The sequence below is a fragment of the Musa acuminata genome, chromosome BXJ2-8 (assembly GCF_036884655.1).
Source record: "Musa acuminata AAA Group cultivar baxijiao chromosome BXJ2-8, Cavendish_Baxijiao_AAA, whole genome shotgun sequence".
Taxonomy (NCBI): domain Eukaryota; kingdom Viridiplantae; phylum Streptophyta; class Magnoliopsida; order Zingiberales; family Musaceae; genus Musa; species Musa acuminata.
This window is the reverse complement of record NC_088345.1, coordinates 49154554-49292203: the sequence shown is the minus strand read 5'-3', so window position 1 is coordinate 49292203 and position 137650 is coordinate 49154554. Positions and strand designations below refer to the sequence as shown.

At 41.1% G+C, this 137650-nt stretch overlaps 17 protein-coding genes and 2 long non-coding RNA genes across 48 annotated transcripts in view; 12 read left to right on the top strand and 7 right to left on the bottom strand.

Annotated features, from left to right (window-relative positions):
• Window positions 1-433, top strand: part of LOC103996161 (EPIDERMAL PATTERNING FACTOR-like protein 4) — a 971-nt gene extending 538 nt beyond the window's left edge. Inside the window, exon 2 of the mRNA XM_009417015.3 lies at window positions 1-433. This exon is cut by the window's left edge and continues 20 nt beyond it. Coding sequence (XP_009415290.1) covers window positions 1-222 — 222 coding nt within the window. The 3' untranslated portion in view covers window positions 223-433.
• A 1125-nt stretch (window positions 434-1558) lies between these two features.
• On the bottom strand, window positions 1559-6042 carry LOC135619949 (uncharacterized). Of its 8 annotated transcripts, XR_010489569.1 has the most exons (11): window positions 5907-6042; window positions 4929-5604; window positions 4763-4801; window positions 4268-4694; window positions 3567-4048; window positions 2489-2545; window positions 2329-2384; window positions 2179-2234; window positions 2038-2092; window positions 1907-1973; window positions 1559-1780 (listed from the first exon to the last, which is right to left on the bottom strand). It is a non-coding gene; the product is annotated as an uncharacterized LOC135619949 (long non-coding RNA). The 8 variants fall into 8 exon arrangements; XR_010489565.1 differs by having other exon boundaries at window positions 4763-5604; XR_010489567.1 differs by having other exon boundaries at window positions 4268-4801.
• Window positions 4337-6349, top strand: LOC135619948 (protein IQ-DOMAIN 19-like). Its single transcript, XM_065122472.1, has 3 exons — window positions 4337-4765; window positions 5353-5586; window positions 5720-6349. Exons 1-3 carry the CDS (start codon window positions 4337-4339, stop codon window positions 6347-6349), a joined length of 1293 nt encoding a protein of 430 aa, XP_064978544.1.
• Window positions 6350-9977: 3628 nt separating this feature from the next.
• Window positions 9978-18225, top strand: LOC135620432 (type I inositol polyphosphate 5-phosphatase 4-like). The gene is made up of 11 exons (XM_065123357.1): window positions 9978-10061; window positions 15119-15203; window positions 15480-15548; window positions 15721-15808; window positions 15891-15995; window positions 16099-16596; window positions 16769-16904; window positions 17151-17344; window positions 17434-17542; window positions 17698-17846; window positions 17949-18225. Exons 1-11 carry the CDS (start codon window positions 9978-9980, stop codon window positions 18169-18171), a joined length of 1740 nt encoding a protein of 579 aa, XP_064979429.1. The 3' UTR covers window positions 18172-18225.
• An 8747-nt stretch (window positions 18226-26972) lies between these two features.
• On the bottom strand, window positions 26973-29521 carry LOC103996165 (uncharacterized). Of its 2 annotated transcripts, XR_010489562.1 has the most exons (4): window positions 29242-29521; window positions 29005-29158; window positions 27324-28894; window positions 26973-27243 (listed from the first exon to the last, which is right to left on the bottom strand). XR_010489562.1 is itself a non-coding variant. In XM_065122471.1 (2 exons), exon 2 carries the CDS (start codon window positions 28831-28833, stop codon window positions 28243-28245), a length of 591 nt encoding a protein of 196 aa, XP_064978543.1. In that variant the 5' UTR covers window positions 28834-28894; window positions 29005-29143; the 3' UTR covers window positions 28146-28242. The 2 variants fall into 2 exon arrangements, 1 of the variants encoding a protein (XP_064978543.1); XM_065122471.1 differs by lacking the exons at window positions 26973-27243; window positions 29242-29521 and having other exon boundaries at window positions 28146-28894; window positions 29005-29143.
• A 3839-nt stretch (window positions 29522-33360) lies between these two features.
• On the bottom strand, window positions 33361-35992 carry LOC103996492 (pentatricopeptide repeat-containing protein At4g14820-like). Its single transcript, XM_065122470.1, has 2 exons — window positions 35389-35992; window positions 33361-35144 (listed from the first exon to the last, which is right to left on the bottom strand). The coding sequence occupies exons 1-2, from the start codon at window positions 35964-35966 to the stop codon at window positions 33551-33553; spliced, it is 2172 nt and encodes a 723-aa protein (XP_064978542.1). The 5' UTR covers window positions 35967-35992; the 3' UTR covers window positions 33361-33550.
• Window positions 35993-36446: 454 nt separating this feature from the next.
• On the top strand, window positions 36447-48398 carry LOC135619947 (uncharacterized). The gene is made up of 10 exons (XM_065122469.1): window positions 36447-36669; window positions 38162-38221; window positions 38309-38348; window positions 39134-39312; window positions 39832-39870; window positions 40943-41029; window positions 41152-41212; window positions 41780-41904; window positions 47838-47929; window positions 48013-48398. The coding sequence occupies exons 1-10, from the start codon at window positions 36622-36624 to the stop codon at window positions 48125-48127; spliced, it is 846 nt and encodes a 281-aa protein (XP_064978541.1). The 5' UTR covers window positions 36447-36621; the 3' UTR covers window positions 48128-48398.
• Window positions 48399-48583: 185 nt separating this feature from the next.
• On the bottom strand, window positions 48584-61936 carry LOC103996167 (probable serine/threonine-protein kinase PBL16). 2 transcript variants are annotated; one of them, XM_065122467.1, is made up of 10 exons: window positions 61650-61936; window positions 54988-55144; window positions 54686-54909; window positions 54533-54593; window positions 52379-53874; window positions 51355-51665; window positions 51113-51248; window positions 50493-50629; window positions 49441-49564; window positions 48584-49322 (listed from the first exon to the last, which is right to left on the bottom strand). In XM_065122467.1, exons 5-10 carry the CDS (start codon window positions 52440-52442, stop codon window positions 48982-48984), a joined length of 1113 nt encoding a protein of 370 aa, XP_064978539.1. In that variant the 5' UTR covers window positions 52443-53874; window positions 54533-54593; window positions 54686-54909; window positions 54988-55144; window positions 61650-61936; the 3' UTR covers window positions 48584-48981. The 2 variants fall into 2 exon arrangements, with proteins under 2 accessions (XP_064978539.1, XP_064978538.1); XM_065122466.1 differs by lacking the exon at window positions 61650-61936 and adding an exon at window positions 60586-60684.
• Window positions 61937-65371: 3435 nt separating this feature from the next.
• Window positions 65372-69860, top strand: LOC135619946 (uncharacterized). The gene is made up of 4 exons (XM_065122465.1): window positions 65372-65702; window positions 66019-66930; window positions 69015-69062; window positions 69149-69860. The coding sequence occupies exons 1-4, from the start codon at window positions 65508-65510 to the stop codon at window positions 69587-69589; spliced, it is 1596 nt and encodes a 531-aa protein (XP_064978537.1). The 5' UTR covers window positions 65372-65507; the 3' UTR covers window positions 69590-69860.
• A 908-nt stretch (window positions 69861-70768) lies between these two features.
• On the top strand, window positions 70769-73238 carry LOC135619945 (beta-glucuronosyltransferase GlcAT14B-like). Of its 2 annotated transcripts, none has more exons than XM_065122464.1 (5): window positions 70769-71082; window positions 71199-71708; window positions 71789-71864; window positions 71954-72069; window positions 72561-73238. In XM_065122464.1, the coding sequence occupies exons 2-5, from the start codon at window positions 71210-71212 to the stop codon at window positions 73073-73075; spliced, it is 1206 nt and encodes a 401-aa protein (XP_064978536.1). In that variant the 5' UTR covers window positions 70769-71082; window positions 71199-71209; the 3' UTR covers window positions 73076-73238. The 2 variants fall into 2 exon arrangements, with proteins under 2 accessions (XP_064978536.1, XP_064978535.1); XM_065122463.1 differs by having other exon boundaries at window positions 70772-71082; window positions 71210-71708.
• A 1765-nt stretch (window positions 73239-75003) lies between these two features.
• LOC103996170 (myosin-binding protein 7) lies at window positions 75004-78647 on the top strand. Its single transcript, XM_009417027.3, has 3 exons — window positions 75004-76624; window positions 78201-78247; window positions 78328-78647. The coding sequence occupies exons 1-3, from the start codon at window positions 75362-75364 to the stop codon at window positions 78428-78430; spliced, it is 1413 nt and encodes a 470-aa protein (XP_009415302.1). The 5' UTR covers window positions 75004-75361; the 3' UTR covers window positions 78431-78647.
• An 894-nt stretch (window positions 78648-79541) lies between these two features.
• LOC135619944 (prolycopene isomerase 1, chloroplastic-like) lies at window positions 79542-86204 on the bottom strand. 2 transcript variants are annotated; one of them, XM_065122461.1, is made up of 13 exons: window positions 85602-86204; window positions 84463-84669; window positions 84263-84362; window positions 84000-84082; window positions 83818-83874; window positions 83578-83730; window positions 83092-83170; window positions 82003-82151; window positions 81764-81898; window positions 81508-81621; window positions 80825-80935; window positions 80614-80722; window positions 79542-80096 (listed from the first exon to the last, which is right to left on the bottom strand). In XM_065122461.1, exons 1-13 carry the CDS (start codon window positions 86013-86015, stop codon window positions 80023-80025), a joined length of 1785 nt encoding a protein of 594 aa, XP_064978533.1. In that variant the 5' UTR covers window positions 86016-86204; the 3' UTR covers window positions 79542-80022. The 2 variants fall into 2 exon arrangements, with proteins under 2 accessions (XP_064978533.1, XP_064978534.1); XM_065122462.1 differs by lacking the exon at window positions 83818-83874.
• Window positions 86205-87369: 1165 nt separating this feature from the next.
• On the top strand, window positions 87370-92144 carry LOC135619943 (protein WVD2-like 4). Of its 2 annotated transcripts, none has more exons than XM_065122458.1 (10): window positions 87370-87641; window positions 87922-88200; window positions 88288-88483; window positions 88564-88622; window positions 88713-88771; window positions 89208-89285; window positions 89380-89461; window positions 89540-89611; window positions 89704-89814; window positions 91515-92144. In XM_065122458.1, the coding sequence occupies exons 2-10, from the start codon at window positions 87961-87963 to the stop codon at window positions 91944-91946; spliced, it is 1329 nt and encodes a 442-aa protein (XP_064978530.1). In that variant the 5' UTR covers window positions 87370-87641; window positions 87922-87960; the 3' UTR covers window positions 91947-92144. The 2 variants fall into 2 exon arrangements, with proteins under 2 accessions (XP_064978530.1, XP_064978531.1); XM_065122459.1 differs by having other exon boundaries at window positions 87500-87641; window positions 89383-89461.
• Window positions 92145-92983: 839 nt separating this feature from the next.
• Window positions 92984-100290, top strand: LOC103996174 (lariat debranching enzyme). Of its 5 annotated transcripts, none has more exons than XM_065122454.1 (11): window positions 92984-93142; window positions 93515-93609; window positions 93751-93867; window positions 95800-95957; window positions 96284-96405; window positions 96751-96944; window positions 97898-98080; window positions 98164-98282; window positions 98371-98510; window positions 99273-99392; window positions 100032-100290. In XM_065122454.1, exons 2-11 carry the CDS (start codon window positions 93604-93606, stop codon window positions 100127-100129), a joined length of 1257 nt encoding a protein of 418 aa, XP_064978526.1. In that variant the 5' UTR covers window positions 92984-93142; window positions 93515-93603; the 3' UTR covers window positions 100130-100290. The 5 variants fall into 5 exon arrangements, with proteins under 5 accessions (XP_064978526.1, XP_064978527.1, XP_009415305.2 ...); XM_065122455.1 differs by having other exon boundaries at window positions 92989-93155; window positions 100071-100290; XM_009417030.3 differs by having other exon boundaries at window positions 92990-93155.
• Window positions 100291-101033: 743 nt separating this feature from the next.
• On the bottom strand, window positions 101034-104858 carry LOC135619942 (uncharacterized). Of its 13 annotated transcripts, XR_010489559.1 has the most exons (6): window positions 102984-104858; window positions 102853-102903; window positions 102405-102482; window positions 102224-102332; window positions 101770-102137; window positions 101034-101683 (listed from the first exon to the last, which is right to left on the bottom strand). It is a non-coding gene; the product is annotated as an uncharacterized LOC135619942 (long non-coding RNA). The 13 variants fall into 13 exon arrangements; XR_010489554.1 differs by having other exon boundaries at window positions 102853-104858; XR_010489555.1 differs by lacking the exon at window positions 102853-102903.
• Window positions 104859-107574: 2716 nt separating this feature from the next.
• Window positions 107575-110767, bottom strand: LOC103996495 (protein YABBY 2-like). Its single transcript, XM_065123356.1, has 6 exons — window positions 110699-110767; window positions 109494-109613; window positions 108728-108857; window positions 108455-108500; window positions 108253-108328; window positions 107575-107634 (listed from the first exon to the last, which is right to left on the bottom strand). The coding sequence occupies exons 1-6, from the start codon at window positions 110765-110767 to the stop codon at window positions 107575-107577; spliced, it is 501 nt and encodes a 166-aa protein (XP_064979428.1).
• A 2781-nt stretch (window positions 110768-113548) lies between these two features.
• LOC103996176 (uncharacterized) lies at window positions 113549-117709 on the top strand. Its single transcript, XM_009417032.3, has 4 exons — window positions 113549-113918; window positions 114636-114791; window positions 115087-115773; window positions 116182-117709. Exons 1-4 carry the CDS (start codon window positions 113580-113582, stop codon window positions 117394-117396), a joined length of 2397 nt encoding a protein of 798 aa, XP_009415307.2. The 5' UTR covers window positions 113549-113579; the 3' UTR covers window positions 117397-117709.
• A 451-nt stretch (window positions 117710-118160) lies between these two features.
• Window positions 118161-122854, top strand: LOC135619941 (uncharacterized). The gene is made up of 5 exons (XM_065122453.1): window positions 118161-118870; window positions 119431-119667; window positions 120294-120377; window positions 121793-121922; window positions 122096-122854. Exons 1-5 carry the CDS (start codon window positions 118299-118301, stop codon window positions 122513-122515), a joined length of 1443 nt encoding a protein of 480 aa, XP_064978525.1. The 5' UTR covers window positions 118161-118298; the 3' UTR covers window positions 122516-122854.
• Window positions 122855-128845: 5991 nt separating this feature from the next.
• On the top strand, window positions 128846-135533 carry LOC135580844 (uncharacterized membrane protein At3g27390-like). 2 transcript variants are annotated; one of them, XR_010489548.1, is made up of 12 exons: window positions 128846-129085; window positions 129162-129270; window positions 129714-129906; window positions 130023-130153; window positions 130623-130911; window positions 131060-131166; window positions 132018-132159; window positions 132232-132424; window positions 132522-132765; window positions 134703-134865; window positions 135233-135260; window positions 135357-135533. XR_010489548.1 is itself a non-coding variant. In XM_065122452.1 (11 exons), the coding sequence occupies exons 1-10, from the start codon at window positions 128992-128994 to the stop codon at window positions 134836-134838; spliced, it is 1638 nt and encodes a 545-aa protein (XP_064978524.1). In that variant the 5' UTR covers window positions 128848-128991; the 3' UTR covers window positions 134839-134865; window positions 135233-135533. The 2 variants fall into 2 exon arrangements, 1 of the variants encoding a protein (XP_064978524.1); XM_065122452.1 differs by having other exon boundaries at window positions 128848-129085; window positions 135233-135533.
• Window positions 135534-137650: the final 2117 nt, after the last annotated feature.

Here is a 137650-nt window from a genome sequence, read left to right as displayed (position 1 = left end):
GATCAGGAAGTGGAAGAAAGGCGGCTGGGATCACCGGAACAAGAGCACTGGGAGCGACTCGTCGGCCCTGGCTCGTCCCCTCCATCGTGCCGCGCCCGGTGCGGCCGGTGCTTCCCCTGCCAGCCCGTGCGCGTCGTGATCCAGCCGGGCCAGAGCGTGCCGCAAGACTACTACCCCGAGGCCTGGCGATGCAGGTGCGGCAACAAGCTCTTCGTGCCCTGAGACCAGACATAAAGAAGCCGTTCTCACAGAAAGAGAGAGAGAAAGAGACTCCGATCGAAGTTTTGGTTTCTGACAAGTCCTGCTGCAAGATTTGTTATGCATCCATTAAGAGTTCATGAATCGGTCTTTGTCGTGTGGGCACAGACATACATGTAACTGTTGTTGTTTTTCCTATATTTTCAGTCAAGATGCCAGCTATTTTGGGGCTTGATTGTTGATGTTTGGCGTGCATACTGTAGTATGTCTCGTTAAGGAGGAGAAGCCGAAAGCTGAATGCTGAATGCTGAATGCTGAATGCGATGCCACAGGAGTCGGTCAAGATACACGTTCCCAGCTTCGGAATGCACAGTTGATAATTATTATCATCTTGAGATATTACTTTGTTATACAGTCCATGTTAATTAAATAACATTGTCATCTTCCATGATCTGCTTCATCTCTATTACATCGTCCTCCTGCATTTTATTTCTTTCTTAATTCTGTCAAAGAAAAAGCCTGGAGATTTTTATTTTGTTTTTCTATGAGTGGAGGAGAAAGAAAGAAATATTTTACTTTATAGGCAGATTTGAAACCTACTCTTTCCACACACTACACCATAAGAGCCTATCTAAAGGTGCAAAAATCATAGATAATTTTTTTTTTTTGATGAAGACCCCTTTATGATATCATAAACACTCCTCTAAAGCTGGAAAAACTTGAATGAATTTTCATCTGACTGAAAGATCTTGCAGGAGGGTTTGCTGTTTAACACAACTCCACTGCTACCACTTGGGACCTGAACAGCTCTCTGACTCAGATCCTAACCTTTTCCATATCTTTACTGTTGAACCATGTGTGGCGCATGTAGTAGTGGGGCCTCAAACGTGTACAGGACCCACCAAGAACATGGCTGAACTGTGTTTTGAGATCAAAGATCAGCAAAAGAAAGAGGAAAAAGAAGAGGATTTGCCACTCAAAAGCATGCACGGGCCTCCGTGCATTTGCACGCACTTCGGCGTGATCAATCCCCAACATTTTTATTTAATGTGATAGTGATAAACCTTGTGTTTTGCCCAAATTGTTCCTTGTCAATGATGCGGTCTTTTATTTGGGTGATTTTGGTATTCGTAAATGTGTGGTGTCGGCAACTATATGGCATGACAGGGACGGTACATCGAACGCTCAATATGCGTTACTCGAAAAACTACTCGTGTTGGGCTTTCATTAATTTACATCCAAAAGCCGGGCCGACGAGTGGCCTCGCCTCCAGATAAAGACCGCTTCAACAGCCCATCAAGAACGACAGGCCCCGATTCGATGTGAGATCTGATCGGATGGATGAGCATGCATTTAGGCGCTGCAGAATGATTTCTTTTATTTTCTTTTACTCTCTTTCAGTAGTATTAATGATTATAATGTTCGATTTTGATATCATTTATTTAGTTACGTCAAGATTATTCCTTCGTGATCATCGAGCATTGGCAAGTAAAGGCTTGTGGCACGCACATGGAGCCAAGATTACCATAACGCACCTCTTTCGATGCCTCACATTTTGGCTATCATCAACCCGCACAGCAACCTAAGAAAAGCATTTAGATTAGACATGGTGGATTGGAGATCAATACAATAGAGTGTGAAAAGGCATATACGTGGGACTTTGTGACGTCATAGTTTCCTTTTTTAAAAAATAAATAATATGTCTGACCTTTAGGTGTGTGCTTTTCGAGGCCTTTTTCTCCGTCTCCTGTTTAGCTTCAGCACTTGGAGGTTTCCTGTCACATGAGCCACCCAACATAACTACAAATATGAGAAAGAAACATTTCTCGCAATGGTTACCTGCTGCACTCTTCTGGTTGCTGTCGGATCTTCCCTATCAGCACCATCACCATTTCTGTACAAAAAATAAGACCTAAAATTTATCAGCTCTCTCTCTCTCTCTCTCTCTGTACAAATAACAAGATCTAAAGAAATCGTTACCTGCTGCACTCTTCTGCTTGCTGTTCAGATCTTCCCTATCAGCACCATCACCGTTTCTGTACAAATAATAAGACCTAAAATTTATCATCTCTCTCTCTCTCTCTCTCTCTCTCTCTGTGTACAAATAACAAGATCTAAAGAAATCGTTACCTGCTGCACTCTTCTGCTTGCTGTTCAGATCTTCCCCATCAGCACCATCACCATTTCTGTACAAATAATAACACCTAAAATTTATCAGCTCTCTCTCTCTCTCTCTCTCTCTCTCTCTCTCTCTCACTGTACAAATAACAAGATCTAAAGAAATCGTTACCTGCTGCACTCTTCTGCTTGCTGTCAGATCTCTTCCCTATCAGCACCATCACCATTTCTGTACAAACAAAAAGACCTAAAATTTATCAGCTCTCTCTTTCCCTCTGTGTACAAATAACAAGACCTAGAGAGATCTATCACTTGTCCACAATGCAGACAAACAAAGTGATGCTTCTGCCAGCCCTAGTGTGACGCACATGGATGAACTTCAGCATGTGGTTTCTCACTCACTAAAAAGTAATCAAAACTGGTACATTTAGCTCCGTGCCAAAGCTGGCTTAGCACCTACTTAGGGAAAATGTGATCAAAGGCTGCTCACAGGGAAAGATAAAGTGAACTTGGGAAAAAGTGGTAGCCCCTTTCCAAGTATCATGTGAAAAATCATTGGTCTCGACAGCTATTCACATCCTTTCTTTTCTTTTTCTTTGGACAATGCATGCATTCCTACTATTCTTGATTTCACATCCATGATGCAATTGATATTTTGAAGTCATGAATTTATTCCATGCTAGCAGGAGTCACAACGATGGTTGCCACTTGCATGTTGCATGTCAGAGCTTCTCATCAATGTTAAAGAACAGGCCACTAGATATATTATCAGCTTACACAATTATTGTCACATTTCAGTCGTACCATGCCTGCAGTGATCTGTACTATTACAAGCTAAACTCATCGAAATTTTAGAGAAAAGACAACTACACATCAGCAGAAACTGAGTGATGCCAAGCCTCTTACCGACATACATTCAATGAAGAAGGATGTGCAGTAGGATGTGTCTGCCAACTAATCCACAATTAGTAGCCCTTGTTTTGTGCTGCTCGATGCAGCTCACTTTGGTAGGGAACTAAGTTCTCAGACTAATCTGGAGTTTTCTTAGGGCAGGGCCCCATCATTAATCAATCATGCAGTATCATGAGGATCTACTCCACTCTTACACAAATATGGTGAACATGCAATTGTCCCTCAAATTGTGGGTATTCAGATTTCTTTTGATTCAAAGCACAAACCAATAAATTAGAACAGAAAATGACAGATTAAATTATTGAATTGGTAGAAGGTAAGGTTTCAGAAAAAGTTACCAGACTGCTGTTTGAATGATTGATGACCCTTACTCGGCACAAGTCTCTGGTCCGCAATACTGAAATTTGACCACACATGGACATGGTAATCCCAATCAAATCAACTGGTGTGTCATAGCAACTACTCCAACCATCATCAAGTTAAGATCATAGAATCCATGTAAAGGTGACAAATCCATGTTCTTCCATGAACAAGCACCAACAATGCATCAGGATCAGCAGCAACAGCTACCAGGTGAAAAGTTGCCAAGGCCTCAGTTACTGTAAGTCAATGATGGGATGAACTCTGTGAAATGCTGACAACCCCAGCATGTTTATAGTGTTTTCCTTCACATGGCCCTCTGGCCCATTCCTTAATCCTCACACTGTCTGGTTACCTAATTAACATTGCTGGATCACACCATTTACTTCACCAGCAGAAGGCATCCAGGAAATGCAGTAGTCTTATATAAAGAATCCATAAAATCAATCTTGTAGAGATCCTAATATATAAACAAACAAGCTCACAGATGAGTGCCCAAGAGAGGTGAGTAAGAGAGAGAGAGAGAGAGAGAGAGAGAGAGAGAGAGAGGCAAAGAAAAATGGGTTCAGACGGAACGGTTATGACAAGTAGCTACCAGAAAGTAGGAAAGAAGAAGGATTATTTACTTCGCTAGCAAAGATTAGGAATGGATATAAAAACATACAATCCATACGCATACCTTGTGTCATCTAGCTTTCCTCTGCCACTGACTCTTGATCGCTCCTCTAAGAGGTGGTAGGAGAGGAAAATGTGGAAGACAGGCAAATGGCTCAGGAGCTTCTTGACGGGGAAGAAGGATGGAAAGAAAGAGAAAGATGAATCATTTTCCTCTCCATTGCCAATCAATAGTCAGTCATCACCAATCTCAGTGCCTGCTCCCAAGGAGAAAAGGAGATGGAGATATCCGAGATGGGCAGGTGCAGGGAAGAGTTTAAGTTCACAAGAACTGAGCACAAGTGTGCCACCACTTCAGAGGCTGTCGGAGGCTGCGATTGACAATAAAAGGCATGCAATGGCTGTTGCAGTGGCCACAGCTGCAGCTGCTGATGCTGCTGTTGCTGTGGCACAGGCAGCAGCAGCTGTAGTACGCCTCACAACCGCTGCCACTAAACAAAAAGCCAGTGCTGTCAAGGAAGATGCAGCTACCAAAATTCAGTCTGCTTTTCGTGCCTACCTGGTACTCCTCTAATCTCTCTAATTGAATTTAGCTTGTCTGTTCAAAGAAGAAAAAACATTGAACTGTGAAATGTTAATTGCTCATGACTGAAAACCAACAACATGAAAATCTAGCCTGAGAAATAAAAAGAGATACATGTCATAGCTTCTGCAACAACTGATACCTGTCATAGCTTCTGCAATGAGGTAATATCAACAACATGAAAATCTAGCCTGAGAAATACAAAAACTGATACATATCATAGCTTCTGCAATCTGATTTATCACGAGATCAAGTAAAACAAATCTAATGAATCTATTGATATCAACATAAAATACATCATAAGCAAAAACCAACAACATTTTCTTGTAAGAAACAAATATCTTCAGAAAAGCCAAATTTTTTTCAACAAAAGAATATGAATCAGCAGCACTATGTAAAGCAAGAAAGGAATTTCAAAGCATATGCCATAAGCAGACTGAAAAATGCATGTAATTAAAAGTTCTAAAAGCTGGGATCAAATATTTGGGAATCTATATAAAAATAAGGAAAAACTTATGATGCTAGAGAAAGAAAATCTTCATGTATCAGAATGAATCTTATCGCAGGCAAGAAAAGCTCTGTGTGCATTGAGAGGCCTGGTAAAGCTGCAAGCTTTGGTAAGAGGACACCTTGTCAGGAAGCAAGCTGCTGCTACTCTTCGTTGCATGCAGGCTCTAGTGATAGCTCAAGAGCGAGCTCGAGCCCGGAGGATCCGCATGGCTGAAGAGTCACAGGTTATCCCACAGTGGCAGTCCATCCACAGGAGATCACCACAGCACCCACAATCTAGACAATCGCATGTAAGTTGAATCCAATGCCTGCATTATTTGAATAACAGATTACATCAAAAAATGCATTACCAAACTCATTCATGAATGTTGATCGGTCTGTTAGATCTATCACTGACAAATAAAAAAATCGCCATGCCTGTAGGATATGGATAGAAATTCCAACAAGAATATTGAGATAGTGGATCTGGATCTTGGGGGATCAAGAGGCAGTATAAAGAGTAGAAAAAGTTATTCAACCACAAAAACTGAAACAAATGAGCAGCAGTTTTCTGGATACTATGATCAAAATTTTTCGCCTTCTAATGTAGACCAGAATCAACAGTTCTCACCTGTTCCATCTACCTTCACGGAAATGAGTGGTAGGGCTTACAGTGGACATTTCGAGGATTTCACATTCATAACAGCACAGAGCAGTCCCCAGTACTTATCAGCTATTCCAGTTCCTGATCCAACACACTCTTATGGTCATCCCTTCTTTCCCAACTACATGGCAAACACTGAATCTTCAAGAGCTAAGGCAAGGTCACAGAGTGCACCACGCCAGCGAACTGATACATTTGAGCGACAAACAAGCAGGCGGAGACTATCAACAGAAGGAAGGAACATTCCTAGAGTTGTAAAGATGCAGCGATCATCTTCCCATGTTGGCCTGATAATCGATGGGTATCAATATCCTTTGTCTTTCAAGTTAGATAGGTCCAGCATGTCCCTCAAAGACAGTGAATGTGGTTCAACGAGCACTGTGCTAACAAATACCAATTACTGCAGCTGATTGGCAGGTTTTGAGGTACAGTTTCATAAATAAGAATAACAACTCTTTGAACAGACATATGATTGGTCTTTGTTGCCGGAAACAGTGTCTGACATGCCATGATATTGTGCTTCCGGGTTCACGGTAACAGGCACTGCTTCTAATTCTGACCATCTCGGTTACTTGTATGGAACATGCAGATTTGTGTAGAGGACACAAACATCCGCTATTTAGCTTCTCAAAAACAGCTGCAGATTCGTGTTCAAGAAGCCACTTTGACATAGAATAGCAATTCTTTTTCTTGACATGTAAAAGTGAGTTGAAGCCATCTATCTTGTGTACTTCATGTCTCTTGTTGTAGGTGGGTGTTGGCAGAGAATGACAATTTAACTTAAATTGTGCTGATTGCTTATGAATATTTAGCAAGTACAAACAAAATTTCCACCTCCACGCTCAAAGTGGATGAGAGAAAGTAGCCAACCAGGCATTGAGTCAACAAACCATTGAAAACAGATGAAAAACTGGTTATCACCATAGAAACTCGAGCACAGGAAGGCTTCAAGTCAGCCATTAACATAGAACATGTTGCCAATCAGAAACTATCATGTCAAAATAATATTGAACAAGTACAAAACTATGGTTGTTTGGACACATCTGTAGCATTTTATTGTTTAGAGGGACAAAAGCAATGAACCAAGATAAGCAGCCAGGTTGCTGACATAAAGATAACAAGAGAGGGCTGTTCTGATGAGAAAATAGACATCAATAAGGAATAAACATCATGAACAATAAAGAATTCCACTCCAAGGTGGCTGCAAGAAGGCGACGAAAACATTCCTGCTTAAATTTCTCTACCTCTACAGGTTAGCTAGAAGAATGATGCATGGAGAATATAGCTGATCTCAGCAGGATAAAATCCTAGGGTGTGTATCTTGCAGCAGACAGTCTTTTTCATCATATCAAACAGTCGCCAAATATCCACGCGCAATCAGTAAGGAGTCTCAGAACTAATGACAAAAAATGATGATGAACTTCTGCTTAGCAAGAAAACATAGACACCTATGATGCTATCTAGAATGTGATTCGTGAAGACACATGAAATATATTGTTGTTATTATAAAGTTCAGGGTAATAATCCTACTAATTCTGTCTTTAATCGAGCCGTCAACCAAGGTGATCTTTGCAAAGGAGTTTTCTTAGGGCTAATTACATATTACCCTTGTAGTTAGACTCCTTTAGCATCCTGGTCCCTAGGCTTAAACAATTTATATTGAAATCCCTATAGTTATGAAAGTGAAATATTTAACTCCATTTACTATAACGTCATCGGCTTTACCGATTAAAGATATAGCACGTGACAGCACATGCAAGAATGATATGAAAATGATGAGCAAAAAAGTAATTTCAACATCCTAGTTATATTTTCTTTTGTCATGCCTTAATTAAAACTTCTTAGTCGACTATTGTGATGGTGGCGAACAACAACGACGCCGGGGGCTGTGGGTGCCTGTTGTGGTGGTGGTCGGCCTTGCCGATGTTGATCCGAACATTGACGACCAAGGTGGGGGTAGTGGCCGTGATGATGATTTGATGATGGTGGTGGTGGATCTCGGAGATGTGAGAAGGAAGAGAAAGGAGAGCAACAACAGGAGGTGAGACAAAGGGAGAGGAGGAAGAGGACAAGAATGATAGTGTCGCGGGAGATAGCATCGGCGCGACCATTGTCCTCGTGACACTATCATCCTGCAAGAGAGGAGGAAGAGGAGGGTGAGTGACGACGACGCTATCTTCGACTTCTGTGGCTTCTTGTGGAGGGAGGAAGAGGAAGAGGAGGGAGAGCGATAGCAGGAGGTGAGGCAAAGGGAGAGGAGATGGTTGCTCTCCCTCCTCTTCCTCCTCCCCCCGCAGGAGGGGGGAGAGTGGCGGTGATGCTATCTCCGGCTTCTGCAGCTTCTTACGGGAGGAGGAAGAGGGAGAGCGACGATGAGAGGTGAGACAAAGGGAGAAGATATAACCGCTTCCCCTCCTCTTCCTCCTCCCTCACCAGATGATAGTGTCACAAGGACGATGGTCGTGCCAACGTTATCTCTTGTGACACTATCGTCCTCGGTCTCTTCCTCCTCTCCCTTTGTCTCACCTCCCACCATCGCTCTCCCTCTTCTTCCTCCTCACATCCTCAAGATCCACCACCACCACCATCAAACTGTCGTTGCAACAGCTGTCGCCACCCTCGCCTAGGTCGCTGATGTTCGAATCGATATCGATAAGGCCGACCACCACCACAACAACCCCCTGCGGCCCTCAGCGATGCCGTCGTCTACCACCAAGCACAATAGTCGACTAAGATGTTTTAATTAGGACATAACAAAATAAAATATAATTGAGACATTGAAATTACTTTTTTGCCCATCATTTCCGTATCATTCCTGCTCATGCTGTCATGTACTGTATGTTTCGTCGGCAAAGATAACGACGTGAGGGTAAATGAGGTTAAATATTTCGATTTCATTACTGTAGGGATTTCAATGTAAATTTTTTAAGTCTAGGGACCGAGATGCTAAAAGGATTTAACTACAGGGGGTAATACGTAATTAGCCTGTTTTCTTATCTATCTTAGCTTTCCTAATATAATTAGAAGGTTGTGGATGCTATTGTACATGAGAAGGTAAATGGTAGAATTTATTAGGGCCAAATTTTTTTTGCTAATGGTCGTCAGATGACAATGAAAACTATTGTTGGATGACAATGAATAAGACACACATTTCAACTTCCTAAGCTTATAATGCTAACCTCTAATTCTACCACAATGGACTAAAAATACCAAAACTACAATGATGAGCAAAAAATGCCTGAGTTCCTCAAAGATAGTATCATTAAACTTCTTAAACCTATCAGATGTAGGATCTCTACTGCATTGTAGTTGCCTTCCTCTGTTTCTGTAAGACCACTTGAAAAGAATTTTAAGCTGGTAGCTTGTACATATTACTAATGCAAAAGAAAAGGAGGAGATAACCTATTTATAAGGTATAGTTGCAAACCTCTAAAATATTCCACATGGATAAGAAAAAGACTGTTGAAAATGGAACGCACTGCTAAAAATACCTCTCATACCCTCACGAAAGTACGCTCAATGCAAAAGGAAAGAGCCGCCGACTTTTTTAAGTTACGAGTCCTGCCCAATATGCTCATGTGAACTTTTGTCAGCGGCTGATAAGTTAATTTCATCGATGAAGACTCCTCCCAGTTACAGCAAACAAAAGTAACAGCCTATCTAGATCAGCAAAGATGGAAATGAAGCAACAAGCTTATACACCCCCTTCTCCTTCATTCCGCTTTCCAAGAACATTACCAGCCCTTAAAGCCTAAACCCTGAGACTACGATCGCCCTTTAGAACCAGAACCGGTTGTATCGACAGAACCCTAGTAATCCAATCATATCATACACTAATCCAATCCACAGTGTAGGAAATCGAAATCCGAGAACATTTGTTGAATTTATTCTGGCAAACCCTAGAACAACGACAGAATCCGAAAAGCATAAGAGCAAACGGGAAAAACTAGTCTGCCGGCTGATCTAAAACGAGATTACGATGAGGGCTGGTGCGCAATCCTTGAAGCCCTTGATAACAAACGCTCAGGGGATCAGCAGATGGCGGGAACGGAGAATTCTGGGGCGCGAGGATGGACCGAAGGATGCATCACGGTGACGGAGTCGGATCGGGACCGCGCGAGAGTATATATAGGGCTCCAATGGCAGAACATTTTCATTTTAATCCCTGTCGATTTCATATTTCACGCCATAACAATAAAATTTGAAGAATAAATTACGTTATTTTAAACTGTACGAGGACTGATATGTAAATATTTCATACATAATGCCATTTAGTATTGGGCCGACATATCGGCCATCAGGCCCAATTATATTATATGGGCACTAAGGTTGGGCCTCTTGTTGCAGTAGAGAAGATTCGATCAATCTGGGACCTGATCTTGGAAATGAACCGATGGAAGCTGGGAAAGAGGCATCCATCCCGATTCATCAAGGTAACATCGACACAGTTCATGCTTTTCGTCTCTCTCAGTGTAACCTCTCACAGAATTAGCCGTATCCCTCCTCCTTTCATTCACCATGGATTGGGGGGAACTCACATTGCTCCATATGCAACCGAAGGACTAAACTTTGCAGGATATGTTGGTTCTCATGTCGATCAATGTGCGATACGTGAGAAGAATCGGGAATCTGGAACAGTCGAAGGACACGCAATTCACGATTCCTTGTAGGTTTGTGATGAAGTTTCATGCATTTGAATGCGTAAATTTCCACAGCCAAGTATGGATTTTTGCCAACGATGCATAAGCTTGATTCGTAAGACCCAAAAGAAAGGAGGAGGAGATAAGTATGAGGGTGTTCGAGAGGGGAGATCGATTCCTGCTCATCGCATACGTTGCAATGCTTTATAAAAGCTTCACTTTTTCCTTTTCATGGATCATCGAGTGTTAGCAACAAAACCTGAGGCGATTTGCAGATCCCTTCCACTTACCACCAAATTCGGCAGCAAAAAGGAATTTGTGGGCATGCTCGATGTCTCCTTCAGCTGAAACAAGCAATGGTGGTGGCTATAAACGTGTTCTTGAATTATCCAATTCCTTTTGTTTTGTCTCCTTGCTATTATCATCTTTTTGTTTAAAGCCATTCCTCTATATCCAAAGATCATATGATCCAAAGAAGTAGTGCTACGATGGATTTACAGCAAAGTTCTCCTTCAGCTGGGATTCCTGGGATGTCATCAGTTCGACAGAGCCAGCAGCGTCTCAAGTCAAAAGTTGTGCATCTGAAATATTTCTGATTCAAGGATTCAGGTTTGCGAAACCTCATGATCTGTTTGCCTCGTGGCCATTGATAATGTCAGCCGAGTTATGGCCACCATGGATCGCCACTCAGAAAGCAGACCATGGTCGAGCAGTGATCTCAATCATCTGACAGAAAGAAGCCAACAACTCGTATTGGCACGGAGGACACCTACTTCACATAATCCAAAACGTCCGACCCAACACTTCGACGCATGGCAGCGATGAAGCTAAACAAAACCCGAAGCGAAGGAGGAGAAGCTTGCAGTGCAGAACCCTCGTGCTGCTGCAACCCACAAGAAGTTCTCAAGCAAGAGCAGAGGCATAAAAGCCAACCCTCATGGTCGCAGTTGTGCTCGACAGCGACTGTCAAATCCAGTGACCAAAGGACGATCATGGAAGTTGGACCCCCCGTCCTTTCCACTTGGGTGGTCCACGAGAGGAGTGAGGAGGAAATGGTGTATCTTGGAACAAAGAGAAAGGAGATCACTGTTGCGATCTACCCAGACCATACTTGTAGACCAACAGATGGTTCCAAATGTACTTTGGACAGAGATACATGCACTTTTCAAAGCGGAGAGACTCGAGGACGACGACGTCGAGAAAAAGGCCAGGACTGGGAGTAGAAACCCTTCAAGGAGCGAAAGCTGAGCAAGAACTCATGAGGCCTCAGAGATAAGAAAGCAAAAGAGAAGAGTAGATTCTTTGCCCAAAGTACGGCCTCCCCAACATCTCCTTTGACTGTATGATTTGTTGTCCTTCCATGACTTCGCCGATTCGCTTCATCATATTGTATCATCACCACGTTGAGTAGCCTTTTCATGGATACAATATATTAGATAGAATCTAATAGCATGAAAGAAAGTAAAATACCTGAGCTATGAGAAAAATCAAAGTCGTAAATGATATGGGCCAGTCAAATACCATTTCTCATCGGCTCGGCTTAGTGCTTGATTGATGGAGCATGTCATTGTGCCATGAGACTTCCACATTGCAGTCAGTCAGGTTCTTTCAGCTAGTTACAGATGTGTTAATGGAGATTGTGGAATCCCAGCCAAGATTGCAATTGCATGATCGAATAGAAAAGAGCAGCAATGGCTTCTTGAAACGGTGATCGGAAGTCCAACGTGCAGTCGAATCAAGCTTCGGAGGGTGTTCTCTTTAAATGCCATCAGGAGGTCAACGCGAGACTCGCACCGGGTGACGATCGGTGGAAACGTGGGTTGCCTCATCCGATCCACAAGCGCACTCGTTAGTAGGGGAGCCAACCACACTTCGTCCTCGTGTCATCCTTCATTCACCCACTGCATCTTTTCCTCTGGCCTCCGCTTCCTCCAAACCAAAGCATTACCGACCATTTGTTCTGCCCCTCGTGAAATGAATGAACGAATGAACACACGAAGAAGAAAAAGGAAATGCCAAGTCATCGAACATGAAATCGATCTGATGTGAATGGCAGACAGATGGCTATGTTTTTTCGAGTCCAGTTGGCAAACTGATAGAGGAGGGACGACCGCCACGTCACCGTACACCCGTTTTTTACGGCTTTTGGTTGGATTGTCTTTGAGGATCTGAATTGTCCACATAAGAATACAAGGAGAAGCTTCGCTTCGATACAGTTAGTGCTAGGGATTCCCATTCTACTAAAGGAAGGACATGGACATGGGTGATTAGATAGGCTTCCATGAATGAAAGTGTTTCTATGCTCCCATCGTAGAGTCAGTCTACTGCTGTGCTCCATCACTAAATCGGTCTCTTTCTGTGAACTCGAGACTGCCAAAGGAGTTTGAATGGTTGGGAGTCGCAAGCCAATAAAGAGTTCATCCACTCTTCTACAGAAGGCATTCTACAGATATAATAAAATGTGATTACATATTTTCTGAGAAGAAGACTCCATTCGCTGTGTGTTGTTGTACTATCAGAATTACCTGAGTGAGTCATATGCTCGGACACCGCCTTGACCAAGGTTTGAATTCAGCAGAAACTAGGAAATCTAGTAAAGTCCTTGCTGGTCTTCTTCTTCTTCTTCTTCTTATTCTTCTTTGGTGGAACAAGGAAAGTTGGTCGTGCACTTTCTCAGACACATGGCATGGTCAGTCCGAAAGGAATCATTTCCATTTGATTGCCTCACCTGGCTTTCTTCCGACGCTTCTTCCGCAACGAGAATGATGATCAGCATTTTATCCCTTTGGTCACCAGTAAATCCAGCCTTTTGGATGTGTTTCTTCCACCATCAAGAACGAACAAACCTCGTGAGCCATGTCAAGAGGCAGCTTCCATGAGAACAGAATGCTGCATCCAACCAAGTAGCTGGTAGAGTTAAAGAGGTGAGAGTTCCAAAGAGAGGCACAGATCCAAGCAATTATTCTTGACCCAAGGCAAGTACGTCACATAACACAAAGACAACAAAGGCCTGCGAGGAATGGACTCCAAACACACCACTAGGCTGAGAGCCAAGATCCAAACCTCAAGACTCCCCCGTTGCCCAAGATCTTGCAGACCAATCTCCTTCTCATCCAATCCCCACTATGGTTGCAAACCACTCAAAAGCCATGCCCAAGCATTTCCAACAAGTCCTATGCTCTTGCAAGCCCCTAGAAAAGCCCCAACTCTTCCTTCCCCATGCCAAAATGGAAACAAGAACGCAAAGATGAGCCCCGATCGTTCCCCGTGCCGCAGACCATTTAGCAACCAACACCTTGAAGACCCACAAGGAAGTGTCAATCGAAAGAAAAGAAATCAAAGAAAAAAAAAAATGAAAAGCATGTCTCTTCCCCACACCAGTGTTCATGCAACCACACAAAATCACAAACAAAATAAACACAAGAACATTTTGAAAGTTGAAGAACGCAAGATCTCAATCTCCCCACTCCCCCCCATGTATCTTTTTATCAGCTGTTTCCTTTTCTTTTTCTTCTTCCCTTCACTTGCCTCGTGGGAAGAAGCAAAGGGAGAAGAGGTACAGCAAACTGACCGCGGGCAGTTGGTGTGGGGGAGGAAGATTCTAAATGGTGCCTGGGGCCTGGCAGCAGTTCTAGCAGCTATTTTTTATGTTGTTATCTTATTTGTTTCTATTTTGGATTTTATTGCTTTATAACAAAATTTTGCTTGCATTCCCTGTTATGGTATGGTCTTGGATTTTGGAGTAGAAAGCCATGAGAGAGAGAGAGAGAGAGAGAGAGAGAGAGAGAGAGAGGAGATGGGCGGCCTCTGTGTACACTTTATTCTCTTGCAATTGGATACTTTAATCAACTCCTAGGAGCAAGGATTTGAAGAAGAGAGTGCTCCCTCCCTCTCTTTGCCTTCATCCATTCTCGTTCTCCTACTTTCTCTTAGCTGTTTCTGCACTCTTCTTCCTCTCCAAAATCCAATCTTCTCAAATCCCTGTTTCTTCGCTTGCTTCTTTCTTTCTTTCTTTCTTTCTTTGAGTCACCACACCAAAACCCATCTGGGGGAAGAGGAAAAGATCACATTTTTATTTTCTTTTCCTAAACCAAATCTGGCAGTGATCTTGTCTCCTTCTTTCGGGCTTGCTAGATGCTGGAATTAACTCCTAAGTAGATCGGGAGGGAAGTAAGGAATCTGTTTCTTTGTTTTCCATCAAGATTTCTGCTTTGCTAACTGCTTCTCTGGAAGCATCCAATAGAATGGCTTCTTTTTCTTGATTCTGTTCTTCTTTGGGAGGCAACAATATCACTCCAACCAAAAGATTACGCTTACCGCATTTCATTCCTTTTTGATGCCTGAAGAGCTGTAGCCAAGCATTTGTTCAGCTGCATGAGGCCATTCTGAAACAATGAAAGATGGGACTTCAAAGAAAAGCAGGGTTTGTTTCGAAGGGTTTTGAATCAATGTGTTACCTTCTTAGCCACCGAGCTCCATGGATTACTGATTCTTACTCTTTTTCTTCTTCTTTTCCTCCTTTCGTGGGCTTGAGAGCAGCTTTCATGGTCCAAGTCCTTTGTCAGAAGATGGTTCAACATCAAGAGCAAAGCTCAGGACTTGCGTTCGGATGATTTTGGTAGAGGTAGATGTCTGCCTCAGGTCACTCTTTCACTTCTGCTATTGTGTTCTTTGGTTCTGTTCTATTTCTGCTCATTTCATGTTACAAGGACATGAAAAATGTCTCGTTGGGTTCTCTGCTTATTGTCTGATCACTGTCAATTGCTCTCTCCGCATACAGCAAAAGAAAAAGATGGTGTCCAAATTTCCAAGATCATGGGCCTGATTGATGCACACTAATGCATGCAAAACACAGCCTTGCTTTCTTCTTCTTTTTCTTTGATGTGTGTGTTCTTTTCAGGAGGTGGTGAGGAATGGCGGGGCAGCATCACCGGGACGGAAGCACACTCTGTCAAGAAAAGCAAAATAGGTTAAACAGTACCCTCCACAACCCCCCACCCTCTCAGTCTAGCAGCTTTGTACCACACGAAAACAGTTGCTTTCTTCTCTTCTGTTCCCTTTCACAGCTTGCTCTGAATCGTCCTTCTCGCTTCACATTCTTCCTCCTTGTGTCACTCAAATTTTTTGCTTCATGTCCTCAGAGAGGTTGTCCAGGAAGAACCGAGATCAAGCTCGACGAGGAAAGATCGATCTTGATGCAGCTGAAGTCACAGAAACTCTCCACTACAGGTACCTTAGAACTAGTAACAGAGCAAACGATCTTCGAGTATGAAATGCAACTGTAAACTGCTTACCTCTATTCCCGGGCTAGGATCTTTGCAGCAACATGGAATGTAGGTGGGAAATCCCCACCGAGTAATCTGAACCTTGATGATTGGCTCCACACCTCACCTGCCGCAGACATATATGTCCTGGGGTACGTGCCTCAACCTTGTGCATCTTCCTCGTACTTGAGTAGCTCAAAGGTGGGGATGATCAAAGCACCCTGTGAAGTGAAGTTGTTTCTTTGGGCATCTCAGGTTTCAGGAAATTGTACCTCTCAGTGCGGGAAACGTTCTCGGAACAGAGGATAATGCACCTGCGAAGAAATGGATAGCTCTCATCAGGAAGGCACTGAACAATCTTCCGGGCAATAGCAGCAGCGGCAGCTACCGAACACCTTCCCCTCTTCCCAACCCAGTTGTGGAGCTGGATGATGACTTCGAGGGCGCATCGATGAGGCAAAGGAACTTGTTCCACCGTCGTTCCTTCCAGTCCTTGAGTCGAAGCTTGAGAATCGATGGAGATATTCTGGCTCCACAGCCAAGGCTGGATCGTCGGCACAGTGTCTGTGATCGGGTCATTTTCGCAAACAGGCCGAGTGACTACGACCCCAACTATCGATGGGGCGGGTCATCTGATGACGAGAATATTAGTGGGGATTACTCACCTGGCACAACCGCATACTGCTCGCCGGTGTCGTATGGCTTCGGAGCTTCCTCCTCGATAGAGGACAGGGAGAGAGCAGGGCATTCGAGGTAACACCTCGGAGGCCAAGAAAGTTCCATCTGCTATCTGAGAATTCAGAGTTAATTTCATCAAAATAAATATAAGAACTCATATATTAGAACACAAGGAATTGTCTTCTTCATTATAGACATCCGATTCTGATGATCGATCTCAAAAGTTGTACCTGTGTGGCTATTCCAGGTATTGCTTAGTGGCGAGCAAGCAGATGGTGGGAATATTTCTCACCATTTGGGTGAGAGGAGACACGAGAGATAGCATAAGGAACTTGAAGGTCTCTTGCGTTGGTAGAGGATTGATGGGTTATCTTGGGAACAAGGTAAGAGACGATGAGGTTTTGTTGGATTTTGTTGTATATTTCTCAAATGTTGATTTAGCTATTCCACAATTTCATAGTGTTATACATATATATAGTGAGCAGAAATGAAAGCAATTCCTGGTCCTCATATGCAAATAAAATACCTGTCTTTGTGTTGGTCATGCATCATGCCAGCTGCAAGTGATCCTTTCATGAAACGCATGAACAGCACATTACTTGGAGGATTCTTAAACCTGTTTCTTCCAGGGTTCGATTTCGATTAGCATGTCTTTGCACCAAACAAGCTTCTGCTTCATCTGCAGCCATTTGAGTTCTGGGCAGAAGGATGGTGATGAGCTGCGGAGGAACTCTGATGTCATGGAGATCCTGAGGAAGACCAGGTTCCCTCCGGTTCAGGGGTTTTGTGATGAGAGATCACCTGAAACCATCCCTGAGCATGAGTAAGCCTGTCTCCTATCCAGTCAGTAAAAGAAATACTTGATTATGTTGCAAAAATGACATATATTTCTTCTGCTCTTGTTCTGATCAGTCGAATCATTTGGCTCGGAGATCTAAATTACCGAATTGCTCTTTCATATCGCTCCGCGAAGGCTCTTGTCGAGATGCGTAACTGGAAAGCACTGTTGGAAAAAGATCAGGTAGCCAGGCAATAATCTCAACAGCATACATGACTTCATGTTTCTATTCGAGCTTCGTCTTTCAGTCTACTCTATCTACATAAAAGGCATTTCAAAGAATATTTCATGTGATCAAGAATCACTTATCTGTATATCTTTTTCTCCAATTGATGCAGCTTCGGATAGAGCAAAGATCAGGCCGAGTCTTCCAGGGTTGGAATGAAGGAAAAATATACTTCCCTCCCACATACAAGTACTCCAACAACTCAGACCGCTACACTGGAGATGACATGAACCTTAAAGAGAAACGTCGAACACCTGCATGGTTACAAATAAGATCTGCCAATTCTCCAAATAATAGCTTGGAATGTATTAACCTTATTATTAACCTGACATGTGAAGCTGATTGCAGTGTCTGAATTCGCAGGTGCGATCGTATCTTATGGTATGGAAGAGGCCTCAACCAGCTCTCTTACGTTCGTGGAGAGTCGAGGTTCTCTGATCATAGACCGGTTTCTAGCATTTTTACAGCAGAAGTCGAGTCGATTAATCATAGCCGAATACAGAACATGAATTGCTCTAGCGCTCAAGTAGACATTGAAGAGCTTTTGCCATTTTCAAGTGGTTATACGGAACTCAGCTTCTTTTAAAGATTGAAACTGTTCATGGATGCTTCACACAAGGTTTTAAACCAATCTCTTCAATCAGAAAAGGTACCTGTAGTTCCACTTCCAAAAATGTCTCCAGTTACTTGAAAATAACTGAAGCGTTTTGTCTGTTCTCATAGCTCATATTTCTTGATACATAGGAAGACATTTGGAGGGAGAAGGCTGACAGCAAACACGATCACTGAATTAAAAGTCAGTCTGCTATGATCTTCTGGTAAGATTTCTGCAGAAAAATTGGACTGGAAATAAGTCGAAGAGATTAGCACAAGATACATGGTGCTTATTTAAACAAACTCTAGTAATTTTTATTTATACTAAATTCAACACGATTTCAAATTATTCATGGATGTAGTTTTCATTTGTTTAAGAAAACAGGCAATTGTCATCATATCTCTATCTAGTAACCAATTGATTCTTGCTTCCATGCTTGTGACATATTTGAACTCCCAACTGATTTGATCCAATGTTTTGACATCACAGAATAATGGCATAAGACATCCCATGAAGATTAATCTCAGGCAAACAGTTACTCCTTTTCAATTTACGTTTTTTTAATATAGAATCTATATATCTAACTACTTTCTTGTCACCTTGGATACCAACAGGCTAGGCTTGTTCAACCCTATTAATTCATGAGAGATCACAAAAATTTGAACAGTCCTTTTTCAAAGGATTAATCAGTGGAAGGGAAGTTACATTCTTCCTCTGTTGATCCATAAGAAGAAATGTCAAGTCTAAATGACAAGAGAGTTGCTGATAATTGCTCATCAGTACTGACATGAAAACAGTGGACCATCAAATGCACAGGTTTTTCCCTCTTTTTAGAGCTTCTTTTTTTTTTTTTTTTTACTTTTGTTGGGTGGATATACAGGGGAAATTTTGCAGTTAGAGGTGGGAAAAGGAGGGTTCAAAACATAATAAAGTTTGCAATGCTTATTCCTATTTTGTAAGTTGGAAATCTGCATGCTCACTCACTGCACTGGAGATGAGGAAGTGTAGGTAGGATATGACATGTTGCAAGAGATTTGGTCAATGATCTTCACCTGGAAAAGGTTATTCTTTTGATATCCTCTGCAGATTGCTTGGGTACTGTTCCCTCTTTTGTGTTGCAAGAACTATAAAAATCTGTAGGAGTACAGGTACGGTTGGAACACCTGGGGACTTCTTTTAGCAATCTAAGAAAACAGATGAAGATTCTTGAGAGTGTACAACCAAATAGAAAGGACAGGCTATTGACCCTCCCAGTTTCTAGCTGATGGTGTAAAGTGTCAGCTTGATCAGTAGAATGCTTAATGGTTGGACTACTACTTACTTGCTATGGACGACAATGGAAGAAAGTTATGCCAATTTAATAGCATAAAGCTGACTGCTAATCAAAATAGAAGGTGGAAGCACATTAAAAGAAAACATAGTAGAACAGAAAGAATAACAAGTCAGACTATATATATATATATATATATATATATAGAGAGAGAGAGAGAGAGAGAGAGAGAGAGAGAAAAGCAGCATGGCTTTCCAAACCGTCACTTAATCTCTGGCACAATATGACATTACTTGGGATCTGAAATGCAGAAAATTGTAGTACCTTTCTTGTTCCAGCAAATAAGCAATATTTCAAGTAATTCCAGTACATGCAAGCTCAAGAAAATCAGAACTCGAAATGTCAAGAACAATCAAAATATGCAAGCTGGTAGTTGGTTAATTGTTCACCCTAGTAATATATGTATTAATCAAACATTGATGCAACAAGTGTTACTAATTCTCCAAAGCATGAGTCTGTTTTAAGATTATCTTGATCGAGTGTGAGATGCTCAGCCTATCATCCTTGAAGCAATATGCTCGCACCATTTCATTCAAACTATCATGATTTGGTTTCACATATTAATCCGTATATGTGTCAATGGGAAGCTAGTAAAAGAAAGCATTCCTATATACACGTAACATCAATAGCTTCAGTACTGCTTCCCTAGAAGCAATAGGGGTTTATCACATCAAGTAGTAGTTCAAAGGACTGATAGGGCTATCAAAACAAGTTACTGTATGAATGTGAGGATCATTGACTTGGTCAGCTGGATTCTGTGAGCACAGTGCCATGGACTTGTGTGTTGCCCTCCCATCATACAGGTTTGGAAGAATAAAAAAGTGTGTATAGAAAGCATGATATGACAATCATGAGAAGATTGATTGAAAAGACTGAGGATGCAAAAAAAAACCCTTTACAGCAAGTAGAACCATGAAGAAAAGAAGGACAATACCTAATAATTAATTTGGATCATGCTCAGGAACCAGGATTAACTGAGATGCTTGACTATAAATCATGTGAAATGGTGACAGATTGGCCTCGAGCAAAACATCTGAATGGTCATGCAGCAGAGTTTTGACCCTATAGAATTTTTCTTTTAATGCGCAAGTCACTGGTACCATCATAGTTGTGACCAGGTTGATGGTCCTCAGCACTCCATTTATTCCAAATCTAGGAGTTTGAGATTCCTAGATTTGTCTCTGAATGGTGTATAAGCCAGTCCCAATAGCAGATAACTATCACATCAATTTCTAATCTTCCTTCTTTTGAGGTTTTCCTCCGCAGATGTCCTACTATCCATACTGCAATATTAACAATCAAATTCAGATTAAATAACAATAATAATGAGTTATGTTTTAGACAATTCCATTTGTTTAATCTGCTTAAATCGAGTTTGGGTACTATTGAATAGGTTTGGAATGAGTTCAGATAGTAAGATTCAAACTCAAATTCAGATTTAAATTCAAAATAAATCAACAAAAAAAAAGGTTCTACTCGTTATCATTCCTAAAATCATTGCCCAAACGATAAACAGAATTCACTTTCAAGTATCATCAGAATCTTAAACTTTCAACAGTTGCCAATTAAAAGGTGAAAAGAAAACAATTGTTAAATTTTGGTACATCTTTTACTTCAAAAGTTGGTTGAAGATACTGGATAACTTTTGTAAGCGCTATTCACTTCAGCAACAAGTGACAATGACAATAGGAAGGATCGCCAACAATTTCACACCATTTGTTATTAAACTCATATTAACTATCCAAAAATTCAAACCTATCAAAATCCAACTCGAGTCTCATTTTTCTACCCATACACATGAAAAACCCCATAACTTGATTCCAAAGCCATCTTTCCACTCGCTTTCAAACCCGACAAACACTACCAGTATATTCAAACATGTTTCAAACCTAATTTGCGTATATATATATATACTTTTTATAGGCATCCAAATCCAACTTAACTGGATCGAATAAATACAAAGAATCCCCACTAGAACCTCGACATGCGCACAAGTAACTCAGTCAACCCATGCATCTCGCACCAAACGTTGAATGGATGTCTAATGCATCCAATTCACATACCTGTGCATCAAGTAGACGACATAACCTGCTAGTTCAGTAAAGTCGGTTCTGGGTAAACAAGGGTGATTGACTTGTGCAGTTGCAGAGAAAAGCATGTCTCCTACGTGTAGCCGTAAGATAACAAGTGCTTCTCCTGCTGCATGAAAGGAAGCAAGCGTTGGATGTGACACAATGCACACCCAGAGTCGCTAAGAGAATTCTTCTAAAAAATAATAAGAAAACAAAAAAACAACAATAATATCTCTTCAGATTAATATCTATCTTCTAATACTATACTGGAAGGGTACATATGTATATAGCCAGAATCCTGTCTGCAGCCAGCCAGGGGATGCAAACGATAAATACACAAGAGGGGAAACGGAAAACGAGTAAGCATAGCGCCTTCTTTTCCTATGCATGGTGTATAAATCTCATTTTTCCTCCGAAGAAAGTCAATGTAAGAAAGCCATTTTTTTCGATGTATTTTGTGGCCAACGACCATGAGACACGACAAAGTGATCGGGCCCGAGGAATCTGGATATTGCGTGTGGAGAAAGGTATCAGGGACACTTCCCCTGAAGACGGGGACAGGGACGAACACAGGAATAGAGAGCAGTGCACCGGCAAGAACTTAATGGCCGAGTTAAAGGGTGGAGGCCACGCACCCAGCGATAACGTCACATGCTGCTGCGATTGCCCAGGTCCACAAGTCACTTGGAGGGAGGAATCCAACAAGTAGAGGAGCAGTACCAGGTCACTCGGAGAAGATGGATGATGCAGAACCAGATTTGGCTCAGTTGGGATTGGCTGCTGGCGAGAAGGGTTTTTGGTGCAAGCAAGCAGGAGGACCATATCACATCAAAAGCAGAAACAGCATCAGAGGCGGAGCGTCCCTGAAAACCATGCATGTTGGATGACAATATTCACGTTCACGTGTGAGAGGCTGTGGTGGAACAAGCTCAGGGTGCACCTTTCATGAGGGTCAATTCCCAGATCCCAAAGAAGGCAAGTCACACTGGCACTGCTTGTTGACCCCAGGGGATGCAAGTGTGGACCAAGACGGTGGCTGGGACTTGTTGCCTCAGGTGAAATCCAAGGGATTCAAGTTGGATCCCAAAGAAGGCAGGACTTTGTTGGGTCCAAGATATTACTCCAAACAAAAGAAAAAGGAAAAGAGACAGTGATTATTCACTATTTTCTTTTTCTTTTTCTTTGCAAAAAAAAATCTTTAAAGAAGCAATTGTTACATGAAAATAACTTTAAAGAAACGAAATGGCACCAGGATTGGAAGGGCGAAGTCACCTCGCATTTGGGATTCGGTCCCTCCGGTTGGTGCAATGTCCAAGTGAAGAAAAAGGGGGATAAATCCGGTGCACAAGGGTCAATGTCTCTGTCCAAGTGATAACCTTGTAAAAAAAAAAAACGAAGACCATATCTTAGAGATTTGAAAGCTGATATTGTAACACAAGAAACTTCAAGAAACATGGTTCGAGTAAATACCAAAGTTGACCATCTTTTTGTTGACTTTTGCAAAAGTTGTTCCTCGGTATTTCCAACAAGGCAAAGTACCACAGCAGTTATCATCCAGTGGACATTGCAGGGAGGCCTTACCACGACTAATAATCATCATTGCTGGTGCAACAAGTAGGATTAAGTGTTCTAGGCATTTGCATCACATTATAAAGAAAAGACAGTAAGGATAGAGTAATTTAGTAGTAATTGGGCTTGAGGATAATGCACATAACACCAAAATGATCGAACCAATGTATCTTCTAGCATCTAACTTGATTCACTCAGCTCTCACAACCCTAGTATTTTCCCTTTTTAGAGATGTGCATCTGCTTATTTTTTGGTGAATGAGGTCAGTCCACTGCAATCACTTTCTTATTCATTCATGTCTTTTTTTCTTCCTGATTCTCATTTAGTGTCTAAACTAGCAACAATAATACCAATATATGAGACCACCACTTAAGCCTCAACTTCCAACTAATCAACAAAAAACATGTTCTTCATGTTGCCAGGCATCATGATTCCTGAAGATATGGTCATACAAGTACTGAAAGCATTCGAGGTTACAGGAGAATCAGTAATAAAACCAAAATTTCTGTTTGGTTCGTACATCATAAAACCATAAACCCATCTGGAAAAGTAAAACACACCTTAAGATAAAGGTCTTCAATTTTGTAATATTAGGCTTGCATATGAAAGGCCTGTACATGGTACAGAACAGTATACAAAAGATTGTGATGGATACCTTGGGCAGGGTTGACACTTGATAATTTTGTCTAATAAGGTCTTAATTGTGGTTAGAACTTTGGATGAGCTGAGTGAGACAAGAGTGATCAATGTGCAGAAACTTGACATTGCATCTCGCTGACATGCTAAAAGGTGAGCACACACTTAAAATGACCAATATGTGCACAAAGTACCTACAACAAAAAAAGTGATGGCACCGACTTCTCTAGTTATACATCCAATAATGATCGGCTAAAGTAGTTTAAAAACAAGAGAAACAATTGATTCCTGGATGTTAGTTTTGCTTCTAATAAAAGCTTAGTGCATCCATGGCAAGTATACAAGAAATGCAAGTGGTATTTAGGTTAAACATGACTTGGGAGGAGAAAAAGATTCTATATTGTCTGCACTGGAAAAATTGTATTCTGAACAGGGTTTCACCTGATAAATACCTGAAATTTAGAAACTCCAATACTCCTCTTTGCCTGGCTTTTGCAGATGTAAGATTGAAGTCCCTGTCAAAATAATAAACAACCCCACCTAAATCACAGCATGTAATGTCTTTCGATTGGCCAAAGAGGTTTGCTAAAGAAAAACCTGATAAACTTGGCAGAAAATAAGGAAGCAAACAGGTTAAACATCTGAACTTGTCAACTAATGCCACGATAACTGATGTGCCTAAACACTATGAGAACCATTGTATGAAGCAGCATGACAAACGGGGTCTAGTAACAAATGTGCAGAAATTTATGTGTCCAGAAACAAACCTTTGTTAATTTGGACCAGAAAATGATAAGGGGAGTTTCAGTGCTTTGCTGGATGAGGCCATAGCTATGAATATTAAAGAAACTGCACAAGAACAGAATCAGTATACTAAACAGACACTGATCGAGTGGAAACCATTCACGGTGAATTAGTATGCTTAACAAACACCGATCTGAAATTTTTGTCTAGATGAATATGAAATAACCAAATGCCTGTAATTTTTGTCTAATGATCTTTCAGCCAACATCATCATATTGCTAAGCATCTATCTTTCTGAAATAACAATTCTCATATTTCATGAACATAGAATTGCATCGCTCGACCACGAATGTACAGGAAGAACATAAGGTCCGTGCCCCATTTTACTGACACGAACAGACCACGAGTGTTCCATCACAAAATCAACCTTGCACATGCAAATCGGTCTAGTAATCGAACACAGCAATCCAAAAAAGAAATTGAATCCTGGCACAGACCCACTAAATGAAGCGATAAGCAAGAAGATGGTATAGCTAAAAACTACAATCGCTACATTGGCATTCAATATCGACAACATGAATCACAATGAGTAGATGTCCTTTTCCTTTTTCAAGCAAATAAAAGATCATTTTCCACTCAAAACAAACAAAAACAAACTCTTACCCTTGATTATTAAGGTGGAAACCAAGTGCGGCAGTCCGGCATCGTACGAGAGTGAGCCCATCGGGAGCGGAAGATCGGAGGAGGAGGAGGAGAGGACTAATGAATTCTAACTCGGAGGTGGGCAGAAGATTGCGATGGCAACAGGGTTGGAATGCATCTGAATCAGGGGAGGAAATGGAAACGAGGGTTCGAGTCCGGTCTAACGCGGCATGCTCAGATTTCGTGGGCGCGATGAAATTGAACCCAATAAAGGATCGGTAGAGAGGGAAAACATTTGAATATAATATCTTTTGTTTACGTCCACGCTAATAAAATAACGATTATATTTATATTACTTATTTGATTGTATTTTTTTAATAAGGATAAACATTGAAGGGGAAATTTAATTTGGTGGAGACAGTTTGTATATTATTATTACATCAATATATTAAGTTAAAATTTAGTTTGGTATATCATCATCTTATTAGTACCAATGTATTAAGTTAAAATTCAATAAATGAGATTTTAAGCAAGTAACCTTTACTGACTAGGAATGATATGTTTTAAATATTATAAAATTATTCTATTACAGTTTTAATTTGATAGATAAGATTTCCAAGTGATATTTGGAGTCATTAGCCTTCAGCAAATAGGTTTGGCACGTCATAAATAAATTGGTATTTTAATTATATATATATATATATATATATATATATATATATATATATATATATATATTCAAATTATTGGATGAGATCTTAAATCATTAATTCTTGATAAGTGAATCTATTACATCATTATCATGTTAATGCGCTATGTTTTAATTGAAGACTCAAGCCTTTAGCTTTTAGTAAGTAAATCTAATGGATCATATATATATATATATACTGCAAGACTTGATTGTGCTGACAGTATCATAAGAAATTGAGTGGGCATTTCATCCACAAGACAGCTTGCACCTCAATGATTGCTCACCTAGAGAATGAATGCCAAATGTTGATTCTTAATATAGATGATCACATACAAAATGGGGGCCACGGCCTTGGCCTCCAACTCATCTCTGGGTAGATGTGATAATATCTTATGATGGACTTATGTATGTAGGCAATTAAACAAGCAACCTAAACCCCAAAATATTATATAAGAACCATGTGGTACTTAATTGATTGGTCGAAGAGAAAGCTGTGGCCTATGATGATTTTGAAGCGCTCTTTGCCCCCAACAAAATTTATTGGCTATGACTTGATGGATGTTCCAATATTATTGTCATATATGGAAAACAATCTAATTTTAAAATTAATTATATATTATTTTCAATATTTCAATCTTTATATAAATGATAAATTAATATTTTTCTCACATAATAATATTTTTTTCACTCGATAAATCAAAATGAAACAGAATCAGTATCGTAAATCATATTTTCATTAAATATTTTATTTTATAAATATAAAAAATTTAATATAATTTTTAAAAATATAAAAATTAAAATACTAAAAATAAATAATTAAAAATAGTCTACAATTAACCTTCAATTTCATGAATTTAAAATTTATGCCTTATGATTTATCTATCTATGGATCATGACTTATGATTTAATTAATTTAAAAGCTCTTGGCTTAATGAACTCACAATGGTTTTCTAAGACTATCATGGAAATCTTATTATCTTCACTTGCTTGAGAACTTGGAAAATGGGAGGAGGCATGAAATGTTATGTAGCTGAAAAGTGTTATGTAGCTGAAAAGTGTTACACTTGATTGCATGCAATAGATATCAAAAGGAGTTTTACAACTGAACTGATGCTAATAAGAAATGAAATATTACTTTCATCACATAATCAACACTCTAGTTTTTCTATTGGGTGGGACAATTAGTGTCCTCAACAGCACAACATTACAACTAACAAAGACAAACATCACTGCTTACAGACAGCAATGAAATACATGCTGGCAACGATACAAGCTATATTACCTAGTGTAAAAACCCCAACACCATATGATATGCTTGCTTCACCATTTATTATCTTGCTGAAGTAACATGTCTACTCAGGTTTCTATTCTTCAGTCACCTATTATAGCAGAAATAAAGATAACAGTTAGAAGAAGCACAAAGAATTGAATACAAAGAAGATGAACTGCAATATGGTACCTTGCGGTGGTCACAAGTTCAGCTGCCTCATGCACATGATCTAGGCGCCACGTTGATGACATGCTTTCACAAACCAGAGTTACCAAAGACCAACATGGTTGACGATCTAAAACAGAAGCTAAATAACTAAATCTACACTGAGACACTTTTCCCTTCTAAGTCTGAGGAGACAAACTAATATAACTATAAATAAGAGAAGCAGATACAAAGACAACTGACATCTGTACTTGTATGTAGTAGAGAAGGCAAGACTATGGAAATCATGGTTCCATCCCGTCCAGCTTCTTCATCCAAAAAAAACCTGAAGAAGTGGAAGGAGAACTCTGACACCACTGCCTTCGAAGTCAGCTGAAGAGTGATAGCAAATAGGGGAAAGAAGGGGGCGGGAAACAAGAAAAAAACTAAAATTAACATAAAAGAGAGGCCCACTAGCAGAAAGCAAGTTCTGCTAGAACAATGGCGATAGATCCTAAAGGCACTCCTACAAGTTTGATAACATGATAAAAGCACTTTACTAAACCTACAGGATATACATAAAATCTAAAGGAAGACCGGCCCAAATACAAGCTACTGAGACACAATATTGAGTGATACTTCAACATCCTAATTGCCAGAGAGAAGTGAAGATTACGGGTAACACTAGCTGTAAGTTGATGTCTTTGCTAGCTCACTCGCTCTATCTTCCAGCAACTCCTTCTTAACCATCATATTCCTTAACTACACTCTAGATTAAGTGAATTATCCAATATTCTTCATCCCGAACTTCCACAGAATTCCCTACTTTGTATCAAATTCAACCACCAACAGCCCAGCAATGTGACCTAGAGAAACCCAGTTAACATGCAAAGGCATAAGCTAGCCACCAAGTTATTCACGACCACCTGTACAGGTCAAAGCAGCAGACATATATATACAAAACTCAGTCATCAACGATATCCAAGTGGAGAATTCGTCTTAAGGTCTCCGTGGCAGTGGCAGTGGAAGTAGCAGTGGCGTTGTTAAGGAAGTCATTGATGGAAGTAGTGGCCTCTCTGGAGGGAGAAGACGGGGCTGATCTTGATATAGGTTGGAATGTGACCTCAGATTTCGGAACTGGGATTTCAAGGGACATACTGCGCTTCTGTCGAAGGGAAAATTTAGGGATGGGCAACGAACTAGGAGGGGGTGAGTTCGAGTAGGCAGGCCCAGCCCACAGCTCAGAGCATGAAAAGTCATCGGCAAAGGTGGCTTCTTTAGGAGTCGGCACGGGGTTAATAGGGATAGGTTTGGTCCTCCTACTTCTTTTGGGAGGTTCCGAATAATAGACAGGAGATTTGGGTTCCGAATAGCCATTAAAAAAGAAATCTTTCGTGGGAGGCGACGGCAGAATAGCCACACCAGACTGAAAGGTTCGGCAATTGATCCCTTTGAAGCCTCTCGTAGGCGAGGAACCGAAATGATCCGTGATCCGTGGCTTGCTCCTGCTGCAATATTGGCTCCGATGATGACCAACCGCAACTAGTGTCTCCATCTCCAAAAGACGAAATTTTTGCAACCAAGCTAGTCACCCCGATACGAATCACAGTGAAAACCTATAAAATGAAAAGTAGGTAACGATCATACATGAAAGGCACTGATCCACAAGGAAAGCAGTCCGTATCGTCCCAAACTATCATCGGACCCTCAGGATCTAACACCATACCTTGTAAGCTCTAGTTTATCAGATCACAACAAAGAAAATGGCACAGTAGAGCCAAGAGATTCTTCTGTCAACGAATTTCCCAATCCACCCGCGGAAGAACCCGTCAAAACCTTTTTTTTTTCACCCTCTCCAGTGGATCCGAACAAAATGGACCCTGAAATGACAGATCGAGCAACAAAAACATCAGATCTCTAGAATAAAAACAAGTAAAGATCCAAATCGCAGAACTAAGCTCACCGATTCATCGAAAGAACAGGGAGACGCCTGATGTCCTCGGGTTCGATCGGTGAAGAACCGAGATCCGAATTTCTCCAGCGGGAACCACCACAGAAGCTACCAAAAACTCCGCGAAAACCACGAGGACGATCGGATAGCGAACGCGACCGACCGAGAGGGAGATGAGATGGGTTCGGGGGAGAAATCTGGCGAAGTGGAGCAGGAGTTTGCAGCCCGTTGGTCGTCTTCCTCGGAGGCGAGCTTGAGACCCGGAACCAACCCTGGATCTGAACCGTGCCTAAGCTGGATTTAAATTCTACGAAGCATCGACGCAGGCATCCGCTCCTGGAAAGGAATGTAGAGATATCAGCATAGATACTTTTAGGCAGACAATTGATCCACCGTTCATTTGTCCCCGTGGACCGTCAGATACCGTGCATGAGACGACGTCGCATACAAGTGAAGACCTTCAAAGAAATGTCCAACGAGTTCGATTAATTTGCAGTCATGCCACTACTGCAGCAACAATTATCGATGTTGAATAAAAGAGGGAAACTAGTGCGACGCCAGTCTTGCGTACCCACACGTCCCTCCGGGAATGAAGCACGGACGACAGAGGCGACGCAACATGGGCCCGCGTGGGAGAGCGACGGCTAGCTGGGTGAACAACTACCGTATGCTTTCGTAGTGGTGTTCTCCTTTTTATTAAAAATGACACCATCAGGTGCAGATATTTCACGGGCAGGGGTTATGGGGTCCATCTCTATTATGGCGGGGACGGGCCCGCTTTTGGTTGGTCCTCGTTGCATGACGACGTCTCCCCAAAACACGGGTACTAAGACACAATAGATGTGCATTATTGAAAGATATTACCGAAGTTCTGATCAACCCAACATAGTTAAGATCATGTACTAAGACACAATAGAGGCACCAACATCGATTTGTTCTAGAGGTCACGATCGATATTGCGAGAGATTTTAACCTAATTTTTTTCGATATCTACGTTGCTAATCTGAAATCGGTATACGTGGATGTTAAGCGATCCAAAAATGATTTCTGCTTCTAAAAATAAATCTTTCTATATAATCATAAAAAAATAAAATATTTTATAAAGAAACAATTCTCGAGCTTGTAATTGTCTATCTTATATCGTTGTCCACGTGAGCAGGGATAACCTTTATCTTTTTATATTTTTTTCAACCTGGGAGTTATACGAGTGACGATATTCTTTTTATCATTTGTTATACCCTCATCTCCCATTTCGATCAAAAGTATGTTTCAAAAATTCTTTCGAAAAGATCCTGAAATATAGTTGTCAACTTATCTAATACATGCACCGGGGGAACCGTTGAGATTCCTATTTCAAATCCTTGATATTTTTCAAAAGCAAACATCCACTTGATGAAAAGAACCATAGAGAGATTTGAGCTTTATAATCTGTCAAGGTCGCCTAACTATAAATTGATTACTGTATTAAGCTTATTATAAGACAAGTTTAGTATCTCTCTTTCCTTATGGTCAGCCATGGTAGTCATGATCGTTCAAAGGATGGGGAGGAGCCAAAATGCATTGAAGAACTTGTTATTGAATGACGTCTAACAATTCTGCCAATGAATTTTGTCTCTACTCGGAGGAAGTCAATAAGGAGAGCCGAGATAGGCTCTCCCCTCTCCTCTTACCGAAAAACTCCAAGAAAGTCCCTCTTAAGCTTAAGTCTTTTGTGATAGCTGATGAGTCCTTAGTCGACGAGTTACAAGAACTATAGAGACAGTTGCATATGCTCCAATTAGAGGAGGAGAAAATAGAGGAGCGAGGGGGGTCGGGACACTCAACCTCCGTACCTTGATAGCAAGTGAGGTCGAGCACCCGACCTCCATGACTCGGTGAGGGGGGGTCAGGGCGCCTAACATCCTTGAATCAAGGGAGGGTCAAACTTTCTCAACTTGTGTCTTTTTAGAACCGTCAACCTTCATATACATAGCAAACGTTGATGAGAGTCGGGGATACCCACCTAACACCGGTGCCTTTTGATGCTAATGAGTGTCAAGGTTGCCTGACCTCCCCATGTCATAAGAAAGTCGATAGGGGTTAGGGTTCTCGACCTTTATGAGTTGTGCAAACACCGACGAGGGTTGGTTTTTCTCGATTCCAATTGAGTGCATTTTGTTATGTACTTCTTACCATGATGAGTTTCTTTTTATGTGGGTTAGATTTTTCTAACTCATGCATCTTGGGTATATTTTGCCTTGTATCTTTCGTCATGACAAGTTTTTTCTTACGCGAGTCAAAATTTTCTAATTCCCGCATCTCAGACATATTTTGCCTTGTGCTTTTTGTCATAATGAACTTTTTCTCACGTGGGTTAGTTTTCTTGACTCATGTGCCTCATGCATACTTTGCCTTGTGCCTCTCACCATGAATTTTTTTTTTAAACAGATTGGGTTTTCTCCACTTATATGCTTCAAGTACATTTTGCTTTGTGACTCTAGTTATAATGTGTTTCTTCTCGTACGAGTTGGGTTTTCTCAACTCATTCATCTCGGACATATTTTGCCTTGTGTCTCTTACCATGATGGATTTTTGCTCACACGGATCAAGTTTTTTCAATTCATAGTTGCAAATGTCTATCTTACACCCTTATCCACTTGGACAGATTAACGAAGGATAGCCTTTATCTTCTTTTTTTCAACCTGAATATCACGTGGAGACGATATTCTTCAAGTCAATATGTACGGTCCTAATTATATTTAAAAATAATCACAAAAATAATAGGCATGCATCAAAGAAGTCGCCTAATTCAACTCACGATTATTTTTATAAATTCATTATCCTAATCATTCATGTTAAAATTTTATAGAAAAACTATTCCATCCCAATTAAGCCTCATATCTGTCATAAAAAAAAGAGAACAAAATCAGTAAATATATCATGTCAATCAAAATTCTTAACAAAAAAAAATCTCTAATATTTTCTAAAATATTTATCATTATGGAAGGATGATTATAAAAGATCGGCGCGACTACGATTAACAAGATCAGACCCTTCTCTCTACTACCTAATTCACTTTTAGAATGAACATCAAAAGGATCATTCAGGACTCACGCCGAGTGCTCTAAGCACCATAGGCAGGGCTAAAGGTTCCTGGTGTAAGTCCTGGTCAACCATTTAAAATCCACCACTGACATCATCCATCAAAGCTCAATATCCACACCTGATTTAATATAATAATTTTTTATTTCAATATTGATTGATGTCCAGAAGATAAAAAGTTACATTAAGTATCGACAAGGATGAGGTTTTATTATATTTTATAATATCAACCTGTCATTTACTCTTACTGATTGGGTGTATATATATTAGACAATCACAGAAAACAAAAGGCAAATAAGTGATAATAAAAAGTTAAAATGTCACATTCCTCCTTTGAAATCAATGTAACGATACTTGCGCTCAAAAAGCTCTCGGAAGAATTCATATCAATCCAGCTCTGAGTTGCCGATACATGGAGTCAAGTCAAAGTTTGACTGAATAAAGAAAAGCCAATCGTTGACCTGCTGGGTCTTCTTATGAAGGTCATCTAAGGTGACTTGCATCTATCTCCAACTTGGATGTAGACTTATGGTGATCCTCCGGCAGGCTGCCACTGAATGCACAATAATTGCAACTTAGACCAACAAAATGATAGTTATATGTCATTCCTATGTTTGATTCTTCTCCTTTAGAGTTACGACAGAGTACAACGAAGTTAATCATATCTTTTAGTTTGCTTGACATGAAGAGTCAAGACCCCCTAGAAAGTCCGATATGAGTGAGCCATGGATATGCTCAACATAAATTCACAACTACACCCCTATTCACCAAGATAACAGAGCAATCTTATCAGAACTCCCCTCTATTAGAACAATATATCATAATTACTTTAGTTCTATAACATCCCAAAGGCAGCTTCGAGGAGAAAAGATCATTAGGAGACTCTAAAGTTTAAGTGAACTAAGCAACACCAGTTGAAATTTATGACATTTTCATGAAAATTGAAGCCCAACATCGAAAAGATTATTTAGTAGGTCAAGAGACATTCATAGATATTAACAAAGGAGACATTCTTAGATCAATCCTGCTTTTGCATAACAATGAACCATGTATAACGCAACAAAAAAAATTCACGTATATGATTTTTTTCAAGTTATTAAAACAAGCGCATACAACGAGATCCGATACTCCTTTGTAGTCATCAGGACTGATCTGATCACCTCTCATGTTTCCACACGTTACCATCTAACGTTCATCATAAATTATACATACAGTGCAATCAAAACTGCGCCCTGGCCAATCACCAAAAGTCTCCACAGGAGCAAACCCCATCTTTGTAGTGGTGGAACCGGGTCCTGTCCCTCAGAACGATCTCTCTCTCAAACACCTTTGATGCCAACTTCATGAAAGTGTGGCAATCGTTGCATACTCTTATATTCTTTGCAATGTGAATCGAAGAGCCTTTCTTCGAGTCGATGAGCCCCAAAGAAAGAGCCAACTTCTCACTGTGCAACAGAATGGCTTCCCTCTTTTCCTCCTCTTGCAAATCAACCAAAACAGTCGCTGTATCCGGAGAATAGCCCACAAGCTCCAATTCCTTTACAACCTCATCCAGCTTCCCATAAATCTCATTAGATCTTGGATGACACTTATCTCTCATCATGAACTCATGCACATGACCATTTAGTTCAATCCAACTAAATCCTGCCTCCTTAATTACTCCCTTATTCTTCATCAAGTTTCTCACCTCTCTCACATCCTCCCACCTGCTAGCCTTTGCATATATGTTGGACAGGAGCACATAAGCACCATCATGATTTGGGTCAAGCTCTAGTAGCCTCCTTGCCACAAGTTCGCCTAGTTTAACATCACCGTGAATCCTGCACGCTCCTAGTAGTGACCCCCACACCACCACATTTGGGGCAAACGGCATTGATTCTATGAACTCGAGTGCTTCTTGAAGAAGTCTAGCACGACCAAGAAGATCCACCATGCAACCATAGTGCTCATGCTTGGGCTCAAGTCTGTAATCTTGGATCATGGACTCAAATATCCTCCGACCCTCATCGACTAAGCCAGCATGGCTACAAGCATATAACAGGCTGATAAAAGTCACTCCATTAGGCTTTACCCCCTCCGATATCATATGATCAAAGACTGCTAACGCAGACCTCCCATTTCCATGCATCGCAAACCCAGTGATCATGCTTGTCCAGGTAATCACATCCTTAAAGGCTGTCTCATCAAAGATTGTGCGTGCATCAACCAAACTTCCACATTTGGAGTACATGTCGATAAGGGCATTCCTTATTGACAAAATTTGATGAAATCCATTCTTGTCCACAAAGATATGAACCCATTTAGCTTGATCTCTTGCACCCATATTAGCGCAAGCAGAGATGACGCTCAACATGGTGATTTGGTCTGGCTTCACACCTAAGAGGTGCATCTCATTGAACAACTTGAGAGCTTCATTCGGCTGATCACTCTCAGCATACCCTGAGATCATCGCACTCCAACAGACAAGGTCCTTGTCAGTCATCTGGTCAAAGATACTTCGTGCAACTGCAATTTTGCCAAGCTTGGCATACCCAAAGACCATTGCAGTCGATGCCACCAGGTTCTTAGGTGACGTATCATCATACAATCTCTGAGCAGTGTCCATCGATCCGCAACTGGAGTACAAGCTAATAAGCGCGCTCTGGAGATGGGCATCAATTGAGAGGTTAGATTCCACAATGTACGAGTGCACTGCCCCACCGGATGTCAAATTTCTAGTCCGTGCACATGCCGAAAGGATGGTAGCGAGGATCACTCGATCGGGGATTACACCAGAGCTCTTCATCTCATCAAACAGCTGCAGGGCTTCATTGTAACATCCACTCTGACAATAGCTGCCGGTCGGTTTCAGAAAGCATATGAGGCAATTCAGTAATTAATTTATCTACAAAGCGAAGACGATGCATCTGTTTCAGGCCTTAATTCTAAGCCAGGAAATTTGGAGAAAAGAAAAGGGGCTATCTGCAATCGATGCATGTAAAGATTTTAAATGCTATTTAAGAAGAATGCAAGGAATTATCCATATTTTGCACTTTTGATGAATCTGTATATGAGAAAGAAAGGAGTCAAGTTAGCTACCCATCGAGCATGACGCCCCAGGCGACGAGGTCTCGATGATGCATTCGGTCGAACACCATGCGACCTTCCGCGGCCCGCCCGAGCGCCGTGTACGCTCCCACCACCGCCGTCTGGATGAACGGGTCCGCATCGAGCCCCGTCTTGGCCGCGAGCCCATGGACCTCTTGGGCCACCACGCCGGCAACTCCCCGGACCCTCGCCGCCGCTCGCAGCACCGTGGGAAAGCTGAAGCGGTCGAGGGCGAGTCCGGCTCGGCGGAGGCGGCCGTACGCGACGAGCGTCCAGCGGGGGTCGGTGGCACTGGAGAGGGCGCGGAGAGCGCGGTTGGCGAGGCGGAAGTCGGGGCTGGGCGAGTGAAGGAGGACGGAGAGGGCGTAGTCGAGGGAAGAAGGCGACGAGGCGAGGGGGAGGGCGAGAAGCCTGGAAAGGAATGGGGCGGAGATGTCGAGGCCAGAGCGTAGGATTTGGGCGTGGATTTGCTTGAAGTGGGGGACGGTGGTGGCGGTGAGGATGCGGTGGTTCAATGAGGGTGATGGCGGGAGCGCGGCGGCGAGAGGTTGAAGGGTCGCAGTCTCCATATCCTGTAAGAACGGCCAGGAGATGACAGGGAAGCGACGAAAGGAAGACGGTCGAGTTAAAGCATAAAGGCTTAAAAGCGGATCCGGGCGCCGGCCCGTTATTTTTCGGGTTCCTTAATGTCCCATTATGTTGTTTATAACGCCCGAAATTTCGGATAGCGAGAACTCCCGTATTACCAGAAACCTTCCAAATTGCGGACACCAAATGTGTTACGTCGACAGGAAGTTAGATAACAAATCATATGTCGCCACGAAGACAATCTAGTCGACGTGGACTCGTATTAGGAGAGCTTTCGCGTGGAAGCGTGTCTGATAGTCTCACAGCGATAAGAACCGCGCACTCTCTTTGTACAGAATTACGAATATGTCCTCGTCCTCGATGATTTTTGCTAATTTAGATAAATGGCATCCATTCATAACTTCGCTTGAAAACACATCGACCGTCCGATATATATTATATATATAATATATATTTTCTTCTCTCTGCGACCCAATTCTTGTCTACGAGCGTTTCGACTTTCGGCTGTCGTCGTCATCGAGGAAACGGTGGAGATCAATCTCGGTCGATGACTCTTATGGCGGCTTCGAGGCCTCCGACGAGAACTCCGGCGATTTTCTGAAGTCCCTGGATTGAGTTCCTTCTCGGTCGAGCGCCATGGCGGCTCCCTTCTTCTCCTCCCCTTTCCAGCCCTACGTCTACCAGGTGGGCCTCCCGCCCTCCATCCTGTGCACTTTCCGTTCATTGTTCGTATTAGGGTTTCTGTTCGCATTTCTTCTTGGGATCTGACATCGATCTGGAGGCGCCGCCTTGAAAATTTTGGAGATCTTGATCGTATTTGGTTTTATTTGCGTGAATGGGGATGGAAAATTGCTCCCTTATTGGAAAGTCAAAATTAGTCGTGCTTGCTAATGAACTCGAGATTCACCTTCCGTGTTCTGATTAATCTAGTGTTCTGTTTTTGGTGTCGATCCTTGTTCCTTAGTGTCTCACTCAATATATGTATTGCGATATATCAAACCAGTAAAATGGTCAAGTCAGTATGATCTGTATTAAATTCCGGGAGAGTATGGAGAATCTTCTTGTAGACTATGTTGATTAGTTATAGGCAAACCATAAGTTGGTCATGTTATTCTTTGCCACAAAAAGATGCTGATGCATTAAGCAAACTGATAGTTTGAGCTTAATAGGTGGATCTTACCTATTGATTTTGATTGTGCACATTAATATTTGTTCTACAACAGTGATTTTGATTGTGCACATTAATATTTGCCGAATTTCATGAGTAAATCTAGGATGAGCTGAGATGTCCTAGTACAGTAGATTTTTCCTTTAGGTTTTTATTTTCTGTAAAGCTTCTTCCTTGCTGTGGAATCATTTCAAAGACTTCTCCGTCTTTGCTGCCTGTGTTTCTGTTAACTTAAGCCCTTTTTAGGAAATTTATGCAAGAAAATCCTTGAGTTCTTGCTTTGTAAAAAGCACTATCAAATAATTCCCTGCCACTTTGTCTACAAATATAAGTCCTCTGCATGTCAAACTGCACAGATGATCATAACGGAAGTCAGTTATCTTGATGATAAAAATGTTTAAAATGACAATAATGGAAGCTACATCCGATTGTATTTGCTGGGTACTCTATTCTGAACTATTTAAACTATTCAAAAATTTCAAAGCTGACCATATGCCACCCATTTTTCTTTCTTAAGATTCTTAATCATCAATAATCTAACAAAATAAAAATAAAAGTTTTTGAAAACTCTTCTGTTAACCAAAGGAAAGCATGAACAGAAATTTCTTAAGATTAGGGCCTATGAGAACATTAGGACAAGTACAATCAGTTGCTCCAGTTTGTTATGTTCCAGACCTTTGGTCCTCGCAATGACTCAATATATAAGTTATGACTTGATGCATACACTGCAGCTCGATGTCCTTAGATTAGGGTCTATGAGAACATTAGGACAAGAACAATCAATTGTTCCAGTTTGCTATGTTCCAGACCTTTGGTCCTTGCAATGACTCAATATATAAGCTATGACTTGATGCATATACTGTAGCTCAATGTCCTTTGAACTCCAATCCTTTATTGGTAAATTTAGTCATTCATGCTGAAAGAATAGCAAAACTAATGTGGAATAGAGTACTTGATAATTATGGTTGTCTAACTTAGTTTAACTTATCATGTTGTTATGTATTGCAGAGTTCCCAATCAGCAGTGACAGCTTTTCAGATACTGGGTGGAGAGTCTCAGATTGTTCAGGTACTTCATATTGTAGATTTTCTGGTATGTTAGTTTTCTCCATAACTTTTCTACCCATTGATAATTTTTTTGCAATTCCATCTGCAGATAATGTTAAAATCACAAGAGAAGCTTATTGCAAAGCCTGGTAAGTGTTTGTTAGCATTCTTGTAGGCTTTTAGTGGTCGATGTTGTATATTTGTCTAATTACATTTAAAAGTCAGGCCTTTTGCTGCAACAGTTCACTTTTGTTTGCAATTGTTGTTTGCTCTTTTAAGGGAAAATTCCCTCTGCCCCTACCAAACTTTAGCTTGGTAGTTTCCATCTTTTGTCTAGGGTTGAACCTTGAGATTTGATGGCAGACTTGAAAAGCCACCTGCCAAAGCTTTATGCCCGATACAAGGACATACCTAGTGCACAAGGCTCCTGCCAATATGGGCTCTTGAGAGGATCAATGTCTGCAGCCTTACCCTTAAATATTTAAAGAGACAGTTTTCATGACTCGAACCCTGGTCTCCCAGGTCGCAAAGAAGCAACCTGACCGTCGCAAAGCTTTATGGTCAATCATTCTGAATAATGCTTGTATCCTCTGTTTTGCTGCAGTTGCTGACACAAAGTTAGCGATGCTTATTCTTCATATACTGTCATTTCTTCTTCTCCGAGAAAAGAATTTCAGGACTCGTGGGCCTTTTACCTCCACCCGGCATTGATCTTTAGTCTACTTGATGTGATGCAACCTGTGCTTATAGCTAATTATAAATGGTATATGTGTTGTTTGTAGTGCAGTGTACTTGATGTAATTGCTTTTTCTCTAACTTTCATGATATTCTAATAAAGAAAAGTTTACCTTTATTATTTGTATGTTCTTTGTTGCATGCTATTTACATATCTTAGCTTTTGTTTTTTTTTTTTACTTTTTGCAATATTATTTAGGTGCAATGTGTTACATGTCTGGGTCAATTCAAATGGACAACAACTACATCCCTGAACATGAAGCGGGGTTTTGGCAGTGGCTTTTTGGCAGAAGTGTGACAAGCATAGTTCTCTGCAATCTTGGTCCAGAAGATGGATTTGTTGGAATTGCAGCACCATCTCCTGCAAGGATACTTCCGGTTGGTACATCAAAAGCTGCATCATAATCAAACTAAATTATTAAATCAGCTTCTTCACACTATAATTTTACATTTGGACAAGGGATTGGCATTTTCTGTTCCATGCTTATGCTAGTCTTTTGCTGATTAGCATCTTGTGTTGTTCATGCTGACATGTGAACACAAAGCCTACATCTTTGCCATTGTACGTTTTAACCATGATAATCTTGTATTTCAAAATTGCTATCGCACACTTTTCTTGTTAACCCAAGTAGTTAACTAGGTTATTAATCAATTTGATAGGTGCATTGGCCATGTTTTTTTTTTTTTCTAAATTAGGATTGCTTAATCCACTTAATTATTTTTAACCTCGTGCAATATATGTAGGATTCTTTCAGCACTAGCAATTGTTTGTCCCTATAGATCATTAGTTCAATTTTTGTAATCTAAATTACTAGTAGGCTTATTCATTTTCTGCATTCTATTCTTGATTCTACTTCTAGCAATTTTCTCTTCTAACTGCTTCAGTTTTCCTAACAGATTGACTTGGCAAATTTTGGTGGTGAGATTCTTTGTCAGGTAGCACTTATTCACAATCTCAGTTGCTTTGAGAACTTGGTTTTTGTTCATTCATGTCCTTGGTGCTGTTTTCATAATTACTGATAAATTGACCTCTCTGTCAATTCATTGTTTTGGCAAGAAATGATACCAGTCGATTATTGCATATAAATCAACTATGTATCTTGACATATTTCTTCTATTCTTGAACAAAATCATATTTCTGTAACCTATGTTAACTTTATAAGTAGGTTTCTTATGTTTGCTCATTTTCTTATAAGTTGATCAAGAGTTTGTTCTCCTGCTGCATTTTTCTGCATGGTGCTTATCTTCACTTCTGCTGTTTTAGTTTTTCCCTTGCTCTGCCCTTCTTCTACTGCTACTGTTTCTATATATTTTCATACAAAATTCTTCATGCATTACGAAGCTTTCATTTTGGTGTATCACATGCTATGGGTTCCAGTGGACTGTACCGCCATACATCCATAATACATTTTGCATGACCAATCATCATATGTCTTCATCCTTTGTTAAACAAATTTATAGTCAACTACAAAATTCTTGTTTATTGTCTCCCTTTTTTTACTTTGTACAGAAAAGTTTTTTTTTATTTGGTTCCTGTGTGTTTGATTCTAGAAGAAGCAACATTTTATGGTTGGTTGGAACTTTTAAAAATCAGGCTGGAATATATCAGCTAGTCAATCTCTGAATTACTTCAATTATGCCAGATTTTTTTTCAACCATATTAATGTAATGTATTTTTTCAGTATTTAATTTTTTGTCACTAGTAAGAGATGGTTTATTTTGCATTACATATTTGAGTATGGAAACATGCTGGATGAGGTCAGTAAGTATGGATACTAAAAACTAAAGTAGGAAATAGGAATACATTAACTGGACATGTTAATGCAAGGTTCAGAGTTGAACCCCGAGACAATTGCAGATGTTATATTGGTCAAGATTGATGAGTTTACTGGTCCAAAATCTGAGCCAATTCAAGTATTACTTAACACGGGAAAAAAAAACCACTTGCTTTTGTTTGCACCTGTATAACCATGAAGTATCTGATGGTTTTCACAATTGCCTTTTGTAGCCAGATGCATTTCTTTGCTCTGTCAATGATGTTAGAACTATCAGTAATGTTGATCAAAGACCCCGCAACTTTGAGGTTGGTGCAGAGGTAAAGTCTCCTTTTAGGAGCTGTCTCTGGTACCTGAACTCTGGATTGGCATTATATTTTATGCAGTAACCACTTTGATTTTATATCTCAGTAATTGTCTTTTTTTTTTCAATCTGTTGCAGGTGATCCTGAAACAGAAGCTAGTAGGCCAGGGTCTTGCATTTCTTGTGGGATGTGGATCTGGTATGTGTGCCTTTTGCAGTTTATTTTTCTTGTGGTTTATTGTCTTCATTAAAAAGTCATGTTCTCTGGGATTCGCTTTTCTTTTTTCTTCTACTGACTTTTTATTTCATAATAGCATCAAAATAACACAACAATGATCACCGGTTTGTTGTAAGCCTACATTCACAACTTTATTTGTCCATCTTATTTAACAGAATATGTTCCATAAAATGCCAAAGTAATGAAGGGAATTATCACTAGAAGCACATTGGAGATAATTGTTTTATGACCAAAAATATGCAAGACGTGATCAGTTAATCATAATCATCATTGTCAATTTGTCATTTACATATAGGAATGTATCATGAGGTATTGCGAAAGTTCTGCCATTGACATATGAGTGGTGTGATAGAGAGAGTAATTGTAGCATCATGCAGATTCTTGTTGTTGCACAATAACTATCTATATTCAATTTTATTATTACTTGAGCAGCCATGTCAACCATGCCTAAAATTATAACAGAACTATCATTTTGGTGACTGCCTATTAATTTTTTAAGCTCTTTGGTTTTCTTTCTTTCTTCGCTAGTCGTGCAGAAAATTCTTGCTCCTGGAGAAGTATTAATAGTAGATGCTGTGTGTATTGTTGCTATGACATGCACTATCAATTTTCAGCTGAAGCACTCCCATCCAATGAGAAGAGTGGTCTTTGGGGTGAGTTTGATGTACTTTCCTTCCTGATCTACAGTATACTTTCTTGCAATGCTTAGTTCTAATTATCCGCTAATCAATCGGACAAGCAATGAAATATCTGCTTATCTATTTACTATGTTGTTTTTTGCAATGCAACACAGTGATTTAAAAAGTCTTTGGGGTGAGTTGATGTACTTTCCTGATCTACATTATACTTTCTTGCAATGCTTAGTTCTAATTATCCACTAATCAATCGGGCAAGCAATGAAATATCTGCTGACGTGCTATCACGGACAAAGTTTTAAACAGGATGTTTGATGTAATACTTGTGTATGTCCGTGTCTTTCTATTTGTTCATGCTTTGCACAGCATGTAGAGGAACGGTTGAAGGCTTAACAGCCCCATTTTAGTTGGGTTTGGTGGCTTTCTTAGGCTTGTAAATAAAGGTTGTGTCATGTGTTTATAATTTGCATTGTCTATGAAGTGTTTCCTGGAATGTTTGCTTGTGTATCCCGAGTGAGGCGCTTTCTCTAACCCGTTTTCTCTCTTGTTGGTCCTAAGGGACCATGGGAGGTTTCGGGGAGACTGACCTTTGCGGACGGACACGTAAGGGTGCTGCACGACTTAGGTAAAGCTAGCTAAGTTCGTGACGGATGGTATCAGAGCGGGACAAGCACTCATAGAAACACTTGGCATGCAAATGTGGGGTACCTAGCAGGGCTGTGTTGAGGGCAGTCAGCACACGCGCGACCGTTTGGGGGAAAACGAGCATGGAGATGTAGGGAAAATGAGTTGCTCGGAGGAGCGGGCATCTGAGATTGCCATTCAGAGGAATGGTCAACCCTTTGCGCAAGAGGCACCAAGAGAACAAGCAAACTTGGTAGAATGCGGAGCGCACAAAGGTTGGGATGGCTGAGTTCGAGCTACGGCTCGACGTCGACAGCTATACTTGATGGTGCTCAAGGCAAACAAGGTGCTTGGTAAAGGATGAGACCATGCAAGGTGGAATGAGTTGCTCAGCGACTAAAAGAGTTGTGGAAAGCTCACAGAGATTAGGGGAATTGCTAACTCGAAGAATTCGGTACTCATGCATGGGATTGTACGTGGACAATGGAATGTTCGCGGCTATCCCAAGGCGACCGAAACTCAGCGCCATGGAGCATTGAAACTTTCTCTTCGGCATGTGAAGGATACGTCCGTAGGAGGCTGAAGTGTGTAGCAAGTTCAGCATGTTGCTAGGCCTTGAGTGGTGCAGCGGGGGCTGTATTGACGTAGGGTCGCAATCTAGTAAGTGCGTTTGTAGGAGGTAGAACAATTGACAGTTTGTTCAGCAAATCGGAGTAGTCCAAGGGGATGGTGGTCTCCAGAACTTTCAAAGAGAAAGAAGCGTAGAGAGATGTTACTCCAATAGGACAGATATCCAAGAGGGATAGGTCTCGATTCTCCAGAGGGAGAATCATATGCAACAGACTACACATGTTGAGGAGGAGTATCTCAAAAACAACAACTCCATGAAGCTCAATGGACCGAGCGAGCGACGAGGAGTCGTCACATGATCTCGCTTGAGAGAATGCATTGGTGGATGCATTGCGAGATCAAGTGGGGGAGCGATCCAGAGCAATACAAATGAAGGCACACTTAGAGTCGATATGGATATTAGACTCAAAGGAGGGCTGACCTGTGGAATGGTGGGCGCGAGGGCCACCATCAACTCAATGCAAAAATGAGGAGCGGAGCAACTTGGGTGTAATTTGGCGAAGTACCCAAGCCGCATGAAGGGAGCCAGCATAGACGATGGAACATGGAGCGGAGGCACAATACTTTCCTTGGACAGAGGTCAAGGACATGAACTCTTGCAGAGGCAAGAGTAGGATCATGTTGTTCCATGGGTCCTTCATTTTGACGGAGCAGACTCATCTTGCATGGTGCCAAAGACGAAGGGAGCTTCTGGGCACGTGCACCTTATCTCGGAGAAGCATTTGATAGAGGAACTAAGGCGACTCAACTTGCGGAGGCGAAGTTGGGTTTAGAATGCCTTAGCACGAGACAAGAGGATGCGGAAGCGGGTACTCTTGAAGAATACGCCACAGTGTTGCCATTCAAGTTGCCATGAAGGAAGCGGTGCGCAGTGGAGATTGTGCTGATAGGGGCAGATGCCTAGGATCCAGACAATGGTGCACCATTTTCAGCGAAGTCGGTGGACTTCGAGAGCTACTAGGCGACGGACTGTCCTAGAGCGATGCTTCATCTAGGTGTGACCCAAGAACGGGTGGATAATGGTCGATTGCCAAAGGAGCCAACAAAATCGAAGGTGGAAGAGACCCTGCGATGTATTGGCAGAGGCCATACATGGAGGGATCACAATTCGAGTTCATCCCACAAGGATCGGAATGCAATAGAGATGTTTTCCGTGCGTGCATCGATTTTGCATCGGTTGAAAGCCTTGGTCATCAGCATATAGGGGTTGTGTTCCACCAAGGGAAATGTTCGAATGCAAGTACCAGTGAGTCCCATGGGAGGGACTTGATCATGCATAGGTATGATCGAAGCAGCTGGAGAGTTGGACTGCTCCAGAGCCCATATTCGCTTAAGGGAGCCCGGCAAGTCAGAGGACAAGGTCGAGTTAGCGAACGTTGCTACCAAAGAAGCTAAGGAGGACAGAATTGGTACAAACCCTACAACATGATGGCAGATGCCATGCATGAGAGTTGTAGTCTTTCCATCGACCAAAGGGAGCTGCTTGGAGAACTTAGAGGTGTTGAAGCAGGGGGTCGAAAGGGGCGAGGAAGCGACAACGAGTCCAGAGGGACTTAGTTACCCAAAATCAAGCATCAGTTAGAATGGAGGTGGACTCGGAGGAGTGCCACAGAGACATCTACTGATCGTGAAGAAAAGGGATGCAGATGCGAGGCAACGGATAGTAGGGCCATGGGCATGGCAGTGCCATGGTCCCGCAAAGGCGGGACTTCCGTGAAAGTTATTGATCCCTTGCTCTCATGGAGTGAGAGCGCTTGGTCGTGAAAGGGGTCGAGGAGGTGGAGCATGCAGAGGCAAACTCTAAGTACCGAGACAAGGCTGAAGGGCAGAGGCCAAGGAACTTCGTAAGACCGGTGTCAACAAGCTTCTCATCAAGATAGCCGAAAGTGAAGGACTTCAGGTCATGCAAGAGTGCACGACCAAGGAACGAAGTAGGCAGTACGCGGTGCTGTACCTTTGCTACTCAGTGGAGTAGGCGACCGGGTTGATGGAGAAGACGATACAATCCTAGAGGCGACTAAAACTATTAGAGAATTACTCCAAGTTGGGGTGAAAACTTCCTGCATTCCAGAAGTTCGATGACACTGAGAAGGTAAATCACAGTAGCTAATTCAATGCAAGGAGTGCAAACACTTCGAGTGCTTCAGAAGTGTGAGCAAAGAGCAGGCGAAGGCCAGTAACTAGCTCGATGCATGGAGTACAACCCTTGAGGAGGCGGGCGAAGTCAAGTAACCATTGCCTTCTCAACTCTTAAGAGAATGGGCGAAACCGAGTACCCCAATTCTCTTCTTTATCCAGCAGAGGAGCTCTGCACTGGTTCAAAGACCCTTCAAAGATATTAGAAGGCAATAGTTGTCAAATCCTCACCAATGGTGATCAGTGCTACTGAGAGTAGATTATTCGCTTCATTTCCCAATAGAATGCCAATCGAAAGCGGAAGTGATGCGAATCTACTTGGAAGTGACAACTAAGCGAAAGAAGAGTCAATGAGCAAATTTTGTGGAGGAAAAACCCAAAACTTCAGAAGTTTGCGAGGCGATGCTCGTTAAAGCTCCAACAAGCATCCACCCAGTTCAAGTAGCATGAGGCATTTGAGAGACTGGCGCATAGTAAGGATGGTGTTTTCCTTCATCTGGAGGATCTACAGGAACCAACAGGGATCAACACAACTCAACCAACCCCATACTAGAGTCAGAGTCATTGGCGAGTTGAAGCAGCAAGGCGGATCAAAGGTTCGACTACTCAAAAACAGCAGCGGAGAGTAGTTGGGAGCCAAGAGGCACATTGCAGCTGGAGCAGAAGATTAAAGACTCAGCAAAGGCGAGGAGTTGTAGTGTCGGCAAAGGCTTCGATGAGGACGTTAAAGGAATAAGTGGGGGAGAATGTCACGGACAAAGTTCTAAACAGGATGTTTGATGTAATACTTGTGTATGTCCGTGTCTTTTTGTTTGTTCATGCTTTGCACAGCATGTAGAGTAACGATTAAAGGCTTAACAGCCCCATTTTAGTTGGGTTTGGTGGCCTTCTTAGGCTTGTAAATAAAGGTTGTGTCATGTGGACACTTGTGAGAGATATTCGGTCTGTAGTGGATCATTTTGACCCTGTGCAACCGATCAGAGCTTGTAAAGTCTGTTTATAATTTGCATTGTCTATGAAGTGTTTCCTAGAAAGTTTGCTTGTGTATCCCGAGTGAGACGCTTTCTCTAACCCGTTTTCTCTCTTGTTGGTCCTAAGGGACCATGGGAGGTTTCGGGGAGGCTGACCTTTGCGGACGGACACGCAAGGGTGCCGCACGACTTAGGCAAAACCAGCTAAGTCCGTGACAGGAACAGTTCGTGGCAATGCGATACACACAACATAGTCCCGTGAGGGACTATACGGAGGTATGATCGGGAGCTACTGGAAGCTCCACTTCGGTGAACAACACGACGGCAAGAAGGGCTATGGATTTAAGGAGTGAAGGCCATGGTACCGCAGAGGCGGGTCTTCCGTGCATGCATCGAATTTTGCATCGGATGAAAGCCTTGGTCATCAGCATATGGGGGCTATGTTCCACCAAGGGAAAAGTTCGAATGCAAGTACTAGTGAGTCCCATGGGAGGGACTTGATCATGCAGAGGTATGATCGAAACAGCTAGAGAGTTGGACTGCTCAAGAGCTCATATTCGCTTAAAAGAGCCCGACAAGTCAGAGGACAAGGTCGAGTAAGCGAACGTTGCTACCAAGGAAGCTAAGGAGGACAAAATCGGTGCAAACCCTACAACGTGATGGCAAAGGCCATGCATGGGAGTTGTAGTCTGTCTTTCCGTCAACCAAAGGGAGCTGCTTGGAGATCATAGAGGTGTTGAAGCAGGGGGTCGAAAGGGGCGAGGAAGTGTCGACGAGTTCAGAGGGACTTAGTTACCCAAAATAAGCATCAGTTAGAATGAAGGTGGACTCGGAGGAGTGCCACAGAGACATATCTACTGATCGTGAAGAAAAGGGATGCAAATGCGAGGCAATGACTCACCTAAACCCTACTTTGTCGTCACGACTCACCTTTGGTCAGTCGTCATCGACACCTGTGCTCCCTACCTCCACTGTTGACGTCTACGCTCCCTTTGCTGCTACTTTTTCATGCGCAACTTCCTCTATCGCCTAATCTTTCGTGTGCGGCTCCCTCCACCGTCGAGGGACAGGTCCGCAGCTTTCCCTGTTGCTGTTGTCGTCATCTACAACTTCCTTCGCCACTGTTGTCATCCTCCAAAGGTTCCTTTCTCTTTCCCCACCTTCCATCGTAAGTGACTCTTCTTCCCTTGCCTCCCCCTACCCCCCACCCCTCCTAATTGCACACTATTATAAGTTTATAACTACTGTTAGCAGTGGATTGTTAATCCTTAGAACTGATAATTAAAACTACTATTAACTTCTATTATCATATTTTATATTATTATATTTATATTTTATATTTTAAAATTATATTATATATTTTAGAGTGTCTTGCTTTGCTTGGGTGGCCACCTAGACGAGCACCTAGCGTCTCGGATGTTTTGGGACCTTGGCGCCTAGCGTTTTTAAAGACATTGTTGCAACATTTAACTTGCGTGTGTTTGCTGCTAAAGCGCCTACGTCCTACTACACACAATTTACCATTAGTCATTAGCTTAATCTTTCTATGATCTTTGTGGTTTGGCATTGAGTTTTTGCTTGTGTTTGCAGGGTGACAACCAATTGATGGCCACACTATCAGGTCCTGGAGTTGTGTTTATTCAGAGTTTACCTCTCCCTCGACTTTCTCAACGTATTGCAAGGTTGCTGCCTGTCTCCTTTTCAGATTATTTTCACTTGGCATCACTGAGTCACTTTCTAAAGCAGCTGGTTTCCTTGTTCGCAGGGCAGTTGCAGCTCCAAGCTTGAGGGACAACCCAAAGTTTTTCATGCAGATCGCTCTCTTGTTCTTCCTTGCCTATGTTATGATTGTATCATCATTAATTTTGACCGATGTTTAGATTCTCATCGCCAAATACTCGCATCTGTTTTCATATCAGCAATTTGTGATGGCAATAGGATTCTCATCTCCTTTTGTTTTATTAGTTATAGAGGCTCTTTGGATGGTACAGTACGAATTGGTGTTTAGGCTAAATTTTCTTTTCTCTTTTACATGGGAAAGTGGCAACATTACAATGAACTTTTGTCTCGTCGATTTCTCGATGGGAGCCTGAAAGATATGGTTTTGGTGGAGTGAAGACAATAAATTGGAGATACTGTACTACTTCTTAACCCATGGATTTATTCCTTGAATTTCTGGTGCTATTCTACTCCATATGATGTGGAGTGAAGACAATGAACTTTTGTTGAGGAACAAATTATTACTGATCCTTTACGGGAAAACTTATATCTGCTGCAATCAACGTTTCCTCCAGTAAAAAGACATAGCAGTCTATGCGACATAAAGAAGACATCACTAATTAGAACATGATTCTGAATTAAAAATATCTATGCATCAAATTGCAGTTACAAAGATCTTTAACTGCATGACGAACAGACATGACACTGATCTAACTCCCATTCTTGGTGAAGAGACTCGTAAGCCTTCAGCACAGGCACCAAATAGCTTCCATCAACCTCGTGCCATGGAGAAGAAGCTTGACGCCAAAATTCTAGGGCTCTTTCCCCGGTACCTAATGCAAATTTTGACCTTGACAAGGGCTAATACTATTCTTTTATCCACCCTCCAGAAGAAATGAGACCTCTTGGAAATCTAGCTAGAATTTGGTTCACTGCTTCGTCCTCAACTCAGTCGAACAACACCGTGCAAATGGTTGACACACGCACCATGGCTTTGAGGAAGTAACAGCAGGAGCTAAGGGTTAATCGCTTCCATGACTGGGACGTCCACAGCTACCTGAAGAGGCTCCAGGGAGCAGACGATGTCTCTCATAAGAGGCCTTGCCTTTGGGTTGCGGTTAAGGCAGTGGTGAGCCAGCATTGCTATCTTTTGCACGGCTTTGTCTGGGTAGTCTCCGCCTAACCTGGGGTCTATCATACCCATCACCTTCCTCTTCTGAGTGAGCAATGGTGCAGCCCAGTCGGCAAGCATCTGCTCTCGCACCGGTCGTGACTTGTCCAGTGACTTCCTTCCGGTGAGGAGCTCAAGGAGGACGATGCCGAAGCTGTAAACATCACTCATGGCTGTCAAATGCCCTACATGCATCAAGAATTCAACAAGCTTAGACCATCAAGAAGCTAAAGCAAATTCATATATAACCCACAAAGACGTATGTAAAAGAGTGCAACTTTGATGATTCTAGTTTTGTGTCACCTGTCATGATATACTCTGGTGCTGCATATCCATGGGTCCCCATTATTCGAGTTGTGACATGAGATTTATCACCTACCGGCCCATCTTTCGCAAGTCCGAAATCAGAAAGTTTTGTATTATATTCCTATGAACAGCAAACACGGGATGCAGTAATAGGTTTAGAAGTCAAGTATATGCTCAAGAAAGAGGTAATAAACTATAAAGGCAGCATCTTTTCTCAATCAATGTTGACAGCAAACGTGATATCGAAGGCAGATTTAACTGACTGCATAAGAACAAACAAATGTTTGATCCAAGAAATATTGTTGAAATCTTTGACAAGAGTAGAAAGAAAGAGTAGTCATTGAGTTCAATTTAAGTTTCATTGTTCCAGAATGCTGCTAGGCGAGCAGCATGTACGCAACATCAGTATGAACGTGACTGGAGTGCATTAAGCATGTTCAGGTACAATCTATCTCCGTAGTACCCATAGGTTTTTTTACGTATGCAATCTATAGATATAAAAGCAGACAACACAGGTGTTTTTCTTTTTCTATATGCATGCTCTTCTGAAATTTCATATGCAGGAAGATAAAGAGTATTAGAAGAATAAACCAACTGCATTATTTTTTTCTTTTCAAGAAACAAGATACTAATGCTTATGTCTAAACATTTAATATTCTATGTAAAGAAATTCCTGACAGTGCAATATTTTAGGGAGTAATTATTTTATGTAAAGTGCAAATAGGGGAGTGCATGATTTACCATTTGATATTTATATTTTGCCATATCGTTTTTTTTTTTATTTGAGGAAATATGTTGCTTCAGGGTTCGTCATTTCAGGTGCTAGAAGCATCTCAAGATTTGTTGATACAGTACATACCGGTCTGTACCGGTGTACTAACACACGGTACGTCGGGACATGCTAATGGGGACTCAAGCGAGCTGTGTCTCGATGACGAGTTGAACTGATGCATTCCGCCTATTATACCATAACGACTCGGTAGGTACAACAAACCTTGTGTTGCTTAACAAAGTAAAGACACATAGTTCAGAATTATCAGCACACCAACCTGGTCTAGCAAAATGTTAGACGTCTTAAAATCACGGTATATAACTGGCTTTTCAGCTTCATGGAGAAATGCAAGCCCTTTCGCCGCACCTAATGCAATTCTCATTCTGATAGACCAAGGAAGGGGGAGCAGTACTCCTGCATTACAAAAACATATGTATCAGCAGAAACTCTGATATATAAAGATTTCTCTCATTATTCATAAACAAAAGGCGATGGTCAAATATCCTACATAAATTTTGTTAACTTTTACTTATTAATTGCTACATGGTTCTCATCAAAATTCATTGACTAATTTATTGACTGAAGATCCATGTCCGACCATCATAAACCATCATTATTTGCCACCTTGATATGCAACAATTATAATAGGGAGAAACTTGTAATGCATATACGGCGAAGGTAAAACAAAATGTATAAGTCAACAATGCTCAAATAGGCAATATAGGAAGACAAATTGACTACATTAATTAAATCAGTCAAAGGCAAAGGATAGGATTCTATCAAAGAAAAAATAGATGTCTGTTGATGAAGTTAGTTCATGGTTCATGGTATGAAAACATTTCGGCTTGATTGTGAATAGCACAAGAATTAAATTGTGAGGATCGCCTGAATAGATACTTGAGAAGAGATTGGATTCCACGCTGCCCCGAGCCATGAACTCGTACACTAGAACTCGATGCTCGTCTTCACAGCAGTAACCAATCAGTTTGACCAAATTTGGATGAGAAAGTTGCCCAAGGAATATGACTTCAGCCTAAAGACATAGATGAACTTCTCTAAGAACAGTATAAGAGGAATCAAGTCAAAGAGACCATTGGAAACTGAGAATTCTTCATGTCAAACTGATAAAGATTTGGTACCAGCCATTCTCTGTGACCTTGGTGGCTGTTATCACCATCATGGACCTTCACAGCTACTTGAAGAACTTGGAGCCCCTCCCTGAGATCTTCAGTAATGAAACCTTTATAAACTCTGCCAAATCCCCCAACACCTAAAACATTATCCTGCCTAAAATTTCCTGTGATTTTCTTGAGTTCACTGAAAGTGAATGCTACAAGGGGGTTTGTTGCTGTATCCCGTCGCAAGTCCTCGACTTCCTCTGGGTTTGAAGGCAATTTGCTATCCTCCTTTGCCTCTTCTTTCACCACAGGACTCTGGTCTTTTGGAGATTCTGCTGACAGATGAACTTGCTCAGATAAAATTATTATTATATATTCATGGAAACTAGCTTTGTAATCTAAGCCTCTGATAGTTGTGTCTAAAATGCATTATGTACAAAAGCAGATGACAAGGATATGTACATATTTAATAAATACAGGTAGTTGACTTCATATCAAGAACTGCAAGAACTGAAGTGTAGATAATGAAACAGACCTGGCCTTGTCTAAGATGCACAAATACACAAGCAAAACATGTCAAAAAAACAGTTTTATGTTACATCCAGATACTGGATTCAATACAGGGAAGTGGAAAGAAGAGAAAGCAGCTTCATTTGTGATCTTGTAAAAATAGAAAATCTGATATAAAATATCATTTGCAAGCCAAAAATATGAAGAACCAGAAGTGCAAAATGTGAAAAGGGAACCTGTGCTTGTTTTTTATTGCAAAAGGACAGGGAACAAGTAGAAGGTTCCTCTGAATCAAACGTAAAGAAGACCTTCCCAAGAAACTAGTAAACCTTATGCAATTAAGAAACTCAAATTTTATGCATCAGAGAATGAATTAGTTCCTGATCTCAAAATAAGGTGCCTATATCAGACATTCATAGAAAGGCAGAGAAGCAATAAAGAATCAATAATTCTTCTCATATCAGCCCAATAAATCATGAAAAGGGAAACTAATATCCAGAGACATATCTTCATAGTTCCAGAAAAAGTGACTGACCTGATTTTGCATTGGATGATACTCTGTAGATGGAAATTTGATCTCTGAACCAGCAATTACCCATTAATACCTCTAGTTCAGATACTATCAACACAACTCACCAAGATAACATTACCACTGACACAGAGAGACAGAGATTGAGGTTTTTGCTTAGAACAGGGCCCACGATTGGGTTTAAGATAGGAAGGACAAAGAAAGCCAATACAAACTTCTACTCCAAAAGGTAAAGATGGATGAAGAAATAAGTGTGTAAATCGAGTTTCTCTTTTGTATATGAAGAGTTAGAGGATAAAAAAAAGTCTGATATCTTGAACGGAACCGAGGCCTTCCTTGTGGCTTGGCCGAGGGAGGGAGTAGGATGGGTGAAGAGAATAATCCAAGGAGTCGGGACTACCGGTCATTAATGTACTCTGCTGGTCTTGCTTGATTCAGCTTTATTTCAGCCATGTCTATCTTGCAGGGAAGTGGAGCTGAGTGGGTTGGCCCTTTTTCTCCTTGGTCCACTGCACTAATGATGGAAGTCGCGGAGCGAGTGCAAGAGTGGGATGTGGTGGCCCGGGTACTGCCATCCACGGCACTCCTACAGGCGGTGGTGGTGGCCGTGGTGGAGTTTGAACCAGCAAAAGTGGCGTCAGAGCTTGGCAGTCTTCAGTGTGGAATGGTGTGTATCAACATGCCTTTTTTGCTTTCTGGGTTGGTGAGAATCTTGTCATCCACCCCACCAGAAAACACCCTGAATCCTCCCAAGCGTCAAACATGACCCAAAACAAGGGGGGGTACAACAAAGAAATAATAATAACAACAACAAAAATAATCCTCTCTAATTCTCATCTGAAGACAAATTTGGCGCTTCATCAGTCAGCCTCTGTATTCGCTCCCGATGGGTTGAAGATGAACCGAAAAGGTCTAGTTTTGGTATGGTCCCGGGAATAAAGTTGTCCTCGATTGCTCCACTGGGTCTTGGAGTAGAAGACTGCACACACATGACCAACAACGATGATTAATGGTCAGATCAGCTTACTGTTCCTGCAGAGGCTGAAGTGACCTCCTACTCCTCGATTCTTCAAGAAGCAAATTTCGGAGTCAACACAAGACACGTGGGTGTTTCAGAAGGCAAACTGGATATTTCACTGAATGCAGAAAGCTCGGGCATTGCCCATCATAAGTTGTCTCGGTTCTGCGCACCGCCGGGGCAAATAACACGAGCAAGTGAGGGGGGCTTTTGTCAAGCCGATGCTAGTGCACTCGGTACGTTCACCAGCATTCTTGGTCTTTTGTAACCGTGGTCGGATTCTGCTACCGACAAGTGACGATTAGAAAACGGAGTTTGGGCGTAGTAACTTTATCATCCGGATGGTGTCCGGTAAGACCATCGGCGTGTGCGTAGACACAGGTTCTGGTCATCGCAAGCGACATCGGGCACGCGGAGTTCAAATCCTTCTTCTGTGCGACTGGATGCAGTGTAACCGTGGGGTGTGGGTAACTCTTTCCGATATCTGCAAGAAAGAACTACATATTGTTAAAGTAGATGTCAAAGTATCGACAAACAGTCAAAAGGCTAACTAAACAAAATCTAGAAGAGGCGATGGCATCATCGAAGAAACCTAATATTACCTTCAATATGTCAGCAAGAGTGCTCGTCGTCATCAATCATTTTTTTAATGTGGAAAAAAAACAGTTAGCCTTTCTTTCATTAAAAAGAGGTGAAAAAGTTGATCATCAATCCGAGACAGCAAAATCTGAGATAGCCATGACAGAGAAAATAGAAATGGTAACAAAGAGATATGCTTCGCACATATAATAACAGGCCTAAGCCAGGAGACACAATCCCTATCTATTATTGAGTAAAGAAGTCTAAACATAGAGAAAAAAACTGGTATCTAAATGGAAACCGGGCCATCAAAACTAATATTAACTTTAACATGTTAGCAAGAGTGCTAGTCATCGTCAAATTATTTTATTGTGAAAAACAAAAGTTAGTCTTTTTTTATTAAAAGAAAGTCAAAAAGTTTATCTTCCATCCAAGACAGCACCATCTGAGATAGTCAGATAGAGATATCGAAGAACAAAATAGAAATGGTGACAAAGAGATACACTTCACACATATAATAACAAAATGCAAACCGGGCCAATTGATCAACGGATAGAGTGTACCTGAAATGACGATCAGGAAGTCCTCTCAAGGAAGGAACATTCAACTGTTGGGTACTGGGGCCTGCCGTGTAATGGAAACCATAAAATCATGAATAGGATAGAAAATACATAAAAGACCATTCATATTTTGTATGAGAGTAAAAATGTTCCGACCCAGCATTCGAACTTAGTGCACCAAATTAAGAGTTGGACTACCGAATTCAACATCAGGTCCACTTTCTCTAGGTCATGATCTTTTAGAATGTCCTCCCACCAAAAAATATATGCGTGCAGGAATCAAGCTCAAATCTTTTTCAGTCATTAAGAGAAGTGTATCTTTCGACCATAGGGGCTGGTGGATCTCTCCTTGGGCCACCTGTTGCTTTCACCATCATGATCTGCCGAACCAAGCATGTGCAAACCATAAAGCAAGGGATCATACCGAAAGATAAATGCTACAAAATGAATACCATTACTTTGGTAGATGAAGAACGCATCCTTGCAGTGCTTGCAGATACGCAATGCTAAGTCTCCAACCGCAGCCCCACTCATAAAAACCTTGGCACCAGAGTCGGCAAGAGCTTTAGTGAGCTCCTCAACTTTGGCTTCTTCAGTTTTTGCATAGCTCTCTAACTTCAGAATGTATAAGACACATTTGTCAGTCAAGATCAGGTCATAACTTCCTCATTACCATTAATAATTATGTATTTAACAAAATATATTTTTGCAAAAATTGTACACATTTAAATAAGAGACAAAATACATCCAAAACCTTATTTGCAAATCACATTTGTTGGAGAAGGTTGTGGGAATTATGCTGATTATGTATTGGAGGAAACAGAGCCAAAGAATGCTTATCTAAGACACTCCATGTTTCATCTTTAAAAAAAAAAAAGGAACAAACCTATACAGAGAAGGCCTTCCTTTCTTTCGAGTAATTGGCCCATGTAAACAGATCGATGGAACTTTTCCCTGCTCAAATTAGAACTCCAAGGAAAATGGTAATCACATGTCAATCTCTTTTATTTATTTTACTGGATTTTTCCATTTTGGATAAATTTGAGAAGATTCTTCTCTATGGGAATAATCCTGCATACCCATAGCAACTATGAATAAGAATTGATATGACAAAAAATGGCAGACCCAGCACAGCCGGACGAGACAGAAGCAGGTAACGGTTGAAGCTCGCCCATACCCTGCGTTCTCCCGGTCTCCCACGCAGCCCCAGTGGCAATGTCAGACGCCACCAAAGGCACAGTCCTGCCCTGCAGACAGCTACGTCGGGTAACATCAAACCTCCTCTATAAATACCCCGAAGCCCTGGACAAAAGGGGGAGAGAACTCACTCAGACACAAAACACTCAGAGGCTCTTCTTCTGCCTTATCCACAATCCCCTCCACATCTTTCTCTAACTTAATCGTCGGAGGGGTCGGGCCGAGCTCCCGGCCCGACCTGTGTGCAGGTGCGAGACGGTGTCGCCTCTTCCTGAAGCTGCGGCGGAGCTGCCTCCCGACCCGAACCGCCGACCCGACCTGCCAAACCGACCTCCCGACCCGAACCACCGAGCTCGGACGCCGGGAGACCTCGAGGAGCGCCCCCACGGAGATCACCGCCTTCCGGACCCGAACCAAGCCGCGACGGCCCCGAGGCCACGGCTAAAAAAGTTACTTACCGTAACAGAATGGCGCTAGAAGGAGAGCCCGAAATGACGGGCTTCGGCATCCTCACAGGCGGAATCGTCTCCATCATCATCTCCGCCGCCTTCAAGGAGCGCTTCGACTATCCGGCCTACAGGGACGACCGCGCCGGCTCCACCGTCCCGGAAGCCGACTACATCTGGTGCACAACTCTCATGCTGGGCGCCCTCCCGGCTGCCTTAACCTACTACTGGCGGATGAAGATGCCAGAGACCGCGCGATACACTGCTCTTGTTGCCAAGAACGCGAAACGGGCGGCACCCGAATGTCGAGGTATTATCCGATAGGCTCAAGCGTGCTCCCCACTTACCTCGGGATTGATCGGCCTCGTGCGCAGCCAGCAAGCAGCCTCGCTGCCTCGGCCCCTCGGCCCTCGGCCACTCGGCCTCATGCGCAGCAAGCAGCCTCGCTGCCACGGCCATTCGGCCTCGTGCGCAGCCAGCAAGCTGCCTCGCTGCCTCGGTCACTCGGCCTCATGCGCAGCCAGCACACTGCCTCGCTGCCTCGGCCACTCGGCCTCGTGCGCAGCCAGCACACTGCCTCGCTGCCTCGGCCCCTCGGCCCTCGGCCACTCGGCCTCATGCGCAGCAAGCAGCCTCGCTGCCGCGGCCATTCGGCCTCGTGCGCAGCCAGCAAGCTGCCTCGCTGCCTCGGTCACTCGGCCTCATGCGCAGCCAGCACACTGCCTCGCTGCCTCGGCCACTCGGCCTCGTGCGCAGCCAGCAAGCAGCCTCGGCCACTCGGCCTCATGCGCAGCCAGCACACTGCCTTGCTGCCTCGCTGCCTCGGCCACTCGGCCTCATGCGCAGCAAGCAGCCCGCTGCCTCGGCTCCTCGGCCCCATGCACAGCCAACACGCTGTAGCCAGCACGCTGCCTCGGCCCCTCGGCTTCATGCGCAGCCAACACGCTGCACGCTGCCTCGGCTCCTCGGCCCCATGCGCAGCAAACAGCCCGCTGCCTCGGCCCCTCGGCCTCATGCGCAGCAAGCAGCCCGCTGCCTCGGCTCCTCGGCCCCATGCGCGGCCAGCCTGCCTGCGCCGAGCTACTCGGCCATATTCACTGCCGAGTCTGTCTCAGGGCGGCTTACCGACCAGGGTCTCGCCCCTCGGTCGCAGCTTGCCTGCGCCGAGCCTACCTCAGCGCGGTCTGCCCGCCTGAGCAGCGCCCGCAGCCTGCCTGCGCCGAACCCACCTCAGCGCGGCCTGCCCCCCTGAGCGGTGTTTCTCGGTCGCAGCCTGCCTGCACCGAGCACCTCGGCAACTCTCTGCCGAAATCCCACCTCAGCGCGGCCTGCCCGCCTGAGCGGTGTCCCTCGGTCGCAGCCCGCCTGCACCGAGCACCTCGGCCAATCACTGCCGAGATCTACCTCGGCGCGGCCTGTCCGCCTCTGTCGTGTACCTCGGCTGCATGGTGCCCGAGTCCACGTCCTCGCGTCCTGCCCGCCTGCGTCGTGCTACTCGGCCGCATGGCCCTTGCGACCACGCCTGCGCGGTCTGCCCGCCAGCGTCGTGCTCCTTGGTCGCGTAATGCCCGAGACCACACCTGCGCCGCCAGCCGCCTGTGTCGTGCTCCTTGGCTCCATGTTCCCGAGACAGACCAGTGTCGCCAGTACGCCCGCGTCGTGCCCCTCGGCTCCATAAACCCCGAGACACGTCTGCACGGCCAACCTGCCCGCGCCGAACTCCACGGCCCTATCCACCCGGTCCACGCCCCTCGGCCGCGGCTTGCCTGCGCCGAACGCCTCGGCTCCCTGCTTGCCGAGCCCACCACCTCGGTCGCAGCCTGCCTGCACCGAGCACCTCGGTAGCTCTCTGCCGAAATCCCACCTCAGCGCGGCCTGCCCGCCTGAGCGGTGTCCCTCGGTCGCAGCCTGCCTGCACCGAGCACCTCGACAGCTCTCTGCCGAAATCCCACCTCAGCGCGGCCTGTCCGCCTCTATCGTGTACCTCGGCCGCATGGTGCCCGAGTCCACGTCCTCGCGTCCTGCCCGCCTGCGTCGTGCTACTCGGTCACATGGCCCTTGCGACCACGCCTGCGCGGTCTGCCCGCCTGCGTCGTGCTCCTCGGTCGCGTAATGCCCGAGACCACACCTGCGCCGCCAGCCGCCTGCGTCGTGCTCCTTGGCTCCATGTTCCCGAGACAGACCAGTGCCGCCAGTACGCCCGCGTCGTGCCCCTCGGCTCCATAAACCCCGAGACACGTCTGCACGGCCAGCCTGCCCGCGCCGAACTCCTCGGCCATATCCACTACCTTGCCCGCCTGGGTTACATCTCTCGGCCGCAGCCTGCCTACGCCGAGTGCCTCGGCTCCATGCTTGCCGAGGCCACCACCTCGGTCGCGTAATGCCCGAGGCCGCCACCTCGGTCACATAATGCCCGAGGCCTCCTCGGTCGCTTAATGCTTGAGGACACCCCCTTTGGCTCCGTACCATCCCGAGACCACACCTGCGCGGTCACCCCGCCTGCGTTGTGCTCCTCGGCCCTCGGCTCTACGCCATCCCGAGACCACACCTGCGCGGCCAGCCCGCCTGTGTCGTGCTCCTCGGCCCTTCGGCTTTACGCCACCCGAGACCACGCCTGCGCGGCCAGCCCGCTTGCGTCGTGCTCCTCGGCTCTTCGGCTTTACGCCACCCGAGACCACGCCTGCGCGGCCAGCCCGCCTGCGTCGTGCTCCTCGGCTCTTCGGCTTTACGCCACCCGAGACCACGCCTGCGCGGCCAGCCCGCCTGCGTCATGCTCCTCGGCCCTCGGCTCTTCGGCTTTACGCCACCCAAGACCACGCCTGCGCGGCCAGCCCGCCTGCGTCGTGCTCCTCGGCTCTTCGGCTTTACGCCACCCGAGACCACGCCTGCGCGGCCAGCCCGCCTGCGTCGTGCTCCTCGGCTCTTCGGCTTTACGCCACCCGAGACCACGCCTGCGCGGCCAGCCCGCCTGCGTCGTGCTCCTCGGCTCTTCGGCTTTACGCCACCCGAGACCACGCCTGCGCGGCCAGCCCGCCTGCGTCGTGCTCCTCGGCTCTTCGGCTTTACGCCACCCGAGACCACGCCTGCGCGGCCAGCCCGCCTGCATCATGCTCCTCGGCCCTTTAGCTTTACACCACCCAGGACACGCCTGCGCGGCCAACACGCCTGCGCGGCCAACCCGCCTGCGTTGTGCTCCTCGACCCTCGGCTTTACGCCACCCGAGACCACGCCTGCGCGGCCAGCCCGCTTGCGTCGTGCTCCTCGGCTCTTCGACTTTACGCCACCCGAGACCACGCCTGCGCGGCCAGCCCGCCTACGTCGTGCTCATCGGCTCTTCGGCTTTACGCCACCCGAGACCCCGCCTGCGTCGTGCTCCTCGGCTCTTCGGCTTTACGCCACCCGAGACCACGCCTGCGCGGCCAGCCCGCCTACGCTGTGCTCCTCAGCCCTCATCGGCTCCATCGGCCCCGAGTCCAACCCCGCTCGGCTTCCTGACTGAGTTGCGCACCTCGGCCCCATGTTGCACGAGACACGTCCGCGCGGCTAGCCCGCCTACGTCATACGCCTCGGATATGCATGACCAGCCCACCTGAAGTAAAAAGCCATGCATCGGACCCCCTGCATGCAAGAACCGATGCATAGCTCCTTTCCGGGGGGGGCATATGATATGACAAAAAATGGCAGACCCAGCACAACCGGACGAGACAGAAGCAGGTAACGGTTGAAGCTCGCCCATACCCTGCGATCTCCCGGTCTCCCACGCAGCCCCAGTGGCAATGTCAGACGCCACCAAAGGCACAGTCTTGCCCTGCAGACAGCTACGTCGGGTAACATCAAACCTCCTCTATAAATACCCCGAAGCCCTGGACAAAAGGGGGAGAGAACTCACTCAGACACAAAACACTCAGAGGCTCTTCTTCTGCCTTATCCACAATCCCCTCCACATCTTTCTCTAACTTAATCGTCGGAGGGGTCGGGCCGAGCTCCCGGCCCGACCTGTGTGCAGGTGCGAGACGGTGTCGCCTCTTCCCGAAGCTGCGGCGGAGCTGCCTCCCGACCCGAGCCGCCGACCCGAACCGCCGACCCGACCTGCCGAACCGACCTCCCGACCCGAACCACCGAGCTCGGACGCCGGGAGACCTCGAGGAGCGCCCCCACGGAGATCACCGCCTTCCGGACCCGAACCAAGCCGCGACGGCCCCGAGGCCACGGCTAAAAAAGTTACTTATCGTAACAAGAATGATCACAAATTTGTGATCTACGAGAGACATACCCAGCTTATTGCTTATTTTCCATTCACTAAATTGAAGATGGTTAGTGTCATCAGCAAACAGTACTTGAACTTTTGCAGTTAGAGGTGCCATAGAAAATGAACCATGGTCCATGTTTACAAACTGCAGATAAACAAAATACCTGGTTTTGAATTTTGAATTAGAATGGCTCCCTTAGTTTCTGTAGCAGATGTATGAATGACACCAGTGGATAACAGCATTCCATCTAAAGAAAGCATTGTCAAAACTGCCACACAAACAAGCAAAACCATACCAAGAAATTGCTAACCGTTTGATTTTTAAAAAAACTGTTGGCTAAAAGAAAGTAGATAATTTCTCTAAGGAGAGGGCAGCAGATCAGATTTCGCTTCACAAAGAAAATATCTATTTGATCATTAATATAGATTAATGATCAAATAGATATTTTCTTTGTGAAGCAATATCTGATCTCATGGATGGAGTGCGTCCAGATCAGATTTCGCTTCACAAAGAAAATATCTATTTGATCATTAATATAGATTAATGATCAAATAGATATTTTCTTTGTGAAGCAAAATCTGATCTGGACGCACTCCATCCATGAGATCAGATTATTACCAAAACAAAGTTGCATGATGAACCTTATGTTCATGCAGAACATCAATGCAACAGACTAAAATTGAACACATGATTATAGCATTCATTGTGGTAAAGGAAAAACTTTGATGTCAAATAGTTCAAATTTGATTTTGACAACCTATAATGTTGGACCGAGGCTAAAGCCAAAATTGTTCAACCATAGTTTAAACTTTAAATACCGCCCGTATCAGTCGGTACTGTTTGGCATTTGCCATTCTTACAGTCAGTTAGGCCACGGATCAGATTATTTCACTTGGTTCAGTCTTCATATGGACTACACCATACGGTGAATTGATGGTATCGATCTTAACTATTTCTTTTATTTTCTACAATTACTACAGCAGTCTTGTTTTTCTTCTTCCCTCTTTTGTCTTTTTTTCTGTCAGTCTCTCTCGTCGCCTCCTCCCCTTGGCATCCGCTGGCACCTCCTCCTCTTTCTCCCCTCCACTATTCTTCCAGGGTGAATTGTCACGAATGGCATCGCAAGCAACTTAGCAGAATCAATGAATTGCTAAGTGCGACATCAGACCAGTGTGAAGAGGAAGAACATAAGGATTTCATACGAGAATTTAAGTGCGGAAAGATCACCATTAGGGCCGAGAGATTTGCGGGTGATGACGGAGAGCTGCCTGCATGCTTCGATGTTCTTGAGAACAGCCTCGTCTAGCCCGATAAGACACTTGATACCCATCCTCAAGCATCGCATGTATCTCGTACACCGGCGACCCGTACGCCATCTTGCCCTCCCCCTAGAAGCACCGGCCGAGAGGGGAAAGTGAACCCGGAGACGTCGTCGAGGTCAGAACGGGCCCGGATTCGAATCCCAGAAGAATGCGACGAGAGAGGAGCTGCAAAACCCCGAGCAAAACCCTAGAATGGGACCAAGTCGGTCGCTCTCGCCCTCTCGATTGCTGTTCGATCGTTTGCGCGCCACAAAATTAAATATTACTATCGCTTGAGATGTTCGAAGACGCATCTGGAACCGTCTCCCATGGACCAAACCGAATCACATCAAATCGAATTGAACCGAAGGCCAAACCCGAACCGGTTCATCGAGTCGTTGTTGCGAAGAAAACACGTGGCTCCTTTGAATCATTTGACTTCCAATTTGTGCATTTTTATCAACATTAAGGAATTGATAATCTAATTGAAGTTGAGTTAGATCGTCAAGTTTCCCAATGACACAAAAAAATAAAATCAAATCAATTCTCAGTGTGGTGTTAGGGGAATTCATCGTAAATATTCGAGTCGACCTGATGTGATTCGAGCCTAAAAATTAAGGAATCTTCAATTTGACTCTGACATAGTTCTTGAGGGCTATAAGATGGGGCCTGAGCTTTCGAAACGTTGTCTATACTATGATCGATGTACGAAGATGCTTTTTGATTTGGTCCCTTCAACATTCAAGTTAGTTTGAGGTTCTTATGGGATATCTTTTTTTTGTTGGAAAAGAGATCCCCTAGTATAACATTATGAGTTAGCTTTTGTACCTAATTACCTAATTAAGAGACGAGATAAGCCTACAATAGCTTCAACTTTTTCTTTTAGTGCTTTGCTCGTATAAGCGATAGGAAGAAATATGCTTGAACGATTGCCTGAATAATCTCTATTGAACTATTATCGATGAGGATAGACATATGAAAGATGATGAGAACCCTTTCTTCCATACCAATCTTTATATTGTGACAGATGTTGGATGGTGATTAGTCATTGTGATGTTCCGTATCAAATGACTTATTGTAACTTATTATACCGTGAAATATATATATATATATATTTGATTTTGATCGAGGATGATAATTATCTGTATTTTACTAATCACTCTAATATTCTTTCATTTATGCACTAAATTTTTTATAAGTAACGGTAATTGTAAAATTAATAATATAATTAGGAGTATCTCCAAATATAATCTTTTGCTCGTTATAAGAAAGCACTGGCTTAGTATCAAATAGATATTATTATGCTCCAAGTTTTATAAAAAATAATGGATAATCCAATTTTTCTTGGACACAATCAAATTTCACCCTCAGACGAGTCAACTCACGGGCTCAATGCTCTTTAGGTTGACTACTTTAAATCAGTCTATCCACCTTGGTTAAGTGAATTTAGGCCAACAAAGCATCTCTTTGTGTACATAGGCATCAAAGTGTACAATATGTCAATTGGTTTATATAGTTGTATTTGAAAATATATTTATAGTTTTATTGTGTAATTGGAGAAAAAGGTTTGAGTAAATATGGAATGCTTTAAGTGTTTGATAAATAATAGATAATTTTTTTTTATTTTAAATATGTGTTAATGTAAATAATGTTTGGTAAAATTGTATTTCAAAAGTTCACTAAATATTTTGTGACAAATTTATCAGTCTAATATTTTAAACATTTATGTAAAACTGAGTACGTATTTTATTTTAATAAATAAATAAATATAATTTTATAAAAAAATTATATGGCCCAAATATATAGTAAATAAAAATATAAGCACATATGATTAATTTCTAAAAATAAATACATAAAATTTTATTTTATAAAAAAATATAAATCATTATTGATTTCTCACATGATACTTTCAAATTTTAAAAATTTATGTTAGCATTCTGTAAATACTAAAATGCTAATGCTACCCTAAAGTAGTATCAGCATTTGGGGATTTTGAAATTTGAAAAAAAATTATCAAGAATTAATTTACATTTAAAATGTGCATCAAACTCTGAATAGAAATTTAAAACGTGTTCCTAAATGCATCGTATCTTCCTATGCAATACACCTTTCTTTTCGACATTCATATACGTTGAAATGTTCGGTACATCTTGACTAAACAAATCATATCTTTATGCACAATTTATATTCTTAGAATATAACTATTTGAGCATCCAATATGTTATAATTGAATAAACTATCTCCTCACAAACGAAATATACATCCATATAAGCATTTAAGTGCCTGAAATGTATTAATCGGAATATAAATTGTCTTACGACCTCGGTTAAAGCTTCATATGTGGAAATCTCTTATGTTCAACTATCATTTTTAATTAGACTTCTTACTTAGTCTTATATAATTTTAAATACCACATGATTCAGCAAAATGAGCCATGTTGGATTAATTTTGGGATAGACTAAGTTGAAATATATAAGTCGGATAAAAAATATTTAATAAATCAATTCATATATATATATATATATATATATATATATGTATGTATGTACAACTAACAAAATTATACAATTTGAGATAGCTGATTTGTTTTAATTGACTAGTAATATACTCGTTTGTTAAACTTATTTGGGTGGCTAAGAAAAATAATGATAATAATGTTATTATTATTGTTTAACTCATTCATATCTACATAATATTTGCTGACTTAGTTATGTTTCAGGATGGTCATCCATATTGCAAGAGCAATCACAAAGTACACAGGAAGTTCATCCATTTGTTGGTCAAAGAAATGATTCATGCACAGAACTTGGAAAACCACAAGAAAGAAGCTCCACAAGTACATTTACAAGATACTTTGAGCCAGAATGGAACCACAGAGATGCTTCTCCAACAAGTTGCCTGAAGAAAAAGAAAACAAGCAAAATGGGTCCGTCCAATGAAGTCCAGCCAAATTCTCCTACAACTCACAACACCACACCTACGACAGAGCAGAGCAGAGGAAGAGAAGAGAATTCATCTATCTTATCCATACACAGTATCACTGATCCTTCCAAGTGCATGCAAGATTGCCTCATTCTCTTGTTGTGCATGTGTGGATTGCCTCACCTGTGCAATATGCTGATACCCAATGAACCTGGCGACCAAACATGTACTGGCTGGCGCTCTTACGCTCGAATCCTCAAACAAGCAGAAGAGAAAAAGAGAACCCTGAAATCTTATCCATACAAAAGAGAAGGAATGCATTGTAATGTCTGCTTCATGCTCCTATTCTGCTGTGTGTGGAATGTTTCACCTGTGCTAACTTCTGGTAGCTAATCACCAAACACAATCCCTCCTCTACCCGACCAACCATTTGAGACTTCATTGGCATCATCACCACTCTTTTATCCAAAGGAAGCTACTGTTCTCCTCTCCCCCTGTCCCTCTGCAGCTGGTGGTGAAGTGTACTCTTTGTTCCGGTGTTATATGTACCCGTTTTGTAGTTTAACTTAACCTGCACCGCTGAGTAGGCCATGGAGCATGTCACTTTATCCGCCAGATGATAGCCCACGAGGATGGGTGGTTACGTGATGCCTGCGGCGCAGCTTAATATTCCTCCGCCGTGTACATTATTACCTTTAATTGATTTTAATTTTTCGACTCACGCCGTGCGAGGGAGCGAGGGAGCGACGAGCGACCGCGGGTGCGCCAAACCCTAGCTCGGCGAGGGAGAGGAGAGGGCGAAGAGTCCGAGAGGGGTTCGGGTTGGATTGCGGCGGAGGGTCGGGGATCGGGTGGCGATCGAATGGCAGAGGACGACGGGCGGAGCGAGAGCAGCAACTACACGTCGGAGGATGAGGGCACCGAGGATTACCGGCGCGGCGGGTACCACGCGGTCCGCGTCGGGGATTCCTTCAAGCAGGGCGCCTACGTCGTCCAGGCCAAGCTTGGCTGGGGTCACTTCTCCACCGTATGGCTCGCATGGGATACCGTCCACTCCGTAAGATCCCCTGAAGCCTCATGCGTTCTTTATTCTTCCCTTCGTTTCGAACCCCACGCATCCTCCACGCATCCTTCTCCCACAATAACTGAAAATGCTTACTCTAGTTTTCTTAAATCCCTAAACAACCCGAAATCATCAGTACTACCGCTCGAGGACGCTATAGGCTGCATAAAAACTTGATTTCTGGTTGAAATATGGCGGAAATTGATGACTTCTTTTTATTTGTCACCTTAGAAACAAAGGAAGATTTTTTTTTATCTCTTAAATATGGAGGAAGCGATTGCAAAACATAATCTTTCTGTCTGCATCGCAGCGGTATGTGGCGTTGAAGGTGCAGAAGAGTGCGCAGCACTATACAGAGGCTGCAATGGATGAGATAAAGATCTTGAAGCAGATTGCAGAAGGGGACCCTGATGACACCCGGTGTGTGGTAAAATTACTTGATCATTTCAAGCATTCAGGACCCAATGGGCACCATGTTTGTATGGTCTTTGAGTTCCTTGGAGATAACCTGCTCACCCTTATCAAGTACACTGACTATCGAGGGATACCGCTCTCCAAGGTCAAGGAGATCTGCCGTTGTGTCCTCATTGGACTTGACTATCTCCACCGAGATCTTTCTATCATCCACACTGATCTCAAGCCAGAAAATATCCTCCTCATGTCTAGCATTGACCCGGCCAAAAATCCATGTCTCTCTGGTTTGCCTCTCATCCTCCCCACCATCAAGTCCCAAGAGTTGGCACCCATGTCTCCAGCTCGGTCCAATGGGGATCTCACACGAAACCAGAAGAAAAAGATCCGGAGGAAGGCAAAACGTGCAGCAGCTGCTGCATCTGGAACTGCAGAAGCCACCACCGGGGATCCTGATGACTTAGAGGATAAGGGGGATTCTAGAGGGGTCAATGATGGGCGTGGTGGTGGTGGTGAAACACAAAATGGAGCAGCACAGGGCCATAAAAGAGGGAGCAAGGCGACAAGGAAGCGACTAGCAATGGAGGCGGACCTTAGGTGCAAGATTGTAGACTTTGGAAATGCATGTTGGACATATAAGCAGTTCACAAGTGATATCCAGACAAGGCAGTACCGGTGTCCGGAGGTGATTATTGGGTCTAAATATTCTACGTCTGCCGATATGTGGTCATTTGCCTGTATTTGCTTTGAGCTTGCCACAGGAGATGTGCTATTTGATCCGCATAGTGGTGATAATTTTGATCGTGATGAGGTAAGCACCATGGAACTGTTACTTTGAAGGCTTGTGATTCTTATAGGCTATCTGTTGTACTAAACTAGATGCCTTTGCATATATGCCTTGAATGACAAATTTGCTACTGTTATTGGTACTTGTGCAAAAATTGTGAGTGTCTGATCATAATCTGAGCCATTACCAAAGAAGAATATTGACTAGTTATTTGTTACATGTGCATGATCCAGGTCATTCTGTCCAGACCAAATAAGAGCTCCAAATATTAGATTAATATCCTTTTTTTTTCCATTTTCTGATGAATCCCTTTGAATGTGAAGTTGCAAACAAATGTTCTTGACAATTTTCTTTTGATGTTATTTTGCATAAAAAAACATCTTGTAGGTCAAACTTTCATCTTCTTTTCCCTTTATTGATTTCTTTTATGATTGGTCCCAAATTAGCATTATGTGAAACCATTGTCTTGTTTATTGTTCGTTCTTGGTGATATCCATGAGTGAATTCTATTCGTCTTAAAGTACTTGGAGATAGCTTAGGTTGTGATAACCGTTCCTAAAGTTCCCAACAGCTAACATCCATCCTTCCTAAATCTTGTTTGTGCATTAGGTTGTGTTGTATACACTTAGTCAAGAGAGAATGATAAACGTTAGATTGTGAAGTCGATGATTTTCTTAGTACTCATCGTCCTTATCCAACCCCTTCCTCACTAAAAGAGGAGTAACCTACTGACCAAATTGCCTCTTTGGTGTTTCTTTCAGAGGCTTCCTCAATTAATCTAGATGTTTCATATTTTCCAATTAGCATACAATCAATTGTTCACATGAGCTGATCATATTGTTTTATAATATGAACTAGAATAAGATGAGGCATCCTTCTCTTGCTAACTGACCCGGAGCAATTTTTACTGGAATGAGAACTTGTTAATTATGGATATTTGTTGGATCACCTGTTCCAGATAATTTGAAGAATATTAGTTTTAGTTCCTTGGGAAAAATATAAAACAGACCACCACTATTGGCCCGGATAGCATTTAAATTTTAAAACAAAAAAGTTAATATACAGTCTCTAAGAGAACACAATCACCCTAAGAAAACATGATATCTTGAACAACCATGACTTCCTTTTTAATTTCTTCTGCTTTGCTTATGCGGTTATCTCTTTTAAGATTGATTTGAAGACTTTATTTTCTATGGAAGCTACAATATTCTTTACCATCAAATTATGTTTGCATCATTGCATAATCGTTTTTTTATTAGGGCTAGGACCATCATTATCTTGCATTATTGTGTTTGCTGCACCTAGATGTTTTGCATGGAAGATCATTCTTCTGGTTGTGATAGGAGTCTTGACTGCATATTATGGCTATCTTATTGGTCCCTCTAAGAACATTGAAGATCAATTGTGGTTGTTATCTGGTTCATTGTTTTGAATGATGATAGGTAGGAAATTTAACCGACAAATAAGGGTAAAGTTACAGCTGCTTGGACAATTTGGCATTGTGGATCATCTTATAATATGTTACTCTTTTCCACTTGAATGCATCCAAACTTAGCATATATAATTTGGTCCTAAAAATTGACTGCTATGATGGGGTATGGATTTAGAATGTGGATTGGATGAAAACTGATATGACTATGTGGAGGTCAGAAAAACATTAAATATCAGTAAATGAAGTGGTTTCTTTGGAGTCACCAGTGTTTCTTGGCTGTCCCTTGTTCTCATGATGAAGGAGCTACTTTGGAGAGGGTTGGAAATAGCGGAAAATCAGGAAACGAAATAGTATCTGGCTTACAAACCAGGGTGGGGTTATCATACTTCTCAAAGGTTTTTCACTAAGTGGGTATGTGTAAGCTTGCAGCCTTGAGCTATTTGTCGGTTGAGTAGATTGGTACCTGATCTTTTTTGTGCCTGGCAGACTAATTATCATCATTCCATCTCTTTCTTGCTTCAAACTACATTGGTAGAATAAAAAGGGCAGCCTAGCGGATGAGGCCCATGCCAGTATAGGATATTGAGAAGAATAGTTTGCTAATGGAAATTGACCTTAATAGAAACAAGTTTCTAACTATTGCATTAACATAGTTATTATCATCTTGATGTTGCAGGACCACTTGGCGTTGATGATGGAGCTTCTTGGGATGATGCCCCGCAAGGTAAGCCATTTGTACCCTTTTGAAAGGCCATGTCTTGAAACATCTGATTGATTAACTATCTTCACAGAAATAACTTCCTTTTTCAGATTGCCTTGGGTGGTCGATACTCTCGTGAAATTTTCAACAGGCATGGTGATTTGAGGCACATCCGCCGCTTGAAGTTTTGGTCCCTCAACAAAGTGCTCATGGAGAAGTATGAATTCAGCGAGCAAGATGCCAATGACATGGCTGATTTTCTTATTCCCATACTAGATTTTGTTCCTGAGAAACGTCCCACAGCTGCCCAATTGCTTCAACACCCATGGATTGATGCAGGGCCTCGAATACGTGAACCAAGTTTGCCTCAATCAAATCAAACCCAATCGTCGATGGATGGTGCTTCAGAGAAGCAAAGAAAGGAGAAAGATGAAAGGGAAGCAATGGCGGTAGGACTGGGGAATATTGCAATTGATGAATCTTCAAAATCAGTAAAAGACCCTCGACCTAATAGTAAACCAACCAATGCAAATGTTATGGCTTCAAGGTAGTGAGCCTGAGCCATTTTTCAGACTTGAGCAAGGTCAGGATTTTGACGCATCCATGTATTTGATAACAATATTGTTACCCCTCCCAGTGTGAGGTGTGTTTCAGATGAGTGCAAAATGGACAGCTCAAGGTGTTATATTTGATGGCCATGGTTGGGAAAGTTGCTTAAGAGGATATATCGCATCTCGTATTTTATTTTTCATATTGTCTCGAACATTTTTTCCCTGTAAGAATCAACTGTTGAATTTTATTTAGAAATGTATTTGTTGGACATGTTTTTGTCTCTTTAGGACTTTGAACTTTGGGTTCTGAGTGATGGCTGGGTTGTTCGATGGAATTATCCTTCCTAACATGTTGAAGGATATTCAATGAGCCAACTTCGATATACTGTATATCTTTTATAGACCTATTAAAGGAAAAGCTACAGAAGGTAACTGCCAAAATAGATTTTTTTGGTTGGAAAAAGTAGCCAAAAAGATTCTGTCCTCTTTCAAAAGGTTTTAGTGGCTCAGGTCAGTAATACTAGTCTTGTTGTCTAATATCTTCTGCTATGTACCTGTGACAGATTACTCATAGAACTTTTGGAGCTTCAGAGTTTTGTGCAAAGAAACAGATCGACCTTACCCTGCACTCTTCTGGTTATAAAAGAAAAAACAAAAGAAAATAGAAATAAAACATCCCTTTTAGATACCAAAACAGGAATCTCTGTACTCAAAGAATTCCAAACTACAAAACTCAACCATGTATGACATTGATGATTGATTGCAATAAATACATATCAAATTTTGGAAATTGGAATTATAGTTGCCGAGCTAGATCGACTGTTCCCGTCTCCTTTTTCTCTAAACTTAATTCTTTGCTTCAGAATCTAAACACACTGCTTGTTTTGTTGGTCTTTGCCAGCTATGGCAGCTCTTCACAACCATTTGATTGTGCCAACACCTTCTTTTGGTAGGCCATGACACTTTGGCTGGTTAACTGCACCTTTCGATTGCTGGTGAGACCTACACATCCTCCCACTGAAAGCCACCGATGCCACCCACAAGCATCCAAGCCATGCCATTCGATACGGCGGAGGCTGCCGGTATGGCTGCCATGGAGAGTTCTTAATGAGCTCATCTACCACCCGGGAGTGTGTCGAGTGTTACTGAGGCCAATTTGGTCATTAGAAGAGGCCTGCAAAAATGTCTTTTATCCTTTTCCAAAGGCATGTGGACTTGTGACCCTGCGGTGCGGAGGAGCCCTCACCCCCAAGGAAGGAACTAGATCTGATCTTTCCACCCCCTCTGCTTTTTTGCTCTCTGCATCATGGAAGAGTGCAATCATCAATCAAAGCATAACTACCAACATCGACAACTACCTTTGTCCTACCACCATCCCCTCTAATCGCCCCTTCTCTTGCTTCGGGAAAGCTGGTTCTGTACTCCATACCTATTAGCTTCACACTGTTCTGTACCCTTCCCATGATTTCCTCTCCTTCCAGGATAATCCACAGGTAGGTACTTTTATGGATTTTGATGAATTCAGTCTTCTTCATGTCGTGATTCCTCTCTCTCTCTCTCTCTCTCTCCACTCTGTGACTCTCTGTCTTCGTCTCACTACATGTTTTAGCTGCACTGCAGATGATCTCGGATATGGGCATCAAAGCGTTCATGATCTCCTTCATCACCACCTCATTCCTCCTCTCTCTCCTTCTTCTCCCAGCGTTCCTCGGCAAATCCATCTCTCCCTTCCACCTATCCGACCACCTGCGGCGGCCTCCCCAGCCGAAACCGTATCCCGTCACCTTCGCCTACCTCATCTCCGCCTCTACCGGCGACGTCGACCGGCTAAAGCGCCTCCTCACAGCGATCTACCACCCCGGCAACTGCTACCTTCTCCACCTCGACCTCGAGGCCTCGCCATCAGAGCACGCCCGGCTGTCCGACTTCGTCTCCAAGCACAAGACCTTCGCGCGATTCCGCAATGTCTGGCTCGTCGGCAAGTCGAACTTGGTCACCTACAGAGGACCCACGATGCTGTCCACCACCCTCCACGCCATGGCCGTCCTGCTCAGGATCCGCCAGTGGGATTGGTTCATCAATCTCAGTGCCTCCGACTACCCATTGATCACGCAAGATGGTAAGTTTCAGGAAGGTATCAGACAAGATTTCCGCAGTCGGTGTCTTCTGCAATGATGCTGTAACTAACCATTGCTACAGATCTAATCGTGGCCTTCTCTACCTTGCCTAGAGATCTCAACTTCGTACAGTACACCAGCCACTTGGGTTGGAAGATGTAAGATGTCGACTTCATCTTTCCCGTGTATGATTGAAGCAATGATGCATGTAATTATCATTCTCTCTCTCTTTCTTTTCTTCCTGTAGAAAGAAGAGGGCGAAGCCTATAATCATAGACCCTGCGCTTTACAGCCGCAACAAGTCAGAGATGATCTGGTCTGCGAACCAGAGGGGCCTTCCCACTGCTTTCAAGCTTTACACAGGTTCTTCTCCAAACAAAACTCCATCTTTTCACATTAGCTGACACGATCATGCGCAGCCAGTGTTTGCCAACATTACATTCAAGATCGATGTACTAAATCTACATAGAAGAATCGGTCGACTACACCTTCCAATATGTCTGGAATATTTTACTTGTGTGTTTGCAGTCATGTCTGCTGCTGATGTCTACCAAACCAAAAAGTCAACGTCTAAATTATGTTAACTTTACGATTAATTATACTATTGAGATTAAAAATAGCTACTCGTTTGATATATCAACAGCAGTTCAACTTTGAAGACACCACGTTAAAGCCATCAAAGGCATTTGTATTAGCACAACTCCACGTTAGTCCATGATCTTTGACAAAGTCCAAGAATAGGATAAATGATTCTTGAAAATGTAACGCTAGATAAGGATCAGTGTTCTCTTTGCACCAGTGTTTGTCTTGATGGATGAAGAGACTAACTTACATCGGCACCCTTGTTTTCTCAGGCTCAGCTTGGACTATACTCTCCAGATCTTTTGCAGAGTACTGTATTCTTGGCTGGGACAACCTGCCAAGAACCCTCCTCCTCTACTACACCAACTTCATCTCCTCACCGGAGGGCTATTTCCAGACCGTGATATGCAACTCCAAGGATCACCAGAACACCACGGTGAACCATGATCTCCACTACATCACGTGGGACAATCCACCCAAGCAACATCCCTTGACTCTAGGACTCAAGGACTACAGAAGAATGATCCTGAGCAGTGTCCCCTTTGCGAGGAAGTTCAAGAAGAACGATCCGGTCCTCGACAAGATCGATCGAGAGCTACTCCGACGCCGGAACGGGCAGTTTGCTCATGGCGGCTGGTGCTGGAATGGCAAGAGAGGTGGTTCCTCGGGAGGCAATGCGAGAGGAAACTTGGGTGTTCTCAGGCCAGGGGCAGGCTCAAGGAGACTAAGAGCTCTGCTAACAAAGATGCTCTCCCCAAGAAACTTCAGGAGAAGGCAGTGCAGGTGAGCTGCTCAGATGAAATCTACATTTTTTTTGAGGTTGAGGAGATTTTGAGAGGAATAAAGTTGAAAGGTTCCCATGGGATGGAATAGCATCATCAACAATGTAATTCTTACGACTTACTTGGATGTACAGAGTGTCCAAGTTAACACAAAAATTGGTTTGCACAGTATGGTAGCAACATGTCAATTCTAATTCTGAAGCTCTCATTGATCTTAGAAGAACCCGAAGCATGTAACTCTTAGACACATGTAACATAACGAAACAAAAGGACGTTCGCAGTCGACGAATCAAAATAAAGACTCGGAATCGACCATTTAGATCCGAATTAATATCTACATCTCGGTTTCGTGGTTACCGATTTGCGTTTGGTGGCTTCACGACGAGCATCGGGCATTTCTCGTGACGACCACAGCGGGGATGTTACGAACCCGTGACTAAGTTTACTAGCATTTGTTTATCCTCCTATAATGATATATAATGATATAATGATATTTACGAAAAGCTACAATGTGCTCTATCGGTTCGATGTTGTCATCGAAGGCCTCCAAGGATGGGAGACGATAGTTCGCTGGAATATATTTCTCCTAAATTTTATGTGTAAATAATAACCAACCCGACATGGGGTCGACCAACGTGTCCCCTTTTGATTATTGGAACTCTAGTTGCATCTCCTCCAAACATCGATTCATTTGTAGGGTAGAGTGGACTTATAGGAAATCTTCCGTTGAATTTAATGACTAGGTCTTAGATTCATGTAGGGTAGAGTAGTGGTACAGTTTGTTAAATTTCAAGGTTAGGAACTAAAGTGGCCCCTTGGCCAACAGTTCAGCAAGTCTTTAACGCTCTTGGGATGTTAGAGTCACGTTGGGTTGGGGAACCTTGATGGGTGCCGGTGCCGGTGCCAATAGCAGTTGAGTCGGAGATCGTTGTTGAGTTATTGGCATTTATTATTGGGCTAGTTAGGGCAATAGTAGAGTGATGACCCGTATAATGATTGTTAGCGTTTGCACTTGTTGAGTGAGATTTAGGATCACCTTGACAAGAATGAGCGATGACTTGGGGTCATCCCTATGCATGAGAGATCCAGGTCGTTGAATAAACGCTCGTATCACACCGACATCTACATTGAGATGGATACATCCATATACGAAAAAGGGTGTTTGTTGTCCCCCTTAGATGAAAGTATTGTGGGTTAGGGGTAAAACCTCTTCGCTCGAGTGTTTATTACAAGGGTCGACAGACGATTGTTCCTACGACATCGGGCCCTACTTCGAGAGTCAAAAATATTACGGGAAGAAGTCATTGACGTCCTAGTCAACCTGACTTGGTCCGGACTCATGTGCGTAAGATTATCTAAGGTGCTTCTGATGTGAAAATGCTAAGCTCTCGATATGCCACATACACGAAGATCAAGGTCATGAGAAGTTTTTTGATCCGATCCCTTTGATGTTCTAAGTTAGTAATCTGAGGTAGGTGAGTGTAGACGTGAGTGGTCGAAAAGTGATCCCCTCATTTTATTATGTTGAAATTTTCTTTTATATATGGTTATAAAATATTAACTTTTTATGCAATATTTATAAACAGAGTGACAAGGAAAGGACATTCTATCGGAGTAGCTTTTATCTTTTTCTCCCACCTGGACATTAGACATTTGTAGTGGTCAGACGTCGATCATGATCTGTCGACGATGCTTTTTTTTTTATCACTTTTAGTTTTTTAAGAATAAATTAAAGGGTAAATGTAATATAAATGAGAGGTGAAGATCGAGGCCACGTGTCAGCTTTCTTAATCGGATTTGGTAGTTGCTTAATTAGATCATTAATTCGAGCAAATCCGCGGGGATTTTGACCGGGCATTCCATTACAGAAGGGAGAGAACGGACGCTTAAATTTAGCCCACCTTTCCGTTACGCACACAGTCAGACACGCGTTCGCGCGCCAAATAAAGTATCCATTTCCTCTCCTTCGGCCAACGGGTCCCGCGGTTTCGTTCCTCCATTGTGCCGAGGTGCGGAATGGGTGCGGAGGGCATTGGTAAATGTAAGTGCTGAACGACCCCCACCGTTCACCGGTCCCCGCTCCCCGCTCCCCGCTCCCCGCTCCCGACCCTTTCCTCTCCACCCTCCTCTTCTCGCCTTGCGCGCCCAATTCAATCCCAAACCCTAGCGCTTCGACTCCGCTTCCCTTGTTGGCAGTGTTCCTCTTCCTCCCCCCTCATCTCCTCGATTGCGACCGCTGGCGTCGGAGGAGGTGGAGAAGGAGGAGGATTTTGGTATGCCGCCGTGAGGCCATGGGGAGGCGTGGCAGATTTGGATTGTATGCTCGTTCCGGTGTCATCTCGGAATCCATGGTTCGTGAGGAACCCGTGGCAACGCCTGGGGCGGCGGTCATGTTTGGCACGTGCGCCTCCTCCTGGTATCGTAACCTGAAGCGGAAGCTGGACGAGACGGACTTCGAAGCCCGCTCCCCATCCTCTGTCGCTGGCTTCGCCCGGGTGGACATCGGGAACGAGGCGGCGGCCCTCCGCGAGGCCCTCGTCAGTCACCAGCAGTCGGTCCAGAAGCTCCTCACGGAGCTGGAGGAGGAGCGGAGCGCCGCGGCGTCCGCCGCCACGGAGGCTATGTCGATGATCCTCCGTCTCCAGCGCGAGAAGGCCGAGGCCCAGATGGAGGCCCGTCAGTTCAAGCGCCTAGCCGAGGAGAAGATGGCGCACGACCAGCAGGAGATCGCCGCCCTCGAGGACCTCCTCTTCAAGAAAGACCAGGCCGTGCAAGCCGTCACCTGTGAGGTCCAGGCGTATCGCCATCGTCTCCTCAGCTACGGCATCGGCATGGAAGACGGTGATGCACCTCCCTCCGAACCACAGACCCCTGATACGGCCACCTCCGCCTTCGCTGTGCCCCAGTTCGACCCCTTCCCTCGCGACTACCCCCCATTGAGGTGCACTAGTGATACCGCCGTCGACCTCGATAAGTATCCCTCCGAGGAGACCCCTCGTGAGCGCTTCCAGACGCTCGAGCAGCGCATCTTCCAGCTCGAGCGGTTGCCAAGCAGCAGGCTTTGCAATGTCATGGATAAGAGCGTCGTGGTCGGGCAGTCGCCGCGCTGGAGGCGCAGGAATCTCAGGAGTTTCTCCTTCTGTAGCTATGGTTCAAGCCTGGAATTCAATAAGGGGGAGGAGTTCCCGTCAGCGATGGACGGCGCGTCGGACTGTGGTGGGCGAGATGATATGAGCGACAGAGTGTATACGGTGGATGCGGTGCATGGGGCTAGCGAGGATTACGTGAGCACGCCGAGGGAGCTTCAGAGCAGGAGGAATGTTGTGGGCGGGGTGCAGGAAGCAGAGATGAGGAAGCTTTGTATGAGGTTGCAGGCGCTCGAGGCGGACAGGGAGTCCATGCGGCAGACATTGATTTCCATGGGCACGGACAAGGCTCAGATGGTGTTGTTGAAAGAGATTGCTCAACAGATGTGTAAGGAAGCATCGACAGAGAAGAAGATAGTCAAGACATCACCTTCCAACAAGAGAATTTCTATCATGTCAATGATCAAGGTAATAACTTATTCATCTTCTCTGTCTTCATGAGCATTTTCACCTGAATAAGTTCAAGTCAAAAATGGGGTATATATGCAACATGATAAATGATGTATATTGCTTGAAAAGTTCTTGTATGTGAAATCTTGCATCTCATCATGCATATTTTGACACATTATTATAGGTTTGGCTGTGCAGAATGAATTAGCTTTAAAAATGCTTCTTTTGGTTGTCAACCTTATCTTGATTCTTTCAGGTAATTTCTCAATTAGTAGGAAAAGAAAAAATATTTATGCATTAGAAGGATTGTATAAAATCAGAACAAAGTACGTTTATGAAATGAAATTCCATGTTATATCACTAATCTAAGGATTTGTCAGTTGTCAGTTACCTGAGAAAGAAGTGAGAATGTTACATTATATCGGAACAGGAGATAGAGATTTTTCATATAATAGAGAAAACAGAAATGATAGAATCTGTGTCTAAATACAACATCTAATTGTTATAGGGAGGCTTTCTTAATTATAGATACATTCAGTACATTCTACTCCTGTGAATTTCAAATTAGCTTCTATATATTAAGAATCAGAACATATCTGAGCTTACTCTTAGAATGTTGTGAATGATAAAGAGTCATAAGAGTCAACAGAGTTGCCTAATGGTTGTAATGGCTTGAAATGCTCACACGCTAGTAGTAGCATTGTAGTTTTCCCTAGTTGATAGTCATGAGTACTCACCTGATAGAATTGTGTGATTTTTTCACTGAGGTTTTTGCATATATTAGAATTGTTTTATCACATAGATGAGAACATCCCTAAATGAACTTTTAATGGTATGGTAAAATTTGAGACATGAAGACATGACTCATGCATTTCTTGGACAAGAACTATCTTTTCATAACCGGAACAGTTTCTATCACTACTGTAATTGGTGTTGGTGGTGGTGCAATTCGTGTCAGACTTTTATCTTGATGGTAATTGGCTTCCACAAAATGATCTGGGCTATTCTGCAGATTTGTGGGATTTTTTGGACTGTATGATGGAGTCATGCAAGGCCATGAATCTGGTGTGAGAGTCCTGTGCTGTAGTCTTGGGCCTGAGTTTGAATTATGGTTTCTAGTTGCATGATTGCTTGCTGATCATATTTTTGCATATTAACCTCTTTCATGATGCATATCTGAAAGCTTATTTTGGTGAACAAGCACGATCAGGTTTAACATTTTTGGTGCTGCGCCATGAATTAGAAGATGAAGTACCAATAATGTCGCTATGGTTGTTCTCAATATCGACAACTATCTACATAGTTGTCCTATAAGAGCAAGTATCAAGTTTACATTCTGAACAGTGCTCCCTCCTCTCACTGTTCTTTTGCAATGGGCATGCTATTGGACAATCTACTAAGATTATGTCATTCTTTTGTGTATATACTTCTATGAGCCAAGTCTCCTGTAGTTGAACATATTGTGTTTATGAGTGGATCATCATATTTTAAATGTTTACTTATTCCAATTCGCATAATTCTTAACATGAACTCATTGGTAATTCTCTTTGATGTTTCTTTTGGTGTGCGCTTTCTAAATTATGTTTTTCTGCAGGGTGTCATCTCACTTGTTTTCTGGAGAAGAAGATCATCACGAGTGAGGTAAGTTTCTACATTTATATTGGAGTAGTTCCTTTTGGTTGAAGTAAACATGATTAAGGGTTTGCTTATGACCCCACCAGGTATACGTTTGGGCTATCGGCCAGCAATGTTGGACTCCTGCTACTTTTGGACAAGTCTCCTCGTACAAGGCATCGGAGGTTCCTCACCAGAACTCATGGTTGATATCAGTTTCCCAGAAGCAGCATGAACCAAATGTGTACATCCTTTATGGATCTGGATCTCAGCTCTCTTTATGTATTCTTTCATATAATTCTTTGAAATCACATTGTATCATCTGATTCTTTTTTCTTTTTTTTCTTTTTCCAAATGTTGCTCTTATATTGAGACTATATTGCATTGTTAGGTGACATAATTTGACATTTGATGACCATTCATCTTACTGTATGTACTCTCGTGTGCATTATGCATATAACCTATTTCCTTGAGCTTATTTAAATATGCCCGCTTTATGTGCATGCAAAATCTTTCTTTATATATGTATGTTTGTATGTATACAATTTTTCTTTTTAGGTTTTTCTCTGAAGATGCTCCTTTTTCGATTTCACTAAATGATGCCTTTATTTTGTGTAATACTTGTAATGTCTCCTCTCTTGTCCTCATTCGTCATTGTCGGCCCTTATCCATTGTTATTATTATGTCCTCATTTGTCATCTTCATTCTTACCCTTATTCTCATTCATTGCTGTCGATACATCATTAACGTTTGGTCATGAAGCCCTAGCCCTACTTGATATCTCTAGCCCTAGCCCTACTTGATATCTCCAACCCTAGGATCTTATTATAGTCAATGTCTGTTAGTAGTTTTACTATCAATCTCCTATGGTTGCCAACACATATTCCATTCTCTATCACTAACAAGATGATGCTATTATCCTCCCTCCATCACCATCAATAGTGGAGATGAGGGATGAGAGCCTTAGCGATGACGACGAGAGACAAACAATGATGAGGGACATTTTAAGTATTACAGAAAATATGGACACCATATGAAAAAAAATTGAAAAACAGGTACTTAAAAGAGAAACACAAAAAAGAGAGGTTTTTCAAAAAAAAATATATATATATATATATATATATATATATATATATATATATATATATATTCACCCACATATCTCTCCCGTTCTAATAGGCCTTCATGTACAATTCATAAGGATCAGTTATTGCCACTAGAAACCTACATGCTGTGATGTTTTCCCTAAAATCAATATCATTCAAGTTAAAAATGCTTATAAAGTGGACACTTGACCGTATGCAGCAAACAGGCAAGAGGGTGGACGTAATTCTTTGCATTAAGAAGCATAACTATAGTACACGGTCTGAAGATTTCCTCTTGCAAACTACTAGTTGTATGAAGCTAAATTGGTGAGTACAGCAATTGCCGTGTCTAATTTACACAATTTCCAACAGCTACAAATAATTCACAACCAAAACCACAACATACCTCTTTCACCTTTAAAGATGAGGGGGTAAGAAAAGCTACGGAGCTCACCATCTCCACATGCAAAGTTCAGCCCGGTGATTATCATCCGCTCAACATCTGACTGAATTTAAAGCCTAATTCTTGATGCTATCTTAGCTTACAATTTAGAAACAACCAGTGCACCTTCTTTTATCATCACCTTTCTTGCATAACTGGATAAACCGGTACATCACCAGAAGAACTTGGCGGCATGTACATGTTCAATATGTATCAGTTGATTCATTATCTTGTTTCTTATATAAACCTGCTTCACAAGTCTGCTAAACTTTTAATTAGGCGATTGTCCTCAGCCATCCAAGAAATCGAAGAAGAGCAGCATCCAATATTGGAGATCTTTTTTCAAGACCTGCAAGAAAAAATAAGAGGGATCATATGAAATTCTGATTAGACTAGATAAAAACCAAACCAAAAATCATTCTCCTACAATCACTGCGCAAGTTAATGTGCTGTTCCATGCTGGCACGTAGTATGCCTGCACAATACCAGTATAGTGAAAGGTATTGTCGAACACCCCTTGCCGTATGAACTACTGCACATGCGCACCATGCTTGATCATGGTCGCAGGGCCCTGACAGTAAAATACCTGTCTCTTTGTGGCCATTGCAAGTGATAGTAAATCTGGAACAAAGGATTTGAGTGTACCAAAATCAAAGATTCAATTGAGTGGAACAAAGGAATATGCATTATTTTTATTGAAAATAAAAAAAACTCATTTGACAAGTTACCACGACAGTTTTTAAATGAAACAAAGTGGCTTTTCATATGAATGCCTTAGGATACCATGATTTCTTTTGGTCCTACCCTACATCTTTTTGTTTTCAACATTCCTAATCATTGGAACTGTTAAACTAAAGTCTGCTTACCTATATCAGCAGCAACTCTGTGAGCACACATGATGCCTGAAAATGCAACAGCTATAACTCCTTGTCCAGGAAAACAGCTATCACCAACACAGTATAGACCATCTATAGCCTGCATGTCCCACTATGATTTATTAGCAAATTACTCATCAACTGACAGTTACTTAAATACTTAATAATCACATCAGCTATCATTCGGCAGTAGTGCACATACAGTTGTATTAAAAGGCATCCCCAGCAATCCTTTTGGCACCTTGCGCGGCATCGGTCCATATGTACCATTATCCCGAGCAAGAAATCTTCTATGGGTCTTTGGTGTACCCACCTATCATGACCATACAAGAAAGTCATACAAGATCTAAATCATTTAAAATTTTGTATGCATGCAAAAGCATATATATTAGTAAGCTATCAATGACTCAAATATTTCATTTAAAGCTCATTATTAGTCAGAAATATTTAATAAAAGCTTGATATAGACTTATCCATGACTAATTTGGTACATTTAGTCTCTAAAATAGATTTGTGACAACATCAACAGTTCAATGCCAATATGCAGTTTAAAAAATGAGGCTACAGCCAACCAACCTAAAACATGACCACCGAGTCTTGTTAAAAAAATGAGTTTTAAGTTGCATGAATCAATGGCAGCTCCAATTTTTAACTCCTAACTTCTCTGAATCATCCATCTATTTTTAGCTAGGAGGGCATGTGCATGTGTGTGGTGTATTCAGTGGCATGGTATGTGGGGTTGTTGGGGTGAGGGGGTAATGGCGCATGATCTGGTTGAGACTGCAATCTGCACAAAGTTTATACAAACTTCAAAACAAAAGGCAGTAAGTACCATGGGTACAACTAACAATGTCACCATTTTTAACGGGAAGCATGCTGTAGTACCTCTTTAAGCACTATGGAGCTTTTGAGACCCGGAAAAAGTTCAGTCTCAAGCCGGGATATAATTTTATCAGCCACAAGCTCTTTTTTCTTTTCATAGTCCTTTGAACCAAGACCCTGGAACCATAGTAAATAGAGATTTATGCCATCATCAAAGTAAGATTTGAAACTAGAACCAGCATGAATTATGTAATTTCATTCCAAAGTATCACTATAGAGCAAGAGGCGAAGAAAAACAATACTACAATAGAAGAGTGACCTTCCAATCTTCTATGCATGATGTGGTAAATATGTGAAGAATGTGATGTCCCTCTGGAGCCAAGGATGAATCAAGAACAGTTGGAATACTCAAAAATATACTTCCATAGGGCTTCTCCAAATTTGCCCAATCATCCTGTATTCATAATGATAGCCAAAAGATGAGGACACAACTATCCTACTTAATTATAGTTATCTCTCTATCAGAACTGAATCAAGGAGCTAGAAAGCAACGGATACCTTGAGAATGAAATGGTGGCAGTCTGTATCAGGAGGCAAAACTGTTGCTTTGACTCCCATGTGAATGGAAAGAAAAGATGGTGCCTTTACATAGATTCTCTGGAAGTTTTTCTCTTCCTCTGGAAGATCATCCATTTTCACAAGTTTACCTGTCATCAGAAAAAATTGTAAGTTGATATCAAGTGAGTAAAGTTAAAAAAGTTCAAATCTAGAAGTGGACAAAGATATCTCAATCAGATCCCAGGCAGAACTAAAGTTAGTTTATCAATGAAGCAAAACCCATAAAAAATTCATAACTATTCATGCAAGAATACAATCTGACAAAAGAAATCAGTCAAATGAAATAGCTAAAAAACGCAAAGTTCCAATCATATGCAAAGAATCAATCTGTATGTTTTATTCTTTTTATACAAAAGCTGGATGAAATGAAGCAGATAGTACTCAGTAGTTATGTATTCTACTGGATGCTATGACAAAGGCAATTGCAGTAGAAAGAATTCTAACAAGACTCATATTTGTTATTAGCACCATCTAAGGAGAGCTAAAGATGATTTTCAGTAATCAGCAATTGCTCTCTACTGTTTACCATATTACTTATCTCACTCAACCTTCAAGTATTTTTTGTAAACAGAGTCTTAAGATGCTTTGACACCTTACGCACCTCTGTTATCTTCTTTTTAATAAAACTACAAGGATCAACAAAAAAGAAGACATTTAATCTATCTGATGCACTGATAAAGGCTATTACAGTAAGAAAACAATACAAACTAGACTCATATTTTGGCATTGGCACCATCTAGGGGAAGCTAAAAAAAAAATCATTCCACTGATAAACAATTGCCTTTCACTATTCACATATTACTTCTAATTATGACCTTTCAATTCTGCAATGTTATTGTCATTCAGGTGTCTTTGTTAACCAGCCTTCCGACCATTTGACACCTTATGCTGCTAGACATTCTAAGCTCATCGAGATAAAAGAAAATTTTGAAGATCAAGAATGGTGTTAATACGCAAGCACACAAGAAGATCTAGATTGAAGTGAAATCAAGACTCAAGCTCAACTATTATGAGATAGAGGGAATTTACCAAAGGTATCCCATCTTGTTGCATTTGAGATTACAGTTGTAGCAAAAAATTCCCTTCCATCTGAGAGCCTCACTCCCACCTATCAAAGACAGAAACCAACAGAAAACAATGGAATTTGTAGAACACCCTTCTGACCATGGTCTGCCGTACTGAAGCATACCGCCCGTACCGGTCCGACAGGTTCTCGATACACGGACTGCCCGGTACCGCTACAATGCTACAGTACTATATTGTAGCACCGCTACAGTGCTACAGTACTATACTATAGCACTGCTACAGTATAAAAATAAAATTGTCAATACATCAGGGTGTACCGCTCGGTACGCCCTGATGTACCATCCGGTACACCGATACCGTACCGTACCGAGCCCGGGTCAAAATTCCGGTACGGTACGGTATGACGGACCTCGCTTCTGACTCTGGTCAGCCTAACTACTGAATACAGAAAAAGTAATGAACTACTGAACCTCATAAGTAATCACTCACAGCCTTTCCATTATTAAGTAGTATACTGGTCACATTTGCTTTGTAAAGTATGTTACTGCCCTTATCAACCAAGCCATTTGCCAAAGCCTTTGCAATACCACCAACACCACCAATTGGATAATTGATCCCTCCAAAATGTCTGTCACACAGAACCTTTTGTGACAAAAGAAAGAAAAATTGATAGTTAATAGAAAAATTGTGAGAAATAAATTCATTATTTTGCAAAGGGAGACAAGTTACCATGCTTGCATTGATCATCGGTGTCTGCAAAGCATTAACTGTGCTCACAATGAAACACTACAGATACATCACAAATTACTTTGACTCTTCAAGAAGTGCTAACTCAAAAGCTCTATGTAGACAAGAAGTTGCTCTGAACACCAAGACGTATAAATAGACTTTTCAATAAAATAATTCCACACCTCAGCGTCAATGAAGGATAACAACTGAGGGTCCTTGATAAACTTCCGAGCAATATCCCCAGCATTTTGTGGTAGATAATAAGCTTAAAAAAAATCCCATAATTAGCATAAATGCATGAACTTTGGCTTTCATGCTAAGAACAAATTCAAATAGATTATCCAATAAAATATCAAAGAGATATAGAAATCTTTCAGTAAAAAGATACATCTTTTTTATTTATAAACATAACATCATAACTTTCATTTTAAAATTCAACCATTACCAAGAGTCAAGCATTCCAATGGCTTCTTGAAAAACTGTCCAAAAAGATATAGAGGCTCCTCCAATGATTTCAATTCCAATGAATTCAGTGCATTGAAGATCTATTGATGCAGGAACTAAAGAATGATTATGGGAGCCACTAAACATATCTGGCTTGAAATAGAAGCCTCTAGAAAAAGAATTAGAAAAAGAATGGCATACCTTCCAACACTCATTATAGAATTGATGGATACCCTCCTTCTCATGAGGGAATTTATTGATTAGCTCTGCAATGAACTCATTATACCCTCTATGCACACGAACAGATAGTTCACCTGGAAGATGAAAGTGAACAGTTGTAGGGTCAGGTATGACCTGCATCTTATGCCCAACTGCCTCTAATGCTTGTGTAATTAAGTTTAGATTGCCCTGCCAGTGACGTTACAGCAATGGTCAGCAAACAGAAACAGTTAAAGGTAAATATAAAGTAGTACCCAATTTATGCATCTGAACTGGACTTGGAACATACTCAAAATGTTGGAAAGCTGAAAACTTCTCAATTGAACTAAGTCTACAAGTTAGAGATGCACTAACTGGCCCAACAGGGGGTCAGCATGGAAAAGAATTTTCTGCTGAAATTTGGCATGCAAATTTATTAGCTTAAGAATCCCTTCTTATAGATATTTTTTTCGTTTTTGTTTTTGTTTCTCTGCATCCAACATGCTATCAAGTGTGGCTAGCAATTTCCACAAAATCACCAAGGGCCAAAAACTTATCCCATTTGCTTGCCAAAGGAAATAGGTATGCAACCTGGAATATGTTGGTATGATATTAGAATCTTCCCTCAAAAGTAAAAGGAAATCTTCAAAAGTTCTAGACATAAATTCATTTGGCATGATAATCTTGTTTTATTTAGTGCAACCTAGTACGAAAAAAGTCAGATAATGCTGTCAACAGGTTGAATGTCAATAAGCCTTTCTACGTGCTTGCATGGCATGCATACGACACCAAAATCCACAAAGCATAAGAAAAAGGATTTGTCATACTTTGAATCTAAAGGCAAGTGAAGACAGATATCGGTGACAAATTAGTGAGTTTATCGGTCTCCATAGTTAATTTCATCAATCTATACATCATCTATTGACATGATCAAAATAAACCACGAAAGTCACGACAACACCAGCTCAGTGGCCATCCTTCTGCTAGCTACGTGATGGTAACATGAATTCTTCGTTGTCAGTTTCAGTTGCAACCAGTACAAACAGCAACGACGGCTAAAGTTCCCAAAAGAAGAATTATAAACAAAGCTTCTGGTTCAACAAACAACCAAATTCAATATCAAATGTGGATAAAGAGCTCACCTTGTCGCTAAATCCAAACATCACCGATGAACCAACATCAAAAGTAAACCCATCCCTCTCGTAGTACCCAGAACTGCCCCCAGGAATCACATATTTCTCCAGAACCAGAACCTTAGCCCCCTTGGCCGCCAGCTGCGTCGCCGCTACGAGCCCTCCAATCCCGGAACCAATCACGATCGCGTCGTACTCCCTCTCCATTCCACCTCCACTCATTTCCCTCTCCGCCGCTCTCTCCGGGGTCAGGACCGCCGTGGGGGACCTTCCTGCCCTCCTAAACGCCGGTCTCACGGCACGCCTCCTCCCGAAGCAGCACCGCCATAACGCGGGAGGAGGTGAGCCTAGACACCGGCGGATGAATCCATCAGCGTCAGGGGCTGGAGAGGGTGTGAGTAGCTGAGGCCCCATCCGAAGCATGGCGCTGGCTATCGGATTTGGAAGAGAGGGCCGAGCTCAAAGATGAATTAGGGTTGGAAGAGAATCTTTGGAGGCCATCGCCGGGATTTTGTGGAGGAGATGAGACAAATCAAGGTGGGCGGATAATAGAGAGCACGATACGGCTCAAAATATGGGCGTGGGTGGCCAGCGAACTCGGTAGTGCCGAGGAAAAGCGGCAAGCGACATATATCATTTATGCATAATTTATATTCAATTATATATAAAAATAATTTATAAGGTTGTCCCCGTCATTGGGGCCGTCGGCTGTACAGTTCCAAACTCCAAACCGAAACGGTTGTATTGTTGGGCTGGGCTGGGCTGGGCTATAGATCCATTTTAATTGGGCTTACATGTGCTGTCGAACCAGTTCTTATTGGGTTTCGCTTAGGAATTATTGCTTTATTATCCCCGAATTTTTCATGAATATATTGCTTGAATTTAGAACGCGACCGGCGGGGCCAAGCGGCTGCCGCACGCATCTCAGAACAAGTGGAACGCAGGTGGTGGAGGACGTCCGGGATTTGTAGGGTCGACCAAGTGTTGATTTCTCTGCGGATGAACGGTCACGATTGCAGCTGGTAACGAGGTAGGTTCAACGAGGGTTGTCACGCGCGTGTTCGCCGAAGAACACCGAACCATCATACACCACGTGGTACGGCCACTGCACTCCTAGCCGGTGGTCTGCCTTTGGCTCGACGCCACAAGTGTCCCTCCAAGTGGACCCCGTGGATCCTCCCAATCAAAAGACCGGTAAGCGATTCGAAGAGTAGGAGAAAACACTGTATTAGCTGTCGGGATCCACCACACCTGTCGCCAGCGTAGACGGCAACGCATCACCCGCCTGTTGGAGCGGCGCAATGATTGGGTCCCTCCAACGGCTCCGATTTCTTCACTCCTCATGTCTCCGCCGTCCGATCCCCTCTATGTTGCCGTCACCCTTCACGTTCCTGCCAGCTCACGTCTCCCTATCCGAAACTATCCCCACTGGCGTAACTCGTGCGACTCACATTATAACCGTACGATTGATCCAAAAACTTATCCAGTCCGTGAAAACAGTCTCACGCATAGATATTCCTATACGTAAATTCATACGATGAGAATCATACTCCAGCTATACTGCTCCAGCGAACGCCACGTCATCGACCAAGCACGTTGTGCCATCCTGTGTACCATAATGGCTCTAATATCCCTCAGAGCTCGGCTCCATCACGCAAGTCGTTAATGTATTTTAGGAAAGTTTAGGGGTATAATTGTAATGTGGTAGTGGCATTTTGGTAGATAACGTTTAGTCTACATACGTAGTTTGAAAAAAAAATCGGCCGACCTTCTCATCAAGCACAGAGAGAGCGAAGTGGTCGTTGTGCAGCGGTGGGCGAAACGGAGTCTGCCGACGGGGACACTAGGGTTTCCGTGAGGGGCGCGAGATTGGGACTCCGACGCCGGAACTAATCGATCTTGAAGCGAAGTGGGTCTCGGAGCCCTTTGATCTGAACTCGAGGGGTTTGATCTCGCCCCGCGAGTGCGGATCACCGCCGCTCCTCGCTCGACACGCGGATCGGTCGCGCCCCTTTCGCTCCCTTCCGCGCAAGCGATCGAACTCTGCAGGTACTGAGCAATCTTATAATTGTTCGTGATCTTCCGTGTGCTACGAGATTTGGCGAATTGACAAAGTGGAACTCGAGGAACGTGTTTGATTTCTTGTAGCTTTAGTGTTTTTGGGTCTGGATCTCGATCTTAAGGGAAACATCGAGTGTGGATGATCCGTTGTGTCTAATTCAGTAGTATTTGCTTGAAATGCCAGAGTGTCGATTGTAGTGTCACGGGTGATGCGTGTATCAAAGAATTGAAACAGATTTTAGTGTTGCTGCAATTGTTATTATTGCAGAGTTCAATTTCTAGTTGGTGGTAGATTTCTATTCTGAAGATGGAATCTGGTGATGGAGTTGAAGTGGAGCTTAATAAAGGAACAGTGGAGGAGGCTGCAGAGGCCAATGGATCTACTTCACTCGTAAACAAGGAGAATGCAGTTACCGAGAATGGCACTCATGCTGTTCATGCAGATAGTGGCTCCGAAGATACGTCAAAGGTTGTTCTTGATTCTTCAGTAGACAGGGATGAAGGGCCAACATTTGCTACCGAGAACAAAGTGACCGATTCTTCTAAGGTATTTCGTGATTTTTCTCTGGTCTTTTCCTCAAAGCTTGAAGAATAATATTGAATGGAGGGTGAAGTGCGACTCTATTTCGTGCAGAGAGGTGGATCTGATCGATTCAAGAAGATACAGAAAAATTCTGGTCGTCTGAATGGTTCTTTAATTGAACCTCCGAAGAAAAGGAATGTTCTATCACAAAGTTTCTCATTTTCTTCCAAAGGATCTCTTGCTAACAATTTGCATAAGAGCACCACTTCTTTGAAGCAGTCTAAAGTCGCATCGTCAATTACAAATGGTTTGATCTCTCCTTTTTGCATCCAGTTGTTTCAAATAATTACCTCTTCCATGTGCTAATTCTTACAGCCTCACATTCAGGTGATCCTGCTGCTAATCATTCTGTTTTCACCACCACATCAAGTGCTCGGAAAACAAGGGTGAGTCAAAAGTGAGGTGGATTATTGCTTTCTTCAAGATGAGCTGTGGGCTAATTTTGCTGACATTTGTAACTACTTGTTCATCCCTAGTCTGTTAATACTGGCACAGTGGAGGCAACTACAAATGGCTCTCCTGCTGAAGATGCACAGTAAGTTCTTATTTTATAAGCAGAAAGATTTTTTCCTTCTCCTTTATATAACCCAAACGCTTACAATACTTTCTATTACATGTTTAATGATGGTTATATGAATTTTAAAATGTTGAGAAAAACTTTAGTTTAGGGACATGCATCTTTGCATACATTTTAGGAAGTGAATGGAACTTGAGTAAGTCCAATGCCTTTCCACATCAAAGGCATAATTTTTGTATGCACAGGGAATCAGGCATGAAAGGCATTGCCTTATTTACCATATTTCTGCACCTGTTAATAATGTTGCGTAGTGCAGACCATGCTTGTCTAAGTTTATTTTTTGTCTTGCCTATGATGTCTGACCAATAATTACTTGACACCATATTTGATCAAACTGACTTCACCATGTAACATGATCTTTTTTATTTTTGATGCAATTGACATGACACAACAGTTCAAATGATGGCAAAACAAAGTCCTTGAGATGCACATTGCCAGCAAAAGAGGATGATGATGCCCACTCTGCTGCCTCGTAATGTTTCATGCTTATCCATTATACTTCCCGTTATTGAGCTTTTCTTGTATGCAATAAAATATGTTTGATGTTTATGTTATGCTTTTTCTAGAAGTTCAACACCACGTGCAAGAAAGAACACTGGTATTGGATTTAATTTTAAGTTGGACGAGCGTGCCGAGAAACGCAAAGAGGTTAACACATTCAGTTCTAATCTTTTCAAATATCTCTGTTCAAGACACTTCTTGAACGAATTTGTATTGTCTTCTCAGTTTTTCATGAAGCTTGAAGAGAAGAATCATGCGAAAGAACTGGAAAAGACTAACTTGCAGGCAAAATCAAAGGTGATTGTTCTATTCAAACTTGGGCTTTCCTTGTCCAGTAAAGCTTTTGCAGACAACATGGACTAATTTCTCTGGAAAACAATATCTTATAGGAGAATCAAGAGGCTGAGATCAGAAGGCTGAGGAAGAGCTTGACCTTTAAAGCTACTCCAATGCCAAACTTTTATCAGGAACCTGGTCCTCCAAAAGCCGAATTGAAGAAGGTACAATCTTTCTTATTTCATTCTTTATTATGCATTCTTGATAAGTGCATCCACAAGTTTTAATATCTCATTAATTCATAAGCTGATTTGAACAATTTCAGTGATATTATTGTGCCAATATAAATAAATAGCCTAACTGAATTTTGTCCTCTATCTACAAGGATATATTTAAACACATATGCACTAAATTTGCTTTTAAACTGATGGTTTGGCCCGGCTTGCCACAGCATGGTCATTAGATTCTGTGTTTTTTGGCATTTGACTCTTTTCAAGCTTTTGTACGTCAGTTTCCTTTTGAGAGTAATTGCTTAGTGTGGTTGTAATTTGGGAAATGTCTCCAGTTTATCCTTTTCTGAATGACTTCTTCATCATATCGTGATTTGTTTCTTTCTAGAGAGTTTGATATTCTCTGATTTGGGCTGCTGATGCTCTTTATCAGGTTGTAGTTCATTTTGTTATTTTGTCTCCGGAAACTTTATTAATCTGGTTTTCTTTTTACATTTGTGATAGTCTTTACACGAGGCTTCCTGTTGTAAATGTAATAGGTCTCTATATTTTCACAAAGCTAATGATTCTCTATATTACCTTATGTTCAAGCAAATAAAGAATCTAAACCAAAAATAAAAAAATGATTAGAAAGCTACACTTGATTGAAAATAGTATTCATTAAAGAAAATTAATTTAATAAAAATCTTGGACAGAAGAAATTTTATTTCGAAAGTGAGAATGAAATGTGTGAATAGTGTGAGACGACTGAAGGATGAAAACATGTCTCACAATAGGTTTGAGATACGTGGGCATGTTCTTCTCTTTAAATGATTTTTAAGGATTTAAAGTGAGACTAGGGTGACCATCCATTTTGCAAATTCTCTTCTCCTTTATCTATAATTTTTCACCTGGACATCAACCTTCAGGCCACATAAAACCTACAGCACGGCTTGCTGTCTAAGGAGTTTGCATCCGTAACCTATCATTTCTCATACATTTACCAATTTATAAAAATCATATCCAATATCCTTTGGCATGAACCTTAAGGCCACATAAAACCTACAGCACAGCTTGCTAGCTTGCTAAGGAGTTTACATCCTTAACCTATCATTTCTCATACATTTACCAATTTATAAGAATCATACCCAACAACCCACACGATACCCTTTGGCATGCATGATATGCATATCAGGCATGACATGCCTCATGTATATCATGATATGCATGGTACCAAACTTCCATCCCTGATATGCTGGTGCTAGATAAGCATTGCCTTAGTGTCAGCACTTCTTTGGCACAATATCTGTCATGGATAGTACCATGGCACACAATTCATGGAACATAATATCATCAATTGATATGTAACTTGTTTCACTGCAAAAATTGTCTCCATAACACACACTTGACAATTGTCGTGCCATACTCTCACAGCTCCTAAGAGGTTATGATTTACATTTTTCATTAAGGTAAATGGTACAATCTACTAGGTAAAAAGGTTAGAACCTAGTCTTGTGAAACTTGTAACACCTTGATTTGTCTTACCTTATCCCCAGAACATTGGCATAATCATATTCCACTTCTTGATCGTGTATAATTTATTGGTACAGTATGCTTCGCTGTAGATCGATGTATACACTTGCAGGCAGTTTGTCTTTCCTAAGAGAACATATTTGATATTATCTTACTGCTGCTAATCTTCTGCCATTTTACAGATCCCTCCGACGCGTGCTAGGTCACCAAAGCTTGGACGTCGCAAGCAATCTGTTGCTGCAGCAAGTAATCCTTCAGAAGCTGGTGACTCATGTCAGAGCCCATGTGTAACTGCCAGCTCCACCAAAATGAATGAGGGTGCCGCAAACAGCAAGAGGAATGCAATAGCTTCAAAGAACCCAAAGCAGAAGTCACTTTCCAAGCTTCCATCGCAGAAATCAAAAACTACGAAGTCGGACGCAAAATCTATGGATCCTAAAGTCGATGAAGTCAAGACAGAGAACGGTGATGACACAACAACGGAAGTCTCTGCAGAAACAGGTGTTGAAACGGTGCCAACTTCTCCTGAGGATGTAGTCAAGGAAGATCAAACAATTGTTGCTACCTTTCCTGAAGCCAATATCGCGCCTCAGCAAGTTCCAGTACAAGGTTAAATAGTGTCCTCAGTAGTTTTACGCCCATCTGTGAATAGAGAGAAAGTGTTTTGCTTGAAAGGTATGGTGCCGTTCTGTGTTGCGCATTTCGCTGTTCCCAAGTAGATGCTGTTTTTATAAGACTTCATTTTGGTCCATGTATATTGATTGCTCAACTGTTTTACCGTTTGATTTATGGTTGGTAATACTTGCAGCTGAGTCGATGGAAAATGCATTGTTTTGGGTGCTTTCTTTTTCCTTGTACTGTATTGTAGTTGGATGACGTCTTCCTTTTCTACTTGTCTTTTTTTTTTTTTTTTCTCCGAGCATATATGCTTGGCACTTGATAAGAGACAATTTGGTCGATAGAAACAGATGCCACAGACATAAATAGGTCTGTCTCAATCCATGAATCAGATGAAAAGGTATGCAGCGGGAAGAGGAGGCGACGACGGATCGACTATTCGCGTAGGGGCTCCCAATGTGTGAAACGTTGTCCGCTCAGTTCATCTTTTCGATCTTGTACATGCCTTGAACGATGTGGAGGGGTTTACATTAAGCTTGACAGCCAAATTCCATTGTTATTGTCGATCGCGAGTTCCTCCGTGAACACAGGGAGAGAGAGAGAGAGCAGCTTCACAAGGTTCAAAAGCGAACATGTTATTAGTCCGGTCTAACTCCTACACAAGCATCTCACACGCAGCTGTAATGTGCAAGGCCAGATGGTCTTATAGAAACAGAAGTTAGCAAATGTCTCAAAACACAGTCTCGAGCGCCAGACCGCTCAAGTTTGGATCCATCGATCAAGTTTCTAGCTAACAGCAGGGAAAACTAAGGAACACATGAAAGGTTTATTTTTGATGAGTCTTATGCTCAGTTCATGAGAAAATTCAGATCAGATCTTCAAAGCATGCATTGGTAGGACCAAACGAGTTCATCTGAAAGAACAATCGAAGAGTCGAGATGGGACAATTGCAATATTGTTGGACGCTTAGTCTTTGAGACCTGAGTTGAACCCCGGTTGGGTTCAACCAGATAAGTTATTTGATACCAAAGGAGTAGCAGCCCTCCGCCCCCACGCGACTCTTCTTCCCTTCCACGCTTCATCTCTCTCTCTCGCGCGCGCGCCTGAAACCCTAAGCATAGCCGACTCTACTCCCTGTTGCGTGCAGGTCGATCGGCGACCCTAGCAACCAGCGGCCAGTATTCTTCCAGCGGTGGGTTCGCTCGGTACCTCCCCTCTCCCTCTCTACTCGCTCGCTTTCCCTCTCCCCCCTTCTTCTCTATCGCAGCAGCCCCGCCCACACCGGGAGGCGGCCCCCGCTTGCGTCCGCGCGTCGGGGTAGCCCTCGCTGGCACCTATGCGTCGGAGGCATCCTGTCTCCCTCTTCCTTTCTCATGGCATACTCTATGCCTCTCTCTTTCGGATGGCGTCCCGTGTCTGCCTCTTAATTTCTTTCGACGACCCTTCTCCTGACAACACTACTTAGACCACAGCAAAAACATCAGTCAACTAGATTGGGAAAGAAGAAAGAGATCAGTGTTTTTCAGCTGGAGATTCTAACAACATGCTTTATTTTTTCTTTCAGTGCTTTCCCTCTCCTTGCATTGGATTAGGGAAGGCGGAAGATTTGATTTGTGCTGTAGTGAGGAAGAAGAGTGTCACATCAAAGAGACGATGAAGGTATTGCCCAATTTCACTTTTTGTTTCTTTCTATCTTTTTCTCTCACTTGTGTCTGTTTGTGTTTTCTTTCCCAATCGATTTCGGTTTCTTAGCGTTGCTTTCTTTATGTCTTAATCTTTTCCCCCCCTACGTGGAAACAGATTGCAGTCGAGGGCTGCTTGCATGGAGAGATGGATAAGGTGTATGACACGATTCGGCATATGGAGAAGGTTGAGAACATAAAGATCGACCTCCTAATCTGCTGTGGTGACTTCCAGGTCTTGCAATTATCAACTTGTTTTATTAGCATTGCAAGAATATTTGAATTTGGAACAAAATCTTATCAGCATCTTCTTACATACATAGCATGTGATGAATTCGTTTCTTGAAATTGACAAATCATAGCATTAGTTTTCACGTTCTCAACCAGTAAGTTTGGTGTATGATAGTTGCTAGTCGGATAATGGATTAATGTATAATAGCGTTATACATGTTAAATACATAATTTTCTAAAATAATGGCTGTTAGAACCTGCAAAAAAAGAAAAGAAAAAGAAGGGAGCAAATTTGAGGTTCTATCCTAGTAAGCATACTAGAGCCTCAGGACAACTTGAGGCCGCAGCGATGGAATAAGAGAAAGTTTAGACCAAATTTATCATGTGTAGATTGATATCTAGCTAAAATAAGCTTTTTTGCATTGAAAGAAAACTTGACTTACACGGTAAAATTCTCAGATTGAAAGAAAACTAAAACAATCTTTATTGTTTACACAAACTAACCATTGGAGGCTTGTTTCCTATTAAATAATGTCTTCTGGAGATTTTAGGATTCCTCTTAACTAAACCAATTGACATCCAAAATTATATTAAACTATTAGATTTATGCCTAAATTCTAAATATGTGTAGAATTTAATCTATGATCCCAGGTTTGCCATATAATTGGATGACATTGGCTTGCTGTTGCAGTTGATTCCACACTTACGATTATTGGGTCCTGTAATACAGCAATGACATTGTGCTATGTAGAGGATTTGGTGGTTACGACCTTTACTGCAATGGTAGGCAATTTAATTATTCCCCATAAGGAGATTTGTTGTCAACATTGCTTGCTGTATTTGTAGCAATTTTTGCAAGTCAGTGTCCGTTGCAATAGATAATAAGAAATTCTTTCTAGGGCTTCTCTTAGTTTCTGTATCACCTACAGTTTGATGGACAATTTAAGTAGCTTTGAAATGATTTTCATGAAACCAAGTTATTTTCTTTGATTGGTAGTTGACTTTTTGATGTTGATTGGAGGATCCTTAGATGGTTTCTTGACTGTGAAAAGTTGGTCCATTGTATATTTCATCTCTGGAAAGGTTTTTTCCACTTTCTTCTCCACATAGCAAATTGTTTTTATTTGATGACCCAAAAACTCATGCTTCATGGTTTCGTTTATCTTCTTCATGGCATTGGAAAATTGCATCACATCCTATGTTGACGTCATCTTTGTGGGATTATGGGCTCTGTTGCCAATTTTGTTGTAGTTCCACTATAACCAAAAGCTACAATAATGGATCAGAACCAAGTTGTGATTGACTTAATGGTTTATCAGTTGTGGTTGAACTTGGACTATGACTAGACTAAGACTGATCCTACTTCAACACCCAAACTACTGTAGGATTCCATCACCTCATGTAGTCAGTAAAAGGCTATTATTTCTGCCCAAGGCTTTGATGTGGATTGCATAGTTTCTATCTCCTAAGTGGAAGCCGACATTTTGGGGGCCATGAAGAATATATATTTAACAAGTAGGCAGAACCTGTTGTAGCTCTGCTTCCCTGAAAAGTGAAATTTGAGTTACTTCTTATGATTGTGATAAAGATGCATTTTATCTATCTACACTAGGCATTACATTTGTAATGCCAGAGACATTGACCATGCTTGTCTTTCCATTATACTTTTAATTTATAAATCCTTTTTAACAATTGATAGTTTAACATTTTGAAATATGGATATCTTTCATTTCCCACATTATTCTAACATGTGGTAGCACTCTCCTTTATAGTTGGGATTTTTTTAAATAATTGAAATCTTTCAAGCATGTCAAGATGCCTGCTTGCACAATGCACACTCATATGCATATCATTTTTTCTTGCTTGTAGAACCCTGCATATGTATTTACCTTGATTCAACTCATGTCTTTAACCATTTAATTCTTTGTCCAAGCAGGCAGTCAGGAATGAAAATGATCTCGAGAGCTTGAGTTGCCCACCAAAATATCGGAGTATGAACTCTTTCTGGAAGTACTACTCTGGACAAGAAGTAGCACCTGTTCCAACTATATTTATTGGCGGGAACCATGAAGCATCGAATTATTTATGGGAACTGTGAGTTTCTTTATAAGATAATTAGTAGCTTTGAAGATAGAAGGCATATTTTATATACATTACTAAGATTAACATCAGATGTTCATGTGGTTGTAGCATTAAAAAAGTGTTGGCTATCTAATCCTAATTTGGGTAATTTTTCAAGATAATTTAGTATATTCAAGCAAATTGAGGCTTTTATTTGATCTTGCATTAACAGTTTAAAGACTATCTCATGTATGCAATGATTTGTCATGCTAAGCTAATCAGACTACAGCATTTATTTTGTTTTTGTTTTGTATGTATGTGGCTGCATGCATATTGGCCTGACTCGATGCCTTTGGTAGGTATTATGGAGGCTGGGCTGCCCCTAATGTATATTTTTTGGGCTTTTCTGGAGTTATTAAGTTTGGCAATATTCGAATTGGTGGGGTTTCTGGGATTTATAAGCAAGGCCATTATCATCTAGGCAAGTTTACTCTCCAATCTTGTGTCCTTGATAAATCTATGCTGAGTTATGCTTTTATTTTGTTATTTTGCGGATTGTTACAGAAGAGCTTATTTCGCTTTTTGTTGTCCATATTATATTGCTATATGCAGATTTTTGCCATACCATTTTCCTATATAGTTCATTGTGATTTTATATGCCAAAATAAAAAAGCCTTCTCTGATCACATATGGTCTTGTCTATATATTTTTTGCCTTCTTGGATTTACTTTGCGAACCTATATAATCTCTAAGTTGAATCCAACTAAGATAATTGTTTGATCACACCTTCATTGTGCTATCAAATCATAATGTATTCTTTTAGCAGGACATTTTGAGAGACCACCATATAATGAGAGTGATCTTCGGTCTGTATACCACGTACGGGAATATGATGTAATGAAGCTCAAGGACATTAAGGAACCTATAGATATTTTCATATCACATGACTGGCCTGTTGGTATCTATGAATATGGAAATTCGAAGAGGCTTGTTCAACGTAAACCCCATTTTGAAGAAGAGGTACACCCAGTTCATAATTTCACTTCACTGTGCATATTAAGCTGTTATAATTTCACATTGATTTAAAATAGAGTGAAATAGTTATTGAACTTACCATTGCCTCCTGATCAGTTGTATTAGCAGTACGTTTATGCATATCTGATGATATGTTTATAATCATGTTTCAAGGAATCATGATTAGCATTAGAAGCTGGGATTGGGATTGTTGGTTGGGTTAGTATATTACTGAATCAGGTTGGAATTGGCTGATTATATTAGTTTTTGAATTTGTTTTTGTGATTTTCGAGTGGAGATTCCGTTAGTTCTTGGTTTCTCAGGGTTTTGGAACTAAATAGTGGATCCAATAATTCTTCAAATCATGTTTAAAAGGAGGTAATCTGGTCAAATTAGAGCCAAAAGCGCTGGTTGAATCACGATTACAGTGTATCTTTCTTATCTAAATTAACATAGAATAATCTGGAAAGATAAAAAAAAATATTTTTATTTATGAACAATTATGCATAAATTCGATAAAGGATAAAATGAAAAAGCTCATTTAGGATGATATGAAAAAATGTTGTAAGAGACCTATAGATGTTCTAGTTAAATGATGTGAGACAATTAGTAATTAATCATGTAAGGATAGGTAGAGGAAAATCTAACAAGGTCCTACCAAATGGTCTTTGCAAACTATTTATGAGTATCCAAAAAATATGTCTCTTTAATTATTATCTACAAAATTGGACGTTTCCAGTAAATATCCGATACATAACCCAATAATTATGTGACAAGTACCATGTTTTTCATGTATCCAATATGGATATGGCAAGCAACTTGATGAATCTGCGATTCATTGGTTGGACAATTGTATATTTATTGATATACTGAGAGTATTATGCTGAAAATGAATGTTATGCACTGTTAACATTGATGCTATTAATGTCTGTTGTCTAATTACTGTGCTTCTTCTTCAGATCAGGAAGAGGACTCTAGGCAGCTTGCCTGCTGCAGAGCTGCTAAACCAACTTAAACCACATTATTGGTTTTCTGGTCATCTTCACTGTAATTTTGCAGCTGTTGTTCAGCACAGAGAGGATGGGTCTATCACAAAGTTTCTTGCTCTTGACAAATGTCTTCCAGGTCGAAAATTTTTGCAGGTAGAGATTCCATGTTTGTTGTTACTACAATGATGCATATTCTATGAACTCCATTGAAAAACTAAACTCAGTTAAATTCTTAGATTGTTGATGTCAACTCAGATCCAGGCCCGTATGAAATTCAGTATGACGAGGAGTGGCTTGCAATAACGAGGAAGTTCAATAGTATCTTTCCGTTGAGCCGAAAAACTTTTCATTTGAGGTTGAAATTTCTATTTTTTAATTCATATTTGATACACATTGACTTGTAGCATAATCGAAGTGTATGATTTCTTTGATTTTGCATGCAGGCCTGAACAGCTCGACAAGCAAGATTATCGTGAGTGGGTGAGAAATAAGTTAATTACTAGAGGAGCCAGACCTTTTGATTTTGTGCAGACTGTTTCACCCTTTGATCCTTCTCGGCCAATCACTCGAAGTTCAACATCTGGTAATAATAGGATCCATGATCAAATGTGCAAACATGAGGCAATTGAACTCTTCTATTTCTTTTCTTTTTGCTGCAAAAACTGTTAGTGTTTTTGTAGCTAAGATTCGTAATGCTTCCATTTTAAATTTCACATATAGGTGATATGCTAAATCTTCCTTTCCTGTTTTTTCAATTTATGTTAAAGACTGAATTTATCATTGTTTTTTTTTCTTCTCTTGTAGATATGTACATAGAGCATGTTTGTTTTGGTTTTATCTGTGAATCTGTAGTCCCTTCATTAATTAATTACCTTTCCACTTGTTATGGAGCTTCAAATATTTATTGCTTACGGATACTTTTTTTCAATATCTAAATTGACCCTTTTATTTTCTTTCTACCCTGGTTGAGTAATTTGCCACATTATTCTCCCGGCCTCACGGAGCCAATTCCATTCCATGTGTCCATTTTTCGGGCATGCAAACAAGACCTGAGACAGTAGTTATATGATGGGGTGCCTCATTCATCTTTAGCAGCAATAGAACAATCCAGTAATTTCTTTGTGCAAGAGATGATAGAATATTGTGTTCAGCATCTGATTGAAATTATGTTTGGCCATTTCCTGTTTAGATATAACTTTGTTTTCTTTCTATGGTTTGTGGATATGGCCTTGTTGCTTCTAGTCGTAAGGCTACATGTATCAATACTTTGTTTTCCTATTGTTTATGGTCCATGAATATGGTGTATGTTCACAATTTAATGTCTAACCTGTTCCACATACCGCAGGACATTGTCGGAACCCTCAGACAGAGTCATTGTTACAGTTGCTAGAACTCCCATATCTTCTTGATAATGTTGCAGAGGCTGGCATGCCATCACAGAATCCCAATTTTTTTAATACTAAAGGTATTTGACTTGTTCCTTTGCCCTATCTTATGGAAATCTCAGCTCTTCTCCGTCTGTGTCTCTTTTTAATGTGTGCATCCTGTGTGGTGCCTTGATGCATACAAAAAGAAGGTGAAAATTTGAAGACATGCTATATAATGATGTGTCCAACCACCAAATTTTAAGATTGACAAAATGTGTAAAAGGTGAACTTGGATATAATTGCAAGTAAAGAATTGTCGTTAAATATGTCATACAATTGAAATGAATAAGTCATAGACGATAACAGAAATTGTTGGACTATGACTACCAAGTTGTTATTTTGTTTTTAATCATTTGAAATATATCACAATATGGAAATGAATGTCATAGATGATGACAAAAAAAATTGGACTTAGACTACCGAGTTGTTATTTTGTTATTAATCATTCAAAATATATGTTCTGCACTCATATGAAGTCTCCATGTTCTCCTATGACATGCATTCCTATGGGCAGTAAACAGAATCATGCCTCCTATATGTTTAATTCCACTACATACTTCGAGCTTTTATTGTCAACATTATCATTTATGCACGTGCATCTTTGGAATCGCATGGCGTGTTCCTCCATGCTTTTAACTGAGAATTGACTGCTAAGGATTTCATGTGGCGCATGGCAGACGCTTGGAATCAACTGTCTGATGATGGAAACTCTGCAGAAGTGGGTGATGTGGATGAGCTCGAAGAACTTGCAGAAGATGAGGATGGAGATGCTTGATATTTGCCACAACAGAGGACTGATCTCTTGATCAATCAACAAGCAACGAACCTGTTGTTGTTCCAACACTGACTTTTTGTAAAATCCCTACTTTAGCATTCAGAATTTATGATGGAACGAGTTGTAATTGATTTTTATCAGCATGTCATTTCTTTTTCCCACTGCGTGTCATGTTTATTCATCGCCTGTGCTGCTCAAAAGCTTCTCAATATTGCTGGGGCTAATAAGTATGCCTGTGTTTAATGTGCACATCAGTGAATGCATTCTTGTTAGATTTTTGACTAGAAACGTTTTAAAGTAAAGTTGAATACACATTTGAGTTATGGATAGTTATGATCCATTTTGGCTCTGGTAAAGTTTTTATGATTTATTTATGTCAAATAATTTTTATATTTTTAAAAATATAATACATAGGTCTTTGCTATCTAAGTCTGAATTAATAAATATTAGAGTTTGCTTATGTGATATATTAATTTATATTTATCGATGATGGAAGGTGTCATCGTAGAAATGACCACCTATAATAGCATCGAGCTATTATGTTCTAGCAGGAGATTGTACACACAACTTGTACACAACTTTTCTCGTATTGACGATGAGCTCAAGAGCTTTTAATCCTGTCTCAATTAAATGCATGTTGATAAATTCAACGTTAAATATGTAGTGGTCAGTCTCTTTTCCTTCTCTTGGGCGTTTTTGTCTCTCTATCGTCTCTCACTTTGTCCTTTCCTACGCTCTCACCTATCGTGTCTATTATGTGGTGGTCCAACGCTCCCTTACTTCCGTCTCTGACCTCTCCACCTTCATATGTTATTATAGCTTTCGTCGTTTCCTCTTTCTTGATAAGTTAGTCGGGGAGAGCAAGAGGGCTACATAGACCGACTCAATCACTCTGTTTGCCTGCTCTTCATCTTCATGATGTCGTGCTAAGGTGTGACTTAGAAAGTATAATTACTCATCGAGATTAGAACAGGTGTCATTCATGGTGGCATGCATCCTGGGGTCGATGAGCTGGATCTATCAAATTTCACTCTAACTCCATGACACATACCACCACGTCACCCATATTTGAAACAATATTAAAAGAGAGCCTTTGTGCTTTGGCTGATTGACGCCTTATAGCGCCTAACACCTTTCTGCATTGAAAGAGACCCTTGAACAAAATCAAAGGCACAATGGTGTAGTGAAATCATAACAGTTGTGTATTCTGGTATCATTCATCTGATTTCTATGACATTGACATGTTACCAATTCCAACACCAACTTGTCTCCGAACTTCACAACCAATACCCGCCACAGAGTTCCTACGTGAAAATAGCCTCTCCCTCCTTCCTTTAGTGCTCTTAGCAACAGATTCTTTGTACCTATTGCAACAAAATGTGAAGGAGACAACCCGCATCCGCATTGCCACGATACTGAAAACAGCACATAAGCTCTGAATTACCTCGGTGAAACTGCATTCAGACGAGATTTCATAGATTCTGAGAACAATTGGAAGTCTGATGGTTCTGGTCCATCTTGGTTAGCCGAAGATTTGACTGGCCAGCAGGTTTGCTGTACAAGAAAAGGAAGCAGAACAATACTGTGACATACTTATGTGAGAAATTATAATATAGACATTTACGAGTATACAGTCGAACCTTGGACTTGAAGTAAGAATATTTGTTACTGGCATGAGCCAGCATAATATTTGTTACTTCGGCAGAATCCCCTCCTGGATTACTTATTGGAGATGACGGGTTAGCAACAACTGTTGCAGGAGCTATTTCATTTTCCCCTTTTGGTGCTGAGGAAGATGTTAAGCCCACAGACGATGCAATTGAATTTGTGGAGAAAACCAGATACTGCAGGTGATCATGAGATCCTGATCTAAGCCGACCTCTTCAAGCAATGTGGCGTGCTCGTCCCATGGCAGCAGCAGCAACAAAGTGCTGGATAATATGCTCTTCAAATTCTTCATCACTTCCAGCAACTGGCAATTGCCATGAATAGGCGAGAAAGAAAGAATCTGTACATGCTTGAGAAGAACGTTTTCCATACTTAACTCTAATGACTAACAAGAGAAGATCAAAGAAGATTTGAAGAACTACCCACATGTTGCAAATTGAAATCTCCATGCACTGGATGATGAAAAATTGTGGTGGTCGTTGCACGGTCAAGTCTAATGCTGCTTTCCCTTTCTACGGCCTCTAGTAGTTCCTGGCTGACAAATCATCAGAAAGAAATCAAAACCTCTTAGCCATAGCAACAGTTAGAGCACACATTGCAAGATTACCCAATTCATATGAACCAGGTGGGATCCTTCAAACTGATGGACCGCCAACACATGGGACACCGAGATTTTCTCTGGCACCTAGTAGTGAAATAATTGAAGAGAACTTGAACTTAAAAATGAAGGAGTTTGAAACAGCAAATACATTCAACAAATACATCCAACAGGAATAGGAATCATAGCTTTCTCAAGAACACTGAGATCATAGATATTTCAAGCATATTGTACAAAAAAACCTAGCATATGGCATGGATAATAGCTAACATAAATCATCAAGCAAAGAGAGTCCAAAGAGAAAAGCCAAGCTTGTTCAACTACTATCAAAGTTGGCACCTCAAAACAAGTAGTCCAATCACAACAACAAATATATGATGGCCGTATCTTTCGATTAAAAACTTTTACAAGACTATAGTCCGCATGCTCAAAATACATTGTAGATTGGAACTCATACTTGCACCAAGTAATCTGAAGAACAACAATCAAGGAAATGACAAGAGGACACCTACAGAGTAGAGGCAGGAAAAAGGTTAACCATCACTTACACGAATAGAAAGAAAAACAAAAATACAAAAGACACCATACCGTTGAAGGATCAATTTCGCAGAGGGGTTCAAGACGGATGCTGCATGCATCACCACAAGCATCCTGAACTCCCCCTTCCACAGGAGTCCGAGCAGATGGCAAATGGCTGTCCCTCTTTGCAGTCCCGAAACCCTATGTAGAACCTCGTATCAACTAGAACAGACAGGGCAAAAGATCGATCAAGAGAAGCTAGAGATAGGACAAACTGTCGCAGCATTCTCCGAACGCATTCTTCCTAAAAAATACATATAAAACCAGTGCCTCACCAAATCGAACTAGGATCGTATCACCCCTGAACTTAAATCAATGCAGACGACAAACTCAAATCAACAATTACGCCACAAATTACGAAAATTATACGAAGAATTCCCTTATACGGCAGGCGCCGAAGAACAGAAGCTCCAATATCATCAAGAACCCAAAAGAAACAAGTACAAGATTAGGGCAAACAATAGATCGATCGACCGCAAGTGCGATCAAAGATGGAATAGCACAATCCGAAACAAACAAGCGATCAAAGCAACGCCTCACACGAATCGCCTCCACATTGGTGCTGAGAAGATCGAGGCGCCACGATGCGACCCAGTCACCGCCAAAGGCAATGGGAATCGACGATGCGATGCGTTGGGCGTCGACAAGGGAGCCACAGAGAGAGAGAGAGAGAGAGAGAGAGGGATTGGAGACAGCGTGTCAGTTGTCTCTTCCCGTCTTTCCTCCCCATTCCTGTTTCTACTGCAAATAATCGAGAAAGGATGGGATCTATAGTTTAAACCTTACTTTCCACACCAACACAATGCACGCTAGTATGTCTTTAGATGACGTAGAATGATAAAGATGAATCGGTTATGATAAGATGAATCGGATAGAATCTCCCGTCGATTCCAAAATGATAATAATATAAAATTAATTACAGTGTATCATATTTTTTGCCAAATCGATTCTATATTCATTCGAGAACTTCAAAGAACATTCCATACCAAACATTTATCGAACTTTATGGAAATGTGCATTCGAAATTATTTTCATACTACAAGAATCTGAATAGACCACCTCTCACCCATGCATAATTCCTCCAGAAGAAAACATCTAAACCAAAACCAAGGATTGTAAAGTATAATTGGCATCCAACCATCGACGATTTGAGACGCAGATTACTTATGTGTTGATGAGTCAACTCGTCCACCACGGCAACACATTAATCCTCGACGAAATCGCTTGTCGGAATGCAACCGAGCAATCCGAAGCAGCAGCAGAGCAGTGGAAAAGATCCCACCTTGGACCACCTCTCCTGTCTTGTACCACGAGAAAAGCCATTTCCCTTCTCACCGGAATGCCAAGAGGGCTGCCTCTACTCCTTCTGCGAACCGCTTCGCCAAAATCCGGCGCCGTAAAACTTCGCCCGCATCTCCTTCTCCAACTCCAGCAGCTCCTGAGACGGCGTCTTCGCGGGCCACGCCTCCCCGGCCCCTGCCGCCGCCAAAAGGAACCCTCCGTGAACGCTGAAGTCGTCGTCATCGTCCAAGGCGCCGTATTTGGGCCGCCAGATCCCGGTGGCTTTCTTCTTCGGCTTCCTCCTCCGTCGCAGGGCCTTCCGTACGAGCCCCTCCGGCAGCTTGATTACCGCGAAAACTAGGAGTTTCGCCAGGCCGCAGGGGCAGCAGCAGAAGATGGCTGCGCACTCCGCCGCCGTTTCTCCGGACGCCTCGGCGCAACGGGATCCTGGCTTCGGCTTCGGATTCTCCACGACGATCAGCGGCCGGAGCCTGCGGGGAACCGAGGCAGGCTCGGGTGGCGGCTTCCGTGCCATATGCTCTTTCCCGGTGTCGGAACCTCAGAGGCCAATATCTGAAGCTAAAAAAGAGGCGTGGTGAACCAGAACTTAATGTTACAATGCTTCTGCGGACCAGAATGAGAAGCGTTCAGTACATGGATTCCGTGTCGCCACGTGGGCTTCGAAACGAGGCGAGTTGCTACGGTGCCGCGGGTGCGGGGAATGAAGAACGGAACCCAGAAACATACCAGGCCACGTTAGCTGGTGGGACCCAGGGACGACGACTGGGTTAGGGCAAGTCGGAAGGCCAGGTGCTGGCGGCGAGAGGGAACCTTCGATTTGACCGGATTTTGTGAGGCGCTGAGCTGGACGCTCGCCGCCTTCCTAAGACCGCAAGTTCGTGAAGCATCGGATGAGGACAAATCCGAGACGCGCGCGAGGAAGGTTCGATGTTTCGTCGTCCCGTGTGGTTATGGAGAGGAGGAAACGATCGCTGCTGCCTTCTCCATAATAAGGTGAGCCGTTACTGGATTAATGCACTCGCCTTGTCCGTCTTCTTCCATGGAGTAGCAGCAGCAGCAGCCAAGACGACGTCCAAATGGATAACTGGAAAGGTAGGCAATTTAATTTGCATGAGGCAATTCTTATGGAACAGAAGGTTTATAGGCGTATAGATTTGCTTGCCCTGGTCAGGAACCTTCAAAGATGAAGCTGCTGCTGAACACCTGCGAGCGTAAAGCTTTGCTCTGACAAAGGCTGGTTGCCGACGGATAAGCAGACGGCAAGGCGGTCCACCATGGCGGTCACAAATCATCGTGTGGTTTCCTGATCTTTGGGGCATAGGATCACATACAAATACAACAGTTGCTCAAATACAATATTAGCCCAGGATTAAAACCAAGAGAAGAAGAAATCGTCAAACAGTAATCAAGCGCATCCCTCGGCTTGCATATGAGCAGAACGAAATCTTATCTTCTATCATGCCCGATGGTGCTCCTAACAAGGATACCAATCTTGGATCGATGTAAATAATGGTTTACGAGCGAGAGGCTTCGTGAGTAGAGCAAGAGCAGATCGCTGTTGCTGCTGCAATTGCTATTGCTGTGAGAGCACAGGTGTTCCTTTCGTTCCCCTTAAGTCCACCATTCGTTCTCCTTAAGTTCGTCGACTGTTGGTAAATCAACGAAGACTATCACAGTAAGGAAGATGAGGATTGGCCGCGGAGCCTCTTAGAAATTTGGCTGCAGCGGTGTTGGTCGCTGGCCGAAGGCAAGGACGAAGCTTTGCTTTTCTTAGCAATGTTGGTCGCTGGCCGAAGGCAAGAGCGAAACTTCGCTTTTCTCACTGCTTTGATTGATACCATGATGAAAATAATAGAAGATAAGAACAACTATTGAAGAAGCTTTATTGAATAAGTGAAAAAGCTTAAATTTCCTCATATAGTTGAGGAAATCTTATCTTCTATCATGTATATCAACAGAAGTACGTGCATGTCCGTTGTTCTGTGTGAGAACTCAAGTGTTTGATATTTTGATTCATAGGAGCTATTGCTGCCCTAAAATATATACAGCAGAGGGTAAATATACTATTTAACCTGACAATAATTTGCACAAAAAATCTTTATATTTATCTAATTATTGTCTACCTATCACCATAAAAACAAAGAACTTACAATCCAGTTCGATTTCGAGTAAAAGAACATGTATTTCACTTCATCATATCTGCAAAAAACGTGTCTTTCAGGTAGTGGCAAATTAAGGAGACGGAGGAGACCCGAGGAAGAAGAACGAGAAACAGCGAGGGATTCTCATGACGGTCCATGAGTGAAGAATAGTTCTGTCATTGGCCCAACAATGAATCAAACATATAAGATTTCAAAGCTTCATGACCGTGAACTCGTTCAACTATATGGTTCGTGAGCTCGTGTAACTATTTTGGCATGTGGAGATGGATTCTCATGCGATCTAGGGGTGCTCGAATCCGAGGCCGTGTCATTCTGTGCCGCCTTGGATCCTCGCCGGATTCCCTGTTCATTTAAATCGCTGTCTGAAGTGACACCTCATTGGACTGACAACAACACATTCCTCTCTCCCTCATCAGATTCTTCTTTTTTGGCATGTGTGCTTGATACATCGATGCCTCCTTTTCCTCCACCCCCCTCGCGGCTTGCTTCAGTCCTTGATCAGGCACCTGACAGTGCAAGGACGGCAGTTCCTGTCTTGGCCGGACTCGCAATGTTCCTCGTAATAATTAACTCTGTCTCCCTCCCTCCCTCCCTCCCAGCTGGTGACTCTTTTCTCTGTTTATGCCTCAGGCAGTGTAACTTTAGTACATCTTTACCTTCTCTTTTCCATTCTTTTCATCGTACACGTACATGACGTGCTTTCTTTGCTGTAATGTATTGATGGTGCGGTGTATACTTGTGTTACTTGCAACCAGCAGTGCTGTTTGATGATGATGAGGTCGACGTCTTCACCTACTCTTCAGTAAAATGTTGGATTTGCATCTCGACCTGTATGTATGCTTCAGCCATTTCAGAGATCACCAGAGAGTAGCCGAGAAGTCAATAACTTTATCTGTTTATATTTAAGTTCTGCTCGACAATTAGGTAAAGGATTAATTCAATCGAGTACTGCCAACAATGTTTTGTATATAAAACCACGAAGGCAAAACATGTTTATTGGAAAACGATGAACTTATTACATCCCTTGATACTTTGGCACACAGTAGAATAACATTTTACCATTGGCTACAAGAACAAACACCATTCAAGAACAAACATGAGAAGTTCCACTCAGTTGAGCAGCATTGACCTCGACATCAGACTTGCTTGTTCCCCTTGATCGTTAGCCCCATATGGATTTCAGGGAAGTGTGCCCACTGCAAGTTGAAGGAAATTAGGAAGCAGCATGGATTCAGTGGTTGAAGCTGATCCCAAGTAGAATGTAGAACACACACAGTAGTGGAGATATCATTTAACTTGTCATGGTTTACATCTCCAACAAAATGTTTGCAATGGGAAGATTGTGCTTTTTTCATGACATTGATATTTCATGCATATTTTTCCAAGTAAAGAATTTAGAGCACATGTTTATGCTTAATTAATGATGGCAAACTATGACTCATGGTGTTAATTGCGGTGTTTATATTTCATGAGGAGGCCTAACATTTAATTAAAGGGATTAGCCCTCAGTTTTAGTAAGAAAGACTGGTTTAAACCGAAGAGCTAATTTGAAGCATGACATATGTATCCACTTTTCATGAATAACTTATTCCTATCTATGTAATCATATCTAATAGGGAAAGAATGTTGCAGTGTATGCATGACATACATATCTATATCCCTTTTTTCTTTCCATGTCTACAACTCCATTCATATGATATTTCAATGATTCATGAATATTCATCTCATGTCTAATGTTTGTTTTGCAACTATTATTTTTGGTGCAGATGGATGTCGAGTAAGTTGAGGTTCTAAGCGATGCTACTACTTGTTACATTTTTTGCTGCTCTGCTGAAAGCTTCCTTGTGGCTAATGTTGGGATTCTTTGCCTTCAGCCGTCGAATCTCCTCTCTGTGTAAAAGAAAATCTAGACATCGTTAGCAGCAGCAATACACAAACGAATCTATTAAGATTTGTATGACGCTCAAGAAAATTTAGAACGACTACAACAATTGAACTTTATTTCGAGGAAATTACTTGATAAATCTGTTATAGGCCGAAGGAGCGCGCCGCTTCTCCGTTGCTGCTTACAGGAAGATGCAAGAAGTAAGACACAAAAGTCTCTTGCTTGCACAATTTTTTTGCAAGCATCAAAAGCAATCGATTTGCTCTCTAATTTTGCTCTCCATAAGATAAAGAAACAAGAGAAGCAAACTGCAGTATTTTGTTGTATGCATACATTCTTATACGTACATTTTTACATACATAGATGTATATATTAAATGATGAAGATAGCACAGAAAAGCTTACGATGGATCAGTTGCATTTGCTGTTGAACATAATCCACTGGGTTCATGACTGATAGCCTGGTGCAACTTGAAGAAGATCCAAAATCCATGTGAAGGTGTTGAGACCCAAGGTTATGATTCTGCACTTTATTCTTCAAACAATAAGAAGAAAAAAAGGAAGAACAATTGCAGGGGCTTATCTTTGTGCTTGTACATTAGTATCCAGCCTGTTTGACAATTGAGATCAAGTGATAGAGTTTCCTCTCTGAGTCAAGTAGTTCTTTTGTTGGATTAGGATACTTTGTTACAAACTAAAAAAGGATGATTCGTTCTAAAAAATTCAACAGTAGCACATCAATCATAAGTGGCATGACAGATGAAATTAGATAGCTAAAGCTGAGAACAGTTATCACCTCAAGCTTTTAAATGAATCGATCTTTGTCGGAATCTAATATGCATATTATTATGCCCACCTATCTAATCAACTAATATATGATGAACATAGGCAGGTCTCTTCAGTTTTCCATTACACTTGGTTCAATCTCCATGTATGAAGCTTGAAATAGCCAACTTAAGCTTTTAAATGAATTGGTAGCACCGAAAGAAAGCTACTCGGAGAAGAAGAAGAGATCATAGATTATGTCGTTGGCATAATAATCTCACATATTCCTTTTCCGTAGAGTCATAAGATATGCATGTCTATATATCTTCAAACAAGAAAACAGTAATTTTTTCCATTGGAAATTAGCAACAAACAATACTGCACAGATCAATGGGAGCATTTGAACCTGAAAATTCTGAAGTGGGAGAACTCCATGCAAACCTTCGAGATTCACGTACAGAATATTAGCACAAAGTCCACATCTTACTGTGACAATGCTGAACGAATTGTTGCCGGGAATATTGACCTGAAGTAGGAAGAACAAGAATAAGTTGGATGTAAAACAAGTCAAAAGGCATTAATTTCTTCTAGATCTTGCTTACTTTCATAACTTTGTTATGGAGAAAAGAAGTCAGTATTCCATAACATACTCGAATTGCTGTGTCCATTAACTTGGAAGGAGCTGTATAATTGTTCTACATATTCCTATTTCTTTTTCTTGGTTTAAGTGGCACCAAAAATAGGTTAATCATTTTTGGACTCCATGTTCAAGATATATCAACACAGTTATTTTCGTGGGACAACAGAGTTCACAATGAAATTAAGGAACTCGAACTCGCAGGAAAAATGCCGAGAGATTACATCCCTTAGCAGAAGAAACGGGATGAGAAAGAAGAAAAGAGATAGTATTTTTCTGCAGGTTTGCAAGGTTTGCAGCAAATTAGGGTTTCATATGATTTTGATGGATCTTGGATCACTTCCGTGATTCTTGATGCTGCAGAAGTAATCAATAGTAATCAGCATTAACAAAACAAAACAAGTAGCCGAGTGTGTCTACCACAATTTAATTTACCCCTCTTATATGGTGCACATAACTCAGATCAATGTGAAATATGGATAAACTGGTGCTTGTTGCAATATCTCCACAAGCGAAATATGTAATATGGCACGCATAGAGCCACCTGCGTTCCTGAACTGCCAGATCTGAGAAACTCTTGCTCAGATATCTCACAAGATTCAGGCTTAAAAAAGCTTCATTGGCTGCACTTAAACCCCCATATTCATGCCGAACCACCTCCCGCATGTCAGATCTTGGTTGAGTAGGACATCATTTCAGCATGAAGATCTCAATTTGTTGTTCAGAGGCAGACTATCAAGCTTTTCTCGATTCACATGTTCTCTTAGTGTGACGGCTAACCCTAAGATCATGATAGGCACCATATACAATGATTCTAAAAAGAGAAACAAAGATCAATTACTATATACCTTATACTTCTTAATCAGTTCCAAACTCCAATTGCTTTCAGTAGCCAACACGAGGGCTGACAAGGTACCAAGAGAGAGAGAGAGAGAGAGAGAGAGAGAGAGAGAGAGAGAGGCTGCAGCTTATACCACAAGAACGGTGTTGCAGAAGCTGCAATTGACGTAGCAAACTTGCTCAGGCAAGACATGGTTCGACATATCCGATCACCAAGGCTTCGACGAGGTCTTCGGAGATCTGTTAAGAGCGAAAGAAAGAAGTTGAGGATCTGAAACGGAATGTAGGGACTTATTAATAGTCACGTCATTATCCAAAATGGAAGTCACGGGTAAAGGAAAGGAGAGAATAATAGTGAACGAGGTAGAAGGGTTATGATTGAGGGAATGATCAGTGGGTGAGAGCTTGTTACTTTCTCTCTCTCTCTCTCTCTTCTCTCTCTCTCTCTCTCTCCTTGGAGCTCTGATTACCTGCATGTGGGGAGGGCAGGGGATATAGCTGTGACGAGATAGAGAGAGAGAGAGAGAGAGAAGCTGTAATTTCAGGACATAAATCTTGATTTACTATATTACGAGGCTCGTGAAATTTACATCAAGTACTTCTGAATGGCAAATGGAGGAATTGCCCTCAACCATATGGTGTGTTCGCAAGCATATGCTTCCACCCATCAGATGTCGTATCAGATTGGATAGTTTGACTCCACAAAGCTGTTGCAGTGGTTGAGAAATAGATAGGGACTCATTTTCATCCTGTTTTTAGAACTTCTTTTTATCCAAGATAAGATCGTCCGATTAATTTGGTTTTCTACTAGTAAGTAGCACTGTTTGTTCATGCATCAACTTCACTCTTGTCCTCCGTTTCATCTAGTTAATCGAGCCATGTTGGGAGATTTTACTGTGCAACTCGGTGAGCACACCAGCAAGAGTTCTTTCGTACAAGAACAGTGAGGACAGGCAGAATCTTTGAAGTTTGATCTTCGTCTCTATAGCTTATAGCTTGATTCAGATGTCACGACTACCTCCCAAGATAGAGAAAACTCAGTAGATCACCAGACGATTTCAAGGAATCAGCTGCGTGTTTTCACTTTCTTTTCACCCGAGAAGGAAGGGCGATGTGCGCTGCAGAAATCGATGGGTTGTACATGGCCGTCGAGCCATCACTCTCTGCGATTAAAGAGACAGGGAAGGTGACGAAGACAAATTGGAGTCGAGAGAAGTCTCCTCGCAGAAATGCCATGTGAATGTTGATGGAGTCGAGCCTGAGATTATTCTCCGAGTCCGAGGGACACGGTTTCCCATGTCTTCCGACATGGGAAGACCATGCCGGTCATCAAAATCATGATATGATACGGTGGGAATTTGGTTGGTATCAGCAAAATTATTATGAAAAGCCCAATTATGTTCTGACATAAATATAACACAGTATATATATATATATATATATAAGTGAAATAGCATAGTTATTAGAAGGGCAGCAGCAGGTGTTGCAACATTCAGGCTTTGATATTACTCCTTATTTTGGGCTTGGAGAAGACATCTGGCCCACATGGAATGTCAAGTCCAAAGAGCCTTAATGTTGCAGGAATGATTTGAGTTGACAAAATCGAAACGTGGACTTGAGAACCACATGGAATGTCAAAGTCCAAAGAGCCTATTGCAGCTCGCTATAGCTCAGTTTGTCACATCATTGCCAAATGGAAGAAGAAACGTCATCTCCAAATGACTCGATTATTAGAATCTCGATACTACAAAGCGAGGAACATGTCTGCTAGGTTTCTGAGACTGCAAACCCAAACCATTCGCAGACTCGATATGTTACAGGTGGTCACCAAACTTCTCGGTGAGCCGTCTCTTTCTCAACATTTATTTTCTCCATGCGTGTCTATAATCTATGTATCAGAGTCATCTTCTTCCCTTCTGCGAGGTGGTCGATGACCGCCGCTTTCTGCACATGCAATAACCCACCAAGAACAGGGAGGGAGATCAGGTACGCGAGTGACAGTCTAACTAACCAATTGTAATTTCTTCGTCGTCGTGGAGAGTAGCTTAAGACCATCAAGCCTGAACTCAGTGAATTGAGGTCAGACATTTCTTTTGCTGCATGAACAGCAACCGGCAATCCACAGAACACGCGTTGACTTTGATCGCTCTCCCACTTTGTATTCGGAAAATGACCGACAGTGGATGATGACTAATAATAATAATGATAATGGACAGTGATCTCTGTCCCGAAGTCACCGCTGACTCGCCATCCTGTCGTGCTGCAAGGACTTGGAGGTTTCGGGGATGATAGATACTGCTGTTGCGGAGATCGAAAGCAAACTAGTGGATGAAGGAGCGGAGAAGGACGAGGATGAGACCACGGTTCTGACCTCGGTGTCACATCAACATGAATGGGCCGCTGTTTGCGTGTGAAACCATGAATCCAACGTTATTGCCTTTGGAAAAACAATGCGAGGGACCTCTACCTCGCCTCGGTTGACTTGGGGGTAGACTTTGGATGGGACAAATGCCATCGAATAGGTTGCATGAGTTGGAACAGACGCTTCCTTTTGCTATCATCTTCTTTACTGTGATGAACTGATGGTAAGAACTCAAGAAATGAGGGAGGCCGGTTTCTAAATGCCATGAAGTCCACATTTTTCTTATTTTATTTGCATCATATGAATTGTAATTGGGAGATGTTAACAGATTAATCCAGAAAAGAAGTCAAAATTCACCCATAAATATGTAAATGAATTATGTAGCTGTTGTTTGCCAGATGGTAAATTTTTTTAACCATATCTAATGCGCAATCTAATTTTTTTTTCTATATACCCAAAATACTCTTCCATTTCGAACTTTTTTATCTCACAACTGTTGGTCATTATCCGTAATGACGAGGGTATATAGGTAAATATACATGTAGTGCTGCAGTTGGCATCGGAGGTAAAGCTGTATAAAGCCGACGCGAAGGCGGAGGATCCATCTCGGTATCCACCCGTTTGCTTGGTCTTCGGCGGTGGTCGCACGGCAAATGGTGGCGAGGATGATGAGGTGGCGGCCGTGGTCCCTGCTGCAGTCCAAGAGGTACGAGATGCGGCTGGTGGTGCGAAGAATCGAGGGCCTGCCGGAGACGGGGTCGGGGTTGGGGGCCAGAGCTGCTGCCGTGGCTGAGGTGAGGTGGAAGGGTTCGAAGACGCCGCTCAGCTCGCTGCGGCGTGGCGGGGTGCGGCGGAACCGGACGAGGGAGGAGGAGGTCCGGGAAGGGGGCGTCGTGGAGTGGGACGAGGAGTTCCTCACCGCCTGCACCCTCTCCGCTCACAAGGAGAACGGTGCCTTCCTACCCTGGGAGATCGCCTTCGCCGTTTTCATGGTAAGTCCTAATTTTCTCTTATGTTCTTGCTTCTGATTGTTCCCAACAAGTTGCTATGCTTTTGTTAAAGATTGTCCAAGTACGATTTGGTGTTTCCTTTTATCTTTTTATTAGGGTTTTGATTGGGATCAAAACAACTCCTTTCGTAAGTTCTCAAATGTCTCAATGCATACATTAGATTGTTATTGAGCTACATAGACATGCTTTATCAATTTTGTTGGTGTTTTGTTAATTTCATATCCATTAATTGTCATGTCAAAACTGCAATCTGTTTCTTTTTCTGGGTTGAAATGGCTGATTTTGAGCGACCTTTCAAGAAAATTCCTCAATAGTTTACACAGTCTGAGTAGTTCGTGAATCAAGAATTCCTTGTCATTGTTGTTGAGTCGAATAAACCTCCTCTGGGTGCCTAATTTTTACCTTTAACACGTTAACTGAAGTCTTAAATCCGTAATCAGTTGACTAGACCTTTAACACAATGCCCTTCCTTTGAATTTTTTGACTGTAACTCTACAAATTCTCCATGGAAGGTTTAGTTTCCAAAGATTCTGAACTTTATGTTAGTTTCCATTCTGATTTTGAAGCTGTTTACAGTAGTCTTCCTTCTGGTCATGTAATTTCTATGTTTACAAGTGTATGCTCTGAGGAAGGTTTAGTTTCCCCTTGAGCTGAACACAACTATCTGATCACGTATTTTCTATTTTATCTTCTCATTAGGGTCTAAATGAAGGTCCTAAGATCAAGGCCTGTATGATTGGCATGGCTTCTGTGAACCTGGCAGAATTTGCTCCCACTGCAGAACAAAAAGAGATGGAGATCGATGTTCCTTTGTTGCCAATGGGCATCCCTACTGAATCCCAGCCAACATTATATGTACGTTACTCTCTGTTGATTTTGCTGTGATGTTTTGTGTCCAAAAAAATTATTGTAAAACAACAAATCAACTGCCCAAATAAAGTCACTCGTTAATTAAAACAATCTAATCAAAGTGATTGCAAAGATTCATTGTTATTTTGCTTAGTGTTCAACTGTGGTTAATCAACACATGGATTTGTGTCTTTTGCAACAAAAGTGGCAATATTATATTCTAAATTGGAATCTGCCACTTCTACCTTCTATCATCATTGACATTCATATTTACTGACATGATGGTAGCTTCCTGTCACAGATAGCACTTAACTTACTGGAGTTGAGGACCATACAAGAACAGACAGAGGCAGTGCAGAGTTCTATAGTTCCTGTCCCCTCGTCACCTCCCCTTGGTGATGCGTTCCCTTGTGAGAAGGATGAGCCACATACTCTTATATCTGGATTGAGAAAAGTAAATATACTTAAAGCTTTAGCTTTAAGTCGAAAAGCAAAAAAAGCATACCAAGAGGATTACGGCAATGAAGAGAAATGCTCTCCTAGGAATGATGATGCTGAACATGCATACCCCTGTAACACAGACTCCCTCGATGATGTTGAAAATGTAGAAGAAAACAAGGATGGTTTTAGTGAAAGAAAATCTTTTAGTTATGGAACCTTGGCATCTGCAAACTACATCGAAGGATCATTTTACTCTGATATGATGACAAATACAGATTATGATGATTTGGTTTACTACAGTCACCAAAAATCAGATGTCAGTTATTCAGATGTTGAGGATGCGCCATCAATATCTATACCTGAGCACCCTGTTTACTTTGTTTCAAAGAGAAGTATCATTCCGTGGAAAAAGACCAGGCTCAACTTCAGATCTCCAAAGGCTAAAGGGGAGCCTCTGCTAAAGAAATCATATGGAGAAGAGGGTGGGGATGACATAGATTTTGATCGTCGTCAGCTTTGCTCTGTTGGAGGATTAACTTGTGCTGTGGTATGTTATCATTTTTCAATTTTATCTTTTTCGTGGTAACTCTCATACCTCATGTGATATTTAATATTATCTATATTTACCATGAAAGATGTATATGAGCTCACATTAGGTACATATACTTGTAGTGATTAAACCATTGTGTCAAAGCGCTCTTAAGGCATTTAATAAACATTCAAAGATGATGCAATTTTTGTGTTTTTTTCAAATTTTATCTTATTGTGTTTGTTCTTTTTGTGCTGCTTATGTTTTTCTCTTTGATTTATAAGATTAAAGATCTTATGTTTATACACAAAGGATAAAATTATTTTTAATGTGTCATGGGTGGCTATACATGCGTAATCTGCTTTGTCTATGAGGATCATTTACAACGTCACAGGTTGTTTGAAAGTACTTTTAATGTTATTTCAGAATTGGTATGACAATTCGGTGGCAAACTGTCCAGCTGTATCCAACTTTGGTGACGATAATTTTGTGGTAGGAAGCTGGGAGCTGAAGGAGGTAATAAGCCGTGATGGTAGCTTGAAGCTCTGCACCCAAGCATTCCTTGCATCCATTGACCAGAGGAGTGAACAAGCATCTGGTGAGAGTGCTTGTACTGTGCTTGTTGCTGTTATTGCTGATTGGTTTCAGGCTAATCCCCATATGATGCCTATCAAATCTCAATTTGACAATCTCATACGAGAAGGTTCTCTAGATTGGAGGACACTTTGTAAGAACCAGACATACAGGGAGCATTTTCCTGACAAACACTTTGACCTCGAGACTGTTCTGGAGGCAAAAATTAGACCGCTTTCTATTGTCCCTGCAAAATCCTTTGTGGGGTTCTTCCATCCTGAAGGAACTGATGATAGTGACAGCTTCAACTTCCTGCATGGGGCAATGTCCTTTGACAACATCTGGGATGAAATCAACCGAACTAAACCAGAATATTCTTCTGATTGTGGTCCTCACATTTACATCGTTAGCTGGAATGATCACTTCTTCATCCTCAAGGTCGAGCATGATGCTTACTACATTATTGACACTCTTGGGGAGAGACTTCATGAAGGGTGCAATCAGGCTTACATTTTAAAGTTCGATGACACCACAACAATTCACAAACATAAGAATGAAAGCAGACCTGCCTGTGGCAATGTGCCAGATGCTGAAACTCAAGTCCAACATAATGATGGTATAAAGCAGGGGGAATTTTCTGGGGAGCAGGACATCAGGGATGCTAATATGGAGGATGAACTCATATGCCGAGGGCAGGAATCCTGCAAGGAGTACATCAAGAGCTTTCTCGCTGCCATCCCGGTCAGGGAGCTCCAAGTTGATCTAAGAAAAGGACTGACAACTTCAACACTAATTCACCACCGTCTTCAGATAGAATTTCATTACACGGAGCTTTCCAAAGAGGTAATGGCAAAGCTTTTCCAACCAGCATCAGAACTACACTTGGCAGTATCAGATTCTGAGTTCTTATGTCCAGTGGAGTCGGTTTTCGAGGCTTCGTGGACAAGAGAGGCAACTGCTGATCTCTCATTGCCAGTAGAATCAGCTGCTGAGTCTTCATGGCCAGTGGAATCAGCAGTGGCATTTTTCCTAACCACGTCTGTAAATTTGGAGGTGGAGGTTGTTTAGGCCTCATCCTTGCTGTTTCAATCGACAATTTGTCTTTGCACTCGACTTAACCCAAGATCTGAATGATGGTGAGCTACGAAAAAGGATTCATGTAGTCGGCCTTAAATACTAAGGTTAGGATAACTTGTTAATGTTGTAGTTAGAGATTTTTGTTCAAATGTGTTAATATTATGATGAGTAGAGACTAAGGGAGAGAAGCAAGGAGTTATTTTGCTTCACATGGAGCCACCTTTTTAGTGTTTCCAACTGTATGTAATGCTCTTAAACTTATGGGCTTGTGTTTTTGTGCATGTATATGAGAAAGCTTATTTCATATTAGGAGTGCAACCATATATTTTGAACTTTCTGAAGTATTATTATTATTATGTATTATGAGCAGTGGTGTGCTATGTTAATGATTAATATGTGTTATGACATCACCACAACTTTTGAAATGGATGGTTTGATGTACTTTGATCATAAGTTTGATAGACAGGTTTCTCACTTATTATTGTAATTGATTGAGATTTTTTTTCAATTTTTGGACAAAATTTTCGACATATTTTAAATGGGAGAAAATGGCCATTGAAAAAAGACTTCAGTGGGATATTTATGTAAAATTATCTCAGCGTTGATATCACTGTGTCCGGAAACGTATCAACATCTTTGAGATCTCTATGATGGACGGCTGTGCTTTGGCCACGTTACCCATGCTAAATTCGCGACGCTTTACCATCCCCGATGCTCCTTCGGCCCCTCGACGAATGCAGGGTTTTGCTGTCCGCTCACCGGAGGTGAAACGTGCGGCTTTTGAACCCTTCCTTTGTCCTAGGCTTTTGAGCGCTCTTCCTCTTCTTTCCGTCTCTTCCCCCTCCTTTCCCTCCCCTTTTGTTTGAGCCAGCCTAGGGAGAGGAGCGACGACGATGGTGACCACAAGAGGCATGGCGTCTCTCGCGGTGGAGCGAGGGACTCCGGTGACGCAGGATCCGCGGAGGGAGAAGAAGAGGGAGCGGGGGTGCACTCCATCCTCTCCCCTTCCGCTACCGATCTCATCTGGCGCCTCCACCCGAGAGACTCCGACGACGAAGGAGCCGCCGAGTGAGACGAGGAGGGAGCGGGAACGCAGTCTATCCTCCCCCCCTCCGCCACCGATCTCATCTGGCACCTCCACGCGAGAGACTCCGACGACGCTGGAGCCGCGGAGTGAGAAGAGGAGGGAGCGGGGGAGCAGTCCATCGTCTCCCCCTCCGCCACCGATCTCGTCTGGCGCCTCCACCCCGGACGCCTACGAGAAGGTCCGGGACGAGAGGATTCGGGAGAACATGGAGAGGCTGCAGAAGCTCGGCATTCTTGACCTTTCCCTCCGGCTCAAGTCCCACCTCCAACACGCCTCATCCTCCGCTCCTTCCTACCATCACCGGAGGAAGAGGGACACCACCACCGGCACCACGAGCGGCCAGAAGCCGCCGATGCAACCACCGAGGCGCTCTTCTAGGTGCGTCTTGTTTCTTTTCCTTTTCTAGACTTGGTTTCATCCCGTGGGATCGCGTTTCCGTGGCATTCGTTCGCCGTTTGGGGCTTCTCAAGGGTTTTAGCCTTTTCTCAATTTGGTATTCTTGTGTTCCGTTCATGGACTAATAAGCAGACCTTCGGTGAGGGATTCATGGTGTTCTTCTGTAGCTTTCATCACCAATTTGCTGGTGGAGTTAATTGTGATTCCGATCATTTGACTCCGGCTTGCTGCCCGTCTCTTTCTGGGGTTTGATTTCTCTCGTTTTCGCGGCAGCATCAAATATCTAGGGTTTTGAGGCTGCCAGGTTTATTCATGTGTTCAAAGAAAGATAAGGCTTTAATTAGGGCATTCACAATTCAATATTAATGTTTTTTTCTTTGTTTCATTTTTGTCATATATGCTGCACTATTCTTTTTTGCCTCCCTTTTAATTGATATATTTCATCGAAGCAGATCTTCTTAACTCTTTTTTCTAATAATTAACATGGATATTTCTTCCTTGGGTATTGATGAAGTCCCTTGTTCATTTATTGTTCATCTTAGGTTGCAACATATAACCCCAGTTAGCTATGCAGAAATTCCTATAAAGAAAGATGTGGGCTCTGAGTTGAATGGCTCAATTTCGATTGAGGAAGGTGCAAAGGAAGAGATTTATACGGATGAGCATGAGAAGCTACTAGGTAAATGTGAGACAACTTGGAATCTGTTTGTGGATGGGTATGGTAATGATGGAAGGCGAATATATGATCAGATAAGAGGAAAGACATGTCACCAGTGCAGGTGACCAATGATTTCTGCAACTTCCGTTTTTTCTGATTATGTTGCTGCATGCAGAATTTGTGGTAATGCATATACTTTCTGGTGATCTAATCAGGTCTCTTTTTTCTTTAGCTTTTCTGGTCTTCATTTTTTTATCTGATGGATTTTTTATATGTTGGGGAAATGTCTAGCTCTTACTTTCGTATGGATATGTATTCTTCCTCACTTTCTATATCCTTTGCCATAGCTGTCAGCCTAGATGATCCATCTGAGGAAGTCTGCATGATCTCAGACAGCATTTGATTTATACAGTTATATAATGAAGCCACTCTTTAATAACTTTGCACTTCAATAAACCTCTCCAATCATATTTAGCCCTTATGCTCATTTAGATGATTTTCAAAGTAAAATTGGTGATTGAAGTATTAGCATTAGAGAGGAGTTAGGCGTGCATTGTGCATGATTTTATTGGTTACACAATATCCTTTATTTTCCACAAAAGACTAATATGTCAGTGCCATATAGTCAGCAGTGTTGTGTGGTTGATAAGTTTCTTCAATACTTCTGAACTACTAGTCAACTCATTTCAGCTTTTTGTTTAAGCATATGAAGGTTGTTTGGTTTTAAATATACACCACATTTTTCAGGCAAAAAACTCTTGGTCACCGAACACACTGCAGCAAGTGTAAGATTGTCCAGGGCCAATTTTGTGGAGATTGTTTGTTCATGAGGTATATTTCTTTATCTACCTTTGGCTTTTGCGTACACATGAAAGGAAGAGTTATATAATTTGAGCATATTTTTCTTCTCTTCCAATTTCATTCGTTTGTGTTGGAGGATATTTAGTAATAAAGTTTTTAGAAAATAAAATTTGATTATTTTTGTTATCCATTTCTTTGACATCAAAAGTGATCCATTCCTGAGGATTCAACTCGGGCGAAGTAGAACATATACCAATACAATTTTCAAATTCATAGCCCAGAAACCAATCTGATTGCTGCCCGTGTCATTGATCTGAGCCCCAACAGAGCTGGGGTCAAGTTGGTAGCATTTTACAAGCAACATGCTCACAGCTCCCTTTCATCCCTTCTATGCAACACCAATGAGATGACTGTCATTTGGTGGCAACAGAAAAAAAGTTTGCAATAACCTAAACTATTTAGTTCTTGTGTACCAGAAATGGTGATGTTTGAGGTAGTATATACTTGAAGTTGCTTTGGGTCACCACCCCAAACTTGGCACCATAAAGTATTTCCTTTCCATGGTACAACTACCTCTTCAGTCTTCAAGGTCAAGGGTTTGGATCATCATCTTTTCTTTGGGTGATCAACAAGACCTGGAAGAAGTGATCAACAAGAGAGATTATTTGGGTGGGAGGGAGGGATGATTCATAATGAAGTTTTCTATTGCTCTTTCTGAGTATTGCAGTATTATGCTTATTAACATACATAACTGCATGTTTTAGGTGGTGATGGTTGCACTTTTTTTTTGTGGTTTTTGTACTTGTATAACAACTAGGGACACAAACAAGTTTTGCATTGCTCAAGAAAAGTAATTTTCTTCTCAAGGAAAGTTTTTATAACTGGCAATCTTGTAGCGTCTTGAGATTCACCAGATGTTTTGCACCAGATTGGTTGCAAGTTACTAAGACTATGAAATTCTAACTTAAAAGCTGCTAGTTGTGTATGAGGTTCAACGAGATGAGGTATAACAATCATTTCTAATCATATAGCCACCAAAATCAGAAATTCGTTGATTTTGGCAGGACTGGCTCTTTCACTTTCTTTGTTTTCATGATAATTCTTATGATAGCAAACATATCGCTTTTTCTTTTTCTAATAACGAGTAAATGTAAATACCATGCAGCATTTTTTTGTCCATTTGTACAATGAAACGACTGATTGAATCCCCAAAAAGATTTTACCAATCAAATGTTGCTTGTTTTCCAAGAAATAATAAAGTTGGTTGTATAGAAAACTCATGCAGAGAGTCCTAAAACTTACCTTAAACTTTGGCATATTTAATATTTCAGCAGTTGCGTGCAATCTATGGAAAAATAAATCCACTTGCCATAATTTAAGCCCGCTTAACTCGTTTAGGTGTTGGTTGTTTCTAATTAGTTATTGGTATACTAATCGTTCTGTAGGTATGGTGAGAATGTTTTGGAAGCCATCAAGAATCCCAATTGGATCTGTCCAGTTTGTCGGGGCATCTGCAATTGCAGTTTCTGTCGAATCAAGAAAGGATGGGGCCCCACTGGCCCCCTGTACAGAAAAGTAAATACTTGTTGTTCTGTTTCAATCTTTTCCATTAATAGTATCAAATAGCTTCTAGATAATACAAGCTATTATTTATTTTATCTGTCTTATTTTTAGCATTCAAATATGCAGCTGTTTGTTGATCTGACTTGGGGTTTGATGCATGGTAACACTCATCTGTTTCTATCCAGATTGCCAGTATGGGATACAAGTCTGTGGCGCACTATCTTATTCAGTCACGACGGCAGCAGACAAGTTCTGGGGATCTGAATTCTTCTGAATCAGTCTCTGCAGAAGATTCATCCAACATAAATGCAGACTTTTATGGAGAAAACAGCAAGATGCCAAGTACCATAAATCTTGGAAGCAATATTAAGAAGAAAAATGAATCTTTCCCTGAGAAGGAAAATGAACCTCTCTCCGATAAGGAAAACGAGTCTCTCCCTGAAAATGGGGTACGAAGTTCAGATGACTATAGTGCGGAAGATACTGCAGAAAAGAGTCCCACAAAGCTTAGAAGCAAGATCAAGAAGAAAAATGAATCTTGTGATGATATTAAACCAATCCATGATAGTGTTGCTAGCAGATTACGGAAGAGGCACAAGACATGAATACCTTGGCCTCTTTCAGATTTTGCCGAGGCCATTGCAGAACTATACTTTTGCTCAAGCTGTCAACCGGTACATGGGCCAAAAAATGTCGGAAAGAATGATGCTTGGTTATAGAAGTCGATAATTCAGCTTTTTACAGCCACAATTTCAGAATTCGAAATATTTTGCTTGACCTTTCAAAATATATATGGGCCAGTTTATGTTGGAACCTGATGATGTTTGGTTTCCGAAATTGACCGACTGCAAGTTTTGTGGCGCGTATTGTTCCAGTGATTGAACGAAACCTATCTTTTGTTCTCAGTGATGACAGTCTTGGCTAGATTGTGGCCCATTTTGGTATGTTTCAGTTTTGAACTCCGACATGTCTTGAAACACTGGTGCATTCATATTTGGCAGTGTGGGGAAATCTGTAGTTTCAGATCAAATTGTAGGAGGATGTCGTATTAAACTATATGGCCAGTCCATTGGACAATACGTTGAAATTTCGATCTCATAACTAAGTCAGATCATTTCCTGTCGAAGAGAATCCAAATTTAATAAAATAGACATTTATTTTAAGTTTGGTCTAACATATATACTGCCGCAACCGGTGCATAAGGCCTATGCCAATATGATGAGATTTATATATAATTTGTTGGATTTATTTACATACAATGTGATAAGGTCATTTAGTCTCATATTGGGTGAGGAGTATGGGAACCAAGGATTCATAAGTTCGTCAGGTCTCCCTTACCCTCAAAGGTACTTTTTGAAGTTCACCGGCTTTGAAAGGACAAAATCATGTGGGCTCGATCCTTATCGTCCAAAGCGGATAATTCCTTATCATTATGTACTATCGAGATAGTTCTAACTATGGTTTTGAAATTATTGGTTTCCATTTAGCAAAACCTAGAATCAAAATCAAATCAGCGAGTTTTGGTTCTGGTTCGATCGATTTTGATTTCGATTCAAATTAATAATTTTTATTTTTAAAAAATAATTTATAATAAAAATCGTAATTTTATTTTTAAATTAAAAAAATGATGTACATTCATAATGAGTGTAAATATGTAATGATATAATCAAAAAATTTGATATAAAATTGAGTAAAATTATAAATATTTAATTTTTATCGATGTCGAAAGTTTCGACCGGTCTCTTCGATTGATACGTGGAATATGAGATTGTTGTTGTTTTCGTTAGTTTCATTTCATCGCCTTTGTCCGATCGTCAATGCATGCTTAAGTTTCAACTAATTTGGGATGATGCTCACTTTAATTTCATCCATGATCTATCCAATCTGTCCTTAAGTGCTCACTCTAGTTTCATCCATGATATGATATGCTCTTAAGCACTAAAGGTTTGCTTGATAGTTATCGTCGATAATAGATTCGTCAGCATTTGCCTTGCAACCTTGATTGAAAATATTGGTATGTATCGCACCCCTCAATCTACAATAAGAAATTCTATATCTCTAATGATGCCAACAAACTTAATATAAATTGTTAGATACATTCAAATTCGAGCCCTAAGGATCCTCTTAATTTTCTTTTGGTCTTTATACTAATAGTGTTTTGCACCCTAAAGATTTTACTACCCCACTAACGTGATCCGTATATAAAGAAAATTTTAAGGTATCATATTCTCTACTATAATTAGTGCTATAATTATCATAAAAATTAATGTCTAATTTTTTTAATATTTTAAATTTCATCACCAATATTAATATATACTCTTAAACTTTCATAAGTCATCTAATCTAATATAAGGATAAAAAATACATCCAACTAAACAAACTGATAATTTTTTAAAGAAATAATTTATCCATTTTGATTTCATAGTCATCATATTTACATCATTATCATTTTGATATTCTTCCGATGCACAGACGATATTAATATAAATAACTAAAAAAATATATAGTAGGATCATAAACAATAAACAAATAATATGTATAATATTATTATTAAAAAAATTTAAATTCTTTCACATATATTTCGATGCAGTGGATACAAACGAACTTGCCTAACATTATTTACAATGAAAGTGTATAATAATTCTTTATATTCAAAAGATTCTTTAAGCAATTCATATGTATAATCCATCGGATAGGAATATCCCTAAAAAAAAAAAATTAGAATTTTGGCATTTAATTTATAAAATCTGGTTCATTCTTTCATTACTTTTGAATACGAATAATCTCATAAGAATGAAATAGCTTGCTTAATAAGAGAAAGAAAAATTTTAAAAGATCTAAGTCTTGTAAATTCAAAACATGACAAGCACGAAAATGATACTACCAAAAGTATATTGACAAACTTCTTATAATTTTGGAATAGAAGCAGTATTTATCATTGTAGTATCAAAACCTAAAGAAAAAAAAATTAAAAATTATTTTTTTAAAAAAAAGGTTATTGTTGTTATTCAATAAGTATTATCTCATTAATCGAAAACTCTAAAAGTAATAATTTATTTTTGCATGGTTCAATTATTATTTATCCAATGATAAGTGACTATGTAAGAAGAGTGCATTTGCTAGTTATTACTCCAAATGTCAGCACAAATAAAAATATGATCATAAAAGGTTTGAAAAACATTTTGTAAACTTTTTTTTTTATAAAGAGTATGTAAAATACAAATAAGAGTGATAGAAAAAACCATTGTGCAACTAGATTTAAAGCCTCTTGACAATAATCAATAAATCTAACTTTTTGTTGTCATAAAGGATAAGTAATAGATACGAAATTCGAGCCTAATACATTATCATATACTTGTCAAAGTCTTTATTAGCTAATATAATTAATATATGTTCAATATAATCCAACTTCTTCATCGAAACTAAATCATAAATATTTAATAAAAATTAATCTAGTTAATGCTTCATAATTTTTTTAACAAAAAAAAATAAAAAAAATGGGAGAAGTAGGGTATCCAAAAATTTATGTTTGACTCTTCTCCATACTAGTTTGTGTTGGATATTTCTTCTTAATATGCTTTAAAAATATTTCATATCCTCCTTTCTCTTTGAATTTAAAATTTTGGCCACAGCAATTATATATGACGTAGAAAGATCCATCGACATTATGAACCTTGTTAAAGTACAGCTTGAAGGAATTGAGTTTGGTCATCATATTGATTTCCTCCAAATCGACATCAACGTTGATTTGTTAGCTTTTTTGAGTTACTACATATTTTTGAAAGCTTCTTGGGTGCTGTAGTGGCTTTCACTTTTTAGTGGATCACGAAGAGAGATTAATAGTATTCAAACTTCAATGAGTGTTGAATCAATAGCGTGGGAAAGAACAAGATATTTGAGAGATATTTATAGGGCTTTTAGAACTTTTTATTCCTAAAAGACGCCAAAACCAGCTATAATTTGGTTGTTAAAGAGCAAACCTCTTTTCTCTTAATTTTTATATTTTTAAATTATAAAATGATCAAAATACCCCTAAATAAAGTTATTTATATGATTGTTGGACGAGATAAACTAGTCATTTGCCTTTTTCTCAATCGTTATGTCACGATTTTAGTTGATTTTGTTAAACCTTTGTGTTCATCCGCATAAGATCAACCTCTTTAAAATCTCTAATGGTCTCTTAAGGACGTGAAAATAAGCCAAAGGAAATATTTAACTCGAGATCTTATAAATGATCATTTTAGTAAATACTTGATAGGTAATTCTTAACCTTTGTATCCATCCATACAAGGTCAACCTCCTCAAAACCTCTTTATGGTCCCTTAAGGACTTACACCAAAGTCAAAGAAAACATTTAACTCGAGATTTTATAAAATAGTCATTTTAACAAATACTTGATAAGCAATGTAAATTACAAACATAGACTTCGCAAGCTATGAACGATCACGTCTAAGGTGATATGTTATAGTCAAAAGTCCCTCGAGTGTCAATGTGACACTACTATAGAACAAGAAAGTAAACTATATTATACACTATCCTAAAGGCCCACCCAACCCTGCGTTGTTACTCATGTAGCTCTTAAGTGCTGCGTTAGTTGATGCTTTGCACTACTTTACAAAATTAGAAAATCTCTAAAATTACTGTTTGGATAATATGTATTTGGATAGTATTACCTTTGCACGATAACTATACACAACTTATATTCATAACCCTAAAACGATCACAAAAGTCGATCAAAATGGAGCCACGAAACTTATTATAAGTCCTATAATTGTTGTTGTGCAAAGCATAAATAAAACTAAAAGATACTAACGTACATAAGCATTACATCGAGCATCTTATTTATAATTTTATTCGTAACAATTAAGCCCGAGCATTTGAGGCTAACATTCGATCAACAACCTATTTGATTATGCTTTTTTTTATAACAAATGTTAAATCAATGGTTCGAATCGCTAGTTTCAAAATCGACCATTTTAGTTTTCCCTCGTAAGTTCTGATTCAATTTAAAACTGACAAATCATTTGATCAATTAGATTATAAGTCGAATAATCATGGCCATGACTAAATCGAGAAATGGTGTCAATTAATGTCTAATAAAATGGGAAAAAAAACAAACCAAGTTAGGAACTTCATTATGATTTCACATGGCGACGATTTTGATGGAGCAAAGATCTGATCCAAACAACTCGCAAGAAGATTGGTAGTTAGACCTAAAAGGAATATATTATAGGTGGAATCATACATGTGGACTATCTATCACGTTAGAACTTGCATCATTACTGGTATATGCTCACTTGAGAGAATAGATAGCGTGACTCATACAAACATACAAATCTTAAAATTATCTCAACTCATCTGGATCGACTCGATCACTCTCACAACAATCACATGCAATGTGGGTGAGACTTATTCGATAAGAGAAGGAACAGATTCGAGGGGAAGCACTTTACCCTCTCTTTTTGACTTTTGTGATTTATTATGATTCATGAACAGGCTCTTACATGTTCTTTCTGAGCACAGAAGAAGGCCTCTTGGAATCAAACGCGACAGCTCTGATCTCCTCCCCACCTGCAGCCAAAGAAAGATGGCCAAGAAAACAAGGCAGGGAATCATGCGGCTGTCATTCCCCCACCAACTTGAGCATGCATTATATTCATCATAACGCAGTAAGGTAATGAGATTAAGACGATTCTCTAACTTGGGATGATGACACGGCTCTGTCGACGTAAAGTTTGCCTTGGAGAAGCATCTTTTGCCGTGCTAATCCATCGGTTCTGACTTCGGATAGCGGAGGTGGAGGCTCTAATTCTGTCATTATGATGTTTTCCTATAATAAATATGTCGAGCTTTAGATGATGATGATGATGATGTTTTTTCTTAATTTATTAGTCACAATTTCCTTTTTTTTGGTGGGTAATTTAACCATAATGGTTTAGCTTTATGGTTAGTAAACATTTCAATATTTGTTGGAGGCATCATAAGATGACGAAAAGATAAGAATATGTTCTTTTCCCTTGAGAGTTATTATATCGTTCACAGGATTTGAATAAATAGATTATTTCGATAAATTTTATATTATTACACTCGTAAATAAAAATAAATTACGTTAAATTTAATTTTGCAATTGAGTATAACACATTTTATTTGCTAGTGTACATCTATCCAATTCTTCTCAAATTTTCATAATAGATGAGAAATGTGATATAAATAATAATTATTATTTTTTATTATTTTAAGAATTTTAAATCTAATTTTGTAAAAATATGCTGATTCAATTAATTTAAATAAGTGGTTCAATGAATCCGCCTAGTGATCTTTTTAGGATGATTATTTTTTGAAGAGGTTTCTTTTTTTTTTTTTACTCAGTATTCTTTTTTTCATTTTTTTTCATATAGTATCATATTTTATATAACCTATATAACACTTTTTCCCATTAGTTATACTCATTTCTTATACCTTTGCTCCCATCATGAGGTCTCGTCGTATTTATGTAATTCCCGTCCTCACCTCCCTCACTTATTGTGTCTCGTCTCTCTTCATATCCTCTCTCGTCTATCGTACTTATCATTTTTATCATTTCACTACTCTGAGAGGTAAAGATGATAGGACAAGAAATAACACATAAAAATACATGCAACGAACTTGATGGATGAAAAAGAATGAGATCACGAGATAAGAGTAGAGACAACCGACGAGAAAAAGAATGGAGGGATATTTAGATGTTTATGAGATTAAAAAATAAGTATTATATGAAAAAAAAACACCTTTTACAAAAAAAAAATGTTTTTTTTTTCGAAAAATCATCCTATTTTATACTATAAAAAAGGCGTGAAAATAACCAGCAAAATGGCACGAATTCGGGGTTAGACTGAGCCTGTCAACACCGCGACGCCGCTTAAAGTACTCTGTTACGGCCACGACTACTACTGCGAGCCATCGTTTTCCCCAAGCTTCTCTGCCGCCTCATTATATAAACCAAAGCCTGGGAATCGATCGGAGCAGCAGCAGTGCGTTGGTTCGATTTAATCCCACAGAGAGAGAGAGAGAGAGAGAGAGAGAGAGAGAGGGGTGGCCTGCGATGGATGTCCCCGAAGGACTCATCTCCCGATCATGCCATCTCCTCGCCTTCTTGCCATTTTTCCTGCTGCTTCTCCTCCTCGCGGTCGTCAAAGGTTGGGATCTTTAGCCCTCTTCCTTCTTTTCCTTTTCTTTATCTTGTCGTTTACTTGTGTTCTCCATTTTCTTCAGCGGCTTTCATCGCGCCGATCGTGTTCGTCACTGTCCTGGTCGGGAACACCGCCTTGATCCTCGGGCTGTACCCGTTGCATGCCGTCTGGACCTGTTACTGTATCGCGAGGTCCGTGACTTGATCCCTTTAATCGTCTTTCTTCTTCTTCTTCTTTCCATCCCTTTCTGTTGTGATTTCAACCTCCGTTAAAGCCATTGTTCTCACACACTGGGAATCAAGTCTTTTACGGTCTCTTTGGAGATCTCGTCATTGCATCTGACAAGCTTCCACCTTTCATCTTGTCTGGCGCTGATGATGATATCAGTCCATGCTCCATTGCTAGATTTCATGATTTTCCACCACAACTTACCCATCGTAGCAAAGTTATAGTCTTTCAACTCCTATTGTTTCAAAATTATCATGATTGCATTTATCTATTATCCCTTACCTCTAATGTCATTGTTTTTAATCTAATCTTTTTGTTATTGTGAGAAATTCATTTTTTTTCTTCCCTGTTAAAATTTGACTCGTGGAGATATAATTAGCTTTCTCGTTGGAATTTTGGGTGGCAGGACAAAGAGATTTGGTTCATTGCTGAAGGTTCTTATACTGTTGCTGATGCCGGTTCCTATCCTACTATGGCCTCTTTCCGCATTGATTGGTACCATTTTAGCAGGATTAGGTTTTGCAATTGCGTTGCCACTAATGGCAACGTTTGAGGCTGTTAGGGAGGGCGTTCCAAATAAGTTATCTGAATGCTTCACGGTGTGAATCTTGTAGTTATTCTGCACTTTTTTCCCTTCCCTTAATGGTTTTGCATTTTGAAACTAATTGCCAGCACATGTTAGACCGAGGTTTTATTTGGATGGTTTCCTTTGTAGGCTGGTACTTGGAGCTCAATCAAAGGAGGGTTTACTATTGTGCGTGACTTTAAGGATATCTGTTTCCATTCCTACTTTTCGGTTATGGATGGATTGCTTGAGGCTGGTGGTGAGACAATAATGGTCTTAAGGTACCTTTCTCAAAGACCGATGTCGCATATGTATATATGTGTATTACATTTTTAGCTTTTCTAAGTACTACAGTTCTCCAAGGATAAGTACTTTTGTTTGTTTATTGAGGTCTTATTAAATTAGGATAGCTGGAAAAGTCAAGCCTTGTAACAGCTATTTGTAGTTGGTTCCGAGTTGCCAAATTTTCCCATTGTAAGCTACACCTGTTTTAATATTATATAGGTCTTCCATATTCTTATTGTCTTTATCATTTGTTTGAATATTGCTGTTTTCTTTGCCTTCATGAAGTTCAGCGATAATGTTCATCCAAGGGAATTCTGCCTCATCTTAGTAATAAATTTATTTTACTCTGATTCTGTAGGATGAATATTGCTGTTTTCTTTACCTTCATGAAGTTCAGTGATAACGTTCAACCAGGGGATTTCTTCCTCATCTTAGTAATAAATTTATTTTACTTTTATTATGTAGGATATCACAAGTACCCGGATACATATTGGCAGGAATCTTAGGTATGCTTATCGACGTGCCCATGATTAGCCTTATAGTACTGTATAAAGTACCCATCATGCTGTTCAAAGGATGGAGGCAGTTGATTCAAGATCTTATCGGACGGTCAGGTCCATTCTTGGAAAGTGTTTGTGTTCCTTTCGCTGGACTTTTGATTCTACTGTGGCCTGTGGCTGTTGGGTTGACATCTATAGCAGGAATTCTTTCAAGCTTGAGCCTTGGATGCTATGCTGCTGCTGTTGCATATCAGGCAAGTCTAATCTGAGTACTGCATTTGTAGTCTTTGTACAAGTCAATATCACCATTGAGCTTACATCTCCTCATGAATCTTTAAGTTACTTTAGATATCACTGATTTTTTTTTCTGACTCCTATTAACATTATTTTTTTTTCTTTTAGGAAAATTCTACAACGAGTGGAATTCTCTATGTTATAGCTGTAATATCTATGTTTGATGAGTTCACTAACGACTTCCTCTACCTTCGTGAAGGCTCATGCTTCCCAAGGTATCTTTTTTATCACATTTGTGTATATATTGCTTCTGCAAAACCTACATCCTCTGCTAATATAACTACACATCATGTGGTTTTGATACATCTAGCAGTAGGGCTGTCAACTGTCAGGTTCAATCTGGTGGGGTTTAAATTGGATATGAATAGCATGTTTGACCCAATGACTTAAATAATAATCTGATCTGATCTGATATCTTAGAAAAAAATCACATTGAATGTCGATCATGCATGATCATATTCATTAACCATTAGATCCGGATGGCATATGAATCTTCATGCATGTTGAAGTACCAAATTTATCCTTAACTCATTCATCCTGTTCATCAATCTTCTTCTTCCTTGTCTCTACTCTGTACTCCTTGGCTGTTTTCACAATCAGACCGATGGAACCAGTCATGATTACTTGGATCGATGGGGCTTGGTGTTTGCAAAGATACTGGAGTTGGAAACTGTGTCTGGTTTATGCTAGTGATGGGAATTTTACTGGGAGGCATTAGGCATCATGAACATGGGGAAGAAACGTAATGGCATAAGCACGAAGAACAACATTGAATTATATAAGGTCAAAGACTATGTTGTAGCTATGGAGTTAGGAAGAAAGAACAAGGCGTTTGAATGATTGTTGGGCTTGTGCATAAAGGGGACTGGGAGGTCAAGGGGGAAATGAGTTGATGAAATCATCCATAGGACTTCCGAGTACTGATTGCAATATTGGGTCAAGCTAAATTGGATTTTTCAGCGCTATGATGAAGTTTTTGTTGATTTCGCTGCTGCTTAACTATTCTGTGGATGATTACAGCATCTTTAGTGTATTTTTTAAAACATATTCTTTTGTGGGCAGCCAGACCTAAATATCGTAAGGCAGCTATTTCCCGCTCTGCATCACTTCCAATAAAGCGTGCACCAACACGAGATGAGTCTTTTCCTTTAAAACGTCCGTTGATTAAGACAGCTTCAATGAAGATGCAGGAACTGAAAGCCATAGTGGTAAGATGCTATACATTACCTTTGATTTCACTGATTCCTTCTTTTTCTGATGACATATTATTATTCTCTTAGATATGGGATAACTTTTTCATGGCATGTGAGAGTGTTGGGAAAGAGCTTATTCGAGCTGGTGCTATACGTATTTCAGATCTGGAAGAATGGCAAAATTCAAAGAACAAAACCATTAACATTGGGATACCTTCATACGTCTTTCTGCAGTGTTTTGTTCGTTCCATAAAGAGTGGTTCTGTTGGTTTTGTCATGCGTATGAATGCTTCCCTACATCTCCCAAAACGTGGTTTTCCTTTTCAGGATATTTTTCATTACACTAAAATGGTTCTTTCAATTACTTTTATCTACAGGAGACAATGTTGAACTCACATATATTAATAGGCCTGAGGGAAGAGTTTTTGACTGGCTTTTCGAGCCCATGACTCTTCTAAAAGAGCAAATCAAAGCTGCAAATCTAGAATCAACTGAAGAGGAATATCTTTACAAGCTGGCTCTTTATTGTGGTGATGCTCGAATGATGACTTCTTGCCAAAATGGTGGAGTGGCACCAGCCGATGTGGTCAAAAGAGCTCAGTTGGAGGGTTTAAGTAGAAGGTACAACAGTGCTCTATTGCCTCTATGTGATCTTAATCACTCTTTATGTCTGCTTAGCCAAACACCCTGCCAATCACCCACCTGTTTGATGTGGTCATATTCTCTTTGCAATTCTGACCCTTTTGATTTGGTGAAATTCTGTTTTGACACCATTCCACCAACTGTCTTAAAAAATGCATGATATTATCGCCCAATTCTTTGTTAAGTTTGTGGCTGTTTGATCAAATGATTGACTAAGTTGTGCGAGCAGCATTTCTTGAACTTAAGTGTTCAGCATATTTCTGAAATTCAGTTGACAAAGGGATTTATTTTAAGTAGGCATTTAGCTGAAAAAAAATGCAGGTATTTAGCTTGCTTTAGATTTCTCCTTGATATAGCTGAGTTGGTGGATCGCCACAACATAATTTATCGAATCTTGGTCCCTTTTCTGACTTAATTTCTCTCACAAGATCTGCTGCAACTTCAGTGTGCATATAAGGAGTCCTCATTTAGTATCCTCAGATGCGTGGATTTTGGACTCCCATGTTTATTAGGGTGATATGTTTGGGATTCTTCCTTGCAAGATATCATCCTATGTGCATCTATTGCGTCTATGTTGGAAACATACTTTTTAAACTAAACATTCCTATAAATGGGAAAAAAATCCAATAGTTGATGAATACTCAAACATATCTTGTATTAAGTTACACTAGACTATGATGACATAATGCTGACGATTAAATGGTTTTTTCTGCTCCATTTTAGATAGACCGAGTTGTTCCTGTAAAAATTGGACTTCTAATCATTTTTCTGACTAATCTTGAAAACAAGAAATCTCCAAGTTCCAGAACAAGGATGTTTAATATGTTTTATTTATTTGTAGAGCAAAATGGAGGAGTATAATTAAGAATTCCATGCAGCATGAGACTTTTTGTGAAGGTCACATTCCTTAAATAGAGTTCTTCTATATCAAGTTTTAAATGGGTGGCCTCTCGATATGGAACACTTTAATCAGCATCATCAGACTCTTCTGATGTATTTTCTTTGTAGGTTGTCACAGTTCCTAAATATTAACTGTATATTATCCTGTCTAGATTCAAAGTGCTTTTCATTGTATATTTCACAGGCATTGACCTGTATATTTCATGTTTACTATTATTTTAGATATGAAAATCTCATTATTCAATAAAAAAAGCTTCGCTATTGAAACAATTAATTTAACCATCTTTTATTGGTAGTAAAACTTTGAAGTCTAGGTTTTAACTGATTGTTAAATTGATATATATGTTCATTTTGACAAGTAGCTCATTCATGTGAATAATGTAAGCCACTTTATATTGTAAGTGGGTTCCAGATGAAAGTACAAAGTCAACATAAGGTTTCATGGACAAGCAAAATGGGTTTTTATGATTGACTGTCAGTTTAGGATGTACCATTTATGGCGAGAGCTGTCCTGTAATGATAACTGCTTCCTAGCTGTTAGAATAGCCCACCAAACTAATGGCCCAAGTAATTCTGGCAGGTTCTTGATTTGGTGAACTAGTAGCTTAGCAAATAAAAATAATTTATTAAAGTCAAAAAAATATCATAACTAGTTATTCCTCACACATCTTTCTTACTGTTATGAGTACTGTGGTCAAGAATCCGCATAATGGTCGCACAAGCTGTGCAATAACAACAAAATCGTAAAGTCTCACATAAACTGTCATAGAAGAAAATCATCAGCATATAAATGTACTAGCAAGAGAAGTGAATTTTCAGTTTTCTGGATTGGTCTAATTCTGGATATTGTGCGTGCGTGCACGCATGCAGGTGTCCATGCAAATGTTTGTGTAGGTTCATGTGCATATTCGGTTTGTAAATGGTGGTGATTGTGTTCATCCCCTATAATTCCTCAAAAGGCACATATGAAAATAGGAATGACCTGAATATATTTTTCTAAAAGCTGTCGTCCACAGGTTGCAGGGTTTCAGTTTGACCATTTCGAGGATGCCAACCTTCAGGCGGCGGTTCGAGGCAGTTGTCAAGGCATTACTGCAAGAAGCCTGGCAGGGGTTACAGAAAAATGGTGATGTCATTGAGCAAGCACTGTAGACACCTTTCATCCAGTAAGAATGTGAGGTAATATGCTTGTCTTTATCTTAAGATGTTACCTAGTACATTAACTTGTGGAAGCAACTAAAAAGTGAGTGCTCATTGATTATATAGATATTTAAGAGTTAATGACACGAGAGATTTGTGATATTGTACTGAATTGATGTCTTTATGATTAAGCTTCAGAAATTTGATAATTGGTCCATTCCTTCTTCAAAGTTGAGATTCCTGTTGCCCTATGTGCCAGGATCTGTTGCCTCTGATTGTTAACATTATGTGACATTTACGTTTCTGTCACATGAAATCTCCTTTATTTGTTGTCTAATTTTGGTGTGTTGGATGCATCTTATGATGGTAGACTGCTCACCTGTGTAAAAACCTGACTATGTTACAGGGAAAGATGGCTGGTAGGAGTTTGGCAGGTTGGTTGGATGCTGAACTCGACTTAGTATTGCTTCATGTTGCATTCATTCCATGTCATTCCGGAGTGCTCCAAGTTGTATTTTTTTCACACTCAGATGGTGTTACTGAAGTTGGTCTTCACACTGAAAGAAGGGAAAAACTCGAAAGTGTAAACGTAATACAGTGATCAGCAGAAGACATATAATTTCCTGTGGTTTGCTAGGCGATTTTTGTTATCGACTTTGAGAGGTTTCCATTCCATCAGCATTAAAAAGTTGTGTTGAATTTTCTTATTCAGCTGCATTCTCTGTTTTTTTTAATTTTTATTATTGACTTGTGTTGCCTCCAGAAAGATGTGCCATTTCTCTTTAAAATTGTATTTGTTTATCTAAATATTAGATTGTGTCTTAGAGGCTTACAACGGGACTCAAAAATCTCTTATTTCTTAAGAGAAGATTTGAATAAGCATAGTTGAAGCGGTATCTTCTTCCTGTGATGATGACGTTATGGAAGATGGAATATTATTAGACGTAGTATTTTGTGGAAGATGGAATATTATTTCAAGCTAATTATATATTAATTTATATAATTAATTATCTTTAGTATCTTGATTTTTATATTTTTTAAAAATATATTAAAATTTTTATGTTTATGAAAGTAAAATATTTAATCTTATTTTTTTCTCGTATTGTCGGTTCTAATGATAAAAATATCATGGAGTTTACCACTGAACTTATGTTGATTCTGCTCCGCTTCAGTTTATTATTGAGCATATAGAATATTTTATAAATATAAAAATTTGAATATAATTTTTAAAAATATAATAATTAAAATATTAAAGATAATTAATTAATTAATTAGTTTTATTATTTCTTTAGCACTTCCTGCCTACTGTTGTCGTATGGAATCAACAGAGACAGCATGGTGGATCAAGCTGTGGATGTCATCCCCGAGGGCAGCAGCAGTGGCCGCATGATTCCTCTGGTTTTGCATCGAGACAAGGGAATATTAGGCAGCCTGTCCTACAGATTTCTTCGAGGGGCCGTCTTCAGTGTCCTGTATGCTGGGAGAAGCCGTCAGGTCCTCGTCTCAGTATTCTAATCATCATCGTCGAGTCCTTTCCTTCCGACCCATAGTTACCTATCTGGAATCAAGAAAATAGAGTTCGTCATCAATCTTCAAGCCGTGTTAGCGTAAAAGTTTACCATGCGCATCTCTCTTTTGATCGTGGTTAGGAAAAAGAAAACAAGTCCTCCAGCTCAGGTGTGCAGGGATCCATCTGCTTCCATGTTTCACCTGCAGACAAATATGCGATGCTTATCAGTTTGGTTTTGAGTTTGCTTCCGGTGGCTTCTGCATGTAGTGAATGGTTCTTCTTTGATCAATTACTTGTGCATAACCAAATACACCCAAATACCTTGAAATATGAAACACTCCTTTTTTTCGATTCATGCTTCTTGTTGAGTCTTATTTTTTAGGCTCAATGTAGGACATTGATTTAGAATTGTGACGACACAAATCACCGGTTTTACCCAACATTATTTGGATATATTTTTTATCTTAATCATGCTTCTCATCATGTTAAGAATCGTTTGGCTCTTTCTCTCTATCATACTATTTTATCTTAATCGTTTTGGAGAATGTGATGATGTGAACTAATGTCGAATGTCAATTTTTCTCATAAAAATCTTCAAATACTTTGAAGGTGAATTTACCAGCTTAATCGGATCATATGGTTTTGATGTAGAAGTTGTTTGCATTCTCCACAAAAGTTTTGAACTTCTTAAACAAGCTAAAGACTTTCCTTTTTTTTTAAGAAAAAAACCTAAGCTTTTCTTGGATCATCAATAAAAGTTAAAATATAGTGATACTTACCAAAAGATGTTAAAGCAATAAGACCATAAACATCTGTATGAATAAGTTGAAGTGGCTTCTTTGCCCTAAAATTTTTCTTATATGAAAAACTTTTTCTTGGTTATTGCCAAAACACACCCTTCACATATTTGATTTAGGTATTATGTATAGGAAAGACTATTTGTCATCTTCTTTATTGATGGCATGTTGAGATCTCATAAGTTCAAGTGTGCCTCAAGTCTTTCACATAAGTTTTTAAATATTATATCATATCATGATTAATTATTAAGATAAATAATCATTCTTTGGCATCTCCACTCAAGAAATTAAGTGATTTATGTTGTTTCTAATAAAGAGTTATTTATTTTTATATGAATATCATAATTATTTTCTAATAGTTGTTCAAGAATATTGTTCTCCATATCTAACACAATAAATATTTGAAAGAAATTGATGGCTTCCATCTTTAATGCGAATCAATATGTTATCTTTGCCTCTCACCGATACTTTTGATGAGTCTCCAAAGTCAACTTATTCGTTTCATCTAACTTCATAA

Coding starts and splice junctions, on each gene's coding strand:
- LOC135619948 (XM_065122472.1), top strand. CDS start 4,337: ATGTGGAAGACAGGCAAATGGCTCAGGAGCTTCTTGACGGGGAAGAAG. Junction 4,766..5,352: donor CTGCTTTTCGTGCCTACCTG/GTACTCCTCTAA, acceptor ATCTTATCGCAG/GCAAGAAAAGCTCTGTGTGC. Junction 5,587..5,719: donor CACAATCTAGACAATCGCAT/GTAAGTTGAATC, acceptor CCATGCCTGTAG/GATATGGATAGAAATTCCAA.
- LOC135620432 (XM_065123357.1), top strand. CDS start 9,978: ATGGCGGGAACGGAGAATTCTGGGGCGCGAGGATGGACCGAAGGATGC. Junction 15,204..15,479: donor TTCGGATGATTTTGGTAGAG/GTAGATGTCTGC, acceptor TGTTCTTTTCAG/GAGGTGGTGAGGAATGGCGG. Junction 17,847..17,948: donor AAACGTCGAACACCTGCATG/GTTACAAATAAG, acceptor CTGAATTCGCAG/GTGCGATCGTATCTTATGGT.
- LOC103996165 (XM_065122471.1), bottom strand. CDS start 28,833: ATGGAGACACTAGTTGCGGTTGGTCATCATCGGAGCCAATATTGCAGC.
- LOC103996492 (XM_065122470.1), bottom strand. CDS start 35,966: ATGGAGACTGCGACCCTTCAACCTCTCGCCGCCGCGCTCCCGCCATCA. Junction 35,145..35,388: donor TGGGGCGTCATGCTCGATGG/GTAGCTAACTTG, acceptor ACCGACCGGCAG/CTATTGTCAGAGTGGATGTT.
- LOC135619947 (XM_065122469.1), top strand. CDS start 36,622: ATGGCGGCTCCCTTCTTCTCCTCCCCTTTCCAGCCCTACGTCTACCAG. Junction 41,030..41,151: donor ACTTTGAGGTTGGTGCAGAG/GTAAAGTCTCCT, acceptor AATCTGTTGCAG/GTGATCCTGAAACAGAAGCT. Junction 41,905..47,837: donor TGAGAAGAGTGGTCTTTGGG/GTGAGTTTGATG, acceptor TTGTGTTTGCAG/GGTGACAACCAATTGATGGC.
- LOC103996167 (XM_065122467.1), bottom strand. CDS start 52,442: ATGGGTAATTGCTGGTTCAGAGATCAAATTTCCATCTACAGAGTATCA. Junction 49,565..50,492: donor CTAACATTTTGCTAGACCAG/GTTGGTGTGCTG, acceptor TGCTGTTCATAG/GAATATAATACAAAACTTTC. Junction 49,323..49,440: donor ACCAGAGTATATCATGACAG/GTGACACAAAAC, acceptor TGATGCATGTAG/GGCATTTGACAGCCATGAGT.
- LOC135619946 (XM_065122465.1), top strand. CDS start 65,508: ATGGCAGAGGACGACGGGCGGAGCGAGAGCAGCAACTACACGTCGGAG. Junction 65,703..66,018: donor CATGGGATACCGTCCACTCC/GTAAGATCCCCT, acceptor TCTGCATCGCAG/CGGTATGTGGCGTTGAAGGT. Junction 69,063..69,148: donor TTGGGATGATGCCCCGCAAG/GTAAGCCATTTG, acceptor TTCCTTTTTCAG/ATTGCCTTGGGTGGTCGATA.
- LOC135619945 (XM_065122464.1), top strand. CDS start 71,210: ATGATCTCGGATATGGGCATCAAAGCGTTCATGATCTCCTTCATCACC. Junction 71,865..71,953: donor AGCCACTTGGGTTGGAAGAT/GTAAGATGTCGA, acceptor TTCTTCCTGTAG/AAAGAAGAGGGCGAAGCCTA. Junction 72,070..72,560: donor TGCTTTCAAGCTTTACACAG/GTTCTTCTCCAA, acceptor TTGTTTTCTCAG/GCTCAGCTTGGACTATACTC.
- LOC103996170 (XM_009417027.3), top strand. CDS start 75,362: ATGGGGAGGCGTGGCAGATTTGGATTGTATGCTCGTTCCGGTGTCATC. Junction 76,625..78,200: donor CTATCATGTCAATGATCAAG/GTAATAACTTAT, acceptor GTTTTTCTGCAG/GGTGTCATCTCACTTGTTTT. Junction 78,248..78,327: donor AGAAGATCATCACGAGTGAG/GTAAGTTTCTAC, acceptor TGACCCCACCAG/GTATACGTTTGGGCTATCGG.
- LOC135619944 (XM_065122461.1), bottom strand. CDS start 86,015: ATGCTTCGGATGGGGCCTCAGCTACTCACACCCTCTCCAGCCCCTGAC. Junction 84,363..84,462: donor TCTATAATGAGTGTTGGAAG/GTATGCCATTCT, acceptor CTGCATCAATAG/ATCTTCAATGCACTGAATTC. Junction 80,936..81,507: donor GCTCCATAGTGCTTAAAGAG/GTACTACAGCAT, acceptor TGGTCATGATAG/GTGGGTACACCAAAGACCCA.
- LOC135619943 (XM_065122458.1), top strand. CDS start 87,961: ATGGAATCTGGTGATGGAGTTGAAGTGGAGCTTAATAAAGGAACAGTG. Junction 88,484..88,563: donor CGCATCGTCAATTACAAATG/GTTTGATCTCTC, acceptor CCTCACATTCAG/GTGATCCTGCTGCTAATCAT. Junction 89,462..89,539: donor GTGCCGAGAAACGCAAAGAG/GTTAACACATTC, acceptor TTGTCTTCTCAG/TTTTTCATGAAGCTTGAAGA.
- LOC103996174 (XM_065122454.1), top strand. Junction 96,945..97,897: donor AACCCCATTTTGAAGAAGAG/GTACACCCAGTT, acceptor CTTCTTCTTCAG/ATCAGGAAGAGGACTCTAGG. Junction 99,393..100,031: donor CAATTTTTTTAATACTAAAG/GTATTTGACTTG, acceptor GGCGCATGGCAG/ACGCTTGGAATCAACTGTCT.
- LOC103996495 (XM_065123356.1), bottom strand. CDS start 110,767: ATGTCGAACCATGTCTTGCCTGAGCAAGTTTGCTACGTCAATTGCAGC. Junction 108,858..109,493: donor TCCCACTTCAGAATTTTCAG/GTTCAAATGCTC, acceptor TATTGTTTGAAG/AATAAAGTGCAGAATCATAA. Junction 108,501..108,727: donor GCAAATGCAACTGATCCATC/GTAAGCTTTTCT, acceptor TCCTGTAAGCAG/CAACGGAGAAGCGGCGCGCT.
- LOC103996176 (XM_009417032.3), top strand. CDS start 113,580: ATGGTGGCGAGGATGATGAGGTGGCGGCCGTGGTCCCTGCTGCAGTCC. Junction 114,792..115,086: donor AATCCCAGCCAACATTATAT/GTACGTTACTCT, acceptor TTCCTGTCACAG/ATAGCACTTAACTTACTGGA. Junction 115,774..116,181: donor GAGGATTAACTTGTGCTGTG/GTATGTTATCAT, acceptor ATGTTATTTCAG/AATTGGTATGACAATTCGGT.
- LOC135619941 (XM_065122453.1), top strand. CDS start 118,299: ATGGTGACCACAAGAGGCATGGCGTCTCTCGCGGTGGAGCGAGGGACT. Junction 118,871..119,430: donor CCACCGAGGCGCTCTTCTAG/GTGCGTCTTGTT, acceptor TGTTCATCTTAG/GTTGCAACATATAACCCCAG. Junction 121,923..122,095: donor CTGGCCCCCTGTACAGAAAA/GTAAATACTTGT, acceptor GTTTCTATCCAG/ATTGCCAGTATGGGATACAA.
- LOC135580844 (XM_065122452.1), top strand. CDS start 128,992: ATGGATGTCCCCGAAGGACTCATCTCCCGATCATGCCATCTCCTCGCC. Junction 130,154..130,622: donor GAGACAATAATGGTCTTAAG/GTACCTTTCTCA, acceptor TTTATTATGTAG/GATATCACAAGTACCCGGAT. Junction 132,160..132,231: donor AGGAACTGAAAGCCATAGTG/GTAAGATGCTAT, acceptor TTATTCTCTTAG/ATATGGGATAACTTTTTCAT.